The 144,179-nt window shown below is 40.9% G+C and overlaps 2 protein-coding genes and 1 long non-coding RNA gene across 5 annotated transcripts in view; 2 read left to right on the top strand and 1 right to left on the bottom strand.

Moving 5' to 3' along the window:
- Positions 1 to 8,763, top strand: part of TDRD5 (tudor domain containing 5) — a 20,764-nt gene extending 12,001 nt beyond the window's left edge. Inside the window, exons 9-15 of the mRNA XM_063428323.1 lie at positions 681 to 893; positions 1,116 to 1,182; positions 1,268 to 1,468; positions 3,468 to 3,617; positions 4,075 to 4,236; positions 8,033 to 8,213; positions 8,387 to 8,763. Coding sequence (XP_063284393.1) covers positions 681 to 893; positions 1,116 to 1,182; positions 1,268 to 1,468; positions 3,468 to 3,617; positions 4,075 to 4,236; positions 8,033 to 8,213; positions 8,387 to 8,601 — 1,189 coding nt within the window. The 3' untranslated portion in view covers positions 8,602 to 8,763. The remainder of the gene's footprint in view (positions 1 to 680; positions 894 to 1,115; positions 1,183 to 1,267; positions 1,469 to 3,467; positions 3,618 to 4,074; positions 4,237 to 8,032; positions 8,214 to 8,386) is intronic.
- A 29,437-nt stretch (positions 8,764 to 38,200) lies between these two features.
- LOC134568651 (uncharacterized) lies at positions 38,201 to 58,515 on the top strand. Of its 2 annotated transcripts, XR_010084049.1 has the most exons (5): positions 38,201 to 38,285; positions 46,194 to 46,269; positions 54,162 to 54,275; positions 56,427 to 57,336; positions 58,083 to 58,515. It is a non-coding gene; the product is annotated as an uncharacterized LOC134568651 (long non-coding RNA). The 2 variants fall into 2 exon arrangements; XR_010084050.1 differs by lacking the exon at positions 46,194 to 46,269.
- A 20,781-nt stretch (positions 58,516 to 79,296) lies between these two features.
- Positions 79,297 to 141,549, bottom strand: LOC134568650 (ADAMTS-like protein 2). Of its 2 annotated transcripts, XM_063427297.1 has the most exons (16): positions 141,392 to 141,549; positions 135,083 to 135,207; positions 124,871 to 124,946; positions 110,378 to 110,480; positions 108,926 to 109,071; positions 107,324 to 107,441; positions 101,026 to 101,106; positions 98,971 to 99,146; positions 97,653 to 97,932; positions 94,978 to 95,215; positions 92,159 to 92,250; positions 90,802 to 90,928; positions 90,484 to 90,697; positions 90,118 to 90,273; positions 81,166 to 81,310; positions 79,297 to 79,848 (listed from the first exon to the last, which is right to left on the bottom strand). In XM_063427297.1, exons 1-16 carry the CDS (start codon positions 141,479 to 141,481, stop codon positions 79,730 to 79,732), a joined length of 2,286 nt encoding a protein of 761 aa, XP_063283367.1. In that variant the 5' UTR covers positions 141,482 to 141,549; the 3' UTR covers positions 79,297 to 79,729. The 2 variants fall into 2 exon arrangements, with proteins under 2 accessions (XP_063283367.1, XP_063283368.1); XM_063427298.1 differs by lacking the exon at positions 79,297 to 79,848 and having other exon boundaries at positions 81,230 to 81,305.
- Between the last annotated feature and the right edge of the window lie 2,630 nt (positions 141,550 to 144,179).

Genomic DNA, 144,179 nt, shown 5'->3' with positions numbered 1-144,179 from the left:
TTGATTGATGTTTTCAGCTCAGAGTCACCAAAAGTCCTGGCTGAAGGTGCAACATATGTCCTGCTCATATTCCAGCAGACTTGTTTATGAAGAATCTGAGATTTCAACCAACACTGACTTTTTCCCCCTGACCTTTATAGGACCTTTGGCTTGTAGACGAGCATGGGAAGAGTCTTAGCATTCCCAAATAGCAGAGGCCTGGGACATTGCAATTATGTGTTCCTCTTTTGAGAGCTTCTTTGGCCTCAGGCTCCCCAGTCTAAATTTGAGTCCACTTACTTCTGAAGTTACCGTTTTTGTACTATCTGCATTGAGCTTTATCCACATGTTGTTTTTCTTCATTTTATAGTTCTATCAGGTGGTCCATAATGTATTTATTTGTGATGTTTTCACTCACATAGTCAGTAATCTGAACTAGTTAAGCCTATCGTTAAGATTAGTTGTTGGTTTCTATAGCTATTTGATTGTGGTACATTTTATTATATAGTGTGGGTTATCTAATGTTATGCATTGAGATATATATGTACATGAGAGAGAGCTATGTGTATATGTATGTATGTGTGTGTATTTATAATATATTCAAGCTACATAACAATATTGGAGGAAAAAAGAACAGCATCTCTGGAGCCCTTTCAGTGAGATTGAGAAAGGACTCATAAGTCCCTTGTCTTGTTTTATAGGCGTTGCTATTCTAATGAATGTGTTTCGGAACGCTATGCTGTGCCTGATAACCGCATCTCTGTCGGGGAAATCTATGCTGTAAAGGTGACTGGAGATGTGTGGTGGTATAGAGTTATTGTGCATGCTATTGTCAACGACGAAGAGGTGACTGTATATTATCCTGACTTTGGCACCGTGTCCACTGTTAAGAGATGCTTGTTGCGTTTTCTCAAGTAAGTTGAGGGTTGTTCTATGTAATACAGTTATAAAAATCTTATTAATCTGCATCTTCCTTCATTCATTGTGATTGCTCATCCCTTCTGACTATCTTGTTGGGTGAACAACGATCATAAAATATTGTTTCACATTTTGCTTTGTCTGGTCTCTTTTGTAGCTATTGTTTGTACTTTGAAATTATGCCTGCCTGCTCTTATCTCTCTTGCTACTTTCTCTAGAAATTGCTACATGAGGCTTCCTGCCCAGGCTGTGCCTTCTTGCCTAGCCTTTGTGCGTCCACTAGAGGTAAATGAATAACATACAAGTAGACCAGTGGGAAAGTTGTTGTATTTATCTGCTTTCTTACAACCAATATTGTGTTTCCATGTAGGACTTCTGGTCAACAAAAGCCATAAAGCGTTTCCAACAGCTGTGTGGTTGTGGCCCTCTGGTGGGCCTGGTGCTTCAGTATGTCATGGATGTTTTATACTTGTTCCTTTGCGATACGTCATCCGATGAAGATGTTTATCTTCACCAAGTATTGACATCTAATGGCTTGGGACACGTTGGTCAAGAGCCAGGATTTTACAAGGTGAGAGAAGTCAAAAGAAAGTTACTGTGCAACAAGCATCGATTCAGCAGTAAACATGTGTGATAAATAATATGTAAGCTGCATAGAAAAGCTTGCAATAAGAAATAATTGCATGTGTTGTAGCCCTTCCAAAAGAAATAAAGGCAACTGTAAATTAACCTGCCACACAAACTAAGGAACTGCTATTGGTGTATGATGTAAAAAGCACTTTATTATGCAAAATTATGTACTGTATTTCTTTCATTAATAGGCACAAAACACTGCCAGCAAATAAAAGCAAAGACAAAGACAGTAAATTGCATTGGAAGTCATATACTCTGATAAGGAATTATATTTCTGGAACAAGGATGAGGGGATGTGGCTAAGAAGGGCATGCTTATGGTGTAGCATTATGCAAAACATTTTGTTTTGTTCAAGAGCTAAAAAAAAATGATTTTTTAAATTAAACTCGAGGCGGCAATTGAACAGAGCATCTGCCTTGCAAAGACTCATTGCGCTGCAGTGGGCTGTCAGTGATTGGACAGCCACAGAAAGCCTGGGGTAGGTTAGAAGGGCTTGCACATGCTTCAGACAAGAGGAGTGTAGCTTTTGCAAACTGTTTTACATATACCCCCAGTGAAAAAATGGATAATTAAATGCATGCATGTTTATGTTGGGGGTGTATCTACTAAACAGTGATTAAAAAAAAAACAAAAAAAAACATTTAGCTATAAATTAAACAGTCCCTGCTATTACCTGGTTTAGTTAGCTCAGTGGAGCTAAACTCAAGAGGCAGCAAGTGCCCAGAGCACCTGCCTTGCAAAGACTTCTCATTGAGCTACATTGGGAAGTCTGGGAGGGGTTAGAACAGGTTGGGCTCGTAAAGGCTGCAGACAGCAGATTTGCTGCTTTTGCAAGCTACTTTTAGATATACCAAAATAAAAAAGTATGCATTTATTCATTAAGTATATTTACTGAACAGTGTTTTTTTTTTTTTTTTTTTTAATTGTGGAGTGTCATTTTGAACTCACCATATTTAATGGGGAAATCAGGTCACATTGAAGCACCCTCTGTTGATGTTAATTACAACCAATTTCTTTGATTTCATATCTTGGAAGCATTTGTGCATTATTATTATTTTTATTAAAGGGACACTTCAGGTACCTATACCTCTTTAGTATATTTGATAGATTTTGGCCTCAATATGCTGTATGCTCAAATCTTTATAGTTTTTACACACAAAAAATAAATGTTTTGCAGTATGCAGCCTCTTTAGCTACGCCCCCTCACTACCTTATCAAAATGGCATGCTCACAGCTTGGCCACTGACAGTACTGAAGGATCTGCACTACAAAGCAAACCTGCATTAAAAGGACTGGACACCATATAGTAAGGATATCACTAACTGGTTTTAGCTTTTCTGACTGTCCACAGCGAGGTTGTGCATTAAAAACAGCTTACTCAGGCTGAGACTGTACACAAATTCTGGCATGAGGGTGTGTGGCAGGCTTATGGTGCAGCATTCTGCAAAACATTTAGTTTTTTTTTTCAAATAAAAATACAGCATATGAAAGGGGCACTCCATGCATGCAAACCGTTCCATCTAAATTAAGGTGCCAGGAGGCCTCTGGAGGTGCTATTACCTGAAGGGATTAAATTGTTCTAGAATGTTTAAACCCAAAGTTGCCTCCAGCTGCGATTGTTCACTTTCCCCCATTGGCATGCGGCTTCAGAGTTTTCAGATTCAGGATGTGCGGAGTGCGGTCAGCCAATCAATGACTCCCCATTCACAAAACTGGCTTGGAAAATGCACTAAAGTTGTATTGGTGCCCAAAGTGGTGTGTGTGTGTGTGTATATATATATATATATATATATATATATATATATATTTTTTTTTTTTTTTTGCATACTATAACAATAATAATTTTCACTGTATAGCATCAGTAGTTTCTGAATGTTCACATCAAGAAAATGTAATACTTTGTTGAGTGTTTCTCTTCCCTTTTCAAAATATCGTAGACTGTGCAGAAATGCAATCCGTATATGCGCCATCTTAAACATTCCCCAATCAAGGCTCCAGAAGTGTGTCTGGAGGAATGTTCAAAGAGTTCGATGGAAAACAAGTGTGTTCCTTCTGAAAACATAAGTGACTATGAACCAATCCAGGAGGTAAAGTTATTGAAGAGCCTTTGACATCGACTCAAAATTTATAGTCAACCTTTCTCAGTTGCCTAAAATATTTAGTTTTTTTTATCCTAACTATTCTAACTGATTTAATTTGAAACTGTGATAATTGCATTAGAGCTCATTCATCTGCAGTCTTCAACAAAAGTCAAATGTCCATTTAGAGCATCTGCCGTTTTTAGATTGTAAACATTACATTTTATTTAGGTAACTTAAGGGTCAATATTCAAAATATTGTTACGATGTGAAGAATTGTTAGGTTTGCATTATACCAATTGTACCAACTAACATTTTGTTTTTTGTAGAGTAGATTACATTGATCTTATTTGAAACTTGGCTTGTCATGCTTGCGTTTGCTATTTTTTCTTGTTTCATTTACATTCCATGGGGAGTAAAGCATTGTTTAATCAGTGTTGTCTTTTCCTTTCCTATGATATTGTAGGATGTGAAATTTGAGATGCCATATCTTGAAGCACTTCCCACAGGTGGTGAAATATGGGATGAGAATTGGTCTTTATCAGGCAGTGTAGTTTCTCTTGAGGAAGCATCCAAGCCCTCAGACCTGAACTTAAAAATATGTCAAGAGCAGGAGACCGAAGATGAGGTTTGTCTTTAGTTTAGCAATACATGTTTGCTTTCCTTGCTGTCTAGAAATAATTGTTAAATGGTTTCTCCAACCACCATGACCACTTCTGCATTTAGAATTCGTTATAAAGTAAGCCATGTCTATGTGCAGTGTTTCTGTGTTTTTATGCCGGAGTGTAAATGATCTAGTCAGTCGTATTGCGGACTAACTAACGTGAGTCCTCTCCATAAAAAGCGCGCATCTTCAGCATGCACTATGTGCTGCATATGGTCATAATGAACCTATTTTCTTGCAAGTAGCAATGTGAGTGTACCTGCACGGAGACATCTATAGGACTGTGTGTGTGTGTGTCAGCTTCTAAATAACTGTCTCATTGTAAAAGTGTCCCCTCCCTCCTAGCCCTCCCTACATTATATTTTGTAACGGCTTATTTCATCATCTCCTCTTGGAATGGCACTGGATTTAACAGTATTTCTTCCTTTTCTCTTGACCCAACTCTGGATTCAAGGTCAATTTTTTTTTCTTCTTCATAGTTTTACATTTAAAGGGACACTATAGTCACCTGAACAACTTCAGCTTAATGAGGTTGTTCAGGTGAGTGCTACAGCTACCCGGAGCCTTTTTCTTGTAAGCACTGTATTTTCTGAGAAAATGCAGTGTTTACATTGGAAGCTTGGAACACCTCTTGTTGCAGTCAATCAGACGGCCACCAGTGGGACTTCCGAGTTCAGAGGCCCTAAAAAGGCCTCTCGTCCGATGCATTCTGGGTGAATGCATCAGACGGGCTATCAGCACACAAAGCACTGTGAACGCGCTTTGTGTGCTGATAGCCTGTCAGCACTGCTGTGGGCGTGGCTTCAGCTGACAGCTGAAGCCCGAACCCACAGGGACGCTTACTGTCCACAATAGTGGTTGAAGGGGGGGGCGGGGGGAGACCTACTCTCCTTCCCCCCCCGGCCCCCACCGCTGTGCGGCGGGTGGGGGCCCTCAAATTATCAATAAGGGGGGGACCTACTGTCCCCCCCCCCCCGGCCCCCACCCCTGTGCGGCGGGTGGGGCCCCTAAAATTATCAATAAGGGGGGGACCTATTGTCCCCCCCCGGCCCCCACCCCCGAGCGGTGGGTGGGGGCCCTAAAATTATCGATAAGGGGGGGGACCTACTGTCCCCCCCGGCCCCCACCCCTGTGCGGCGGGTGGGGGCCCTAAAATTATCAATAAGGGGGGGACCTATTGTCCGGCCCCCACCCCTGTGCGTCGGGTGGGGGCCCTAAAATTATCAATAAGGGGGGGACCTATTGTCCCCCCCCCGGCCCCCACCCCTGTGCGGCGGGTGGGGGCCCTAAAATTATCAATAAGGGGGGGACCTATTGTCCCCCCCCCGGCCCCCACCCCTGAGCGGTGGGTGGGGGCCCTAAAATGATCAATAAGGGGGGACCTACTGTCCCCCCCGGCCCCCACCCCTGAGCGGTGGGTGGGGGCCCTAAATACAAAGGGGGGGGGGACCCTAGTTAACCCCCCCCAAAAAAATTATCTCCCTACCTACCCCCCTCACCCTAAAAATAATGAGGGGGGGAACATTAACTAAAAACCTGTAATAAAAATAAAAAGAGATTAAAAAAAACTTACCATTCGATGTTTTCTTTCTTCTAAAATCTTCTTTCTTCAGCCCAAAAAAGGCCAAATAAAAATCCATAATAACCGACGCAATTAAAAAAAAAAAAAAACGAGCGCAAAAAAAATAATCCATCTTCACCCATGGAGGGCTCCGCGCAGACTGAGCTCCGCAGGGTGGGGAAGGCTTATAAAGCCTTGCCCCGCCCTGCAATTAGGCTAAGAACACTCTGATTGGTGGGTTTAAACCAATCAGAGTGCTCTTTGTCATTTTACAAGCGTGGGAAAGTTCTTTGGAATTTTCCCACGCTTGTAAAATGACACAGAGCACTGTGATTGGATGGATTTCAAGCCATCCAATCACAGTGCTCTGTGTCATTTTACAAGCGTGGGAAAGTTCTTTGGAATTTTCCCACGCTTGTAAAATGACACAGAGCACTGTGATTGGATGGCTTGAAACCCATCCAATCACAGTGCTCTGTGTCATTTTACAAGCGTGGGAAAATTCCAAAGAACTTTCCCACGCTTGTAAAATGACACAGAGCACTGTGATTGGATGGCTTGAAATCCATCCAATCACAGTGCTCTGTGTCATTTTACAAGCGTGGGAAAATTCCAAAGAACTTTCCCACGCTTGTAAAATGACAAAGAGCACTCTGATTGGCTCAAACCCACCAATCAGAGTGTTCTTAGCCTAATTGCAGGGCGGGGCAAGGCTTTATAAGCCTTCCCCACCCTGCGGAGCTCAGTCTGCGCGGAGCCTTCCATGGGTGAAGATGGATTATTTTTTTTGCGCTCGTTTTTTTTTTTTTTTTTTTTTTTTTTTAATTGCGTCGGTTATTATGGATTTTTATTTGGCCTTTTTTGGGGCTGAAGAAAGAAGATTTTAGAAGAAAGAAAACATCGAATGGTAAGTTGATTTTATCTCATTTTTTCTTTTTTACAGGTTTTTAGTTAATGGTCCCCCCTCATTATTTTTAGGGTGAGGGGGGTAGGTAAGGAGATATTTTTTTTTTGGGGGGGGGGGGAGGGTTAACTAGGGTCCCCCCCCCTTTGTATTTAGGGCCCCCACCCACCGCTCAGGGGTGGGGGCCGGGGGGGACAATAGGTCCCCCCCCTTATTGATAATTTTAGGGCCCCCACCCGCCGCACAGGGGTGGGGGCCGGGGGGGGATAATAGGTCCCCCCCCTTATTGATCATTTTAGGGCCCCCACCCGCCGCTCAGGGGTGGGGGCCGGGGGGGGGCAGTAGGTCCCCCCCCCATTGATAATTTTAGGGCCGCCGCACAGGGGTGGGGGCCGGGGGGGGGGACAGTAGGTCCCCCCCCTCATTGATAATTTTAGGGCCCCCACCCGCCGCACGGGGGTGGGGGCCGGGGGGGGGACAGTAGGTCCCCCCCCTTATTGATAATTGTAGGGCCCCCACCCGCCGCTCAGGGGTGGGGGCCGGGGGGGGACAGTAGGTCCCCCCCCTCATTGATAATTTTAGGGCCCCCACCCGCCGCACAGGGGTGGGGGCCGGGGGGGGGGGACAGTAGGTCCCCCCCCTTATTGATAATTTTAGGGCCCCCACCCGCCGCTCAGGGGTGGGGGCCGGGGGGGGGGCAGTAGGTCCCCCCCCTCATTGATAATTTTAGGGCCCCCACCCGCCGCACAGGGGTGGGGGCCGGGGGGGGACAGTAGGTCCCCCCCCTTATTGATAATTTTAGAAAGCGAGCTGAGCACATGCGCGGTAAAGCGCTCAGGTTCTTCATAGGGCGGCATTCAATGCCGCTCTATGAAGAACGCGATTGGTCCAGCGCGAAGCCGTCCCATTGGGCCCCGCGATTTCGTCATTTTGATGAAAAAGGGGGCGCGGCCTTGCGGTGAGCTCGGCGCTGGAACGGAGGTAAGTTTTTAATATAAAAACACCGAATTTTTTTTTTTTTAATTAATGAAAGTTCATATAAAAGCAAGAAGGAAGGCTGGGGGACCTGTCTTTCTTGCTTTTATATGGTGACTATAGAATCCCTTTAAAAATAAAATAAACATTTTAAACAAAAAGTGCAGGGGGTAATAAGTGAAAGGTATTGAATGCATTTACAGCCAAAATAAAGAAGGTTTTAATGAGGGTTGAAGTGACCCTTTAACCAATGATGCAAAGAATAGATTATAACAGCTATTATCACAAGTTATTAAAACATTGATTTTGTTCTCCTGCAGCCTTCAAAGCTTTCTGCAGAGTCTGATGATGGTACCCAAATGCATGATCCCTTGGAGGAATTTTACATTTCTCTAATCCAGTCCAGGAAATCACAAGATAATAATGTTGAACAACCGTCTCCAGCTAGAGACCTTCCAGAACTTGAGATTGTCAGCCTATCCAGCATAGAACATGATCCAGGTAATTCTTCACACCATGTTCCACTTTTGAAGTGCATACCATTCTGAAGAATAAGATTGAATGGCTGGAAAGCTACAGGATGAATGACCGATGGAGTTTGTACAAAGACAAAATACTGCATTCAACATAGTTTTAGAAAGTACTAATTCTTACCTTTTGGTCTTTTTTTGTAGGCAGACCGTTGTCCAATACATCAGTTGATGAAAAATTATGTGAGAAAAATGACGTTCGCTTATGTGAGGAACCAAGATATTACCAGCAAGCTAGCATCAACCCATTTGTGGGATTACAAAAGCTTCACATTTCTAGAAATACAATGGTGGCCCTTGGACCAGCAGCTCGATTGGCCACTTCTGGCAGATTTATGAATTGGGCTACTGACCAATGAAAGTGTAGTTTGTTATACAGAATTCACCTTGACAGGACCATTTTTATCTCAAATATCCTTGCCATTTTTGCAGCTGTAGGTATTTTTATAGGTGCAGTTACCCCATATTGTGACATTCTTATAATTTGAGAGCATATGATTATCCTAGTATTTTATTTTGCTAAAGTCCTGCTTTATGATTTGTTTTATAGACTACAACATAGCTTTTACTTTTCAGTGAATGTGTAACAGAATTCTGCCCAAGCTTGTCCCACCTCAAGGCTGATGAACGTAATTAACGTTTCAATTGTTTACTTGTATTCTCTAGTCTTGTTTCTTTTGTCTGTGAAGCAGGAGCACTAAAATCTTTATTATTCACATTATCTGATGATACGAGGACAATTAGATCATATTCACACATTTAAAATCATATGAACCATAAGTAAGTAGTAGTAATATTTTATACTTACTGATATGTAATATGTGATAAATCCTTAATCACTCTGAAAAATTTCCCACCCACCAGCATAAGTTTATAGGAAAACAACCATAGAAGAGATTTTTGAAGTACAATGCCACAGAATGTTTTATGTAGGAAATGTTAACTAAATGTATGTCAACTTTTATTTGTTTTAAGTTGTGACTTTTTATGTCTTAGGATCTGAGATTCTTATAAGTAAAAACCATAAGGATTTCATTTCCACTGCAGTGTGTTGCACTTTCTGCTACCCAAGAAATAGTAACGTCAGTAGGCACTCTAACCTTTTCCTGGGTTATTTTCACCTAGCTCAGAAGCTGAAACTTAGAGCTTGCTGGTAGTTCCGATACAGTGCATATTTTTTATGAACCAGTAGAGATTCGTGTATGTTTTAGCCAAAGAAAGGCTGTAAACCGCTCACAGTCTCAGTATTCTACTTAGCATGTAATATCGAGGTTTGATGCATCACATTGTATAAAGGATATCATTTATCACATTGTATAAAGGATATCATTTCTCACATTGTATAAATGATATCATTCTGCAGTTTTCATTTTTGATGTGCAGGTCTGGACTCATTTCTAACATCTTTGTTATTTATTCTGTTTGTCACAAGATGTAAAATATTTTGTGGCCCTGTAAGTACGTTAAATTCTTAGGCAATTTTTTTTTTTTTCCCGGTACTAACAAAAATGGCATTGCAACGACATTAATGTTACCAACTTATGGTTTAAAGAAAATTGAAAATAAAAATAAAAAAGTTGAAGCAAAAAAAAAAGTTATGTAAATTGGTATTCTAAAAGGGCCACAGAAAGTCAGACAATAGAAATGGTCAGTGTGTAGCAATCAAGGTGAATCTCTAGTCCATAATTTAGTTTTGTTAAAAGTTTCTCACTTATTGTAGACTTGGGGGGAGGAGAGGGAATAGATACACATTACAATTTTCCGTTTGAGTGTACAAAATCAATTAATAGCCCCACTAAACTTCAGACTTGGGTGAATAAAAACTCAGTGGGAACTGTGTACAACTCGAGGACTGCATGTCTGCTCTTGCTCCAGTGAAAGAGTATGCAAATTCACTGCTGTAACAGATTGGGAAACTTAACTTTAGACACATATACCACAATCACTTCTATGGAAATTACGCCATTGAAAATCCACTATAAACTTATGTTGACACTTTTCTTGTAATGCTCGGTTTTCTTAATGGGGGACACTCAAGACCCCTAAAGCACTTTAATTTGCTGAAATGCTTTATGTGTGAACAGTGTGTCTTTTATTTTTTTTTTTTTTTTTTTTTTTTTTTTTACAAATACTGTGGATTTCAGTAGAAACTGGCACTTTTATAAATTACCCTTGTTATTCCCCCTGGCTTTGAAGCAGACATCCAGTTATTTTACTTCTTGGTTGTTTTTCTCAGTTAAGCTAAACTCAGGAGATAGCAATTGCCCACATTACCTGATTTGCAAAGACCTCTCATTGAGCTGTGCTGGGAAGACACAAAGTCTGGACAGGGTAAGAAGGGGAGAGGTTACAGAGGCTGCAAGAGAAGTGCAGTTTTTAAAGCTGATATTCGATATACCCTTAAATGTGTGCGTGTTTTATTTGGGGTATACCCACTAAACTGATTTTCCTTTTCTACTAAACCTTTATTCCTAAAGCTTTAGTGTCATGGCCCCTTATTAGATAGGTTCCCTCAATGTGTAGCATAAAAAATATTAGGCTTTTTACTTGCATATCTCCTGTACGAAGGGTCCCTCGGCCCTACTTACCTCTTCACATCAACGAGGAGGCATGGCCTCTTTCAGCGTGGTCCAATCCAATACGTCTCATAAAGGAGATCTGTTGCACATGTTCGGTGAGTGCCATGAGCGCATCCAAGATTACACATAGGAAAGCACTGAATCAATGCTTTCCAACCAGGCGACAAGTTTTACTCGCTCTCGTCAGTGTGACAGCCGCTGGAAGTGTATTCAACCCTTCAAAGTAAACATTGCCATTTTGCGGAAACGGCAATGTTTTACCCTGAAGGATTAAATTGACTGGAACACTGCACCCTTTATTAATGAGAGAACGTGGCTTGGGTGACTTAAGTTGTCATTAAATTTTATTTTTCACAACTCACAAATATACAGATTGGTTAACGGGGGAAATAAGCATACTATTAACAATCCTAAAAAGTGATGGTTTCCCTTTAAGTTGTGATATTCACACGGTGCCAGTGATAAAGTAAAGGAACATTTGACCCAGCTGCTTAGTAACGCGGCTGCTGTATCCGAAATTACCAGAGACGTTCATCACAACATTCTGGGCCAGGTGATGCAAAGCTCCTGGTGATATTCCTTTCTTACGTTGTCTCTTTAGCTCACACTGCTTTTTGCTGTTTGTACTCTAGCAGATTTGATGTCATTTGTTTCTATGTGGGTAGTTGTACAGCACAAAGAAAATCTCCTCCTGTCTCTGGCCTTTGCCTGACCCACAGTACTAAGCTCTGATGAATTCTATTAGAGTGAAGGAAAACAGGCTTGGTCTTTCCGTAGGACAGCTGCTTTGTGTGGGGGGGGACAACTTCCTGTTTGACCTGTTGTCAGTGATCGTCTCACTTGATTTATTCTACAGGAGAGCAGTGCACAGTATCTCTAGCCAATCATCATTGAAAACTTTATTTACTCAGGGGAAAGACACCACTTAAAAAAAAAAAAAAGAAAGAAACTGAAGAAAACTTGATTAAAACAAGCATACTTGTGCATCAGTAAATTTTCTGGATGAATAAAGTCCTTTCAAATCACGGCAGTATCAAGTCCTTCACATATAGGGGTACCTCATAGAAAGGATCTTAATGAGGTCTTATCACATTTTTGCCCCCACTGACGTGTTTGCAATCTTCAATCCAATGTTTCTTATAGAGAAGTAATTGATTGATATACTTACACACGGGAAAATGCTGTGCTGCTCCATTAGCTATTAGCAACATTTGATTCCACAACTGAGTTTTATTCGCTTCTGGAGGAGGAAGTGCCTCTATTGGCTTTAAGGAAGACAACCACTAGAAGTGTGTTTAACCCTGCATTGTTAACATTGTTTTACATTGCTGGATTTCAGCCAAGGGTGCGGAGCATGGGTGGAGCCAGCTGCGAAGGACCAGCGCGACGCTGAAAAAAGGTGAGTAAAACCACCTTTTACGCCAGAGATAAAGGGGACTAGAGGCCTAAACTTTTATTTTAGAACTACCGTGTCAGGAATGCACGGTTTTATTCCTGACACTAGTAGTCCTTTAAATTAGTTTTAATTTTTTATTCAGTGAAGCTCACTGGCTGATTGCTAATAGAAGTTCCTCCGCCATTGATAATAGAGATTGGGAGCAATGCCTGGCAGACCATAGCTAAGAAGTCAAATATGGTTTGGGTAAGGCAACAGGACAAGGTGAGCTGTAGTGGTTATGGTGCTTGGAGTGTTCTATTAATACAAAATTTTAGTGAATTTAAGCTAAATTGTAAACTTCAGGCAATCGGGTTAGTTTGGGTTTACAAATCAATGTATAGTGAAGTCTTGAATTTCACTGTCAAAAAAAATTGTAATTTCACCATGATTAACAGTATTATAAATGATGTATTACAGTATCCGTGCAGATCCATTTCCAATGGGTCATTAGAGTGCGGAGGAAGAGTCCGTCCTCATGGAGAATATCTGGTCTGTAAATTCCCTACATCTCAGCAAGTGAATGTAGTGATGAGTTCGGAAAACCAGCCTGGGCCCCTAAAAATACTAACTGACTAATAAAAGTGTTGTGTTGTATCTATTTATTCATTGTTATGCTGGCATTCACTATGTCTCATCATTTTTTTTTTTATGCTCAACTAATCTAATCTAACATTCAATAATTCCCTTTTAAATTCTCCACAATTCCTTATTTATTTTCTAAATATTCTTGAAGTTATTCCCTAAACTGAGAATAGTAGAGAAATGTAAATTCCGGGGCAAAAGAGGAAAACTGCAAAAACAGCTTAATTTTTCAGATTCCACGATTTTGGCCTAAAATGGTGTAATTCCTTTGTCACTTGTTCTCCACAATTCCAAGAATATGTCTAGCCCCATAGGAGTCTGTAAAGAGGCGTAGACTTCCATAGATGATGGAGGATCCCTTGATGAAAATCTGTCGTAAGTTTCTTACTTCACTAATGAACTTGTGTTATGTATGCCATGCAAAGAGTGTGTTTGATCTCAATGAATTCTCACACATCTCTGTAATTATGCATTTATACACATAACTCTCAGAACATTTATTCACGTGCTATGGCAACGCACATTATTTATTTATAGAGCACCAATATAATCCACGTCTCTGTACAGAGCAGAAGAAAACTGTATTCTGCCATAATATACATTTGATTAAAGATTACTCAGACATTTACCTTACTGGTCTTGGAACTAGACCAGAATATTTTGCATTATTGATTCACTTTAAATGCACAAACACAACAAGCAAATGCATTCATTACAGTCTAATACTAGGATGCATTTAGTTATAACTTAAACGGCAACCTTTTACTTATTTCCTTTCTCTAACAAACTATTTAATTCCCCTACTTTAACCCTTTGTGTCACTATACCCCACTCCCTCTAGCATGTAAGCTCATCGAGCAGGGCCCTCAACCCCCTCTGTTCCTGTACGTCCAGTTGTCTGATCTCAATTATGTCTGTTAGTCCACCCATTGTACAGCACTACGGAATTTGTTGGCGCTATATAAATAATAAAATAATAATAATAATTTAGTTATCTATATGTGCAATACTTTTTTCATGTATTGTAATTCTATAAATCCTCAAAAACAATCCCTTTTTTTGTGTTTTACCATAGACGTAATTATTGAATTTCAAGGTCTTGCAACTGTGATATGGTGTAGAATATGTGTGTTGTAGAAATGATACTGTAATTATAAAGCCTCGGGTACTGGGTTCTTGTGACTCATTCAAGGTCGTGAGAAATTGGCACAGATTCAAACTAAATTCGCCCATTTCAAAGTATGACATTAGCAATGCTTAAATCCATCTCTGCAGCTAATTACTTGCTCAAAACAGAATTAATCTTTGTGTTTAGAATCAATTTTGAATAATTTTAACACTGCCGCTTATGACCTAAGCCTGTGTAAATTACAGGGAGTGCAGAATTATTAGGCAAATGAGTATTTTGACCACATCATCCTCTTTATGCATGTTGTCTTACTCCAAGCTGTATAGGCTCGAAAGCCTACTACCAATTAAGCATATTAGGTGATGTGCATCTCTGTAATGAGAAGGGGTGTGGTCTAATTACATCAACACCCTATATCAGGTGTGCATAATTATTAGGCAACTTCCTTTCCTTTGGCAAAATGGGTCAAAAGAAGGACTTGACAGGCTCAGAAAGGTCACAAATAGTGAGATATCTTGCAGAGGGATGCAGCACTCTTAAAATTGCAAAGCTTCTGAAGCGTGATCATCGAACAATCAAGCGTTTCATTCAAAATAGTCAACAGGGTCGCAAGAAGCGTGTGGAGAAACCAAGGCGCAAAATAACTGCCCATGAACTGAGAAAAGTCAAGCGTGCAGCTGCCAAGATGCCACTTGCCACCAGTTTGGCCATATTTCAGAGCTGCAACATCACTGGAGTGCCCAAAAGCACAAGGTGTGCAATACTCAGAGACATGGCCAAGGTAAGAAAGGCTGAAAGACGACCACCACTGAACAAGACACACAAGCTGAAACGTCAAGACTGGGCCAAGAAATATCTCAAGACTGATTTTTCTAAGGTTTTATGGACTGATGAAATGAGAGTGAGTCTTGATGGGCCAGATGGATGGATTGGTAAAAGGCAGAGAGCTCCAGTCCGACTCAGACGCCAGCAAGGTGGAGGTGGAGTACTGGTTTGGGCTGGTATCATCAAAGATGAGCTTGTGGGGCCTTTTCGGGTTGAGGATGGAGTCAAGCTCAACTCCCAGTCCTACTGCCAGTTTCTGGAAGACACCTTCTTCAAGCAGTGGTACAGGAAGAAGTCTGCATCCTTCAAGAAAAACATGATTTTCATGCAGGACAATGCTCCATCACACGCGTCCAAGTACTCCACAGCGTGGCTGGCAAGAAAGGGTATAAAAGAAGAAAATCTAATGACATGGCCTCCTTGCTCACCTGATCTGAACCCCATTGAGAACCTGTGGTCCATCATCAAATGTGAGATTTACAAGGAGGGAAAACAGTACACCTCTCTGAACAGTGTCTGGGAGGCTGTGGTTGCTGCTGCACGCAATGTTGATGGTGAACAGATCAAAACACTGACAGAATCCATGGATGGCAGGCTTTTGAGTGTCCTTGCAAAGAAAGGTGGCTATATTGGTCACTGATTTGTTTTTGTTATGTTTTTGAATGTCAGAAATGTATATTTGTGAATGTTGAGATGTTATATTGGTTTCACTGGTAAAAATAAATAATTGAAATGGGTATATATTTGTTTTTTGTTAAGTTGCCTAATAATTATGCACAGTAATAGTCATCTGCGCACACAGATATCCCCCTAAAATAGCTATAAATAAAAACAAACTAAAAACTACTTCCAAAAATATTCAGCTTTGATATTAATGAGTTTTTTGGGTTCATTGAGAACATGGTTGTTGTTCAATAATAAAATTAATCCTCAAAAATACAACTTGCCTAATAATTCTGCACCCCCTGTACATACATTATACCTCATATTGAAGAATTTCTAAAAGTGATTAATGTAAATATAATTCAAGTAAAATGTTCCATTAACACAGGTAGCCTCTAGCTGTTGTTAACTGAAATTCCCTGCGCACTCAGCCGTTTGGACGGTATATTCCTTTATTCTTTTTTTTATTTATTTCTATAAAATCAAATGTCTACCAGTTAAAGGAACACTATAGTCAACCAGACCACTTCATCTATAAGTGATATGGGCGCAGTGTCCCTTTTTTTTGAGAAACTGCAATGTTTAAATAGCAGGGTTAAGTCCACCTATAGTGGCTGTCAGTATGACAGCTACTACAGGCACTTCCACTGCACTGACTTAATAAAATGTGGCCATGCCCAATAGGAATGTATTGATTCAGTGCTTTTCTGTGGGAAGTTTGAATGCATTGACGGCACTCGCTGCGCATGCACATTCTATCCCCATTGCTCATCTATAAACAATTATCAAGACTTCAAAGTGAATATCGAATTATAGGGAAAAATATTCAATCTGAATACATTTTACATTTGAAATGAAGAAACATTTTAAGTTACGCTGCTTGGCTGAAAATGTAAAATTTCTAACAATTCACTCTTTAGTGCATAATCCTGAGAAACATGGGACATGTTTTGTGCTGTCACGGTATCAAAGGCATGAAATCCATGTTACCCTCTCAATCTGTCACATTATTACCATCCAGAATTATTCGAGCCAAACGAAAATATAAGTGGTACTAAATGTGTCTAAACAAAAGGACTATTGCTGTTAAGGATTTGAGTATTTGGAAGTAATTAGTTCCCTATTCTATGTTTAGTTATACAAAATTGTATATCCAACAGTCTGCTGGTAAGTGCCCTTATTAAAATGCACCTGTCAAATTCAGAACTTTTAATTTCTCTTAGAATCTAAATCGATTTACATGTTTTTTTCCCCCCATTTCTTAAATTATTAAAAAGGAGACACCATAGGCACCCAGATCAATTGACCTCAATGATGAAAAGTTGTGACTGTACCTGGAGTCTGTCTGAAATGTCCTTTTAAACCTGTTTCTGGAAGAGGAAGTGTCCTAGTTTTCGTTGATAATTAAGAATGAGGTATGATACCTCCTAACAGGTGGATGAATAATCACATAGAACAGAGGTTCCCCCTACCAGTCCAGGATTTAGGGATTACCCTGTTGTGTCTAAAGTGTTTTTTCTTCTTTCTAAAAACACCTTAGACACAACTGGGTAATCCCTAAATCCTGGACTGTGAGGTGGTGCTTGAACCACTGGCATAAAAGTTTCCACAAAGGCACAAAGCAAATCTGTTATAGAGTAAATAGTCGCTAACTATTAACTGGGGATTGGGAACCAATCTGGAGATTGTGGACACTATAAAATTGAATTTAGAACTTTAGTCCAAAAAGCAGACATGTAAAAACGTGTATTTGGGATTCTTTTTTTTCCCAATTCAGCTGTATTGACTTAAAACAGGGTAATCCTTCCTCGGCACCCGAGATGTGGGCTACATCTCTCTTGATGCTCTGCCCGCTTTATAGTTGTGAGATGTGGAGATGTACTCCACAACGTCTGGAGTGCCGAAGGTTGCCTACTTATTATCTTAAATATTAAATTCCCTTGTCAATTCTCCTCCGTTTCTCGGTTTATTGCTTAAACCATATTATTTCTGAAATTATTACACTATCAGAGAGATATTAAAACACTATTTATAGACCCATTCCATTAAACTTCACGTAAAGGAAAGCAATGTGCCAAACATGCATACACAGCCACTGTATGTTATAATGACTCCACTTTCTCCCCCACCCAATGTAGCCGCCTTACAATCGCTCCAGTTTGAGCTACCTTGCATAACCTCTGCCGTACAGATTCACTCTGCAGAACAGTACAGCATCACTAAACTGCAATGACATGCGGTATGTTTGTTCTTAGTCTCATTGCCCCACCAATATGTAATCCTGACCGGAAGATGCAAACCAGGTGATGTGCAAGCTATTCCGCAGAGTGCTCTGTGTGAGCTCAGAGAGGCATAGTTTGCGGCGGCAGAAAATAGACAATTGGACATTTTAATATCTATTTTTTGGTTATATTCGTTCTCAAGGAAAGTATTTACCAGGAAGAAAATGTTGAGGCTCTTTGTTTTTTAACTATGAGTTTGGGAGCATGAAATCTAGGCTGCTTATTTTCCAGTGCAGAATTTGCAAGCAACCTAGACATGGTGAACATGAATGTATGTATGTATATATATATATATGTATATATGTGTATGTATATATATATATATATATATATATGAAAATAAAATCGCTGAGAGGTGTTCTGAAAGCTTAATACACCATGAACCTGAAGGTCCAGCATTTTTTCTGAATCTCCAGAATCCTGCAATAATCTTATTTTCCTTGACAGTGAGTTTCAGGGTTATGTATCTTGTTTAGAGTTCTGGTTGTAGGGCAGGAATCTGCTGTGAATTCGGTTTGTTGCAAGCCCATTGTGTGAAATCATTTTTAACCCATACATGGGAAATAAATGGATAAAAAGAACATTTTAAGGATTAACTTGGCTACTTGGTCGCCCTGTTACTGATACCCTAGCACAGGGGTACGCAACCTTCTGCACTCCAGATGCTATGGACTACATCCACCATAATGCTCTTACACCCATAGTGCTGGCAAAGCATCATGGGAGGTGTAGTCCAAAACATCTGGAGTGCCCAAGGTTGCCTATGCCTGCCCTAGCATGTCCATTTTCAGAGAGACGTTTAATATCAGCAGCTGCAAATGGCAGCTAAATCTCAGGCAGCTTTAACTTCACTATATGGACAAAGGTATTGGGACACCTGGCCATTACACCAACAGGTACTCTTGTGACATTGCATGCAAAATCCATAGACATTAATATGTAGTTAGTCCCCCTTTGCAGCTATAAAAGGTTTCCAATCTTCTGTGAAGGATTTCCACAATATTTTGGACTGTTTCTGTGAGAATTTTTGCCCATTCATCTAGAAGAGCATTTGTGAGGTCAGGCACTGATGTTGGATGACCGTTCCAAGGGCAGAGTACAGAATATTTGATAGAGTCCTAACCTCAACATCTGAGGAAAGGGATTTAGGGGTGATTATTTCTGATGACTTAACCCCTTAAGGACCAAGCTTCTGGAATAAAAGGGAATCATGACATGTCACACAAGTCATGTGTCCTTAAGGGGTTAAAGGTAGGCAGACAATCTAATAGAGCAGCAGGAAATGCTATCAGAATGCTTGGTTGTATAGGGAGAGGTATTAGCAGTAGAAAGAGGGAAGTGCTCATGCCATTGTACAGAACACTGGTGAGACCTCACTTGGAGTATTGTACGCAGTACTGGAGACCGTATCTTCAGAAGGATATTGATACCTTAGAGAGAGTTCAGAGAAGGGCTACTAAACTGGTTCATGGATTGCAGGATAAAACTTACCAGGAAAGGTTAAAGGATCTTAACATGTATAGCTTGGAGGAAAGACGAGACAGGGGGATATGATAGAAACATTTAAATACATAAAGGGAATCAACACAGTAAAGGAGGAGACTATATTTAAAAGAAGAAAAACTACCACAACAAGAGGACATAGTCTTAAATTAGAGGGACAAAGGTTTAAAAATAATATCAGGAAGTATCTTTACTGAGAGGGTAGTGGATGCATGGGATAGCCTTTCAGCTGAAGTGGTAGAGGTTAACACAGTAAAGGAGTTTAAGCATGCGTGGGATAGGCATAAGGCTATCCTAACTATAAGATAAGGCCAGGGACTAATGAAAGTATTTAGAAAACTGGGCAGACTAGATGGGCCGTATGGTTCTTATCTGCCGTCACATTCTATGTTTCTATGTTGAGGTCAGGGCTCTGTGCCTGCCAGTCAAGTTCTTCCACACCAAACACATCCATCTATGTCTTTATGGACCTTGCTTTGTGCAGTGTGCCCCATTTATGCTGTAATAGAAAAGGGCCTTCCCCAAACTGTTCCCACAAAGTTGGAAGCATAGCATTGTCCAAAATGTCCTAGTATGCTGAAGCTTTAAGATTTATGTTTACTGGAAGTAAGGGACCTAGCCCAACACCTGAAAAACTGCCCTATACCATGATCCCTCCTCCATCAAACTTTACAGTTGGCACAATGCATTAAGGTAGGTAATGTTTTCTTGGCATCCGCCAATCCCGGACAACTGCCAAACAGAGACCGAGTAGAAGCTTTCAGCAATGGAATCAGCAGAACATTGGCAACTTTTCCACACAGTGCACCTCAGCACTCAGTGACCCACTCTTTGTAACTTTACGTGGTCTTCCGCCTTGTGGCTGAGTTGCTGCTGTTCCAAAATGCTTCCACTTTTCAATTTTACCACTTACAGTTGACCGTGGTTGATCTAGCAGGGATGAAATTTCACGAACTGACCTATTGCAAAGGTGGCACTCTATCACAGTACCAGGCTTAGATTAACTGAGCTCTAGTTTCACAAATGTTTGTAAATGCAGATTGCATGGCTAGGTGCTTGATTTTATGCACTGCGGCAATGGGTGTGATTGAAACATATTAATTTAATAATTAAGAGTGTGTCACAATACTTTGTCCATATGGTGTATCTCTGTTACTTCCTCTAGTAAGATATGTGGATATGTATGTTTATATAGAATAGCAGGAGTCCCCAGGACCGCTATTCACCAGGGAGAACTTACACAATTCAGTGTATTCTAGGTTAACATACACATAGTAGAAGCAATGGGGTTTCCATAGAACAAATTATAATATTTTGATATAGGGAGCTGGGAGTTCTGTATTCTGTTGCATCCACTCAATTTAAAGGAACACTATAGTCACCTAAATTACTTTAGCTAAATAAAGCAGTTTTAGTGTATAGATCATTTCCCTGCAATTCCACTGCTCAATTCACTGTCATTTAGGAGTTAAATCACTTTGTTTCTGTTTATGCAGCTCTAGCCACACCTCCCCTGGCTATGATTGACAGAGCCTGCATGAAAAAAAAAAACTGGTTTCACTTTCAAACAGATGTAATTTACCATAACCCCTTAAGACCGGAGGGCGTACAATTACGCCCTATTTTAAGCGGCTCTAAACGCCGCCGGGCATAATTGTATGCCCTCCGTTTTTTTCTTACTTACCCGGTCGCCGGCGATCGCGGTTGGGGGGACTCCCATGGAGCCCCCCGCGGCACGTCCGCCGTCCAGCAGCCCCCACGGCCATGTGAGAGTGAGGTCCTTGCGAGGACCTCACAATCACATGGCCGGGTTTGCTGCCTGGTGCATTGCCAGCAGGGGGACTGCCTGTAATGACAGGTAGTCCCCCTGCTGGCTGGAAATAAATTAAAATTAAATTAATCAGTGTAAAAAAATAATAATAATAATATACTTATATCATATATATATATATATATATATATATATAATAAACAATACACAAGATCCAGCGCACTCTCCTATCTACTAAACAGCAACTTCAATGTTGACAGATTTTATTAGTTTTTAAAAGGTTTTGTTTAAAAACACCTGATCTAGGCAAAAAATAATGGGGATTTAGTTACATTATATGATCATACATTGCATAAGCCTGCCACAACGTCAATGTACCCCATCTTTGGCAGGTCCTACTCCACCCCCCCATGTTCCATATATATATATATATATATATATATATACACACATACACATACACACACATACACTGTCTAGGTGTATTTTACTATTAATATATATATATAATTATATATATATATATTAATATCAAATTACACGTAGACTGATACTGATTAAATATATATATAATTCTTGTTATATATATATATTTATATATAATATAAAAAAATATGTAAATACGTAAAAAAAATAAAATTAAAAAATAATTAAAAATAAATAAATATATAGATGTGTGTTATTTCGTTCTAACTGTATTGTGATATTAATATATATATATTTATATCAAAATACACATAGAACGAAATAATATATATCTATATACATAAATATATACATATATATCACTATATATATATATACCTATATATAAATAAAAATATTTTAAAAAAATTATATATATATATATATATATTAATTCTACACATATATTTATGTAATATTTTTACATAATTAGGTATCCTAATTAATTACAATTAGCGGGACCTGCCTGACAACCCATGCCGAAAGTATAAGGAATTTAATTTGCTAGCACTATATTTAACCCTATAACTTTCCAAGACACCATAAAACCTGTACATAGGGGGGTACTGTTTTACTCGGGAGACAAATATTAGTGTTTCAAAACAGTAACATGTATTACAACGATGATATCACCAGTAAAAGTGAAGTTTTTTGCATTTTTCCTGCACAAACAGCACTTACACGGACGATATTATTGCTGTGATACTTTTTACTGTTTTGAAACACAAATATTTGTGTTCAGCAAAGTCTCCCGAGTACAACAGTACCCCTCATGTACAGGTTTTATGGTGTTTTCAAAAGTTACAGCGTCAAATATAAGGCTTGTGTTTAATTTTTTTCACATTAAAATTCGCCAGATTGCTTACGTTGCCTTTGTGACCCTATGGTAGCCCAAGAATGAAAATTACCCCTATGATGGCATACCATTTGCAATAGTAGACAACCCAAGGTATTGCAAATGGGGTATTTCCAGTCTTTTTTAGTAGCCACTTAGTCACAAACACTGGCCAAAATTGGCGTTTTTTGAATTTTTCACACACAAACAAATATTAACGCTAACTTTGGCCAGTGTTTGTGACCAAATGGCTACTAAAAAATACTGGACATATCCCATTTGCAATACCTTGGGCTGTCTACTATTGCAAATGGTATGCCATTATGGGTGTAAATTTTATTCCCGGGCTACTATACAGTCTCAAAGGCAACGTAACCAATCTGGCGAATTTCAATTTCAAATGTAACACGCTATATTTGACCCTGTAACTTCCCAACACCATAAAACACCATACACCATAAAACCTGTACATAGGGGGTACTGTTTTACACGTGAGACTTTGCTGAATACAAATATGTGTATTTTATTGCAGTAAAAGCAAACAGTATTATGACATTGACAGTTAAAATGTCATGTAAAACTAAAAAAATAACAACATTTCTTATTTTCTCCCATTTTTTTCATATTAAATTATGTTTCATAGCTAAATATTTGATATTAAATGAAAGCCCTGTTTCCCCTGAATAAAATTATATATAATAAGGGGGGGTGCATTTAATATGAAAGAGGTGAATTACGGTTGGACAGATATATAGTGCAAATGCCAGGTTTTGTTTACGTTTTGTTCTGTTCACAACGTGTACATTTGGCTCAGTCCTTAAGGGGTTAAATAATTGTATCTCAATCTCTAAATTGAACTTTAATCACATACAGGAGGCTCTTGCAGGGTCTAGCAAGCTATTAACATAGCAGGGGATAAGAAAATCTTAATTAAACAGAACTTGCAATAAAGAAAGCCTAAATAGGGCTCTCTTTACAGGAAGTGTTTATGGAAGGCTGTGCAAGTCACATGCAGGGAGGTGTGACTAGGGTTCATAAACAAAGGGATTTAACTCCTAAATGGCAGAGGATTGAGCAGTGAGGCTGAGGGGCATGTTCTATACACCAAAACTGCTTCATTAAGCTAAAGTTGTTAAGGTGACTATAGTGTCCCTTTAACCCCTTAAGGACACATGACATGTGTGACATGTCATGATTCCCTTTTATTCCAGAAGTTTGGTCCTTAAGGGGTTAAAGGAGCTATCCAAGCACCATAACCAGTATGTTGTAGAACAGTGAACACCACTGAGCAGGTCTGGAGAGCTGGAAGCACTTTGAGCAATACCAAGTGATGCGGGGCTTAGCTCATTGGCTGACCGCAAGGGAAGTGGGGGCCAGGAGAGCTAATGGAAGCTCCTGTTTAGGAATCTGACAACTTACAAAATTGTGGGTTTCAGGGCACTCCTGCACCATAACCACTACAGTGCAATGTAGTGGTTGTGGTGCATGGAGTGTTCTTTAACCCCTTAAGGACACATGACATGTGTGACATGTCATGATTCCCTTTTATTCCAGAAGTTTGGTCCTTAAGGGGTTAATAGAGGCATCCTGTGCTGGGCACTAGGGGTCAGGATGAGTGTAAGATTTGTAACTGTGATTTTACCCTGCTGTTGCATGGTTCCCATGTGCATGTACTCTTTTTACTTCCTTATCTCCCATACATAGAGAGGGAATATGATGCAGTCGGTTTCCTCTTAGTAATTAGCAGACCTCTAATGCATTTTAATTAGCGACTTATTAATGTTTATGCTGCCAGCACCTGAAATGCCCTTCACACCAAAATAGCAGTTGAACACAAATCTCAAAATGTGTTTCTGAATACAAATTTACATTGTGTATAAATACACACGCATCTACAAAAACATGGAGCACAGAACAGACTTCTAAATGCAGTGTTTGGTAGAAATCATGCAACAATTCTGCAATATTCTAGCTAGATACAGTATGACTTGAGAACTCATCATTCTAAGCTGGCACAGAAAGGTCTGAGCTGGACGGGGAATCAACAATAATCCATCACTCAGACTACCTGTTCTGCTATTGAACAATCTAGTTCATAGTTATTGTCTGAGCTTAATGGGGATGGATAAAAACTCCCATCACGCACAGGCACCCATCGGTGGGGGGTTTAGTCTGATATTTACCTAATAAATACACTCTTTCAAATCGTGGAATAAAAAAACAGCTATTCTACTCCCCCCTGTCCTTCTATCTCATGGTTGGAATAAAGTGAAATATAGACTTTCTGTTGAAGGGGTTAAGCCTAGGTCTGTCTGGGCGGGGAGAAGCTGTGAGACAGACATGAGAGGAGAATATTAGATTTCACTGGCTTTGAAGCTGTTTGTTATCTCTCAGTTTAAGCCCATTTGTACTGCTGTGGGCCTGCAGGAGGAGCCAGCTAGGATGCTAGTGCACAGTGTGTGTTTCTATAGAACCAATTATGTTTCCTCTTCTCTTTTTTTTTTCTTTCTTTTTTTTTAAAGGGAAGAAGAAAACGGCTATAGTGCATGATGGGGATGTCATTACTAGGAGGCTCACATGGTTTAATGTGATTCCCAGAGGCACATGCAGTTTAATAACACGTTATACCCAAACACATCGTCTTTACACTATGATAGTGTTGAATTATTCATTGCCCTGAACAGACGAGTTTCCAATGCAGTACATTATCATTGCACGTAAACTGCGAGCAGAATATCCCGGTACTTTATTACATGCTCCGTTACATCAGGCTGGCTCAGAGTTGTAGGAAATGTAGTTAACAAACATCTCCAGAATGGAAGTCAGCCATCACTGTCCCATTAACTCTTTCACTGAAAAGTTATTTACGATAAAAAAAAAAAAAATGTAAACTTAAAATGTATTTGAATTGTGTGGTAGCTCAAACTAATTCTGTGTATTAAATTATTTGCAGAAAATGTGGTCTGTGTAACAGTTCATACAGTATCCCATAATTGTACAAGAGAAAATATAAATTTTATACACACAGAGAAACACACGACCATATGTAGATGCGTCATCTTGGCGTTGTGGGACGCCTATCCTGCTTTGGCCCACCCTCCATTTCCTATTCTTATTCTTCGCAATCAATTTACTTCAACGATTTGAAGTGGTCATGGTGCCTGAAGTCTCAAAGTGCAGCGCGTTGCTTTGAAGCAATGCACATATCGCGTTTAAAACCTTTGCTGCCGGCAACGTTGTTGCGATGTCATCAGCCAGGGTCGATTCTGTGCAAATTTTGATGCACAGAGTCTAATTCATTGGCTGAGAGTGGTCAGCTGTCAGCCTGCGAATGAGTGTCAGGATTAGAACATCGCTTCTGCAGCTCCTCAGAAACCAGATGTCATAAAGAGGAGCCTTGGCACCAGCACCAATTAAGAGGGCAAACTTAAAACGGTTTGCCTTATAACCACGGAATGGAACCAGGGTACTCCTATCATAACAACCACTACAGCGGGCTGTAATACGCCACAACCAACTTTATGCTTCCCTAATTAATTTGGCTTTATCCATGACCACAAATATATCAATATACCGGGGGTAAAACCCAAGTGTCGGACACTGTGTAATAACAACTATACTTTGGTTAATACATTCCTAATTCTGTATCACTAAACACATGGAAATACAATGTGCTTCATTTTAGGCTCACCTAAGTCATAGATACAAATTAACCTAGTTTTAAAAACAAACGTAACACTGACGTAGGTCTAAATTGTCAGGATATCCAATGTAATGACTATCCAAAGTGATCAGATCAGTTGTTCAACATGAAGTGTTGCTGAGCTCATTATTTAGTTTGTAAATCAGTTTAATCGGGATGAAGGCTTATTACAGGCAGAGAACATACCAGCAGTTTTAATATCAGAATGTTTGGTATGAAGGATGCATTATACTACACACGGGTAATTCTGGATGATAAAGCTATCCTTCTTAAAAGAATATTAAGAGAAGTTGATTGACTGGTTGCTGGACTAGCTGAGCTCATTATTTAGTAAATCATGCAATCGATATTGATTGCATGACCCCTTTTTTGGCCAGTACTAACTCCATGTTCCTGCACGGCAGTGTCCAATCTAATGCTTATTTGTAGACAAAGTGAACACATTTAAATGCTATAAAATTATACATGAAAAGCGATATTGGTAAATGTATAGATCGTTATTCAGCCTAATACTGGATTTATTTGCAAATTATGTGAATAAACTAAAGTAGTCACGTGGGCTGGACTGAGTCCGAAAAAGGTCTTCTCTAAAAGTGCCGACATCTGTAGAATTGAAAGAAATCTTGTTTCTTCCTGTGAAATCTTGATTGATTTCTTTCTATAATTCATCTAATCTCACACCGGAGGCTTTGGATGAGCAGGCAACTAACACAGCAGAAGATAAGAAGTCCAAGGCAGGTTCCAAATGAACACATCTTTTCAGGAAGTGCAGGGAGGCTGTGTGAGTCACAGCTAAGGGAGGTATAGCTTGGGCTGAAGAGTTAAAGTGGCTTAACACCTAAATGGCAGAGAATTAATCAGTGAGACTACAGGGACATAATCTAATTTAATAAGTAAAAAAAACAATCGGATTTAGACTGACCCTTTATTTGAACCATTATTCAGGGCTAATGATGTTGGTTGTAAAAGGTTTTAGTGCTTAAGGAGTTAAAATCAATCTGCTCATGTCAAGTTCGCACTTAAAACATGGGTCTGATTATCAGCTGGCATTAAAGGGGATCTTTCACGTTTCTGTATTTCATAAAGATATATTCTTTGTGGAATACTGATCATTGAAATTCAAAGGCAATCCAAAGATACCATATGACAAAGTATGGACTATTTAATTTTATGGACCAGCTTGAGGTTGATTAGAGTTGACATAATGCAAAGCTCCGCTGTGAACTTTTGTTCAATCCCAGCAACCATTTCAGTTGCGGCTGTGTGATTCAGGCATCAATCTTTGGAGGCTCTCCCGGTCCATAGTACTCGAGAGTACAGCATTGCCATGGCTCCTGTCAACTGAAACACAGGTAACTGATGAAAACCTACAAGATGAAGATAGCGATAATTAAAAATGATCTTCCCCTGCAACCAACACATCCATACCAGATCTGTCACTTTCTGGGTCTGTTTGGGTGAAATAGGCAAAGACTCTTGAAAGTGACAGATCCGATTTAAGTGTTGAGGCCATGAAAGTCTTCTATGCAACAATATATTGAGGTGTATCTGTGTGCAACTGGGCTTTAGAATTAAAGGACCACTATAGGCACCCAGACCACTTCAGCTTAATGAAGTGGTCTGGGTGCCTGGTCCCTCTAGGATTAACCCTTTTTTCTATAAACATAGCAGTTTCAGAGAAACTTCTATGTTTATATTAGGGTTAATCCAGCCTATAGTGGCTGTCTCACTGACAGCCGCTAGAGGCACTTGCATGCTTCTCACTGTGAAAAATCACAGTGATAAGACGCCAGCGTCCATAGGAAAGCATTGTGCTTTCCTATGAGACTGGCTGAATGCGCGTGCGGCTCTTGCCGTGCATGCGCATTCAGCTGGAGAGGAGACGGAGAGCTCCCCGCCCGGCGCTGGAGAAAGAGGTAAGTTTAACCCCTCCCTCTCCATCCAGCCCGGCGGGAGTGGGACCCTGAGGGTGGGGGCACCCTCAGGGCACTATAGTGACAGGAAAACTAGTATGTTTTCCTGGCACTATAGTGGTCCTTTAACACTTTATTTACCATCCGACCGGTCCCAGAAAAGGATGTGAGAAATGAAAAGTATTTCTAAAATCCAATAAAATTATTATAAGATATATATCATGATCACTTAGAGGCAAGTTAAAACAGGTGTACGAAACAAGCCATGAACATTCAAAGGTGATTTACTAAGCCGTGAGTTATCATCAATTGACCAGAGAATTTAAGTTCAACCGACAATTCCCCAAAATTCACAATTTATTGAATAACACTGTGGCAAATAAATCACATAATAAATATCTGGTAGTTTTAAGAAGAAAAAATACTTAAAACCTCTCTTTTTGAGAGTCTATAAGGAAGGGATACTACACTGTATCTGGTTTCTTACCGATGGAGTACAGGAGATAAGTGAATCTGTGGCCAAATTTGCTGAAATAGCTAAAATATACAACTCCAAATTGGCTATTTAGTAGGAGCTTATCATCTGTTACCAGTACTTAGCCCATCCCTTCACTAACCCAATAATAACTTTTAAAGAATGGGATCTGTCTCTGTTTATGTTACAGAAATTAAGCTCACAGTCTAGGCAATTTGCAAATTTTTGCTTCCAATTGAATTAAAGCACAGAAACTCTGCAGAGTATACGTGGTTAAACAGCTGTGAGAAATTGGGAGCAGATAGAAATTCTAGTGACCCATGCGGACTCTGTGAATTATATATTGCAACATCTAATGCCATAATTGATTAGCAAAGAGGAGAGGATCTGGATGGAAGACCACACATGTACACAAGTCTGTTGAACAATGCATATAATAATGTCTGCATTGCCAATCTAATTTCTCTTACCTTAGTAGAGAATAAAAGCTAATTACAGGAGGTTGCTCACAGCTGGTGCTAGCTTGGCCCCATGGATTCTGTAATTGTTGCACACGGCTTTAATTTGATTGTGTGAGGCACAACACATACCCGGCCTGTCCCTTCTATATTAACTGTTACATTATAACGATTTACGTGAATAATTGGTTTTAATTCCCCAGATGTATGAAATTGTAAAGTTATTATTTTCAATGCACAAATTATAGTCAAAGAAGCCCCACATTTCAGCCAAGGTGTGAGTCTGTATATAATATATATAACATTCAGATATCAGTCCACTAACTCAACTATAAACTAGCTTCAATGCCTACAAAATTACATTTCAATAAAAAACAAAACAAAATTTTAAAAAACTCCAGTCCTAAGCAAAAATAATAGAAATTTTGTTACAGTATATGATCCTAAATTTCATAAACCTGCCACAATGTCAATGTACCCCAATTTTTGACCGGCCACAATGTCAATGTACCCCAATTTTTGGCCTGCCACAATGTCAATGTACCCCAATGTTTGGACTGTACTGTTCTAGTAACCCAATGCCTGTTCTTATGAGATTAACCTACTTACCTGAGATAGCCACCATTCTGGAGCTCCCCTTACTTTTGCCAAGTCAAATGTTTTTATATCTAATATGTGGTGGGTGATAAATCAGGTCATTTTCAAAAGTAGATATGCGCTCAGTGACAACTTTGATACAGCCGTCTCACATGTAAAATACAGAAATAGAAAAACACCAATAGTGTAATCCGATAAAAGATCCTATACTTGGGTATAGTATTAAATGAAATACTTTTAAAAGGGAGCTGATTTTTCATCCACCACATATCCCTGACACGGGTTGTATTGTCATAAGCTGAGAGACGAGAGCTATTAGATAGCTTCCCACTTGTGAGTGTATTTTCAAAAATCTCACCCTTGGTTATACAATATTACACTATTGCTTTTTTGTGTGCTAATTGTCATTTCATACCCCCGAAACCGTACGTCAAAGAAGAACTCGGACTATTTGTGTATACCATTTACAAAGACGCGTTTCGGTTTATGCTATATAATATGATTGAATTGCATTCGTATTATTACTTGATGCAACCTGTTTTTTCCTTTATTGTATTTTTTTTCTAATTACTTTGGATTGTTAGGGTATCAAAGTTTCAATGTCTGCTGCCTTTGGAGTCAGCGCTAGATCACTTTTTCTTTTTCTACAAAGTTGATGTTTAACCCTCTTCTCTTTTCTGCTTACATACTGAAAACACAGACCATCAAACGTTCCTTTTCACTTCTAACAGTATCTCACTAAATATTTATTTATTTGCTTTTTACTCAGTTGGTTTTGGACCAGCTAGCCTGTGATGCCCTTTAATGCTATTTTTAAGAACACCATACCTGTCGTACCAAGCCATGTTATATCAACCCTTTACCTCATTTCATTAAAACCCTGCACCTACAGCAATAGCCCCGTGCGTGTTGTATAATAAACTCCAAATATGGTGCATTAAAGTGTCCCTGTCACAATTTATGCAATTGTAGACAATATTTATTTTTCGGTGCTAAAGGGGACTCAGGGCTTACAATAAAATTAGTCCATAAGCAGATTTCCCCTACAGCACCTCTGGGATCTACTGTTATTATTATTATTATCGCCATTTATATAGCGCCAACAGATTCCATAGCGCTTACTGTTAATATAATAGCTTATCAGCCTTGCTTTAGTTTTACGTTTCCATGCACCCTGTCTGTTTTTTCATTTATTGGTAAATCATTTAGAAAACACGACAATGTATGTTTTTTTATTAGTCTGAATTAATTCTAAACGTTGTTGTGATTTTTGGAAATCTGCCTGGTATAGTGCTGGTTTCAGGAGGAGCTTAATCAAATATATGTAGGTAGGTCATTACATTTACCCTTGGGGTGAAACCTCTTTTTGCCACTTAGCAACACCCCTGAGTAAAGCTAACAATAACCCAACAATATCAAAAGAAAAACAAAATAATATAGAAGAGATGAGAAAAAGAATGTACACAGAGAGCGGTGGAGGTTGACTGGCAGTAATTGTTTGGAGCAGTAACCCCTGACTTGGAGTATATCTATAGGATTCTGTTACTATGGTAATCCATCTAACAAAACTAGACTATTTGGAACTGTTTGAGAGAGTCCGGAACATCGTTGTCAACTTATCCTAGGTATCTAGATTTAACCAGGCAACTGTACTTACTGTATGCAAATGTAGATTAGAACATTCTCTTGCCTGTGTGGAAATGTCCATTGCCAAAATAACTGCAGATTCCTTATAAATACCAATAAGCACGTTATTTGGCCTATTGTATTTGTTTTACAATACCACCTACTGCAACATACTACATGTATGTTCGGTAAAGTTGTGCTAAGTTACCTTATTTTGTAATCCATTGGAAGGGTTGTGACAGAAAGGGATAACATAACATAACATTTTACTTTATATCAAGCCAATATTTCTACAAAATTAGGAATTAGTAAATGAATTTAAAAAAAACAAAACCGGGTTAGGTCAGGGGCTGAGCTAGCTGGAGAACAGTAAAGACGCATGGAGAAGAGCTCCGTGCTCCAAAATCGATAAAACGCACAAAATTGGCGGAATTTGGGTGCTTACCATACCCTCACCTTACCTATCGACTGCTGAAGACACGATGGGCAAGAAGAATAAAAAATTAAAGCCGGACAAGCCGCCATTCAGCCGCGACATCGGCGAACTCCTGCGGAACTCTCAGAAGGCCGCATGGGAGAAAATGGCGCTGGGGGAAGACACATACTCTGACTCTTCAGGCGACTTCTACCCAGACCTGGGTGAGGGCGCACAGAGAACCCGACCCCCAGAACCTGTGTCCCAGTCACCCCCGGCAGAGGAACCGGCCACAGCAGCCTTGCTCACCAAGATGTTCACCGAACTCAGGCAGGACCTGGCAGCGGACCGGGCAAGCTTTAAAGAGGCCATAGAGGGGGCCACCACAAGGCTCACCCACCTGGAGGCCCAGACAAGCACCCAGGACCAGCGCCTGCATAACCTGGAACGGAAAATGGAAGACCTCCATAAACAGCAGCAGAGCACCATAGAGAAGATGGAAGCCTCAGAGGATCATAGGAGAAGAAACAACTTGAAGATAAGGGGGATACCCGACAACGTAGGGCTCACTGACCTCCCACATTATGTGAGACGCTTAACTGCCACACTTTTGCAACCTAAACAAGCTAAACTTGTAAAGTTTGACGGAGTGTTCAGACTGCCCAAGCCAAAAACAGAGAGTACAAATGCCACGGCCGATGTTATAGTCAAATTCCAGACACACCAAGACAAGTCAGCCCTATTGGCAGCAACACGGGGAAAAACCCCCTTAACATTTGAAGACTCTCTACTACAACTATTCCCTGACCTCACAAGATCCACCTTAAGCTGGCGGAAAACGCTCCAACCTAATCTACAAATCTTGAGATCGCACAACATCCTGTACCGCTGGGGCACACCTCGGATACTTACATTCACCGCCAACGGATCTGACTACCGGGTGAAAAACCCACAAGATCTGGACACCTACCTGGGCCACCTAGGCCTGAAGACCCCGCAAGCGGAAGTCGCGACCACCTCCATAAGGCTGAACCCCACCACGGCCAAGGAGTTCGTACCCAGGTCAGCCAGACATGCCACAGCAGCAGACAACGCGTCCTGACAACACCAGACTCGTTGCTGTAATTTCCACCTCATTAGAGGCCACAAAACCCGCCATTGAAATATGTGACTGAGATCACTACGAGTTTTACTGTTTTTTTTATCTTTTTATTGTTTTTTATGCGTTAAACTGTTTTTCTCCTTTTTTTTTGCTTGCTGGACTTTATTGTACCACACTGATGCGGAGCAAGTAACTCCGCCTGGACTCACTGTAAGGAAATGCTAACGCGGCTCCATTTGAGGGCCTTTACATTGTTCTCATATGTTAAGCCTTGTTTCCCCTCCCCCTCTTTCACAGTCCCACAGCTAAATCCTCAGACAACCTGAGGGGAGTAACTAGCTGAGGGCCGCGCTCTTAGAACAGAGCAGCCCACCTAGTTGTCGACCGGCCCTCTCCCATAAGGTCCGCCAGGCCCACACAGGCCCCAACCCCCCCCCCCTGTATTGAAGCACCCAACAGGTAAACTTTAGAACCCGAGGGGGGCTATCATCCTCCCCCTGGAGCACTCAAGCCCACATACCAGATTTACCCCAATCCTGCGGGTGCCCGGGCGCTAGGGAGACCACCTTAATCACCTTGCAACAATCACCTGCTGCTACCTTAACACTCATGACCATCTCGGCATACGACCACACAGAAGATAGCCTATATACCCCCATCCTTATGCAAACACCGTATGGGCTAAGGCTTTCCCTGTGGCCTCTGCACTGATAGCATCGCCATACCAATCTGCTGAGAGGGTATAATCATTAGGTATAATCATTAGGTATGCTCATTAGTTACAATTTTTTAATATAACTCTCTTTACCTGACGGTGCTGCCAGGACTAGGATCATCCCCGAGTTTCTCGGTCTGCCAAAACCGACTATATATACTCAGATGTTCTTACAGACAACACCCAGAACATTCATCTAAATGCTCATAATATCAGTTCATGTTTTATAGCTCTGTTACCTCCTATATGCATTATGCATGCCTGTAAAAAAACAAAAAAACAAATGAGCAGTATTTCATGTACAAATGTTTAGACCTCACTAATTCTTTTACTTCTCTGTAATATTCTGTATATTGTGCAATTTTCGAACCTATACGTGCACAGCAAAAATAAAGAATTAAAAAAAAAAAAACCAAAAAAACAAAACCATAAAAATTTTTTTGTAGATATCTCTTTTAGTATTGTGTACACAATGGTGCTGTTTTGTCCTATTACCCTATGTTCGCTATATCTATCCCTTGCTTAGTGTGAATGTTACTCATGACTTCTTTTATTGAAAAACTCAGTAGTGAAGGAGTTAAGATTTAGTCTCTGACACAAACAGTTTTTTTTCCATTTCTCATAAGTTCCACATCTCAATAAAATACATTTCAGGCTTTTCAAATATTTCATTAACAACACTCTAATTGTTTTCCTCTTTTTATGATTCAAAAAGTCAAATATCTCATAAAAATATGCTGTAATATTTAACATTTGAAGTAGAAGATTTTGGATGACACAACCCGCAAGTGTGCGGCCCACAATGAATATATTTGCGGCCCGCCTGCCCTGAGGCCCATTTGTGCTGTGGCTGCGACCAGCCGCAAGACAGGAAAGATATTTCCTGTCTGATTCTTGTCTTCCCACCCACTGCCGATCGCATGCTCCCGCGGTCGCAAGAGCGCAGAGTGTCTGGCTGTCTGCGGAGCCTTCACTCCTGCTCGCAGTGCCAGAGGACGGTGACTCATCTTAAGCAATGGGAAGAGGGGTTTGGGGGCCTCCTGTGTAGTGTGTTAAATTGGGGAAGGGGGCAGTGTATTAAATTAGGGAAGGGTATGGGCAGTGTATTCATTTGAGGGAGGGAGCAGGCCAGTGTATTAAATTGGGGAGGGGGTCAGTGTATTAATTTGAGGGAGAAAGGGGGCAGTGTCTTAAATTGGGGGCAGTGTATTTGAGTGGTGATGGTGAGGCAGTGTATTAATTTGGGGAGGGAGGGGGGCAGTGTATTAGAGTGATGAGGGGCAGTGTATTTGGAGTGGGAGGGTGGCAGTGTATTAAATTGGCAAAGGAGGCGGCAATGTATTAGGTTGGTGATGGTGGGGCAGTGCAGTGGTGTATTTTAGATAAGTGCTGCCCTAGGCATAACAAAACTAGCACCCCCTCCAATCTAAATTTGCCCCACCCCTACCCGTTTACAACGAACATGCAGTTTGTCTGACAGATACACACTGACACACCTACTCACTGACAGGCACACAGTCTCAGATACAAATACAGTGACATACATTCACTGTCAGACACACATCTTCACTCGCAGACACAAAATGACAGAAACACACTCACTTACAGACACACTGACAGACACACACACTTTCACTGACAGACACACATTCACTCACAGACACTGACAAGCACACACACATTCACTGACAAACAGACACACACATTCACTCACTCACAGACACACACACACACACATTCACTGACAGGCACACTCTGACAGACACGCTGCCAGATACACTCATTCACTCAGACACACACACACACATATTCACTCACAGACACACACTGACAGACACACACATTCATTAATTCATTCACAGACACACTGGCAGACACACACTGATAGATACACTTACACTCACTCACTCACAGACACACACACATTTACTCACAGACACCCTGATACAGATACTCTCACACACTTACAAAGTATATATATATATAAATTTTCATTTTAATCCACCCAGCCTCCCTACCTTTGGAAGAGCTGAAGTGGATTCTTCCCTGGTGTCCAGTGGGACTTGCTGGGATGGCTGCTGCTGGACTGCTCCAATGCTTGCTGCTGCTGGGCATGTGGGCAGGCCGGCGCACAGTAAAGGTAGCAAGGGAGCTGTATTCCTTCTGCTCAGCTCCCTCGCTGGCAGCTTAGTGATGCAGAGAGCCGGAGTGACATCATATTCCGACTCCCAGCATCAATGGGAGGGAGCTGAGTAGAAGATCTCAGAGGGCCATGGTCCCTCGTGATCTGCCCGCAAGATGAGCACTTGAAAGCCTCGGTGGGGCCTTGAGGTGGCCAGCTGGCCAGATCTTCGGCCCCCCATGAAAGAGGCTAACAAGGCATCTACCAGGGCGCTTGGGGGCTGCATTTTTTGCCGCCCCCGACTAAAGGAGCTGCCCAAGGCAAATGCCTTGTTAGCCTTGTGGGAAATACACCACTGGGGCAGTGTATTAGAGTGGTGGAAGGAGAGGTAGTTTATTAAATTGGGGGGATGAAGAGCAATGTATTCAGTTAGAATGGAGGGAGGAGGGGCATTGTATTAGATTGGGTGAAGAGGGCAGTGTATTACAGTGGAGGGTGTATTGGATTTGGGGGCAGTGTATTAGATTGGGTCTGCATGGAGGTGCTGAACGCTCCCCATGGAGATGCTGATTGGTCGTGCAGCTTTTTGCCACACATGCACAATAGTCTCCCAAGGCTTTCCTATGGGAAAGCATTAGATTGGCTGATATCATCAAGTTTGATGATCTCAGCCAAAGTGAAGAAGAACACACTCATAGGACTTCAAAATCAACAAGATAACGTCATTTGTTTTTTACAGCTGTGCAACAGCATACATTCACCATTTCAGTCCCATTACTAAGCTTTTCTTAATATGTCAAGGTAGTTGGACTAAAACATTGGTTATATGCAAATGCACGTCTGCTTAAAATAAATTTGCGAGGGAGCTGAGCAGAAGAACTCAGAGGACCGTGCCCCCTCGTGCTCTGCCCACAAGATGAGCACCTGGAAGCCATTTTGAAGCCCTATGAGTGCTTTCTTTCACGTTTGAGTGATAGTTTTCAGTTTTAAGTTTGTTTTTCCTGCTTTCATATCTGCACACTATGCTGGCGCGATGCATTATGGGGCTGGTACAGAATTATTTTCCAGGGCTGCTTTTCATTCCCAGTCCGCCCCTGATCATTACGCATGTTTATTGCCCTAAGTATAAAAAAAGTTAACAAACGTTTAACATCAACAATCCTTCTTTTTTTTTTTCAACCCAACCTTCAGGCTAGCAATGCATCATGGTAGTTGTAGTTCTGCAACAGCTGGATGTCTGCTATTTACCCTCTTCTGATTTAAAGTAATACAATAAAATGTGTATGTGTATATATATATATATATATGCATTTTCTTTTACGATTCTAAACACTGATTTGTATTCTGCCAATCCGCCTGGATTGTGACACATTGTGTAGCTGCACTCTCTCACATATAAAATTTGTAAAAACGTTGTAAAGTTACATAGTATGGCATAAAGGGAAATGGGGTAATTGGTAATTACGGTAAGTGCATTTCGCTCCAAACCATATTCATAATGGGAGAGAAATACACATGGGATTGGGGAACAAGTTTGGGGCCATTTATATTCCTAATATGGAATGGACATTGGCTTGTGACACTCTGCAGTGAATTGTTTATTGAACTGTGTAATATTGTGAATGAATAGACCGTGAGCTGAGACATGATCCTCATTACTGTATCCTGGGACAAAACAGGGTCAGATTAACCCACTGAGAGCAAAGAAAGGGTTAAAACGGATTATTGATCAAACCACACATACTGCAAACAAGACTTTACTACCTGGGGGTGTGAGTATTATTACTGTGAAGCAATAGACTCACAGTATCCCAAGCTCATGTATTTAGTATCATAGGGGCTCACATACAGACTAAAGTAAATTCCTTAACAATCAGCTATCACCTTCAATGGACCTGCAGTATATTAAACATCAGTCTGTAGAATTCTATATCTCCACAGTTTGGGATAGATTGCATTAACCCCTTCATGACAAGAGTATAGGCTAATCCAACTATATATCCACAGTCATTGTATGATTGTTATGTTTGTAGCCAGATACCCAGATTTCTGGATTTCTCATCATTTGGATGTTAATGGATGACTTGCACAGTAACCTGGGATATAGAGGGATGTCTGATGGGCTGCAGATAAATCAGATTTGTAGAGGTCTGACTAACCTCTGGCCCTTCAGCTCTCCCATGATGTGCATTTACAGTATGCAAGCCAGATGGAGTGAAAAAGGTAAGGCTTGTATTATATTTAATGCAGTTTAAATGTTTGTTGATGGAAACAGATTGAGGATGTTGGGGATTGGGGACCACAAGATATCAGCCAGTCTTTAATCAGTGGGTGTTTCAGGACCATGGCCAGAGCCAGTCAGCCTCCCAGCCTGGGGGTGAATGATGCTGTACGGGGATAGTATGTATCAAGGAGTGCATTCTAGAACACACAGTCATTATTACACCCTGAAGTCAGCATTGTGTGCTCTGCTGGGATGGTGTCTGCTTTATGTACACGTGGAGGCTGAATGCTGTCATCTGTCCCTGGATGAATGTATTGATGATCAGCCTGTTTGTGTCTATGATAGGGTGATGGAGGGATTGCTTATTGCAAAGGGGCTGATCTCTTAGCTATTATTTCAGTTCATTGGACAAACCCTAGTGTTGGGGGAGGGGAGCAGGCAGCAGTACCACTAACCCATATCCCCCCTCTCTGTTGTGGATGCTTGCTGCTGGAGGAAGGAAGGAGCGCCATTGAATTGCATTTTAATAATATTTAATATTTATATTATTATTGTATGGCTGCTGCAAAACTATCTGGAAGAAGGTGCTAAAGCCAGTCTTTAATCAAGGACACAAGGGCTGTGAGTAGAGTTTATTTATTACAAATAATTCCTTCAGTTAAAGATCACTGCATTTATTTCAATGTTTTATCACCCAATATTCTCCATTTTCAGCTGCTTCTTGTCCTCAATGCTGAGAGCATTTTCTACATTAGTCTCTCTCTTTCATTTCTCCTGATTATTCCTGCACTTTCCCCCATATTCCTTTGTTATTCTGTAATTTCAGGGCTGTTTTTTTAATGTAATATATATATATATATATATAACTAACTATATCCCTGGAGAATTACATTCCCACACCTGGTTCTCCTGAGTTGAGCTATTCAGCTGTTTAATTGGATTGGTATATTGTATATACCATATGCTATACATTTTATTACATCATGTATGGTTGGTTGGCTTCCCTTCTGTGCTTGCCCTTGTATAGTGCATATACCTTTTTAAGACATGGCAACTGAGTCTGTAACCCTTTGTGTTCCAAGGGGTTGTACAATGCCCTGGGTGTCACAGGCTTACACATGGGATGGGATATCAACTAGGAAATGGTTAATCTTCTACAGGAAACTGCAGATTTCCTATCTGTTTCATGGGGGTGAATCTGTTAATGTTTCTGTATATTATGAGTTAAAAAAACAAACAAAAAACAGCCAGCTGTTACATAGGGGTGGTGTTCATCATAGCTGTCCAACTGTGGCCCTACAGTTAAAGGGCCAGAGTTACATAGCTCTGGTGCATGATCTGCCTATGTAAGAAAAATGTGGGGTAAAGAGTCTTTGCTTCTCTTATCCTTTTTTTTTCTCAGTCCTGTCCAGTTTGAAGTCTGTTAAATCTAACACTGATACAATAGGTATCTCATTCTCTCTCTGTCCATATTAAGTATAAAATGAATTGTGTCCATTATTTGGCTAATGACAATGAATTGCAATGCATATAGTCTGCTATTATTTATGCGCACTTTCTTTACTCACGTGTATTTAATTTTCCCTATCCTATTAAATTAGCTTTCATGATACATTCACTTAAATTGTTAAATAGATACAAAATAAAAATGTAAATGGAACATAAAATAAATAACATAACTGAATAAGTGAGCGCAAGGAGACAGCTAGGCCACAGATATGTAAAAAAAAAAGTTATAAAAACTACTCATGAACTGTACATTATATCAATATAAGAGGAAATGTAAAATGTGTGTACAAATATCTAAGAAATGGTGAATGAAGCATGGCAATGTTCTCATAGTACTCAGAATAGTAATATACGCTTATAATCTATTAGTTCTGGGCAGGTATGTGAGTAGGGGGTTAGGGTTATCATCTTTAACAGGAAATATAGTAAAGAAAATAGCTATTGTTTAATTTAATCCTTCCAGACTGTGTAGGGAACTGCACTTACTCCCATCAATCTGAGCCAGGGTGCTTAGCTGTACCAGAACCAAACACCAGATTCCCATAGAAGTAGTATAGTAAAGGAAAAAGGTCCAGGCACTCATTGGTTCAAGAATAGGCAATTTATTAGAACCACAGCAACGTTTCGAAATGTTTGAAAAAGACAGAGAAGGTTGAAACGTTGCTGTGGTTCTAATAAATTGCCTATTCTTGAACCAAGGAGTGCCTGGACCTTTTTCCTTTACTATGTTGTTTAATTTAAAGGACCACTCTAGGCACCCAGACCACTTCAGCTTAATTAAGTGGTCTGGGTGCCAGGTCCAGCTAGGTTTAACCCTTTTTTATATAAACATAGCAGTTTCAGAGAAACTGCTATGTTTATATAAGGGTTAAGCCAGCCTCTAAATCCTCTAGTGGCTGTCTCACTGACAGCCGCTAGAGGCGCTTGCGTGATTCTCACTGTGAAAATCACAGTGAGAGCACGCAAGTGTCCATAGGAAAGCATTGTAAATGCTTTCCTATGAGACCGGCTGAATGCGCGCGCAGCTCTTGCCGCGCGTGCGCATTCAGCCGAATGGGAGGAGAGGAGGAGGATCGGAGGAGGAGAGCTCCCCGCCCGGCGCTGGAATAAAGGTAAGTTTTAACCCTTTCCTCTCCCCAGAGCCGGGGCACCCTCAGGGCACTATAGTGCCAGGAAAACAAGTATGGCCATGTCAAAAATGGTTTCTTCATTACAAATGAGATCCTAGTAAATTGATAATGGAATTGTAAAAGTTGGGTAAAAGTGCTAATATGAAAATAATCTCCAACTAAAATATAGTCACAGCTAAAATGTTGCAGTTTGGTTTTCCATTATCTACAGTGCAGTGCTCAGTGAATAACCCCTGTGTGGTGTTAGTCTGGCAAATTTACTATATTCCCTTTCTGAGGTAGAACACATTTGTTGCAGTTTCCTTTCAAAATGAAAACGGATTATATTGTGTAAAAACAGGAAGTAAAGTTGTTTAACCCCTTAAGGACACATGACGTGTGTGACACGTCATGATTCCCTTTTATTCCAGAAGTTTGGTCCTTAAGGGGTTAAGGCAATATTGGTAGACTTTTTAATACCCACCGCCATTGTTTATCAATTAAGAGATATTACATGCCTGCCAGTCAGTTCAGGATATTGTGGAACGCGTTGGTGGAGGTTTAATGCAACCTGGAAGTAACAAAATTAATTTCACAAACATTTCATTCATTTGAAGTTGCCATGGAAATGGGCATCTGAATGTTGAAATAGTTTAACTCAGTCAGCAGTGACTACATAAAATTGGTAACACGCACTTGCCGAAACAATATAGTAGTATTAAAGTGCATTGCCACATTAGGCTTAAATATTCTAGAATCCGTCTATATGTCCAAAATCACATTTTCCTAATTGCCCTAAAACTAAGCAACACCTTTGATAAACTCTAGTTATGGTTAAGGTGAGGTGTGATTTTAGAGTTTGCAATATGTAATGAACAGTGCAAGACAAACTATAGCAGGAGTAGACAACTTTTGACACTCTCGACGTTGTGGTCTTCATGCTTTGCCAACACTATGGGGGATGTCGTCCATATTACATGGAGTGTCAAAGGTTGCCTTCCCTTGAACTATAAGTAAAATGTACAAACAAGTAATTATGTCTCAGGGAAAGGTTTGCTGGAGCTGAATGCAGTGTTAATTTTGATGGCAAATTTAGGTCATGGTCTTTTGACTGAAAAGCCATTTTAGTTTTAGTCTTATTTTAATCGTATTTATTATCTGAATTGTGTTAGTTCTAGTTTACTAAAACCTGACTAAAATTGTTAGTCGACAAAATTAACACTGGCTGGATGATGAAAATATTAATGATTATGAGCATTGAAGAATTAGGAAAAGGCTTAAGGATTCAAAACAACATGACACAACTAACAGTTTGGAAGACAGGCCAAAATATATGTTGAAGGTGCATCAGTCAGAGAAAAATGCTAAATTATTTGACTTGCCGTGTGGAACAGTCTTAAATAAAGTGATATCATAATCCATGTATTGATAAAATGTATTGCCAAAGAGGGACTGTGATTGTAGCACACCCACATGGACAGACATGTGTCTTATTGGACAATAGGTAACTCCGCAGCAGCTGTGACTCCATCTCAACAGCTTCACAAAGAGGGAACTTAATGACAAGTATGTTGTTAAAAGGCCACTTATATCACATGATATTCAAACATTGCCCCTCAAGATGTTCCCATATTCTAGAATGATAATGTTCTCAAACAGATTGCTAAATAAATTCTATAGTGGTTTCACGAACTGCAGGATGAAGTCACACATTCCCAATGGCTTCCTCAATCACACAGATCTAAACTTTAATGCACCATTATGGGACGTCCACAATGTGAAGTTTCAACTCTGTTACATCTCAAATATTGATAGGCTATTGTGGGTGAGAGTGTTTTGTTCACCTCGGCACCTAACCGTACCTATCTCTCAGTTCTCTGAATGTAGTTGGGGTGTTAATCCCTGCTCTCTGGAAATATACCTTTGCCCCAAGCTTAGAACAAGTGATAGCTAAGATTGAAGAAATTAGGCACATGGAGGGTATGACTGTAAACCTCTATAGTAGGGAAAAGACGTTTCACGGGCTATAGCTCCTTTGACCGATTTTTGTGGCTCACTTGGGGGATGGTGGTGATAGGTGGGCTCCTCCTGGTCTTGAGTTAGAGTTAGAATGGTGTGGTTCTCAATCCTTTCAATGGCACACTGTGGTGGGGTCGAGGTCATCTCTTTCCTTTCCATGATATTTTCTAAGTTTCCTTCCTGTCTTCTCTCTGCTCATTCCATTTTATCATTCTAGCCTCTTCAGCAGAGTTCAGTTGGCACTCAGGATCAATGCCTAATTAGATTGGTTTAGCAGGGGGGTATCCCGCTAGGCTCACTGCTTTTATTGCACCTTTATCTTGTGGGATTCACTTCAGTTCTATTTTTTTGGTTTTGTATACGGATTAAATCTCCAATACATGTAGACACATTCTTTGCTGCCACACTGATTATATTATCCAACTGATCATTGTTTCTTTGAAAAAATAAATAAAAATTGTCAAAAAAATATACAACATCCCATCACAAGCAGTTCAGTATGTGTATGGTAGCACTCAAAAAGGATTGAGGATTCTCTTAAGGAAAAGAGTGGTCCTTTTTTATTAGCAATTTCAGATTAATATATTTAACCCACCCACTGACTATACATACGATTTATTTTATAGTAAAAAAAAATGTTAACGTTGGCTTTTTAAAAAATAATCTCAGGTAAAACAATTTAGTGTTTTAGTGGCACATTCTTTCATATATCACCGTACTTTTACTTTATGTTTCACACTGAAAAAAACATATAAAATGTAATAAAATACCTGCAATAAAAATGTGTTTTGAAACCAAGGTCAATGTTGGTATAACAAACTGACTTTTGCATTAAAAACCATATTGCTAGTAGTCCTAGCTTTCAGATTTTGTTCTAGAGAGTACCGTTGCTGTCTTCTTTATGGTATAGCAACGTGATGAAAAGCTATGAAACAGTGTATTGTCAACTTGCAAGGCTATTAACTAAAGTGCGTATTCAAAGTGAATTTCAAGCCTTAGTCCAAAGTAGCTAAACTGGAATAATTCTCTAAGTCAGGTATGCTTCCAATTCTGAAATTGTAACTGTGAATATGAAATTCATTTGGAATTCTCAGTTTATTGAATAACCCTCTGTGTGTTGTAATACTATCTAGTTATGGAAGGAGTTATTGCAGCAGAATCACAATTTAGATCACAAGTAGGGCCAATAGGACTAGAGAGTCAGATCCAGTGGGTTTGGGTGTCTATTCGTCTATTGCTGTCCATTGATGCCTGTTTTCTAGAAGAAAAAGATTAGTTCTCTGTACACTTTTGGCTTGTACCTCCACACTTTGCTCCCTCAAGGTACATGCTGTGTTACGGACATAGAGGTGACCAAATGGAACACCCAGGTCCTACTTGTGTCCTTGGTTGCTGACTGGATACTTTGGACCTTTGTATCTGTGATTATCACCGGCTTTCTGTTAAATTGCAGATACATGTTCCTAGATATAAAATATGTTCTCGTTCTTAAAACATGGCTAGTCGTTTGTTGCTTTCACTTCGTATTATGTGCTTCGGTGCTCTCCTGCATCTTACTCTACATTATATCCACTGTGAAACCCACTAGGGACTGCGAAAACACTTAACAAATACTTGTCCATCTTTCAAACAGACCTAACAACCGTCAAACAGTACTTAGGAACATGGAAGTGATGCATCTATATGATGGACTACAGTTCATAGGCCAGCTCTTCCCTGACACAGCTTGGAGTTAAAGGAAGCTGGAATAATCAGAACAGCTATGGAAATATATCTATGATCTGCTTTTACATTTTTTTTTAAATATAATCATTGTTTCTTTATTCAAGTTCTTTTATATATACGGTATATATATATAAAATCAATATCAGGTTGGGAGGAAAAACTCAAATCAAATTATTTGGTGCTTTTACATATATTATAAGCTCTATTTAAGGTCGACATAGGTCGGGTGCATGTTTTTGAGGAGTACACTTCATTTGGATTCAATGGTGTGTTTCACCTTAAGTACACAAAGCGAGAATGATTAGAGCCAATCCCCAATTGGCTCTGAACCACATGAGCGCTTCTAATTATTTGGTATAAAATCACATGTGTATATGAGTACACTATATTTTTCTCCATTGGGCTGTGGGAGATTGGGCTGTGGTGGAGGGATGAGGCTGTGATTGGGGTTATAGGAGCTATAGTGGGATTATAGTGGCTGTAGAGGGGTATAGTGGCTATTGTAGGAGGACAGGGGCCTGTAGTGTGATGATGGGGATTGTAGTATGGGGGAGAGGGACTGTTTAATAAAAAAAGTTTGTTTTTAAAAAAAGGTGTATACCCCCATCCCTGATGCTTACCTGGTCCAGGGAGGAAGTAACCTGTTCCCTGGTGGTCCAGTGGTAGATGTTTCCTGCCAGCGTGGGGGGAGGGGAGGGGGGAGGGAGGGCTGCAGCTGTAGCCAATGCTTGCGGCAATGCTCTGATACAATAAACTCTCCTTTATACTTGTGTGCGGGCCCTGTAGGAGCTCTCCCATGTCGGCTTTGCCCCACAGCTGGAGAATCAGCTGGCCAGTGAGGGAGATTTTTAAAACAACATGTATATCTGGTCATATTCATTAATCATGAATGGCAAAACTGAGGCAAATAGCTCATCTGGAGAAATTCTCTTAATCAGCAATAATCACAGATTGACTATTTTTACCTGTTTTACAATTTGTAATTAATGTATAAAATCTAGTTTTCAATCAATAATCCTGCATGCTTGTAATGCAGTGTACCCATAATAAAATGTGGTAAGGACTTCCTCTTCATTATTCAAAGAACCCCTGAGGAAGTCACATGGAGTGACGAAACTCATTGGGTGGGGAGGCTTAGTGACCTCTTCGCTAGTGATATTGATTGCATGCTCATCTTAAATGGTTTTAATTTATGTATATAATAAATGCACTGTTAATCTTATTTATGTGGTGTCCTGCACTATTTCAAGCTCATTCATTTTATTGAGGTTCTCATACTTATTTTGCTGAAGATTGATGGTCCATGGAGTTTTGAAGAAAAGTGGATTTATATTGAAGACATCTAAATACTTGTGTTTTATTTTGTTGTGTATCCCTTTGTTTGTGCAACCCTTTCTATCATGGCCAGTATTAAGTTTTCAGCTATTTGAACTACAGTAGTTCTTCTGTGTGATCGGACCAGATGAGCTAGCCTTCGCTTCCCACATCCATTAATGAACCTTGGGAACCTATGACCCTGAAGTCGGTCCATAGTTTGTCCTCCCTTGCAGCACTTTTGGTAGGTGCTAACCATTGCATACTTGGAACACCCCACATGATTCACAATTTTGGAGATACTCTGACCCATTTGTCTAACCATCACTATTTGGCCCTTGTCAAAATCAATTAACTATTATTATTTGTGGCATATATATAGTGCCATCTTATTCTGCAGTGCTTTACAATATTATAACAATAAATGAGACAATTACAAAACATTGCAGGAACAATAGGTTGAAGAGGACCCTGCCCAAATGAGCTGATATTTTCACTTGCCCATTTTTCCTGTTTCCAACACATGAAATTCAAGAACTGAATGTTCACTTGCTGCATAATATATCCCACCCCTTGGCAGGTACCATTGTAACGATATAATCAATGTTATTCACTTCACCGGTCAGTGGTTTTAATGTTGTGGTTGATGATCAGTGCATGTGGTGCGTGGACTGGAACCCCCATTGAAGAACTAGGGTCCAGAATATGTGATCTCAGAAATCCAATCATTCCATTGTCTGTCCAAATGAACAGAGGTTTCTGCAAAGTTGTGATGAAAAAGAAATTATTAATATTAAAATGTCTTCAGAGTTCTAGAATTACAAGTCTCGTTAACTCCTGCTTTGTTTTGCAGAACTATTTGGATGTCTTGTTGGGTTCAGATATAGTTCCAGTGACTCAAGTCCTTCAGACAGCACAGCTCACACAGTGTAAGACTTTATTGTACTGAATGTATGAAATACTACTCGTTTCACCCCATCATTAAAAACTAGATATTGTGCAGCATTGCATTTAATAAACTAATATTTCCAGTCTAATTGTAATACTGTTAGAGACATTTGTAAATCACATTGCAAATGGATGAGGTCAATTTAAGTTGGACTAATATTTTGGAATATATATAAATATAGGGAAAAAATTGTGTTCCTTACGTAGACTACTGTAATTAACTCGCTATATTGAGTTAGGTAGCTACCGTCAGGGTTTGTTTTGCATAGTATATGTGAGTCTTTTCTGTTTAATAAAGTATTTCCTATATTTATATATATATATATATATTTAGGGACAGATCTTTTTAAATATCTACTTTAAATTACAGCTGGAATGGATATTTCATCTGGGTACCCAGCAAACATTTCTGTTTTTAAGTAAATATTGCAAACTTGTTTCGTGTTTTTAATAAAACAGCTCTTATGGGTCCATTTACTTCTTATTATGAATGACAAAGAGTAATTATATTGTGGAACCATACATAATAAATTGAAACAAGAATTGCTAAATTTATTGTAAAATTGTCAAGACTAGTGATACCTGGTTCCTGGTATGACATACCCTTCGGATGAAGATCGTTTGGCCTTATTATTACGTCTTGCCCTTAATATTAAGTCACTTCCTGCGGAGTATATAGCATTTGCCCGTAGATTAGATGGAGAATTTGGAGTGTGAAGTGACGTGATATGTTTTACCGCGTCACTTCCATCACGGACTTACCGAAAGAAATAGTATCAGCTGTTGAAGAGACACACCTCCATGTCTCTAAATCCAATTGACTGCAATGAGCACAAGAACACCAATGGAAGAAAAGACCGGCATGTATAAAAGAAAGGAAGTGGTAAGCAGATTACACCGATTGAAAAGCCCTATGGCAGGGCAAAATGTGTCTCGGGAGGAACTAGGCTTAAGGACTGGTCTATTTGGACTTGACTTTTAATTTTAATTCAAAGTTTTATTGTTTCTTTTAATATATGTAATAAATGTATTTTATCATCCACTGAGTGGTTCAATATCATCTGCTTAAAGAAGGGTTGTGTCCTCTTAATTGACACTAAGCGAGTTTCACCTAGAGCCAGGTCTTGTGGGCTCTAGCCAAGGTGAACAGTTACATATTGGCTATATTAACTGTTGTGCATGTCCAGATATACTTCACGATGAGTCTGCACCTCTTGTTCTCTCTGCTTCTCTTTTAAAAAATAACATCCAAAGTACCAGAACTTTAAGGATACTATGTGATTCAATACACCTCTGCGCTTATGATTTGAGCCTGTCTTTATGTGGCTCATATCCATGTGAGCTGGACTAATTATAGTTTGCTAGCTATATGGTGATACATGTTTTTACACTATATAGTTTTCCCTTTTCAAGTCTCCACTGTGTTCCCAATTAGGGTAGGTGGTCACTATAAAACCACTAACGCTCCACTTTTTGAGGTTGGTGGCTGTTTGGATCTCTTCCACTTTTTTATGCTTGTTTAAGGTGGAGAGAGATTCCCACTTGAGTGTAGTAGCGTAACGTACGATTGTATATATCTTTAAGCGCCTTCTATGATGTAGATAATTGTATTGGGCAGGTTGGCCCAAGTTTATCCTAGAAGTTAATATTTTCAATCTACAATCCCCGATTTATTAGCTTAGAAAGTCAACATCATTCACTTGGTCTCAACTCATCCTGGTTAACTGGTATCATGGAGCATGGTTCAGTACTTATTATAAGCTGCCCCAATCAGCAAAACTCATAAGGAACTTGCTGTCAGCTTCATCGCAGTAAGTTTCTTCTTAGTTTAGCTCCAGAACGAATCCTTTGTTGAGAACCAAACTTCATCAAATTAGATGTAGCTCTAATCCTCATACTTTATTCAATGAACTACAATAAATTTGTCCCTAACATGTCTGCTGGAAAGTTCATCTAGTTATCTATCAACCGAAAATTTAAATTATTAAAAAACAAAAATGGGGGGGGGGCAGGGCCTGACAGCCGAGCAGACTGGCCGCACTAAACCAGAGCTCCGAGTAGGAACCCGCAAAAAAGGGCCTAATAACTGATAAAACTAGATGAACCTGCTAATTGGAAGCATAAAAGAATCGATGTTACCCCCGAAACTCCTCTGGGCGGACTGCAGTGCTCGGAATATGAGCCGGAGTGGAAACAGAGCAGCGGCCTACCTGCGGCTGCAAACGTGGGAGAGGTGGCCGACCTCCCGCGAGCTGACAAGCGGGATGCCACTGAAGAGCTTGGGACCCCATTCCCCCCCCTTGCCGGTGAGGGATATCCTGGCACAATCGACAGACCAACAGGCTTTACCACACAACGACAAGCGACATTAGGGAACTCACCCGACCCAGTCTCTGCCAAGATGGCGACCGCCAGGCCGACTACTTACGGCCTGATGGAAACCAATGAACTGCGGCTGGACAACGACCTCTCGATACAGAGGCTTGAACTGCACAGAGCAGAGCCGGACCTCCTGGGATCACTGGACAACACAATCAGCAGACTGGACCAAGCATTCCAGCGATTCTGGAGACGGCTAGAAGCCTGCATGTCGGCACCGCAGGCCGAGCATCTAGGGAGAGAGCGTAGTGATGGAGGCCGCAGAAGGCCTGAGCCTTCTCAGAGCAAGGCGACCCCTCAAGCAGCGGTGAGACCAGATCATACACTGCCACAGCGGAAGCACAGAAAGACGAAAATGGTGAGTCCACGAAAACGAATAAACAACAGCCATCTGAAGTTACAGCAGGGTGCACGACCCCTAAAGCCCTACATGCCTACAAAGCTGCTCAGGAATCCCGGCGGCAGACACGCAGCTCGGCGACCAGGGCTGACTCACATCAAGCGACAAGGCCCACACCGCCGCTAGCGGGAAAAACTAGAGCATGGTTATGCCAGGCAGAATAGCAACCATAGATCAGCCGGGGAACGCCAAGGCCGGACGGCAATCCACACAGGTGGGCTGAACACCCCCCATCATCAGATGCACCAACAAGGCACCTTCACACAGGAACTTGCCTCTTTGGGACAGCCTCCTTGCTCCTCAAGAAGGGACTTAGACTCGAACTGCCACACACACCTGGACTGTATCCAGCACCCAATAGGTATTGGCTGAACGAATATGGGCACCCTGCAGGCATAACAGCCAACACGCTCCTATGAGGTTAAATGCCTGTCTCCTGGACTGATTCCGCACCACACAGCATGATGCAACCTAACACTTATCACCTGAAGCCCACCTGCACTCGATTAACCGTAATAGTATAACAACAATACCGATACCTTCAGCCTAGCACACACCTAATGTGTAACAGGGAGACCTGACTCCACAACACAGGGTTAATTAATGAAGCAATTGAAAGTCTCCCTTGCCTTAGCATATTGTTTAGCACATGGCAGCGCAGCCAGTAAGCACACATACACTCACCCTCTTAATGCTACAGTTCGATGCAGAGCTTAACCTAACCATATGTGACTCACCCATGTATAATAGCTAGACCTAGCCTGTATCAATTAGTTCATATGTTTATTTTATGGTACTCACAGCTAGTTAACTCGTAACACTAGCGAGGATATATTCAGTTATAACTGCTATGATAAGCTATTTTTTTTTTTTATTCTTTATTTTAGTTGTGCATATAATTATAACAGTCGCTTGTGAGGTACCCCAAAGGCAGTCCTCTAGCGCGTGGTAAACAGTGTAAACATAGGGGTAGACAGTGGATCTAGCACATTTTTTTGGTAAATAAGGTTATGAACAGTATATATTCACGTGGCTTAGGCATTTTAGTACATAACACGAAATAACATTGCTTGTAACTTTCCGGATAGTGGGTTTTTACGTTGTGTCATAAGCTAGTCAAACATAAAATAATTATACGAACCATACATGCTTCGGATATAGTAACACTTTGCTTCTTTGGAGTTTGCACAATATATAATCATTGCAGTAAATCATACTAGGCTAAGTGTGCGCTCACCACAACTAGTCGTGCATATGATTCTAGGTGTATTGCACCTTTTTATAGTGCAGCACAATTTTATAGGGCAACATGAGGCTTACATGCGCGCATGAAACAGTGTTAGTAAATCGGTTGTCTGTTGTGATACAGGCTGGTGGGTTAATTACGCTACACTGGGTAAAAGTACAATAAGATTAAATTGGGTAGCCAGGGAATATAGGCTAGTTCTTCATGTCTAAGCTATAGAACTTATGTAGGTAACTCAGAGAGGCTGGCTAGACATAAAGGGTAAAACACGATAATAAAATGTATTTGACTACTCCCCATTCCCCTCTCTAGTGCCAGGGTATTGTCAGTAGCTAATGTGGGTTACGATTGAGACTATACTGGGGAGCAAAACATTTCAACATTTCAACATTTAAACATTTTAGACATGAAGTGAGGGGAGAGACTTAAAGAGGGTTATGTGTCCTCACACCAGTCTCGTTCTGCCCATGCCTGTTCGTGGCAAGCAGTCATCAAGGGTGTGCGGGCAATGTGTCAGCAATAAGTCCAGTTGTGGGGGTCTCAGTGGTAGGACCTCTTGTCCATTGGGGCATGCTTTCTTTCCCCTGGGCCGTGAGAGGGACCTCCATCCGCTTCTCCCGCGTGAGGTAGCGCCTTGTTTGAGAAGAGTGTTTGGAGCCGCTGAGGGATAAGCAGGTCGTGCCTGTTGGTAAGTCCCATTCTGAGGCAGGGGGATGTGAGTATTGGACAGGTTGGTGGAGCGTGCGGTTCATCACAGGCTGTGTCTTTCCCTTTAGTCGTGTGGGGGTTAACTCTACCGGCGGGGATCGGGAAGTAGTGTCCGACCATGCAGGCTCGAGTCTGAGTCGCAGGGTTGAGGTGCGCGTGTCCGCCATTTTGGAGGCCCCTGCCCCCGTACTGCTTGTGGAGGCCGCAGGCTTGTTCGTAGAGTGCCGGGTGCTGGGTTCTCCGACTGGCGGGGACCGGGATGTCCCCCACCGGTCCATAGGGGGGGGGAAGGTAGTGTTCCCAGCTTACTTTTGGATGTGTGCGTGTGGCAGGCCGCCTTTCTCCGCCTCCTCCCTTGGTAGGCCTCAATCTGCTGATGCGGTACCCGGTTGTCCCAGACATAGGATTTGGCATCTTAGGGTTCGGGTCGGCCACCCCGGTCCAGTGAGCCCACTTACAGGAGGGTGAGCGCACTTTATCCCGAGTTATTTGATTTTTTCGTGCTGGTTTTCCAGGAGCTGTTGCAGAGCACGTCTTCTCTGCTCGCTGGTCAAGCTCCACCCCCCCGATAAGCTACCTTTTCATTTTTATTTTAATGACTTCACTGTTTAGCCAAGCTGATGTTTGTTATAATTATACAAAAAATGTGCAATTCCTCTTGCCACTGTTAAACTTAAGTACATTCTCAGACACGCTGTTGTGGCGTATGACATTGCTATGTATAACATGCACAACAATAATAAAGAATTTAGGGGGGGCGGAGTCTGATCGCCGAGCCGTGCAGACGCGCCTGACACGAGCTCCTGCCGAGCGGGCACAATCTGGGGCTACAACAGCGGCTTCTTAGCCCAAAGACACTCGGGGGTGCGCCACCCACGTCGGGGGTGCCCTCCGGAATCCAGCGATACCACCCCGGGACCCGTTGAGGCCGGGAATACGGAAACACACGTGCGGCCTACTAAGACTGAAGCCGGGGAGAGGCGGCCACTCTCCTTGGTGTGAGAGCCTTTATACGACCTCTCTCCAGTCTACCCCCCCCCCCCCCTTTGGACCGGTGGGGGATATCCCAGTCCCCACTGGTCACAACGGCCAGGACGGAAAGCAAACGACCCAGCCACAAGCCATACTGGGGCAATGGGCCCACAGGGCGACTCTAAGATGGCCGCTCAGCATAAACACAGAGTGCAGTGCACCCACACCCAACTACCCATGTCCCCTCTGGAGACATTTAACCGTCTCTGTACTAGCTTCAGGGACACCCTGCAGAGCAGAGGAGCGACCTACCGCCAAGCGGAGATAATGGTGACCCCGTGGATATGGCCTACAGCACGACGCAGCCAATACAGGCACACATCGCGAGCATCCAAAATGGCCGTCCGGCTACTCAGATACCACCGGACTCACAGAAAGAAAATGGTGGCAAAGCAAACAATGCCAACAAATAACTCACCTGTCCAACACCACGGCATCCAGCGCAGCAAGATCCGACTCTTATCAAAGAACGAGGCAACACAAGCGATTGGAACCGGCTCACGAAGCAGCGCCAGCAAGCCAAGGGGCTACAGTAGAGAGGCGGAGAGGGACAAAACCAGAGACTTACCAGCATTAGGGCACCCATGCACCCAGACGGGCCCAACGGCCACCATGCCACCCAAGAGACTATGCCATGTAGGGGGAACTCAAGACACCGCAACGCTCCGCAGCCGCACCACAGCGCCCAGCCCGTGGGGGTCTATTGAGAGCGGGGCCTGGCAAGGAGACACCGCCGGAGACCCGCACACGGGCCATCATTCCAGCAACGCCCTCCATGAAGCAGGCGTAGGGTGAACCACCCGGACTTAACAGTAATCGTGAGTTCCATGTTGCGCAGTACATAGGAACACGAGATGCAATGCTTTTACACATTTAAACAGACGTTAACCCTCATTGTTTAAACCCGTGGTACAATTAATCTCCAGTGTGAACCGTATACTACCCTACAAGGCCATAAGCCAGCAGAACCCCAGCTTGACATGTCTACCCTACCTTTAAAGTTATACTCACCTTATAATGTGTCTAGCATGTACTATAAGTTATGTTTATCTTTGATTCATGATTCAATCAAGCTACTCACGAAACAAAATCTACTACACTAGTTTGATGGTATAGTTGCCATTATGCTGGACACAGCAGGGAACTATGGCCATATCAAGCAATGATATCTTGCCTATGTTTCATGCTGGCTACAAGTGACAGCTTTAACATGTTTAATGCTAGCAACAGGTTTTTCTCTCACGTGTTCGTTCAGCCAGTGATATCTTACCAATGTATAATAATGACAACCAGTGACACCTCTATGTGTAATAGTGTCAACCAGAGTAGTTTTATAAATGTCATATGCTGGTCAGATACTTCACAACTGTGGCAAGTTATATTAGGTAATACTGTCTTTATTTTCATCTTATGCAGCACCACCCTCAATCACAACCTGTATGTTTAACTGTTTCACTGTCGCTGCATGTTTAAGTCTGCTATTATATCGAATTTATCCAAGACATGCGTATTATGCTAACATATGCGAATCCAACCGTGTACCTAAACTACTGTTCCAGAAGTCATATTATTATTATAAAAATGTGCCTGTATATTGAATGCCATGACATGTAATACCGCTGTTTAACTACTCTACCGGATGTCACTGTTGTGGCACGCACCGGCAATTTTGTTAATCACATACACACCCAAAATAAAAAATAAAATAAAAAAAAAAGAATAAAAAAAAAAACTTGACACACATAAAAACAGGTCTTTCCTGGAACCTAACTCCTAGTTACTCTGCTGTGGCTTGGGTAATACTTTAGTGAATATCTGCAAGACTCTAGATGACAACGACAGGATGAGAGCAAAGAGCCCCCGCTTGTTCAGACTATCAATGCCATCCAAAGGTGGACATCTAACAACTAATACTGGTTATTGTGTTTACTGGTCACCCTTACAGTTGCATTTGAATCCTTGTACATCAAAAAACAAAAATGGAAAATTCTTTAATTTTCCATCATGCCCTTTGTTGCCCTACTCAATGACATAATCCTTAGTACATTACTAACTCAAACCTGAATGGATATTCTATGAGTTGTGTAACTTGTCGTTCTTTGTTCTAGGTTTGATGGGGGATTGGTCGGATGACAGCTGGAACTGTAGTCATCACAGGAGGAATCCTAGCAACCTTTATACTTCTGTGTATAATTGGAGTTCTGTGTTACTGCAGACTTCAGGTCAGTGCCCAATACCCAACACTGTGCAATACCAAGATATCACGGCAGAGGTACTTTGCATCAATGTATATAGATACACAAACAATGCATGCAGTACTGCACGGTTAGAAAAAGAGGCATTAAATGTGGTAAATATAGGATTTTCAACCTTAGCCTTCCAAATGCTGGTTGACTCCCTTTCCCATAATTACCTGCTAACACTTGGAATAATCGTGACTGTAACCAAGCTGCAGTTGGAGAACCATGATAAATTCATTCCTCAGTGGATAATCAATTATCCATCACAGGGGAGTCTGGTTAATGCTAATAATCGTTCATTCGGGTGATCTTTCTTTAGAGACTGATTATCTTACAAAAAGATAAATTATGCATTAATGCTGTTCAGTTTGCCGACCAGAAGATAATTCAGAAAAATGAATTACAGAATGCTGGAAAACAAATGATACACTATTATATCTCATTAGCTGTGCTTACTAAAAATACTTTTTGGAAACTATATGAACACAGTATACAAGTCAGGGCAGGGTATTTGCCCCATGGCACTAGCATTCAAGGTTTGTGGGACAGAACCCCAAACCACCCCTCAGTTGCTGATTAAAAGTAACTGGAGGTGTGCTGCATGCGATAACCTAAATAGGTCTATATCTCATTATATGAAGAGTCTTATTGTACCTATAGAAATCTTTAACATATGAATGCTAAGTGGCACATATTTGTCCCCTTAGATATTCTTTGGTTCCTATGTTGATGGTGTGATGGGCTCTTGGCATATTAGTGCAGAGGATGGCAAGAATTGTGAAGGGATTTGCTCGCCCAGCCCTGTGTTTGTTTGTGATCTCCAGGTCTAGACTGGCATGCTATGATATTTCCAGGGAGACCTTACCTGTAGAATGTTAGGCTGAGTGGGCTCTTAGAATGTTATGCTCATATTCCATAGAACTCCAGGACTATGTCAGCCTCCATTTGTCAAAACCTGTATCAGAGGTGCATTATGGGTAGATCTACTTTCAAAGGCATCCATCAATTCTTTATATGCCATACATATGTTCGTATCCTCAGGCCAAATTTTGCCACCCCTTTGTTGCCCTAGTTGTCCTTCATGAGGAATAAAAGACCAGCCTTTGGACACAAATCCATCTATCCATTTTTTCTCCTCTAATTTCTCTATTTTCTAAAAACTTAAATTTTTTCCTGTTTTATTGAAATGTGTCAATAAATTACAATAAATGGACTTGATCTTGTTCTTAACCTCATCTCCAGTTATTGAAAGTGTCACGTGCAGGGACATGTTTTTGCCACGTTCCCCCCAGGTGACACGTCTGCTTATAAGGAGATGCTGGATGTAGTTAGAAGGAAAAGGTTGATGCTTTTACCTGAAGCTCTCTCTCCTCAAAGCTGCCATTCTTTGTTCAAACCTTCATCGTCATCTCATGGCAGCTAATTTTGCGAGAAGCTAAAAAATTGTTGTACTCTTGGTCTTGTGGTATCTGTCATAGACTTTAACATGTGCAAGAGATTTTCCATAATACTTGTGAATGTGCAATAGGCATTTATTGTGTATTGTGTGAGAAGATTCCTTTCCCCCCAGCAGTCATCACGCAATGTAGGTGAGCAGAATCTTGTTCTGCCTTTTGCCACATTTTACCAAAATTTTACAAGTACATAGGACAAAGTAATCCCTACTCTGTTTTTTTGCATGCATATTTTCAGGGTTCTTATATTTTCCCATTATGTTATAGTTTCAGTGAAATAAGTCTATAGGAGTTTTTCAAAAATATTCCATCTTTGTGGAAAAACTCAAAAATGACTTTAAATCAATGGTCATTGAGACACCTCAATACTCTGGAATATTTAAGCCAACGGCTACACCCCTTAATCACATCCACATAAAGGAAAGTGCTCCTCTTTTGACATTTGATATGTCGCACTTATACACTTACCCGGGGTGAATTTCTTCTCTCTAAATTTTTACTCGCTAGTGGCAACTGGCTAGAGGAAATTTTGAGCCCTGATATAATTTGAAAAAAATATTGCAGGTTAATGTGACTTCTAACTGCTGCTTGAGTACTCTGATGACCCACGTGTATGCCTAGTTAATATAGAAAGGTTCAGTAGAGGGTATTAAATATTCTTTCATTTTCTTGGCTCTAGTATTATTGCTGCAAGAAAGACGAACTCCATGAAGAGGGAGAGGAGGATACAGATCATAGACCTCACTCGCACTTCCCCTGTCATGACTGCTCCTCAGGACACCGTGATGGGTTACCTCCACCCTCTACGGCACCCGCCTACTCCCCATACGGCTCTCCTTACTATATACGGACTGCAGACTCCATGTGCAATGGAAGGGATAGAAGTTCATACACTCCTACCCACTACACAGACCCAACCATTGTGATGGGTGGAACACCAAATTTTTCTAGGAGCATCCACGCTCTCAGTACCCAGGTCTGAAGGAAATGGATTTCACCACAATGCTGATAGCAGGAGGATTCGAAAAGCTTTATCACTGCCAAAAAGATCACACTGGAGGGGTCATATCTCTCTATTAACTATGGGAACGTAATTCGTTTTAGAGACAGTTTTCAGTAACAATGACCAAGAGAGGCAGAATGACTCCTAGGCTTCCATAGAGGACCATCACATTGAGTTTTGGCACTTCACTTCTTCCAGGGACTGTGTGTCTCGCACTGTTTCATCCACGCTGGATTTGAGTTAACGATGTCTCATGGACACAGAGAGATTGCCAAATGTTTTATTAAAAAATCCACATTCCAGAACCAATTTGAGTACCTGGAGTAGATGATGGGTAAAAGGACTCTTACGTCCATATTGGTCCTCATTTTACATATTTAATAAGCATGTATATTACATTCAACAGGGCCTGTCTGAGGTTCTGGAAAGAAGAAAATGAGTTGCTAGAATGGACTCCATGGCACGTTCATCATTTCCACCTGGGGATATTTAATTATTATTAAATTGACAGTGTCCCCTATACATTTGGAAATACTCATCACTATATAGAAGTTATGAAATGCTGCACTGCTCTTTTATAACATTGGTAGGTTTACATTGAGATATATATATATATATATATATTTGTTTAGCTGTAGAACGTGTGCCTCCCATTTTATATCTATCTCTAAATCACTAGGGGGCAGTAATGAGTCACTGACATTCATCTTCAATGGCTTTTATTTTTAATGTTGAAAAAGGTTCTAAAGTCTTACTTTGTAAACCAATAAAAAAAAAATGATCAGAAACATGACATTGGATGGCAATGAGGTGGGGAGGGATGATCTGAAATAGATAGCTGGAATGTTGCCAATCTGAATGGATGTAACAACTTGTACTATATTTTAAAATATATCAGAAATGAATTGCCCAAGGGTATTACGTTTCTTATTTCTTTTATTACCACAATTGCCTGAAATATATTATCATATGAACTTCGTATTTTGTTGTTTTATGGTCTAGGACAGGGTTCTCCAAACTCTGGCCTTTCAGATGTTGCTAAACTAAAACTCCCATGATCCTTTGAATGAAATTGATAGCCAGATAATCATGGGAACTGTAGTTCAGCATCTGGAGGGCCAGAGGTTGGAGAACCCTGGCCTAGAAGAATAAGTGTGCGATTTTTCTCAAAGGTTGTAAATGAACAGATCTATAGAGTAAAGCGACTAAAAATATATAAATTATATGGGGAGTCCAATAAGTGCTTGGACAAAGTATGATAAAAAAGAGTTTACAATGTTTCCAATATTTTCCTATTTATTTATGTATTTTTCATGTTTTTGGCCCTTACAGCACAGAACTACCCCTTGTGAACACCCGGTGGCCGCCCATTCTGGAATCCCAATGTGACTTTCATTTTAGAACTATAAAATTCTTTGTGAAGTTTTTTTTTTTTTCCTTTTCTTCTATCTAAAATTATAATGAGATTTGAAAATATCTTTATTGAGACAGGCATAAAAAAAAAACACCATCTTAAACTTAAAAGCAATTTTTCTCTGAATTTGATTATTATTATCAATCACAGCTTTGTGGGTAGCAGGATAATACGTTCTAAAGCTTTGGGTAAATGCTCCAAAATATAAAATGAACTTTATTATTATTCACATTTATATAGAGCCAATATTTCTTGCAGTGATTTACAATCAACGGGGCTATAAAACAGCAAATAAATGACAAATAAATAAATGTGAACATAAAGGAAGGTGAGAAGGGACCCTGGTAAAAAAAACACACAAAAACTTGTAATGAAGGAAAATGAATTGTGAAATATAAGAATATTATATCTTTATTATATTAAAGAAAATAATATTAATTGTGTTTTTTTGCTTTTCATTTTTGGTATTATATATTTGCATTTGATAGAACTAATGAGTGCTCTGTTCTGATGTGGTTTGAGACGTAAATTCTTTATTTCCACTCAACCTCTCTCCTGCCTGTAGATCAGTAAGATAAGTTTGTGAGTTCAAACCATATCGAATGGGTGTTACAGCTCTTGAAATAAAATATAAGAGCATTTTACTGTGCCAGCTCTCAGGGGGTATGCAAGAAAAATCTATCATGGAAAAAAACACATCAGATTTAAATAAAACACAGACTTAAACTATGTAGTATAATATCTGTTTCATATTGGTGCCACTTGAATATAATTATGTTTCTTGGGGGGAGATATAAAAAAAATAAACTCACTATTTCTAATACTAAAATTGAGCCTTTTTCGTATCTTTTTTTTTTTTTACTTATATTTTTATCAGTTTTTCCTTTCTCCACAAAATACAAAGTTCCATGAACATATTACAAAAGACAAACAATATGGTGGAAACGCAGGATCATCTATCAGAAAAAAACACTTGCCAAAAATCACATCTGTAGTTCGTACCTTAGGCTTTGAAACTTCTCTTTCCTCATAATAGCTAAATGCGAAGCATGGCTTTTATACTACAGTGATGAAAATCCTCTCCGCAAGATTGCTTCCACGCCACCAGCGAGGCACTGTATGGTGTCAATGTATGACAAAAGTGAAATTAAAGGATTGAATAAAATGAAACAAAAACAGAAAAAAAACAAGAACAATAATTTTGGTAGCACCTAGCAGGATCTTCCAAACAAATACACAACTGTTCCAGTGGGTACTATCTCCCCCTTCTTCTAGTGAGTTGATTTTGCTTTCTTATTTTTTTTTATGTTGGTTGAGCACCAAAATAGTGTTGGTTTTGAGTCTCGTGGAGACATAAGTTTCCCAAAGTTCCCACGACACTCTGAGTAGAGCAGATGTGGAGGCCAACGAGCCTCGTTCAGTAAATTCAAATCCTTGTTACTGTTCACCTCATCAATGACTGACATCAATGCAGGAGGAATATGGGATTTCCACCCCCTTGCTACCCACAATTGTGCACTTGTAAGGCAATACAGAAACAGGTTATTGACTTCCCATTGTATCCCAGAAGGATGCTGTGCTGGGAATTGTGGGAACCGCAAAAGAGCATGAGTGAGAGAGACACATGCTCCTCCCGTCCTCAGCGTCAGTGACAGCCAGGACAGGAATGCCGCCGGACCGCCTGGCGGCTCCAGCGTATAACGCGGTCGGCCCCGTCAGAGTGTGTGCCACCGGACCGGCCACCCGGTGGCACCCTGATGCCGCGGCCCCGGTGGGCCAATCCGGTCCTGCCGCCGGGCCCCCTGATGGCGACCTTGGCGGCGGGCCCCCCTCCCGGCCGGGCCCTCGGACCATGTCCGAAGTGCCCGACCGGTCAGTCCGCCCCTGCCCTCTAGCATGTAAGCTCATTGAGCAGGTCCCTCAACGCTTCTGTTCTTGTGTGTCCAACTTGTCTGGTTACAACTACATGTTTGTTCGTCCACCCACTGTAAAGCGCTGCAGAATTTGTTGGCGCTATATAAATAATAACATAATAATAATAATGTGTGTCAGGGTATGTTTCTGTACGTCATGGTGTGTATCTGTATGTGTGTCACGGTGTGTATCTGTATGTGTGTAAAGGTATGTATCTGTGTGTCAGTATCTATAAGTCTGCATCTGCTTGTTACATAGTTACATAGCTGAAAAAAGACTCGCGTCCATCAAGTTTAGCCTTCCTCACATTTGTTTTTTGCTGTTGATCCAAAAAAAACCAGTTTGAAGCACTTCCAATTTTGCAACAAGCTAGGAAAAAAATTCCTTCTTGATCCCAGAATAGCAGACAGATATATCCTTGGATCAAGCAGTTATTACCCTACATTGAAAGATTATATCCTTGAATTTGCTATTTTTGCAAGTATGCATCTAGTAGCTGTTTGAACATCTGTATGGACTCTGATAAAACCACTTCTTCAGGCTGAGAATTCCACATTTTTATTGTTCTTACAGTAAAAAAACCTTTCCTTTGCCTTAGACGAAATCTTCTTTCTTCCAGTCTAAACGCATGGCCTCGTGTCCTATGTAAAGTCCGGTTTGTGAATAGATTTACACACAATGGTTTGTATTGGCCCCGAATATATTTGTATAATGTTATCATATCCCCTCTCAGGCGACGTTTTTCTAAACTAAATAGGTTTACATTTTTTAACCTTTTTTCATAGCTGATATGTTCCATTCCTTTTATTAATTTTGTAGCCCGCCTCTGCACTTTTTTTCTAGTGTCAGTGTATCTGTGTGTCAGTGTCTGGATCTGTATGTCTGGATCTGCATGTGTGTCATTGTATCTGTGTGTCAGTGTCTGTATCTGTATGTCTGTATTTGCACGTGTGTCAGTATATGTATTTGTGTGTCTGTGTATCTGCATGTGTGTCAGTGCATGTTTCTTTGTGTCATGGTATTTCTCTGTGTACCTATATGTGTGTCAGTGTGTGTATCTGTGTGCCTGTATCTGCATGTGTGTCAGTGTTTTATTCTGTCTGTACCTGTATGTGTGTCAATTTGTGTATCTGTGTGTCTGTATCTGCATGCGTGTCAGTGTGTCAGTGTACACCGCCGGGTACGATAGGAGAAAGGCCGGCACATCAGGCCGCAACAGCCGCCGAGATGGGACACAGGACCTAAAAATCGCCCCCACACACACCATTAGGGGCGCAGAACATCGAAAATATGCTCCAGAGGCAGCCTCTACCAAAAATGGCGCCACCTGGGAACAACAGGGCCGCGGAAGCACAGGAGAACCCTCCACCGAACGAGACCAACACACAGCCTGCCCAGTCACACACAGGGCTTACCACACAGGCTACAGAAGATGGATCAGCCCCAGTCACCCAGAGGGATTTCCAAAATTTGGTGGGAGAAATTAAAACCCTACTTGCGGCTAATGTGGCAGTCATAAAGGCAGATCTGCAGAGGGTCAATGACAGAGTGAGAACAGCAGAGGGAGACATTGCAGACCTTAAACAAGGTATGAACACAGTACAGGAAGCCATCCAACACCTACAAACCACGCAACAATCACAATACACCAAGCCACACTGGATGACAGGTTAAGGAGAAACCATCTTAAGATAAGGGGCATCCCGGACACGGTAACCCCAGAGGAACTCCCACACTATGTGAGGCGATTGGTGGCCACCATCCTGCCAGCTGCACAAGCCAAAAAAGTCACCCTGGACGGGGCCTGCGAAAGTCCAGCAAGGCCCCAGCGACGGCCGTACAGGATGCCATAGTGAGATGCTCACACTCCCACGACAAAATCTCCATCTGGTCGGCGCTGCGGGGTAAGACGCTGCTCATCTTTGAAGATGCTAGTCTCACCTTCGTATCAGGACCTCACAAGGTCCACCCTGCAGTGGCGGAAATCTCTACAACCACTCACAAGCCAGCTAAGATCAGCCGGCATCAAATATCGCTGGATGTCCCCCAGACTACTAGTGGTGAACCATGAAGGAACGATACACAAACTTTCGTTGCTGGCAGAAGCCTCGCCCCTCCTCACGGCACTGGGCCTACCATCCCAGGCGATGACCGAAGACAGATGGACAAACACTCACGGCTGGAATCCCTCCCAAGTTGCCCCGTTTGTTCCAGCCACCAACCCGGCCACCTACCCAGGAACTTGAACCCCTAAGAGACTACACATGCTTGCAAAGTGTTATGCCAGAGCCTGTTATAAGTAGTTCATAGATAGTTATTAATTATGTGTTAAAGCACTACACACACAACAGTCCCCCCAAAGAGAACCTACCACCTCTTGACCCACAACACCTGGAAACAGGGCGTTACATGGCAGGTGGCCGGCTCCACACCGGCCATCTCTCTCCCCCCCGCTACCCCCTTGGTAAGGGGTACCACCTATGGAGAGCCAGTTCACCCACCTTCATTAAACACACAACATGCCATGATACGATAGCTCCAAACTGAACAGCCCGACCCGACACATCCCTACCACCAATCCAGACAATCACCACATAATCTCACACTACACACTCGCAACCACTTCTATAACCCATCCCAGTTACACCACAACATTCACGTTCAAACAATTAAAAAGTGCAAAACAATTATCGGTATGACTGTTTTAACCATACAAATGCTTTATGTTGGTCAAACCCCGCTGTAGCTGTTGGGGCACAGCGGAGAACCATGTTGGATGTTACCTTTAATGTGCACAACAAAAATAAAGAATTAAAAAAAAAAATGTAGATTAGATTATGTCTTTTTATTTTCATATTGAGTACATGTATTCAGAGGCATTATTATAACTTTGAATGCAGTGGCTTGATCATTTGTTAATTATCTCCGTAGAAGATGACAGTGATTTTACAAGCCATTAGGAATTCAAACTGATTCATTCTATCTCTCGGTTTACATCTCCGATCTGAGCTTGATTTGAAGAAGTTTAGATATTGTATTCTTTGAAGATGTGAGCGGGGGAATAGATCAGGGAGTTGCAGTGGATTTGATTCACTTGTATTTCATGAGAGCATTTGATATTGTTCCCCACAAAGGCTACTGTATTAACCCCTTAAGGACACATGACATGTCTGACATGTCATGATTCCCTTTTATTCCAGAAGTTTGGTCCTTAAGGGGTTAAAGGCAATTGGTTTATATTAAAATGCTGGTTCTTTGAGGGGGGCGGGGCCGGCCGCCGAGCTGGACGGTCGCAAGACAGACCAGCTCCAGCAAAACTAAGCTATTTCACCCACAAAACTACGACTTTTTTACAGAAATACCGGCCAGCAGCGGCGGCCCTCGACGGGCAGAACACACTGAACCCAGGGTGAGGCTTGCTCGATGAGTATTAGTCCTCTGGGGGAGAAATCTTCAACGCTGAAGCTGAGGCCTACTCTGGCGGTGAGTGGGGCGGACGGCCGCCGCCCCACTATCCTGCTAAGCAGTGTACAACCTGGGGCTCCGTTCCCCCCCCCTCTGGACCGGCGGGGGTGATCCCGGTCCCCCCCCTGGGGCCCCGACCGCTACAGCCGAGACCAAGGCCTAGCAGCACTGCCAGATGCAGGACCTAAGATGGCGGAGACCGGGCACCTACACCAAGAGCTGACCCACTAACGCCGCAACCAAGTGGTTCGGCAGCACCAAAGAAGCGGACACCCACAAAGCCCAGCCGCACACACGCATCCTGGCACCCTAATGGGACACTCACTAATGTGCCAATCTGGGCCTCAAAGAGCCACCCTGCCATGACATGCCCACCGAGCAGCAACCCACAAGATGGCCGCTGCGCACAAGCCACGTGCGCGACCGGCCAGCACAATGGAGCTGATCGAGGAAGAGACCATCTGACCGCCAGCACAGCCTCCCCAGGGTTGACCACACTGAGACAAGCAACAGCGAAACCGAAGAGAACGGGAACAAAGCGGAGGAGCAAGCAACCTCACCCACCTGCACAAGCCAGTCCAGATGAAGAGAAAGGCAGTTAGACCCAAACGCAGCCGTGCTGCAGGTCCTGTAACCGGCTTCCAGCATCACCAGAGATTGCAAAGGGAACAGGGAGGCTCGCAGAAAGAACCCTCCTACTGGACACTCTCCCTGGTTATGGGATCATCAACTGCCGGGTATAAGCTGAACAGACAGCACGCTGCAACCTGCCAACCACATGGACTAAGGCTATGCAAGCTCTTCAGCTCTTCTTAACAAGCGGTATCTTTCTAATACTCTCTTACTTCAGTTAACCATCGAGAGCTAGCTTACATGAGAGCCTTAAGAATCACCCATAATGTTGTCAATATGAGATGTTTAGACGTGTTAAATAATGCTATCATACATTTTCACATGTCTAGCTGATCAGGCAAGCTTTAAACTTGAACGTATACCTTGTTAGTTAAACCTTTTTAGACAGCTTCTGTTCCGATAGACAGGTATTACGACTTATGTAACTATCTATTAAGCTTATGTAATTATCTATTTAGCTTATGTAACTATCTAGTTAACCAAGCATGACTAAAAAAAAAAAAAAATGTGCCTGTTATCCCCATGCCCCGCATGTTCAGCGAGGAAATGCCTGAGGACTGCTTTCGGGGCACCTCAGACCTGCATGTACCACTCTTATGCACTGAAAAATAAAGAATTAAAAAAAAAAAAAAAAAAAAAATGCTGGTTCTTTGATTTAACATCATATTAAAGATCAAATACAGACAGTAGTTAGGGAATTTTTCAACATTTTCAATATTTATCGGTTGGACATAAGTGGTAAGTGGAGTACTGCACGTTCTATCCTGGGTATACACAGCTAGAAATTAGTTTGTGTGTTTTATTTTGCCATGCGTTCTGAGATCACAAACAATGTATTGTGAGTGTATACAAATATAGGCATCCATCACTGGCAAAATATACATTTCTGTTGTGGAAAATGGCAGTCCTACTTGTTTTAGAGTGTGTTTTCTGGGCAAATTGCAAAATAACATAAATAGCACTACTGACAGCTAATTTTAATGTATTTATTTTTTAAACTCATGTTTTAATGCTTTTAGTTTACATGATTGGACACTGGAATGGCGTCTGCATGATGCGTGGGTGCACATGGCACTCTTGACATCACAAAACAATTGCATGTTGTCCATGGGGCGGGAAGTTGCTCGTGCAGTGGAGCTCAGTTTGTTTTTGTTTTTTTGCTCACTTCTATGACAGTAATATTATTATTAATATTAATATGCCTCCATCCACTCCGATCTGCTGTGCACGAGCATCCTGTGTTTCAGTGTCTCCTCCCACTGCATGCAGACACTGAACTTTCCTCATAGAGATTCATTGATTCAATTCATCTCTATGAGGAGATGCTGATTGGTCAGGGCTGTGTTTGAATCATGCTGGCTCTGCCCCTGATCTGCCTCCTTGTCAATCTCAGCCAATCCTACGGGAAAGCACTGTGATTGGATCAGGCTATCACATGTCAGCAGACTGCTTGTTTTTTCTGAGTCGAACAGCGTGCAGATTTACAGCTTCTGGCTTGAATACAGTAAGATTTTTACTATATTTATGGAGGCATGAGGGGCCCAGGGGGGCTTGATGGTCGTGTTAACACTATAGGGTCAGGAATGCATGTAGTTGCACTGGTGACTATAGTGTCCCTTTAAGTTTAAGGAAATGAGCAGCCATCCAGTTGGAAATAGCAGAGAGGCAATCAGTGACACGAATCAAGAGGAGTGGTGAGAAATCAGGGGAGGACAGATAAAAATTCACAGTAGTATTTGCTGGCATGAGCGACCAAAGAACTCTTACATGCTTACAATGAGATTTAGCTTTGAATGAACAATATAGCATTAGGAATACAAACATATATAGTGCACTATAATGTCTACTCACTGTTTAGTTTCAGCCCCTCACACACACTAAATTAAGTTATAAATGAAAAAAAGTTTTAACTTACTTTTTTACAGCACCCAGACTCACTCGGTGCAGACGCCCACTCCTCCTCCTGCGACATTATCTGGCAGGCTTATTCATCTTCTCGTCCAATTAAGTGCTCTTCGTAGAGGAGCATTGGGGATGAGAAGTCCATGCGTGCTCCTTCAGTCGAATGCTCTCTTGGAGAAGCATTGAGACCAGGTGACGTGGGAAAACATAGTCTGACCAGTTCTCACAGCTGACGAACCCTCTAATGGCTGTCAGGAAGACAGACACTAGAGTTGTGTTTAGCCCTGCAATCGAAACTCTGCCATACCAACTAAACAGCAATGTTTTAGAATTCAGGGTTAAAACTAAAAAACTAAAAGGCCCCCTGCACCCAGAACACTTAATCGAAATGAATTGATGGGTGTCTTTAGTGGTCCTTTAACACATTTATTGATCTTTACATTGTGATAACTTATGAATCATTAATTATATTTATCCACACTTCTCACCGTTTCTCAGTCGTTATGGTACTGGTTGGTCACCATACTGATAAATGTTTGGTTATCACAATGTACAGATGAAATACAGTAGCTACTTAAAATCAGACAATACTACTTATTGAGTGTTTTTAATTCTGTCTGAAAACAGCACACACATATAAGCTGAACATTTCAGCAAGTTTACTCCATACCTGTGTGAGGGAAACAGTACAATGTATAGATGGGATTAGTTACAGTGTAAATTGCATCCATCACATTCTTTAATTGAAGGCACATTTTAAATGTTGGCAGCATTACAAAAAATGCACATAGGGTGTCAGAATACATTACCGGTGCTTTCTAACAGGAAAAGCAAATACTAATTAAGCTAAATGAAAATAACTAAATTCTAATTAGTTTTTCCCATTGGAAGGAAAAAGTCTTAAATACGTAACATTCTTTTGTTTTTTATAACATATTCTTTAAATCAAAATCCTTACATTACTCAAATATGAATAGAAAGCAAACCATATCATTTCATGAAAATTGTCTTAGTAAGCTGTAAAGATACTTAGTTCAAGGTCAAATGAAATCAATATCAAAGTCAAGGTCATACGTGGTCAAAACGTTTCTTTCCAGAGAACTAATTTATGCATTCCTATGGAAGAAATCGACCTTAAGAAGATTCGTCCATAGGATGCACAGATCTACAATACTGAAAGATGGTATATCTAAATCTTTTAAATTATTTTTGGGGGGCTGAAACCCCATGCTTAGACCATATGCCCATTCCTATAATTCACATCCACCATTTAAAACAAAAAATTATCTTTATTTTGTAGATTTTACATTTTTATAAGAACATGTCACATTTTTGAAGTGCTTCAGATTTAAATTACATGTAATTACAGAAGCAAAAACAAGATGAACATGAATTGTGTCATTAGACATGTATACATCAAATCACGTTTTGTTGGCGGTGTTTGTGTTAACTGTTGTGTTGGTAGCGTGGTTGTCGCACACATCATAGACACAGATCGTAGAACAATTAATGAAACATGGGTAGTATACACAGGAGAGTAGGGAGAGGGGAGTTTGTCGGTACGCAGGTAGGCAGGTGGCTGTTCAGCAAGGTATGGTTTTATCGCGTGGGCTTGGTTAGTAAGTATCAAAGCCTGCGTTTTGTGGCATGTCTCCGTGGAGGTCAGTGTTATATTGCTCTCATGGACCATTTTAAATAAATAAAAGCACCCGAACTTAAAGTTAGGTTTATCCCTGCCCAAAGTCCATGAGAAAAACAGAAAAACATATACACCAATCAGCCACAACATAAAAAAACACTGACAGGCTAAGCGATAAATGTACCACAGGTGATAACAGCATAACCATACTTCTATATAGAAAAATGTGTGAACATGCAAACCACTGTCATACTCCTTATCTATGTTGATATATGTTAATTTACGCTGTTGTGGTGTTTGTGTAAACATTGCTGTTTTATTTTATTTTATTCGAGTTAAACATATTTCGACGACATAACTGTTTAGTCATACATGATATACAAAAAAAAAAATAAAATGTGCAAATTTCTATGCCACTACGTAACTACTGTTTATCTTGAAATACGCTGTTGTGGCATCTGTTAATAACCTGTAACCACACGCACAACCAAAATAAAGAATAAAAAAAAAAAAAAAAAAACACTGACATGTGAAGTGAATGACGTTGATTGTATAATTACACATTACAATAGCACCTGCCAATGGGTGGAATATATTAGTCAGCAAGTGGCCAGTCAGTTCTTGAATTTCATGTGTTAGAAGAAGGAATAATGGGCGGAATAAAAAAGTGAAAAGTTCTGAGTGACAACGGCCAAATAGTGATGGCTAGATAGAGCATTTCCAAAACTACAAGCCTTGTGGTGTGTTCCCATTATGCAGTAGGTAGTACCTACCAAAAGTGGTGCAAAGAAGGATAACTGGTGAACCAGCATCAGGGTCATGGGCACCCAAGCTTATTGATACATATGGGGAGCGAAAGCTAACCCATCTGGAACAATGACACAGAAGACCTACTGTAGCTCAAATTGTTGAAAATATTAATGCTGGCCATGACAAAAATGTGTCAGAACACATAGTGCAGTTTGCTGGGTAGGGACTGCGTAGCTGCAGACTGGTCAGAGTGCCCATGATGAAATCGCCTTCAATGGGGACATGAACACCATTACTGGACCATGGAGCAATGGAAGAAGGTTGCCGGGTGTGATAAATAATGTTATATTTTAGATCAGATGGATAGTCAGGTGCTTGTGTGTTGTTTACCTGAGGATGAGATGGCAGCAGGAATAAGGTAGGTGGAAGAAGGTAGGTGGACGGAGGTTGTGTTATGCTCTGGGCAATGTTCTCCTGGGAAACCTTGGGTCCTGGCATTCGTCTAGATGTTACTTTGAGACATACCACCAACTTAGAGATTGCTGCAGACCAAGTACACCCCTTCATGGTAATAAAATGGTAATAGCTAAGTGGTGATGTTAAACGCCAGTGTTAATTATGGATACATAGTTTCATAGTTTTATAGGCGGAAAAAAGACTTTCTCACATCTGAAATCTGCCGCAAATGTTTTACTTACAAACATCTAGCAGCTGTTGGTATTTATGTCTGCTTTTTACAGATAGACATGAAAACGAGTCCTTAAATGAAAAGTTGGACAACAAAAATAGGAACCTAAAATAATCCGAAGCAGCAGAGCCACCTCGAAAAATAAACCTGTCATAGCAAATCCCTGCGTCTTGGCAATTAAAGTGTGCACGCCAGTGACAATAACACCAAAATATAAAAGTAATTACCCATCAAATATTCAACTCATGAATAAAATATGAACCCAATCCTTGACCAAACATTTTCTCGTGTGTTGCTGTTTCCTGTAGGTTCCTCATTGTATGAAATATTCTTTAACTTTAGAAAGCTGACTGTTCTATGTGCTTTACTTTTTGATTGTGTTGATAACCTTGGCTATGGCTGTAAACAGTACCGGTTGATGACATCATCACTAATATTCTTAAGAGCTGAATGAGTCACCAGGGAAACCATTTGAATGATTCATCATGATTCAACACCTGGTTGTTCTGTGTTTATGAGGAAGCTCATAGCTATATGAACTACGTTCTTCCGAGATCTTTTTAAGAGACAGAAACAAAATAGCATTACTTTTATTCAAGACATGGGATACATAACTAGCACATAATATTAAGGCAAAACAGGCAAGTTGCAAAACAAAATGATGTCCACGCTGCACTAGACAATATAGATGTTGTTCTGTGGTCAATAAATGTAATCGAATTGTATTACTCACCCATTAGAGCAGTGTTTCCCAACCCAGTCCTCAAGGCACACCTACCAGTCCAGGATTTAAGGATTACCCAGTTTTGTCTAAGGTGTTTTTTCTTTTTTTTTCTAAAAACACCTTAGACAAAACTGGGTAATCCTTAAATCCTGGACTGGTAGGTGTGCCTTGAGGACTGGGTTGGGAAACACTGCATTAGAGCAATAAAATTAATATACATGGAAAACACCAAACAAAGAGTGACCAGAACAATTATCTGGTCAACGCGTTTCATATTACAAGACAATACTTTTTACGAGGTAATGCTCTGGTCTATGTTCATATGGGCATTACTCCTCCACTAATGTGCAATAAACTGCTTCTAAATTTTCTGTTTAAAAATGTAAATTGTGCAAATATACAGCATTTTACTTTTGTGTTTTTTTAATTCTTTATTTTTCTTGTGCATAGATTGACAACAAGCGTGCAGAGCCACAACAGCATCCACAAGCATTTCCATAACATTTCACAGTGTGGCAGTTTAGACGGCACATTTTTTATATTATATGAAGATATCAAGCTCGTAAACATCGTTTTTGTGGTATAACATGCTAAGCTAGACATGCATAAAACAGAGCTATAAAAACAAAGAGGAAGAGTCTGCGCTTAGTAACAGAGATGTAAGCAGCAACCCTAAAAGGGAATCCCTCAAGACCCTTGATAAGATAAGAGGGGAAAAAAAAGAAAGGAGGAGCTAAGGGCTGCGCTATTGGACAGAGAACAGTATCATATAAATAAGACTAAATGGTCAAAATAAATAAACAGCAAACAATAAACCCGGGTATTATAGTCTCTATTGCAACACCATCAAAGAAGTAAGTAAAACAAAGTCCATCCAAGTGTTCAGTAAAAATCAAATAATACAAATGTTCAATAAAAATCAATAAAACCGTCTCACTGATATATGGATAGGGTATGTGTACAATTCTTAGGAGTTGATCCGTCCGGGTTGTGGGTAATCCGTATATGTGAAGATAAGAAAACACGAAAAAACTGCCAATGGTGAAATATTGTAGCTCCAAAGGTAGAAAAAATAAAAAGGAGGATAGTACACTCACATTTGATGGAGCTAGGGGCAGCTCTGGGATGAAGGGCGCTTAGTGGTATGATCCCCACTAAAGGATGTACTCGAAAAGTGAGTCCATCCGTCCGACTTTGGTTCCGTCGTACTCCACAAAATATAAGAAACAGCAATAGTGCTCTCAGTAGGAACAATAAATAAAATAGATGAAATAAAATATACTCACAATGGTAGAGCAGAAAATACTGCTCTATTGCCACAGCGACGGTGGAATTATCCCCACCTATGGATTTCTTGAAACAGGATACAATAAAATGCCAGGAAGAATAATAATAAAAGTGTATATAAAATACAATAAAATAAGTAAAAGATTGGTCCTATAAAAAAGGTAACCAAAAATAACTTTTATTGCTTTAAAATACACAATTTAAAACCATTAACGCGTTTCACCTTTAACCCCTTAAGGACACATGACATGTGTGACATGTCATGATTCCCTTTTATTCCAGAAACTTGGTCCTTAAGGGGTTAAGGCTTTATAAAAAAAATTACAAAATGTTTGGATACAGAATGGTTTAAGTATATTGTTCTATTACCATTTTTGATAAAGCCTTAAAAAGCCTTTTTATTTTTTCTACCTTTGGAGCTACAATATTTCACCATTGGCAGTTTTTCGTGTTTTCTTATCTTCACATATACGGATTACCCAAAACCCGGACGGATCAACTCCTGAGGATTGTACACATACCCTATCCATATATCAGTAAGACGGTTTTATTGATTTTTATTGAACATTTTTATTATTTGATTTTTACTGAACACTTAGATGGACTTTGTTTTACTTACTTCTTTGATGGTGTTGCAATAGAGACTATAATACCCGGGTTTATTGTTTGCTGTTTATTTATTTTGACCATTTGGTCTTATTTACATAAAACAGAGCTAGTTGCGCTTAAGATTATAGGTGTGTAGCTTGGGTGTAGTGTGACATATAGGCATTAAGGGTCCAATGATTAGATTAACTAGATGTGAAGCTAGCAAAGGTATCAGTATATCATATGAAGCAGGCTAGTTGGTTAAATATATGCCTTTGTAGTGCATTACAAATCATAGAAAATAAAAATAAAAGTAAATGCTAGACGATATGCTTGTTATATACCTGACATGTCTTGTGGAAAACAGCACGAGTAGTCTCAAGGAGCTTTACATTATGTCACATATTCTGCACTCTTTTTTTTTAATTCTTTATTTTATGCGAGTGATCACGTAGTGGTAACATGGCACATGAAACACGTCAAGAAAAAAGAAAATTACAATCAAACATAGTACAATTGAGAGTTAACAGGTCTCATTACTGTGGTCCACTCATTTTTAGGTTTTAATAACTAGGTTTCTCTATCATGGATAGGATGCGTTATGGCAATTTATGGTTATAGAGGGGTCAGGCCTTCGGTCTTGTAATGCCTCTTATATCTGGTCATGGTATGGTTGTGAGAAATCAGCTTTACTGAGGCCTTCAGGGAGGTAAACATTTAGCCTGCTAGCCTTCATTTGCAATGGCTTTGCGCTTGGCGTACATTTGCTAGAGTGGAAGGCCTGAGGTGTGGCCCATGCGAGCCTGGTGTGCTTAGTGAAGGCGTTAGGGACAACGGGCCTTTGCTCATTGTGGAGGGGGGGAGTGTGTCGTGTTGTAGGGCTAGTCCGTCAGCTTACGGAGCCAGTTTAGATATTTGGGGGGGGGGGGGGGGGATAGGGAAAAGAGGAAAAAATTAGAAAAAAAACACCAAACAATAAAAAAAAAACATATCTGCATTATAGGCCGTAGGCAGTCTTACGGTCCACCAACAGTGTGAACAGTCAAATATGGGTGTCTTAAAGTCCCGCACTCAGGTGGGGGAGGTATCCATCCCATGTCTCCCCTTTCCAGGAACAAAGGGAGTGATTCCAGCTACTGCCCATGATGGTCGCTCTGCTTGTGGTGCTTTCTCCGCTGGGATGCCTAGGCGTTGGAGGAAAGTGGGTGCTTCTGAAAGGCAAGACATTGCGTGTATCTTGCCGGCTTTATCCGCCATAATTCGGCGTGGGCCCCATCTGTAGGTGATGGAGTGTTCCTGTAGTGCCTGGGTGACCTGTTTGAGGGACCTCCTCCAGGTAAGTGTGTGCCTTGAAAAGTCTCGGAAGAAAATCAGTTGTGCCCCTTCAAACGATACTGTGGGAGAGCCTCTTACTGCCCCCATGATCGCTCCACGGTCGGAGTCTCGGGTCAGCTTCAGCAGGATGTCTCTGGGCGCTTCTGGAGCGGCGCTGGAAGCCTTATTGAGGCGGAAGCAAGAGTCCACCACCACCTGCTTCTCCTGTTTGGGCATGAGTAGTGAGGCGAACAGTCTCCGACAATAGTGGGGGAGTTCTGCCCCTGCAATCGACTCTGGAGCTCCCCGGATTCTTATGTTGCGGGCTCTGGCTCTGTCCTCCATGGTGGCTATTTGCGCTTGTTGGTCTGCGCATTGTTTCTGGAGCGTGGCTATCGCTGCATCAGTGGCTGATTGAGCCAGTTTAGTGCCCTCCATTCCCTCCTCCAGCGCTTGTACCTTGTCAGTCAGTTTTGTGGCCGCTTCTCTGATCGGGGCCATATCAGCATTAAACATTGTTTTGATCTCTGCCATTAGTGCCCTGATGTCTGCTTTGGTCGAGGGGGCAGACTCTGCTAGCTCGGTGGCTGTTCGTGGTCCTGACCGTGGTCGGGATGGAGGTAGAAAGTCGGCAGCAGCGCTGTCATCGTCCGACGATGTTGGCGTATAGGCCTCAGCCGGCGCCATCTTGGCTGTGTCAGCCTTAGGAGTTGTGCGGAGGAAATCACCGATATCGCGGGTGCCCGAGCCCGGGTCCGCTCGATGCTTCTTGGGTTTTTTCCCCATGGCTTTAGCAACTGATTCTGTGCTTTAGGGGTGGTATTGCAGCGTCTGGGGCTGTAATTTTCCTATTTCTCGGCTGCGATGCACGGAGCAGTCCCAATGTGCGTCCGGCTCGTACAGGCGCTGGCTCCGCCCCCCTATTCTGCACTCTTTATGTTGGCATGCATACATGCCTAATGGGTCTGCCCAAACGTATGACCAGTTATATGATTCAAAAGGCAGAGGATAAGAAATCCTCAGGCAGGTTCATAGATTATCATTAAGCTTTAAAGTAGTATGATAAACGACTAGTAGTTACAGGAGATTATTTTGCCCCAAGCTGAGCAAGCTGAGTAACTCTGCCCCTCAGGTTAATTAAGGGTTAATAATGGAAGGTAAGTGTTAATAACAGAAAGCAGACATCCGTAAGAGAGGGCCCAGATTAAAGGTTAAACCTCAGAATGGTATTAAATGATACAACGTGGTGGTAGAAGATATCCCAGTTATCTCAGGAACCTGCAGCAAGTGTCCCCTTTCAATTGTAAGCTTTGTTGCCTGTGGATTCTGATTGCAGTATGGAGAGTTCATGTGAGCTGTTGCCCCCTTGTGGTCAGGCTGTCGTCGGGTGCTGTGGCCCTGTTGTGAAGGCGTAGCAGGCTGGGATCTTCCTTTGAAGTTCCGCCCCGTGCCGAGCCGGCCCGAAGGTAAGTTCTCTAAGGGGGAACGTTGTGGGCTGCTTCTGAGCCTCATTCGTTGGTTTACCGATGTCTCCATCTTGTGCGGTCCAGATTCTTGGCGAATACCGAGTGGGCACAGCACAGAGCCCCAGCTGCTTTAGCCTCCTCGATCTCGTTGTCGACTTCCACCAGGGTTCTGTGGGGAGTTTGACCAGCCAGGAGGGAGAGTTTATATGCCAGTTTGCCGCCATTTTACATGTGGCTCCGGGTCTCATCCACAGTCATTGCTGCTGCAGGGGTCTCAGGGCATGGACCGGAATGACCCCCACCGGCCCAAGGGGGGGAGACGGGGCCAGATCCACAAGCTTGTGGGAGTCTTGTGTGACACAGCCGGGCAGGATAGAGGAGCAGCGGCCGTCCACCTCACTCACCGCCTGAGTAGGCCTAATCCTATGCGGACAACATGGGTCTTTCTGAGGGACTAAAACAAGGATTGCAAGCCTCTCCTCAGATCCAGTGCCCCCTCATGTATCGGACCGCAGTCTCTGGTCTTCAAGAAGGTACCAGGTCAGCTTTTACTTGCTTAAAGTTCGCCTGATTACGGGAGCTGTTGTTTCATGCGACTGTTCTGCATGGGGGTCAGGCCCCGCCCCCAGTATTTTACTTTTTTAAGGTAAACCACATGCAAGTTTCTCTCTTGTTTGGATTACTTTACCCTCTCTACCCCCACCCCACCTTCCTATAAGGTATTGCTGGCCTGACATTATGTGAAGCCTTTTTACCTCTCCTGTCTCTCCATTTGGCCCCATAATTTTGTAGCTCAATGTATGAAGCGGTTTGGTACATCGATAATGAGACTTTTGCTAGGTGGCAAAGTAATTGCCTAAACTTGTTGGGAAACCTTGGCAACTTAAGATGAAACACTCACTTTTCACCACCATAGCACATTACTATGACTTCCATTATGGCCCCATCATTTGTTCACACCTCCACATGTATTTCATAACCTCTAGCACGTTCTTTGAACAGGCTCCACACTTCCAAAGCAATCTTGCAGGTATCGTTTACCAATCTCAACAGCTTCCACTAAAGGAAGAGAAATATTGGTCACAAGTCATCTTCCTCTGGTTGGGATTTGATGATCCTATACGATGGATGCTGATCCAACTTGGTATTTGTTTAATACGGAAAAATCACCATTTGTCAGGACAATATGGAGTTTTTTTTTCTGCTGTATGGGACCCTAGAGATATGCCTCAAGCAGACATACGCATTATACTGATGTAGCAGATTCCCCTCGAGATTATGAATTATTTTACCTCCACCCTCCATCTCTAGTATTCTTTTCCTGTTCATTTTAATTCTTTCTTTTTTTTTTCTCAAACATTCCTACATTCTTTTCTTCCATGTATGTCCCTTTTTTAGAGTTTATCTCAGGACATGTTGCCTTTATTTAAGGATTGAAAGTGGTTTATGTGTGGTCCGAATCTGAACAGACTGACAGACTGGTATCCAGTTACAACAAACATTTTTTTCTTTTTCCATCTAGAACTTTGCTGTTTTTTTTTCTTTCATTAAAAAAAAAAATAATAATAATAAATGGTCTTGCTGTACATACACCATGGGAGTCTGTATATACACAGTGGGATCAAGGTAAAAGCCGTAGTGGAGGATTTGTGATCAATGCAAATAACGTTATGCATTGAAATGCTGAAGATTCTGAGCATTTCAATGGAAATATAATATATTTTATCATTGAACACGGCGGTTACCTTCTTCATTATGTATTACACTATTGCTTGCTATATTTTCTCTTTCCTGCGTCATTTGTATTGTTTCCGGCTGCTTACAGAGAATATTTATTTTAAGTAAATATATTTTTCTTAACTTTCCCCATATTGTCAGTGTTGTGGGGGTGTTCCCGTTAATTTGTAGGGGAGCATTTAGGTGACATTTCTTTTTTTTTTTCTGTATAGTTATGACTGATTTTTGTTTACTATAGTTTTTTTGAAAATCTCTGCAGATATAACCAACTGCACGCATAGATATGACCACATTGCTTTAGTAAAATAAATCAAATACATTAGCATATTGCCAGCTCTATTCAACAAAGACTGACGTGCAAGAAATACATGTTGTGCGTCATGTCATTTGTCATGAGTTTTGTGAATATACTGATGAATAATAATATGGAAAAAGAATGCATTCAGATAAACACTCGCTGTTTAGTTTTTCATTTATTTAGAATAATAAAAATACATTTTGTGCAGCCATCGTCAATGTAGCTGGAGCCAAATATGGCGGCCGTTGTCTCACACTCTATTAGAGGTCTGTGGTACACCAGGATTCAGTCTAAAACATCCACAATCACAACTCAGTGCTGATATACAGCAAACAAGAGCAGAAGTGGGGGCTGCTTGCGAGTACTGTCTTAACATTGCAAATTCAAGTAAAAAGACATCTTTTGATAAATAAGAAAGCATATTATGATGTTTTATTTGTTTTTTTTTCTACCTATGATGTTCTTTATATGGTTTCACTTGTGGAAGGGAGACAAAAACAAGGGAAAAGTAGCACTGTCTATATATTAGTATAAATTAAAGTATACAAAATGTCAATAGATTTAATCATTTGGTTTAGAGCAAGTTTCACACAACCTGCGGTCACCCTTCCCAGTTTGACCAGAATAGAACAGTCCATACACGTCTCAGGCATAACTCTCTATATCCCAGGTAACAGGTGGGATACAGTGTTTTGTTGATTAATAATTTTAGTCGACTAAAATTTATTAAATTTAGTCGACTAAACTAGACTAAAACATAAACAATTCAGATGGCTAAAATATGACTAAAACTAAAATGGCTTTTTGTCAAAAGACTATAACTAAAACTAAACTGAAATTTGCCGCCAAAAAAAAAAAAAAAGAACAGAGGGGCTGTGGAAGGGGCAAAAGAGACAGACCAGGGCGTGAGGGAGAGACAACTAGAGAGGCTGGGAGGACACAAAGAGACACAGAGGGGCTGGTGAAGGGGCAAAAGAGACAGACAGAGGCTTTAACGAAACCCATTAGATTTTGTCGACTAAAACTAAAACCATTCAGATGACTAAAATACAACAAAAACTAACAAAAGACTATGACTAAAACTAAATTGAAATTTGCTGCCAAAATTACACTGGTGGGATAAATATGCAGAAAACCCACAGCACATACAAGAATGATGAGTGCACTATAGAGCTTCCAACATTTAATGAAGGGCATACAAACAAATATTTTGATTAAAAGTACCCATTATCAATTTAATGAAGCACATACATGCAAATATTTTGATCAATTTAATGAAGGACATCCAAACGTTTTGGATATATGTACTTCTTTTCAAATTAATGAAGGACATACAAGCAAACGTTTCAGATAATAGTGCCCATTATCAATGTACAACACGTCCTACATTTATAAAGGGTACTTTTACCCAAAATGCTTACTTGCATGACCTTCTTTAAATTTTGGTAGCATGGTGGTTGACTCATAATTCTTGTTTGTTCAAGTTCTATTCTGCATACTTTGATGTCCACGTGTGTGTGTTGTGTGTGTTGTGTGTGTCTGGTAGCATATAGCTGTAGGTGTGTGGGTGTACGCACCTGTACACATGCATCTAGGAGTACACACCTGCATCCACGTGGAAAAAGACAAAATGGCCAGTGACCAGTGGTAAGTTGGTTTGAGACATTGCTTTAAGGAGATATACCTTAGGTTGCCTGCTCAGGCCTTGTGGAACAAACACACGTGGCTATGTATTCAAAAGAAAACCCTATTTAATTATCAAAATAAAATGAGAAATTATATAATATTCTGATAAATGGAAATAGCTAAGATTGTCTTGCAATCCCACCAGCAGTGATTTGAACATGGTTTCAATCTGTATCCTAAGGGTTTTCAAACAATGTGCGTAAACTATACTATGAATTATTTAATTTTGTTCAGACACTCACGGACATTTGATAGCAACAGTACGTATATAAATCACTTATGAATTCTTACATTTTATAACAAAGATGTCTTTCAACTTTTAGAGGTAATCCATCTCTTCGTATTCAGTAACACCACCCACACTGCTTTGTTTGTTACATGCTGATAAGCATTCTACTTAACACGCACATTGGGTGTAATCAGTAAACTGCAATTGCAATGATCTGAAAACAAATTGCAAAATTCAGGCAAATATAGCCGGGCTGTATCTATAACCAGGATAGAAAAAAAATTATATTCATCAATTCAGTTTTTAACTGACCCTACAGAATAAATCACACAACTAAAGAATTCTGGACAAATGAGAAGGAAAATATATTCCATAATAGTTGAATTGGACCAAATATCAGAATCCTTCCAGCTCAACTATTTTAGGGGGGGGGGGGAGGGGAAACACATTTCCCCTTATCAGTTATCCAGAATTCAATGTGTAGTGGCTAAATCCAACCGTGTGTTATTACCGACTTTAAATTCCAGCATTTTAATTTCACTAAGTGCCATTTTTTTATACAAAAGTTTAATACAATTCAGTGCTGGCGTCTTTTTCCCAAACAAATACAATTTTGGGGATTTCTGCAATGCCTAAATGCTCTCATGGGTTTCCTTACCTCTACTTATGCAAAGATACATGCCACCGAGGTGACTAACTCTTTGGATGGCATTTGAATAAAAAAATAATAATATTAAAAGCAGTTGATATCCTTATTTTTTTTATTTTTTATTTATTAAAAAAAAAAAAAATTACTTTAATAAAAGGAGCAATTTAGTAACAAAGAAGAATCCGACTACATCTGTCACAGCAGCTAATGCCCAACTCATCTGTAAAACATAGAACTCTATAAAGGTTGCTCCGTTGATGCCACCGAGAGATACAATGATACGTTGTGAGGGCAATGAATTGTAAAGCTCTTAGCACCATACAGGAGGTAACAATTTGAGGCACTGTTGTTTATAGATTCACATAATTAAAACAGCAGGTTTATCACTAGACACCATACGCTTAAATAAAAAAAAAATAAAAAAAAAATGTTTTAAATCAAGAGGTAAATTAACCACTGACAATCCTCTCCCTTTCTTCTATCAACTACATTCCCCCAATAACGGGACTGCAGGGTTATTAATAGTAGCACCTGGTGTATCCCAAAACATACACAATTCACAAAAATAAGGTAGGAAGTTCGATGAGTGATGACAGTCAAGGGGCTTTAGCCCCACAAGCACGGCAGCAAGCCTTGCGGTAATACCAGTGTGAGCAGAGCTTCAATTTTAGCACCAAGGAACAGTTGGCTGTAGCCTTATCTTCACAGTTTTCATCTGCAGAAATAGAAGAACAAGCATGTGAGGAATTAACTAACGTTTCATGAATCCATGCCAGAATGAGATACTTCAATGCTGGACAGCTATTTATTGGAGAGGACTGTACACAAATCAGAAGAATAGGTCAGGAACGTGGACTTGAATTAAACCGATGATTCAAAGAAGAACCTCTTCTAGTCTGTGGTCCTCACAACAGTAGGAACCCTGACAAAAAGGGACCAATTTGTTGTTGATACCGACAGTAGTATCGAGGCATAAAGCCAAACCCTCAATTCAGAAAAAGTAACCTTGTTGCACATTAACCTGTAACAAAGGAACGTGGTTTCAAAGTATCTTCTGTTACTGGATCTCAGCCAGCATGTTGGATCTATTGGTCTTCCATTGAATTCACCTGATTAGTTATGTACTTCGAGATAATCTCTGTTTTCTTTGTCATGTTTTAAAAACTTCAATAAAAAATGAATTATAGAAACGATAGGTAGCAGCTGCAGAACAGAGTAAGCTTGACTTTACTGAATCTCTATTCTGCTCCTCGACTATCTTGAATTTCTTAGATATTGTCCACTGTATTAAGAATACATCCTGCAGTTGGACTACTGGCTATTCAATGTTTTATCTGTTTTTTTTTTCAAACTGAGCCCAGTTTTAAAGTTATCGTTATGTAACTGTGGACACTATTTAACAATTTCAAAATTATTTTTCTGTATGTAAAATCAGACTGTATGTGTTCTCCTCCTGGAGTTTGACCAGGTTGACGGTTGTTGTTAAACATAATGAGTTGTGTGGAAATAGAAGATTTAAACATAGACAGAAGTAATGAGTGCACAGTTGTATTAAATGTGGCAAGCGGGTGTGAAATATGGCCAACTAGATTCTGACCTTTGAAAAGTGGAATACCAAATAGGGAATAAATTATATCATGAAGAATAACATAGCAAGTGGACTAATTATGGCACAGTGGGCATAATCATGGAATATGGCAAGAGGGTATGGACTATGACATGTAGGTCACAGATAATGAAAAGGATGACAAATTATGGAAATCAAGGTAAATTAGGAAATAGGGTTTAAAATATAATTTGATATAAATAGCTGTACAGAACCAAGTTGTACATATATATATATATATATATTTGCTAACTCAGCTGATATTGAGCCCAACTTCAAATTACAATATTTGTGGTTACTTGTTATTTTTTAGATGATGTGTTTTCAAGTACTATTCCACAGCTTTTAGTTATTGTGTTTGTTAAGTTAAAGTGTCGATAACTCTTGATAAGCATGATTACGATTACAAACAGGTGATTGTCCTACCTGGGGCCTCTGTTGGGCATGGCTGAAGTTGGCATGCCTGTTTGGTCTCTGGTTTTGTAGCTGGGTCACATCCTTGGCCCACCTCCTGTCCTTGAAAACACTTAACTTCTCGCACTTGCTGTCCTGATCCACAAGTCTTACTGCACTGTGATTAAGTGAGAAAGATACAATCGGGTAAAAGAGCTTGACCAACTTCATTGAAATCCAGACAAATGCACAATGTCTGCACCTTCCTTACCAGGTTGGTGGACTGTACCTGAGCCCACACTGCCCCTCTGAGGGCAAATACGGTGTTGCACACTGTATTTTCCTTTGTGCCTTTATATTTGTCATGCACATGTATTTTTTTCTCCATTCCATGTTATACACATCTCCTTTATATACAGATGTAATCGAAATTATTCAACCCCACATTGAAAATCAGGTTTATTGTCAAAATTTACAGAAACTCAGCAGTTTGCAATTAACAAGTCAAACAAAAGCAATTGAATTAGCTCAATACAACAAATACTTCAAGTGGTTTCTCAAATTCAACTGAAAATGCAACTTTTCCAGTTTTAAAATTATTCAACCCCCTGAATGTCAGTGTTTGCAAATGACACAAAGCTCGGTAAGGTAATACAATGTTAGCAGGATAGAACTTCACCGCAGAGGGCTTTAGATAGAGTAGGGGACTGGGTACTCAAATGGTAGATGACATTTAATGTAGATAAATGCAAAGTTATGCACGTTGAGGTGACGAATACACCCTAAATGGCAGTAAGTAAACACCACATTAGATGGATTAGAGAATTGTTATAGACAACAAACTAGGCAACAATGTCCAAGCCGCTAACGTCAGCAAGGTATTGTCATTTATAAAATGGGCATTAATACTTGAGATGAAAATATAATTTTGCCTCTTTATAAATTACTGATTAAGACCACACCTTGAGTATGCTATGTGTTTTTGGGCACCTGTTCTTAAGAATAATGCTATGGCATTATAAAAAGTGCAGAGGCAGGCTACAAAATTAATAAGGGCAATACAAATATTGAAAATTTAGTTTAGAAAAACAATGGCTCAGAGGAGATATGATAACATTATATTAATACTTTTCTAGCAACCTATTTCATTTCCCCCTACTTATATCCTTTGTGTCACTATACCCCACTCCATCTAGCATGTAAGCTCACTGAGCAGGGCCCTTAACCCCTCTGTTCCTGTGTGTCCAACTTGTCTGGTTACAATTACATGTCTGTTAGTCCACCCATTGTGCAGCGCTACGTAATTTGCTGACACTATATAAATAATAAAATAATAATAATTACACAAAGAAATTCAGTGCCAGTACAAACCATTATCTGGAAATCTATTCATAAGCAGCACTGAACATAGTACTCAACATCACACATTTAAACTGGAAGAAATGAGATTTAGTCTAAGGCGAAGTGGAGGAATCTTTACAGTAAGAACAAAGAGGATGTGGAATTCTCTGCCTGAAGAGGTGATTTTATCAGAGTCTGTACAGATTTGTAAACAGCAGCTGGATGAATTCTTGCAAAAACATAATATTCAGGGATTTGATATTTAATATGATTCAATTAGATATCTGACTGCCACTCTGGAGTAAATAATGATTTTTTTCCTAGTTTTTTGCAAAACTGGAAATCGCTTCAAAATGGATTTATGCCTTCTTTTGTATTAATAGCAGAAACAGATGTAAGAAAAGCTGAACTTGATGGATACAAGTCTTTTTTCTGCCTACGAAGCACATCCTTAGTTAGTCTATCATTCATTCTTTTTAATGTACTAATAGTCTGCCATTCATCGTCCACAGCTACTGTTGACTTGTTTCTGCCCACTAGGTGTCAGACTGAGTATTAGCACCAAGGAATTGGCAACATTTTACTTTGTACTTACATTACACATTTTTATTTTCTATCTTGCAATCTTGGTGTGCAATCTACATTTAAATATCTTTTCATACATTATATATTTTTATGCACGTCTACTTGTTTTTTTTTTTTTTGTAACTATTAGAAAGAGTAAACAAAAAAGACAAATTTCAGCCAGCTATGCAATCTACCATGTGCTATTATTATTATTATTATTACTGGCATTTATATAACGCCAACAAATTCCGTAGCGCTTTACAATATTATAAGAGGGGGAGATTTAACAATAAATGAGACAATTACAAAAACTTACAGGAAAAATAGGATGAAGAGGACCCTACTCAAACAAGCTTACAGTCAGGAGCAAAGAAATTTAAACAAGAAAACTCTTGGGGTCCTCTTCTCTCCCTTCTTATTTATTGAATCTCTCCTCTCACACTTTGAGTTTGAGGTGCCTGCCAGATCGTCATTGGCCTACCCTTAGATTATCTGTTTTGTACAAAGTACTCTTTAGCGTTACATAGGGCTGAGTGTCAGTGATTCCATTCTTTATCTTCATATCCACAACATGGCTTCTAACCTTAGGTATGATTGCTCACAATCATTTAGCCCCCGGTCATAGGCTGATAGTGACATTTCTGTATCAGATGGCTGGCTTGCTTTCGGTTTTAATGCTTAATTTTACAGCACTGCATTGATATAAGAAAAATAATAATAGTGCTACACCGAGTCTAGGGACAACGTCCCTTGGATTCTACGTGTTTTCCCCCCAAACCAGGTACTCTCTGTGTCATAGCCTCGTCACCTCAGCAGTGACATTGATTTTGCAGAAATTGACCTTCTGCATTATTGTGTGCAAATGGGGCAAACTTGAATGGCAACGCAGCAGATTACATTTTAAAAAAGAATATTAAAATTAAACCTTCACTTTCAAGGAAAAGTGATTTCAAAGGGAATTCTAAAATGAAGGTCAAAGTAGCCAAATTAGAAAAAGTAAGGTTTTAGATTTTAAATTCACTTTGAATTCACAGCAAATCTCACTTTAGTGAATAACTCTATTAAATAGATAAAGTCAATCAAATTTTTTATATACATTTTCATGTTTTATATAACTTAACTCTAAGTATTACTGTGTCATTAAATACCATTTCCATTCTGTTTTTATTGGTAGTTATTAATATACAGTACTCAGAATTATATTTAACCTATAAGTGTTCTTGCCTATTTCCACTTATTCAGTATTACGGGCAGGGCCGGTGCAAGGATTTTTAGCTACATAGGCGAAGATGCATTTTGACGCCCCCCCCCCCCCCCAAAAAAAGTGCATCTTCACCTGTGTGTCTTGTAACCCCCCCCCCCCCCCCGTTTTGGGTTTCTTACTTTCTTACCCTCTTTAGTGTTTCATATCCCCTCTTTTGAATGTATTACCCCTTTTGTGCTTTAATGTATTTTATTCCCTCTTTAGTGTGCCTTTGTATGTCTCTTACTTACACCCAGCCCCTTTTTGTGTCTCTTACCCCCAGCCCCTTTCTTTGTTTTTTTCTCCACCCTCTATGTTGCCATTTCTCCCCTGAGTCCGTTTTGTGTGTCCCTCCCCTCCAGATCCCTTTGTGTGTATTTTCTTCCAAGCTATGTAGACATGGATATGGAGGCAGAGACATATAGACACACAGGCAGAAACATACACAAACAGTCACACAGAGACATACAGACACAGTCACGTAAAGACGTAAAGGCATGAAGACACATACATACATACATACAGAGACATACATACATACAGATGCATACAGGCGGCCAAACCCTCATCCTCGGTGACACTGCGCCCTCAAGGGGAAACTCCAAGGTCCCGTTACCCGGCGGTGGTCATCCCGGTCTCCACCAAGCAAGCACTTACCTCATGATTGCTACTTGGCGATTACTCTTAAGGGACCTGCAACGTGGTCTCTCCAAAATGGCGGACGCCACAGAAACCATCCGAAGCTGGGAAGCTACTTTCCACGCAGCGTATGAAGCAATATGTCAGCATTTCTGGAGGCCAGACAGACACACTCCCAAGACACAGCATATACACAAAGCACTGGTTTGGCGCCCTCCTCCAAGGCGGGGAGCCAAGAAGGGCCATATACCCGCCCGCAGTCCACACACCATCACCTGGGATCCCGATATACGGGTGAGGAGGGCCCATGGACTTGGAGAAATGGTTCCCGCTACCACCGGCGGCTGCAATGATGCCGCATGACATGGCACCATGGATGGCACAAATCCTCTCAAGTACAGAGTGGAACCCAGCCTGTCCGCTACAGGCATAGGGTGATCAGACAACACTCACGGAGTCAGTTGCTCAGTGAGCTTACACAAGCTGTTGCCTTGGCCAAAAGTCACTGACCCTGCTTACACTCCACCACAACCTGCCACATGTCTACCCCCTCCATGGAACATAACAAACAGGGTGCATACACTGTGCCCAGAATATATACTGCTTGGTGGCCCTTTACTCCTGAGTATTATCTTGTCATGTCAGCATGCCTACATGTTTATCTTTACTCGTTTTGCTTGTTTCTGCCTGACTCACAAGTATATCTATTTTCTATTATTAGCACTATTTTCTCCTTAGCATGTATCCGCTGGGCCTGTCTGCCTGCCTTTCCTCCCTGTCTCCCTCCCCTTACCTCAGTGTTGTCACTGACTGACTCACTCCTCTCACTTGTGTTCCGGGCGGGCTCCACTGTATAGGCGCCGCCATATTAAAGCCAGCCAGCAGGGGGAGCCCGTCCCTGCCAGCATCGGACCGCAGGGGACTCTGGGGGAGGTGAAAGTCGCAACCCTCCTGACATCATCAGGAGGGGGCGGGCCCGGGCGGCACAGCACAGACTTCACCTCCTCTGGGACCAGACCGTCTGTGGAGGGAGCCAGCAGCCAGGAGAGCAGGGCAAGGTAGGCTGCGGGCGGCTGTATAAAAATCCAAATCCCTAGCCGGTGGCTGGGGATTCGGATTTTTGCGCCCCCCCTGCTTGGGCGCCCTAAGGCGGCCGCCTGGGCCGCCTTATGGACGCGCCGGCCCTGATTACGGGCCAGAGCAGACATAGACGCAGACGCACACACACACGCAGGCGCGCGCACACACGCGCGCACACACACTTATTTATGGATGATGTGCACTTGATACTGTTTTAACCCCTTAAGCCCGCAGCCAAATGTACAAGTTGTGATCAAAACAAAACGTAAACAAAACCTGGCATTTGCGCTACATGTCTGTCAAACCGTAATTCACCTCTTTCATATTAAATTATTATATATGATTTTATTCAGGGGAAACAGGACTTTCATTTAACATCAAATATTTAGATATGGAACATAATTTAATATGAATAAAATATAAAAAATTGGGAGAAAATAAGGTTTTTTTAAATTTTCTTAGTTATACATGACATTTTTACTGTGAATGGCAAAATACTGTTTGCTTTTACTGCAATAAAATACACATATTTGTATTCAGCGATATCTCACGTGTAAAACAGTACCCCCTATGTACAGGTTTTATGGTGTTTTAGGAAGTTACAGGGTCAAATATAGCGTGTTACATTTTTCATTTTTTTCACATTGAAATTCGCCAGATTGGTTACGTTGCCTTTGAGACCATATGGTAGCCCAGGAATAAGAATTACCCCCATGATGGCATACCATTTGCAAAAGTAGACAACCCAAGGAATTGCAAATGGGGTATGTCCAGTCTTTTTTAGTAGCCACTTGGTCACAAACACTGGCCAAAGTTAGTGTTAATATTTGAAAATGCAATAAACTAATTTGAAAACCAATTTTGCCCAGTGTTTGTGACTAGGTGGCTACTATAAAAGACTGAACATACCCCATTTGCAATACCCTGGGTTGTCTACTATTGCAAATGGTATGCCATCATGGGGGTAATTTTCATTCCTGGGCTACCATACGGTCTCAAAGGCAACACTTTTTAAAATGAATTTTAATGTGAAAAAACTGAAACGCAAACCTTATATTTGAAAACACCATAAAACCTGTACATGAGGGGTACTGTTATACTCAGGAGACTTCGCTGAACACAAATATTAGTGATTCAAAACAGTAAAACGTATCACAACAATTATATCGTCAGTGTAAGTGCCATTTGTGTGGGGAAAATGCAAAAAATTTCACTGACGATATCGTCGTTGTAATACATTTTACTGTTTTGAAACACTAATATTTGTGTTCAGCGAAGTCTCCTGAGTAAAACTACTCCAAGTAAAACAGTACCCCCCATGTACAGGTTTTATGGTGTCTTGGAAAGTTACAGGGTTAAATATAGTGCTAGCAAATTAAATTCCCTGAACTTTCGGCCTGGGTTGTCAGGCAGGTCCTGCAAATTGTAATTAATAAAATGACCTAATTATGTAAAATTATTACATAAATATATACGTAGAATTATTATATATATATATATGTGTGTATATATATATATATATATATATATATATATATATAAATATATATATATATATATATATATATATATATGTATATATGTATATAATTTTTTTCAATTATTTTTATTTAAATAGGTATATATAGTGATATGTATATATGATAAATATGTATATAGATAAATATTATTTTGTTCTACATGTATTTTGATATCAATATATATATATATTAATTTTAAAATACAGTTAGAACGAAATTACACATGTATATATCTTTTTTATTTATTTATTTTTTATTATTTTTTACATTTTATTTTTTAACGTATTTACATATTTATTTACTTTTTTGCAGCGTTTAGAGCCATCTAAATAAGGGCGGAATAGAACGCCCTGCGGTCTTAAGGAGTTAAAGAGGAACTGTGACTTCCCAGGATTCTAAATATTTTGTGTACTTATCCAGGTATTTATCAAATAGGTGTTTGAGAGATGTGAAAAATAAAATAAAATTAAGATATCTGCACCTCTTTATCCTGCGGGATGCCTCCATCTTAGCTCCCTGTCAATCATTGTTATATACACTGGATTTTGCACGTGGTAGTCAGCATAAAGAAAACATACAAAAAGATAAGATATGGAACATTATTCATGATTTAATATTTTTGGATAAGCTGTTCAAATTATTTAATGTTTTGGGTAAATGTTTAAAATTATTTTTTTCAAAATATTAAAATACCAAAAAGTGTATCCAAAAATATTAAATTAGGGTCAATGTTTCTACTTATCTTCTTAATTTATTATGTTTGTACTGGCTTTACCTTACCTGAACTGGCAATCTTGAATATACATTATGCAAGATTGAATATTTAATATACATTAAGAGAAAGCAGAGAATCGCATTAAAAAGGTTAGCACAAGTTATCTGTGATTTAAAAAAATGTTTTATTCAATCAATTATTCAAATTTGAAGTTTTCAAAAAGTGGTATGTTTTTCCTTAAAGGGACACTATAGTCACCAAAACAACTTTGGCTTAATTAAGCAGCTTTTCCCCTGCAGTCTCAATTCTCTGCCATTTAGGAGTTAGATCACTTTGTTTATACAGCCCTAGTCACACCTTCCTGCTTGTGACATGCACAGCCTTGCTAAACACTTCCTGTAAAGAGTCATATAATGTTTACACTTCCTTTGTTGCGAATTCTGTTTGATTTAGTATTTCTTATCTCCTGATCTATTAATAAATTGCCAGACCCTGCAGGAGCTTCCTGTATGCAATTAAAGTTCAGTTTAAAGAGAAGGAGATACAAACTTTTAAAGTAAGCTACATCTGATTGAAAATTGAACCATTTTGTTTTCATGCAGGTTCTGTCAGTCACAGCCAGGGGAGGTGTGGCTAGGGCTGCATAAACAGAAACAAACTTCATTAAGCTAGAGTTGTTTAGGTGACTATAGTTTCCTTTAAGGTTAATGAATGCTGAATCAACCAAAATTTCCATTTTAAAAATGTATGACACTGTAGTAAAAATGTCCTGTATTTCAGAACCTTTAGTGTCATACTATCAAGTGCACCTTCATCTATAATCCATGTAGAAAATGACATAACGTTCTCATCATTTTTCATTTAAATCTGTGGCAGAAAACCCTCTGCCCCGTGTTCTTGGAGGGGCCTGCTTGCCAGCCTCCTGCCAAAAGACTGTGGGCCCTTTAAAAACGTATGTGATTTATGTACTTTTGTACTCCATAAAGAGAGACCGACCGTTGGCCCTAATTCCCTGGAACTGTTTTGGGCATAGGACCACGTGCACGGTTGGTCAAAATTATGACTTCCATGGAAATCCCGAACCCCTGAACCGATCTGGGTGATTTTTGGATATGTTGGTCCCCCAGATCGGGGCTATCAGGGGATATGACTTTTGTGGGGTTTCCATGTGTTTTAGGAGTACTTTTGGGCTGTTGTTGTATTGCATGTTTCTTATACCAGGAGATAATTTAATTATATGTTTGTGTACTCAAGTAATTATCTCCCAGGCATAGGGGAGGGATTGTCTCATTTTGTATGGGAGTGTCCTGGACCTGAGAGCCAATGTAATCGCATGTATGTTTTTACTGTAGTCTACTCTCAGGTCCAGGGGGGAGAGCCCCTTGCATGGGGACTGACATAAAAAGCCAGTTGTGGCTACCAATAAACCAGTTCCTGCTAACCCTTAACACAGAGCCTTGTCTCGTGATTGTAGGGAACAGCTATACCAGCTTTAATCCCTGCTCTTGGGATTGTTCTTTGGATTGCTATAATCCCTAGCTCTTTTAAGAGCTACACTGCTATACTCTCTTGGAGGAGAGGTCTTCCCACTGGGAGCTGGATCCAGGTGCAGGTCCAGGGAAGGGACAGCGAGACCACAGCCAAGGTATGGCAGCTAAGGGGCTACAGTACTGGTGGTGTCCGGTGGCGTGCTGGAAGTAATCGGAGGTACAAGGAAGCAGCGATTGGGGTGCCAGGCGGTCCGCCACAAAATCTATTTGGCTAGACTATACAGACCAAGCTATAAGACTGTCACTCTCCAAATACAATTTATATAAACTAACGTGATAATAATGTTCATTCATTTCTTACTTTATATATCACACAGCAGAAACACTCACCGGTCCCCACTCTGATGTTGTCCAGTAATGGTCACAGGGAGGGCCTAAACATGACTTCTCAGCCTCAGGTTTGAAGGACTCATCACACTGTTCGAAATCTGAAGTACATTTCACCTCCCGTCGCATCAGGCCTTCAGATCCGCAAGCAGCCGTGCACTAAATACATGCCAGGTGACATGAGTTCAGAGACCATAGAGAAAGAGCTCATAAGGTCAACTATAGATTTACATGGTAAAAAAAAATGTCACGTACAACTGGACAGAAAAGAAAGATTGACAGAAGATAGAAGATACAATAGCCACTGAGAAGATAAAGTACAATGTAACACAAGAGAAAGAAGCAAACAGAGATAAATTCAGAACGTACCTCTGACCAGTCTGATGAATCCCACTGAGGTCCACAAGGTTTGCTCTTACATATTTTCCTCTGAGGTGGCCGCTGTAGCTGAGCACCTTCACACTGCTCGTCATACACAGAACTATCCAATCCTGGTGCCAGCATCTTCCAGCATCGGACTGAGCGCAGCTGTACCCCTTGTCCACAGCTCTGTGAGCATTCACTCCAACCACTAGACTCCCACCTTCAAAAGAAGGGAAACATGACAGCAATTCTTTGTTCACCCTGGAAAGTGCAGGGCGTCTTTCAACCCACTCGGGGATTAAGTGATGCCCTTGCATGTCTCACCTGGGCATGCACTCCCTTCCAGCACAATATTCCTGTGTGGGTTCCGGCCTCGTCATGGGATCACAGTGTGAGTCATCCACCTCCCTCCCATCGTATCGGATGCATAAAGCATACGCAGAGATGATTCCTATGGTAGCATTAACACAGTGGTTTCAGGGCAATGTATCATGAAAATAATTGTTTTTTTTTTTTTTGTGTATCTTTAAAATATCTGTCAGTGGCCTGCTTTCCAGTGTTATAGAAAATCTAGGAGTGGTTCTGTTTTTGTTTTTTTTAATGGATTGTACTGATAAGGGAATCTTTTAAGCAAACAAAGAAGTTTGAATGACTATCTGTTCCTGTCCAAATTAGAGATGTTTAAATTGCGTATACGCAGAAGTAAATTCACACCGACACAGAGTTCAGATTAGATGAAAGAACTTCAGGAAATGTATTGGCTTCTTTTAAAAAGCGGGCTTGCAAGCCCTTTTAAAGGCAGAATTACATCATTATAAAAATCAAGATATGAGCATGAAAACATTGTCAATTGGCTAAAGGTGTAAAGTGGTTAGTCAAATGCCCTCCCTGTTGGGTGTTACGTCTTATGTCATAACTGACGTCATGACGGTCTCCTCCAGGTTTCAGCGCCATCTTGCTGGGCACGAGGGAGCTTACAGCTTACTCGATGGGAGGGGGGCATGGCAGCTATCCATAATGAGTAGTTGGTACCTTAGTCGTTTCAAGGTTAGCATCTCAAGGCCTCTTTAGCAATTATACACTCTATCAAGACTATCTGCTACAGTGTTTTATTTAACCAGAAGATTCTAGCATTTTCTGCTGACATGCTGTTTCTACGAACAAAGGAATCTTGTAAAGCTTAAACTATGAGGCCTGAGAGCTGAATATGAGAATATAGTATTAAAGGGGCCCAGTAAGGATTATATAGTTTATAAGGGGCCTAATAATGGTTATAGGTTATAAGGGGTCTAATAATTCTACAACAGTACTATTTTTGAGATTTAGAATCTGTATTGTTATGTGACTTTTATGGTCTTGGAGACCTCAACACAGGAAGGAGAGGAAATGTCAAATGCGAGGGTGAAACAGCTTCATCAAAGTGGTATTTCAGTTATTATTATCCACGAATGACTGCTACCTAGCAAGCAGACTCTAAGTGCCACTGAGTGATGCACTGAGTGGGCATTAAACCTCATTTTTTGTGTTTCAACAATGACACAACACTAGTAAATAAATACGAGGCCAATTAATATCGTGAGATTAATTGAGGCAACTTAACATAATGATGATTACAATAGACTTTATATTATTGGTTAAATTGTATTAATTAGGTCCATCTCTGTATTTTGTCACCAATTACCTGAACTGCACGTAGCGCTACAGGGTGAGTACGCGGATAACTTCCAGCGATACATATCCGCGCGGCTGATGTCCTGACCACCTGCTGTGTCGCTGAGGAAGAAACAAAATGCACACGACAGTCAAAGGTAGAAATTGTGAACAAATCAATTTATTACTGTTACTTCATAGGAGAATATGTCCAAATTAATGGCCGAAAACGAAGAACTGCAGCCAATGTTAATAATGGACAGATAATAGCAGTGTTGATAATATAAATTTGACTAAAGCTTTAAAGACTTCTTTTCTTTAACTTAACACACACACATGCGCAGGAATGCAAACTAAGGAACAGCACTGCCAGAAAATAGCTAAATGTTTTGCTGAGCCTGTACCAGGCAAACTGTATGTATTGGAGTCCCCTGTCCATGATTTTGGATATATGTGTTTGTGGTTTTTTTTTACATGCTCTGAGAACAAATCAGGGCATATTTGTCATTGTAGCATTAGCTGATATGTAGTTGTTGTATTTTAGCTGGGCACACATATTAACCGTATAGAGGCACACGCAGAAAGCAGTGGTTATGATAATCATCCCTGCCTCTACACTTTAACCCCAATAGTGCTGGGTTAAAGGAGCACTATAGGGTGAGGAACACAAACATCATCATAAGTGGTAGCCTGATCCAATAGGATTGGCTGAGACTGACAAAGAGGCAGATCAGGGGCAGAGCCAGCATGATTCAAACACAGCCCTGGCCAATCAGCATCTACTCATAGAGATGAATTACATCAATGAATCTCTATGAGGAAAGTTCAGTGTCTGCATGCAGAGGGAGGAGACACTGAATGTTTGGATGCATTTTAGGCAGCCATGACCCAGGAAGGATCTCTGACAGCTATCTGAGGAGTGGCCAGTGAAGTTATCACTAGGCTATAATGTAAACACTGCATTTTCTCTGAAAAGATAGTGTTTACAGCAAAAAGCCTGAAAGTAATGATTTTACTCACCAGAACAAATTCAATAAGCTGTAGTTGTTCTGGTGACTATAGTGTCCCTTTAAACAATCCCAACACTTCAGAATCCATTAACCAGAGTTAGATTATCTTGATTGGCCAAGCTACTCCCTGGAGTGGGCAAAGCTTAAAGGGGAATAACCACTTCTCAGAATTTATAATATTATGTTTACTAATCCCTATATATATATAAAGCACTAACATATTCTGCAGAACTGAATATGTTGAATATACAAAAATGTATTTATGTGGTGTAAAAAAATGTTATATTTGTTTTTTAAAGCCACACCTCTATATCCTGTGAACGGGTGCCTCCATATTAGCTCCCTGTCAATTTTTAAATAAGTGTTTGTTCTTTGCACCTGGCAGTCAATGTAGCGAAAGCACACAGAGATATGAAACAATGTTTCTATTTCTCCTCCTCATTTGCAAAGTTTGCCCTAGCTGTGCCTTTTCAGGATTATGATGTCGTTTGCAAAATCTTTAATATTAAATTAAAAGAAATTGGTGCATCTCATGAAAAAAAAGGGATCTGGGTAATTTTCAACATATTATTCAATTATGTAAATTGCAGAGAAGTGACAGTTCCACGTTAAAGGCTACCTGTCAATCCAGGTACAGCTTGCATACTTTTTAAAGAGCAATAGTTTCGATCTATACATTGTGCTAGCAGATTTGCTAGCAAACGCATTGATTGGGAGAAAAACCTATTTAAACTCTATGCTGAGCTATGAATTGACTAACAAGGTAGAGCAGAAAAAAAATCCCACAGCCAGTTCTTCTGTACTCCACACATAGCAACCACAGTGCATGTGCAGTGGTTGCTATGGTAAGTTGCTATCCACTGCTGCAAGAGCTGGATAGGGAGTATAGTAACAAGCAGGGCAAATAAATGAAGACTGGGGAAGGTGAGAGGGTGGACTGGAGGTGTGTGTAACTTCTGTGAGTACATTGTGGTGCTGGATGGGAGGGTCTGGTGAGTCATAACAGGCTTCTTTTAAGGCTCATGATGTAATGTATAGGGATTTGCCCAAAATTGTAAGTGATCTTTTTCATTGTTTGCTTGTTAGTTTTTATTTTGGACTGTTTAGTATTGGGGAAAATATTTAGCTTTTTTAAATACATTTTTTCCAGCCTGGAGCTCCCTTTTTGTGACAGGGAGCATTTATTTTCCTCCCTACAATATATTATATATTTGTTCATCAATATGAACCTGTCAGAAGTACGTTTGCATGATATTAGTTTTTGCGGTTTTGTCATAACTAGCTATGCATCAAATTCTTCATAAATGTTCCTCTATAAAAAATTTTTTTTAAAAAACTGTAGTGACAGGCTTAATCTAATTAAAACAAATCTCGTATCAGTGAATTTGTGGCCTGTAACACAAAATTATTTCTGCAATACAGAAAAACCTTTTCTCTGAAACGCAAATAAATAGCTATTTACCTCTAATAGAACATCATGGTTTAAGGTTGTTTTTCAGCTACGTAATTTCCCCATTACCACTTAAAATGAGCTAATAGGTTGTAATATCAGATATAACAGTCATTCTCAAATATTCGTCTTTAGATCAGAGGGCTTAGAACCTGAGCCCCATGCCAACGGCTGGCTTGTGGTTCACGAACAGTTGGGGAACTTAGGAAGGACATCTCTATCTTAAATACACTGCCTTATTCTTTTCAGAAAACAAAACTGATATGGGAAAAACAAAATAATGCATAATATTAGATGCATGCAATTTAAAACACTATCGTATTAGAATAGGAAAATATAAAGCAGTCAGCTGTTTTCTGCCAAGTATACTCTCCACGCCTTCTCATGTACCTGTTAGAGCCTGGGGCATGAAGTTCTTGAGTCCCAGGCACTGGTCCAAGATGTTGAAATACAGCTGGCAGCATCAGACTCTCCCTGAGTTGGTCTGTTTCCTGGGCAGACTCTGCGTGTGCCCCAGGGCTGCCACCAAACAGTGTTTGGCACAGGGCAGAGTTACTCTGGTGATCACAGAGTCTCCACAATTCACTCTGGAGCAATCCCCTTGGGGCATCTGTGCTGGGCAAGAGGCCTGAATTAGGAAAGGAATGTTAAGAAACTGGCCACTAAGATTAAAAATCTATGTATTTTACTTTTTTTTAGTCATCATATAAACGTATCTAACATAGAAGGATCCAGTTATTATTTCTCTTCATATATTAAATTTCTTCTTGTCACTACACTGTCGAAACTCCAGTTAAACCCATTTTACACATGTATAAATGTATAGATATTTACAGTAACTTTTTACTTAAACAAACTCACGGTTACAAGAAAAGCCAACCAAGCCTTTGCAGTTTGGAAATAGTATTGTGTGTAACATCCTTCGTGATAATGCAAAAGAGAAGAGAACAAGGAAATAGAGTAAAGTGCTAGTTCAGCATCCACCAGAACCATCTGACATTGAAATACATGCTTTGACCTTGAGCAAATGGACAAGATTCCATTAGGTGAGAGATCATAAAAGCATGTAGTGGAAACCACTGGCAGGTGGTGTATAGACCGGTGGTTCCATATTGAAAATTTAAAGCAGATTTTACATCCCTGTCTAGCAACCTGGTCAAATTCCACTTCCTGGCTCTTGGTACATCAGAAGGACTTGAAGACGATGCTCGCTGGAAGAGATCGCTTTTGTGTCCAAAGAGTTTCCCTGGGTGGGTGCTGCACATGGCTGTGTGTGCTCAGCACCAGTAATCACAAAGTCATGTCACTCTTTGGGCTTAAAAGCACTCAGGGCAGTTGCAACCGTTAGGCAAACTAGGCATTTGCCTAGGGCGACGACCTTCTCGCAGCACTGGGCGAGCGGCTCTAGAGCGCCCCCCCTTAGTGCCCGGCTGAACCTCCAGGCGTCCGAAAATGGTGGTGCAGAGAGGAGCCCTGTAACAGGGCCCAGGAGGTTGCCATTTGGTAACCTCAGGGCACCCCAGAAGCTGTCCTTCAGTATGGCAGAGCAGTCACCTGCTTACCCTGATGGAAGGTGCCTGCTCTGCCAATAAATGCCGGAGGAGAGGAGGCAGGCGACGGCAGTGTGGGCAGCGAGGGAGGCTCTTCTTGCTGCGCCTGACTCCTCCCTTGCGCGCCGTCTGTGATGCCGGGAGCCGGAGCTCGCCAACATTGAGGGAGGTAGGGAGGCTGCCTGTCTGAGTCTATGTGTCAGTAAGTGTTTGACTGTGTTTGACTGTCAGTGAATGTGTCTGTCAGTGAGTGAGTGTACATATGTCAGTGAGTGTCTGCCTGTGTTTGTGTCTGTCAGTGAGTTTGTGAGTGTTTGACTGTCAGTGTGTGTGTCTGTCAGTGAGTGTTTGACTGTCAGTGTGTGTGTCTGTCAGTGAGTGTCTGCCTGTGTGTGTCTGTCTGTCTGTCTGTCAGTGAGTGAGTGTATGTATGTCAGTGAGTGTCTGCCTGTGTGTTTGTGTCTGTCAGTGAGTGTGTGAGTGTTTGACTGTCAGTGTATGTGTCTATCAGTGAGTGTCTGCCTGTGTGTGTGTGTGTGTGTGTGTGTGTGTGTCTGTCTGTCAGTGAATGAGTATATGTATGTCAGTGAATGTCTGTGTGTGTGTGTGTGTCTGTCTGTCAGTGAGTGTCTGTCTGTCAGTGAGTGTCTGTCTGTCAGTGTGTGTCTGTGTCTGTCAGTGAGTGGGTGTATGTCAGTGAGTGTGTGAGATTGTCTGTCAGTGATATCCTTGCATCGGCCCTGCAAGCACTCGCTCCTGGAGAAGCAGAAGAGCAGAGCAGTGTAATTATGAGCTTTATAATTGACCAATCTTAGTGACAAAAAGGGGGAAGACCTATAGACCCCACCTGGCCCCCACCCATTAGCAGCGGGTAAGTGCCCTAGGTTACTAAAAGGGGGACCTATTTTTTTTTTACATTTTCAGATATTTAGTTTATTGCTCCCCCCTCACTATTATTAGGGTGAGGGAGGTAGGTAGGCTTTTATTTTATTGGTGGGTGGCTGACTAGAGGACCCCATATCCTTTCAAGGTGGGTTCCTTTAACAATTAGCCCCCACCCGTCACCAATGGGAGGGAGATTGGGGGGATACAATAGGTACTACTTTTCTTTTAGAGCACCCACATGCTTCTAATGGGCATAGCAAATGCCCAAGTGTTCAACTGCACATACTAGGATGGCAGCGCCTAGGACAAAGATCTGGGTATGAAATGTAAAGGTAAAAAGGGTGTAATGGGGGACCTACGTGGATTTGGGGGTGATTAGGGGGGACAATCAAATTACTGGAGCCGGGAGGGAGGGGTGGTTAAAAAAAGAAATAGATGCGGCCATGACAGTGCCACTTTCATTTTGTTCCCGCAAATACATAACTTTAACTACATTGGCTCTTATTTACCATAAATCTGTTAAATCCCCCAATTTATTAAAATTTCATTGCAGAAAAGTTCTATCATGTTCACTTTACATCCTCTGCATATAAATGTTCGCTTCAGTGTTACATGAACAGTTGGACTTACTTTCTGTTTCTTCGTCATCTCCAGGAACTTGTTCCTTGCTGGTTCTTTCTGGGTGTATGAAGGAACCCTCTCCCCCCTGGTGATTCTCCCAATTCCAGGTATTATCTGGTAGATTCCGAAAATTGCCTTCTGAGCCCTTTTGGGCCTCACCTTGCACACTGCTAGGTGCAAGATGTGGGGGGTCTCTGGCTCCAGAATGAAGGATGCGCGGTGGTTCCGAGACGAGAGGCACAGTGTATTCATAGGTTATAAGAGGGATCTTCCCGTTGAAATTATAATACTAAATGAACAAAATACATCTTGAGTTACAAACAATCCAAACATCTGTGATGAGATAAAATTCTATAATATAACATTTGTTTCACAATAACAAATATGAATCTGGAATTAAAACGCGTTGGGTTTGCAAAGCACCTCAAACGGAAGTAAAGATTGGTTTTAGTTTGTACATTGAGAAGTTCTTCTGTAGACACACACGCTGTATTTAACACAAAGATAGATTTAGTCGACATAAAAAGTTGTTGTTCATGTAAAACTATTATTTATAAAAAAAAGCAACATTCTGTATTTACATTGTACAGACACAAGACAAGGGCCCCATGCACACTATAACTAAGACAAGTTAGTCAATAGGCTAGCTAAGGAAAGTTCCACCTGTGGCACTTAAATGTTTCTGTAAAGACAAGTTCGCGATTGCTGCAATCAGGGCCGGATCTAGAGGAATGCAGACTATGTATCGTCGTGTATTCTGCTAATTTACACCCTGGCGGGAGGCAAAAAAGGACATGCCTCGGTTTACATCATTTTACCTTGGGTAGCCCCCACCCAGTTACAATACAACTCACCCACCTGAAACTTTACCCTTGAATGCAATGCCTAATTTCTTCCGATGCTCTGCCGACAGTCACATTTAAATTTTTATTTTTGTAATAGGTGGGTACCATGAATCTGGCCCTGACTGCAGTGTTTAATACAGACAATAAGATTAACACAGATAGCTGCTGATCCCAGTCACTATTATATGACCAAAACTATTAACTGTAGCCAGCATTAAGCGTTAGCTTGTGTATATGGTGCAGGGTAGCCAACAGGTATCTTTCTTGTATTACTATGTACACAGCTCCCATTATCCTCAGCCAGCACCCGTCTGAGCTACTTTCTGGTAGTATTAAGCACACAGCTCCCATTATCTTTATAAGCACAGACTGGTGGCCAAGAGTCATGAAGGTATAGTTCAGCAATGAATGGAAAGCTACCTGTTGGCTTTCCCAGAAGAATGTTACAAGACACACATTAGGCCGGAGTCTCACACACACACCATGACACTGAGGGACTGGTTGGTGGGTCCTGGTGCAGTTAGATATTCCAGTCCCTCACTTTGCAAATTCGATGGCCGCCGATACTTCACTAGCGTCCCGGCAACACGGAAATTCTGGGGGTTATCCATCACCGTGTTTCCATTTATGTAAAAATTCCCAGCAGAGTCTGCCAGAGCTAGATCAAAGAAAGAAAGACAAAATTTAGAGAATGAAAAGATAGATTAAGTGAATCAGTGCAGTAAAAGTTGGATAGATTTGTAGTGTAAGGCACTATTACTGATTTACATCATTTTCATATTTAAAGCAACTTTAAATTTTTTAACATTTCCTTAATTGATTTAAGGAAATGCTGCGATATTGTTTAGGCAGTGCATTCACATCTTAAAGGGACACTATAGCCACCAGAACAACTACAGCTTATTGTATTTGTTCTGGTGAGTAGAATCATTACCTTCAGGCTTTTTGCTGTAAACACTGTCTTTTCAGAGAAAATGCAGTGTTTACATTACAGCCTAGTGATAACTTCACTGGCCACTCCTTAGATGGCTGTCAGAGATCCTTTGTGGGACATGGCTGCCTAAAATGCATCCAAACATTCAGTGTCTCTTCCCTCTGCATGCAGACACTGAACTTTCCTCATAGAGATTCATTAATTCAATTCATATCTATGAGGAGATGCTGATTGGCCAGGGCTGTGTTTGAATCATGCTGGCTCTGCCCCTGAACTGCCTCTTTGTCAGTCTCAGCCAATCCTGTGGGGAAGCATTGTGATTGGATCAGGCTACTACTTCTGCTGGCAAAGGCAGCAGCTGCATACTTGAATACAAGTAAGATTTACTATATTTAGGGAGGCATGAGGGGACCAGGGGCTAGATGGTGGTTTTAACCTAATAGGGTCAGGAATACATGTTTGTGTTCCTGACCCTATAGTGCTCCTTTAAATATATATATATATATTAAAAGATAAACATTTTCTGTTGGTTTACACATAGTTTTCCTACTAATCGTAAATAGTGACTACTCCTATCTGTTTAGTTCTATCTATGACGAGATCTACAGACATTACAATAAATGCAATATCCCTGTCAAACAGGTCAATCCAAAATCTCTTGTTTTAATATGTCTGAATGCATGTAAATAGAGCTGCCAAATCCACTGTTTCCCTGTTTTTACATGCTGCTGGGAATGATATGAAAAGTGTTCCACTGCAGGTTATAGAATTCTAATACAGAAGGAATTAAGTGAATCAATAAGTAAAGTGCCTGAGAGGAATGTCCTTCATTAATTAGTGGATGTCCCTAAAGCTGAATATGATTTCTGCACAATGTAAGGCATCACTTTTCATATCCTGCACATCAGCATGTACAAGGGATAGGTGTTTCAAAGTATCAAATTTAAATTCACTAAAACGTGCTGGTTAGCCACTAACCCGTAGTGTGAATTTAAAATGAAGTTCTTTTGCCAAATTAACCAGACTTTAAAAACAGACAAATTTGAAAAAGTATTGTATGATGATTATTGACTAAACTCAGAATTATAGCAAATTAAAATCTGAATGGCAAAATAGCCAAAATGTGGCGATAGCGGAGTTCTAAATGAACTAATTTAGCCAACATATTGATATTTGGATTTTTAAAGTCACTTCAGTGAATAAGACTGGCTGTTTTCCGTTGGTCCTAAAAAATGTACTTCAACTTGAATCCCCAACTATTCACAGTGTTAATTTTCCAAATATTGCAGGACACACGTTTTATATATTGACCATCACATATTCCGTAGTATATCCAGAAAGATGGTGTCGGCACCCTTAACCCTACCTGAAGTATTCTCCATATCATGTGTTTGCCCTTCTTGCCTTGTCCACTCCAGTGAGACTAATACAACAGCCAAATCAGATTTACATTACCCCATCTAAGCTGACACCGCACATGTAACAGCGCACAACTAAAATAGAGCTGTATTGGTAATGTCAAAAGAAGTCTCTAAGCAGCTCAATCATTTACTAATAAATAAAAAGACGTGTTAATCTGCCGATCCCAGCAGTGCTTCCTCACCAAGAATATTTTCAGTATTCCTTTTCTCTGTGATTAGGATATCAAAGGCTCCCAGTGGTATTGTTGCGATTAAAGCGTAACCTGCGGAGATAAGGTAATATTATTAGTGATCAGAGATGGTGTTGGTACTTTGTAACAGAATTAATTGATCAGAATACTGCTGGACTGGAGAATTGGCACATACAATTCAAGTGTCCCAGAAATAAAGGAACAGTCCTGATTTGGGATCACATTTTTCTCTAACGTCTTTCTTTGTCGAAAAAGTGTTTCTACATATGGACAGCTTTTGTTGAGCCCAGGTCACATGTCAAATTTATTTTTAGCCCCCAGAAGTCACCAATGACGTGCAATATATCACTGTCATACCCCATTTTAGCCCCCATTTGTAGGAGACATGCCAGTAACTAAGCTGGCTGAGTATCATCATGTTTTTTTTAAAGGTCCTTTTAACCCCTTAAGGACACCTGACATGTGTGACATGTCATGATTCCCTTTTATTCCAGAAGTTTGGTCATTAAGGGGTTAAAGATTCTTTTATGATGAAAAGTTAAATAGTGCTATATCACAAAAAGGACATCACTTTAACTCACAAAAGTGTATTCCTAACGCCACCACCAAGTAATGCGTTAAAAAAAAAAAAAAAACCTTTAAACACTTACCTGATTCCAGTACCGATGTCCCTCGGCGCTGGGTCGGGCTGCTCCTCCGATGGAGGATTTCAACACGCTGGACGTCCTCATGCAAAGTATGAGGACGTCCTGTGTTGTTTCATGAGATAAATCTCTGGGAAACTCCACTAGAGGCAATGAACCCTTCATTGTAAACATTGTAGTTTCTCTGGAACTGCAATGTTTAGATTGCAGGGTTAAGGCACACAGGAACATTGCACTCAGAGCACTTCAGTGAGACGAAGTGGTCTGGATGCCTGTAGTGTCCCTTAAATGTTCCTGATCTTTATGCAGCAGTAAACTAACATATTAAAAACTAGATCTCACACTGGGTAATTAGTTAAAGGGACCAAAACAACTTTAGCTTAATAAAGCAGTTTTGGTGTATAGAACATGCCCCTGCAGTCTCACTGCTCAATCCTCTGCCATTTAGGAGTTAAATTACTCTGTTTATACAGCTCTAGTCACACCTACACAGCTTTCCTAAACACTTCCTGTATAAAGAGATCTAATGTTTACGCTTCTTTTATAGCAAACTTTGTTTAATTTAGAATTTCTTATCTCATGCTCTGTTAATAGCTTGCTAAACCTTGAAATTGTTTTGGTGACTATACTCTAAAGGGACACTGTGCGACACTGTAGGCACCCAGACCACTTTGAAGTGGTCTGGGTGCAATGTCCCATGTCCTTTAACCCTACATTGGTAATTATTGCAGTTTCTGAGAAACTGCAATAATTACATCTGAGGGTTAACTCCACATGTAGTGGCTCTCTACCAGACAACCACTAGAGGGACTTCCTGAATTGAAACGGACATTTGGTCCGGTATCTGAGGGTTAACTCCACATGTAGTGGCTGTCTACCAGACAACCACTAGAGGGACTTCCTGAATTGAAACGGACATTTGGTCCGGTATCTGACACTGGACGACCCAACACTCTGCATGAGGACTTCCAGCGTCAGATTTTTCCCTATAGGAAAGCACTGAATAATGCATGCACATTAGGTCTCCCATGACAGCTGAAGGAGTGTGGGTGGTGCCTGACCCACCGCCGAGGGTCACTGAAGGGGTTTTAACCCAGTTGCCAGTATTCCAGATACAGTATCTCAGAATTAAAGGTTAGATTCCTGGAAAAATCAAACATTTATCCTTCCGAAGTTGATAAAATGATTGACATTAAACTGGGCAATGAAAGCATACACTCATAGGACATACTTGGAAACTAGTGACAAGCTACCTTCACCTTGTTAAAAACTTTAATATTATAATGTCTTTCATTCAAATGAATCCATGTAAATGTTTGTATTTGGATGTAATTGGCTGTGCCCGATGTCTGAAATTCCACACTTCAAATAAAGGTGTTATTACTCAAGGGCTCTGCTGGTTATCAGGAGTAATGAGACTGCAGTCAACGCATTTTGCATTACATTTGGGCTTTCTCAAGATAAGTTTAAAAAAAGCCCCCAAATGAGGGCAATCCCTTAAGTTAAAACAAATAGCACCAGAACAGGCATTCCGGTACATTCCACATCAGAAGTCACTGAATTCACCCGGGCAAAGACTCCTTATAGAATATTCGTGTGAATACTTATACTTATATATTCGTGTGATACTTACAGATAAGTATTCACATTGTAAACCTGTAAACTGATTTCATTTGTGTGCAGTTTACAGCTTATAAAAACACTGAGGTTCATTATGTGTCTGTGTAATCTTTATCTATTTGAGGCTGTCACAGTTCAATTGATCTGCGGTTTGAAGAGGATACATTTTACTGGCCACATCAAAGATCTGTTAACGGATACATTACATTTACTGCCGTGAGGACGGTGGTTATAGTATATTGACTAATACTAGCTTTTTCAACAATGAGGCATTCTTACTTAAGGATATTTATGGAGAGTGCACTTAAGTATAAGAGACTATTTTATAATTTTGAATGTTATTATTTTACTAGAATTTCATATTTTGTTTTATATATATCTATATGAATGGTTTCTTTGATCCTGATGAAAGTTCTCTAAGTAGGACTGAAACGTTGATCGTCTTTTAACCATGTATTATTAAATTTTGGACTTTTATCTGTGAGTGCTGCAGCCTATTTTTGGATATATCTATATGAATAGATATATATTATTTTATTTTATTTATTTTTTGCAAGTCTTTATTTAAAAAAAAAAAAGATATTTTATATATTACATGTCAGACAAGGCCATATCTAGGGAATGTCTCCTAAAAGCCCCCTATCCTTCTCTGCTTCCTTCCTGGACTCCTGAAGCAAATTTGCTGCAAAGTACGCATTTAGTAAACATACGCCTCCCGTAAGTCGAGCACCATAATGCAAAGCTTGTGTAATTGGAACAGGTGTGAGGAAAGGTGAGGGATTAACTTTTCTCTATTTCAATAGTATTCCTCCTGGGCAAAATATTAAAAAATTGGAATAGATAAAATTGTTTTTGGGTCCTATCTGAGTGTTTAAAATATTTTTATTGCACACATTGAAATGTATTCAATAAACTTCAAATTGCGAAAAATTAACAAGTATCAGCTATTCTGGTCTAACATTTGCAATTCTCTTGTCAATTTCCTCAGACTTATTCACTAAAGTTATTTTCAGAGTTTAGATTGAAATAGGCGATTTAGTAAAATTCTTCAAGTCAATTCTGTGTTCAGTGTGGCAGTAAAAGCATCTGACGTCAACATATCTAATATTATTTTATGCAAATGCTCTATGTAGGATATACTGCCTCTAGCATCAAATGATATGTAGAGAATCTGCCCTTCAGCTACAAATAAGACTTCTATTTACATTAATCTTAAGAATGCACAATATACATAGCTCTCAGTGATACAACCACCAACTGTTTCTAATATTAGAGCACACCCCAGACAGACGCATCCATACAGAATACATATTAACGAAGAGTTTCCGAGGCCAGGGGTCATGAACGGCTATTTATTGAACGTGAGGAGCGTGGAAGGGAATTCTACTCAAAATATTAAGACTCTCTTACGTTGACAAGGTCAACATAAATAGGTGACCTGGAAAGATTTTAGATGCTTCGATATGTACACGCTCACTATGTTTAGGATTTAGAATCTGATGTATCTGTTATTTAAGTCATGGGAGGGAAACATCTTTCTAGGAAAGACATCGCCTTGTATCGTTAACTGGAGATTGTCTTAACCATCGTAGTCAGACCAGTCCTTGTGTACCCCTAGCATGAAAGGGACTCTATAGTCACCCACACCCCTTCATTCCATTGAGTGCAGTGTCCCAGACCCCCTATGTCCTGCAGTGTAAATGACTGCAGTTTTAGAGAAACTGCAATGCTTACATTGCCGGACTAAGACTGCTTCTGTCCTCATGCTTCCATACGAAAAAAATTAAAGTAATGTTTTTTTTCATGTGCTCGTGGCCAACCCAGCGCCGAGGGACATCAGCGATGGAATTGTGCAAGTGACAAAATGTGTTTTTTTAACCATTTAGCTGCTGGGGGTGGAGGGTATTTAGTATTTAAGAATTGATAAAATCTGATTTCTAGATTTGCATAGAGCCAGGATACTCCAAAAGGTTTATTAACTAAAGTGAGAATTTCAAATGTAAGGCCAGAGTAGCCGAATGGAAAGCATGGCCGACTGAGAGAATTTTTGCAGATCGGCTATTTTGACCTTGGATTCATCTTAAATTCTCACCTTACTGAAGAACTCTGCTAATTTTAATAAATACTTTAGGGGAACATACTTACCACCCATATGTATTTTCTTTTCTTTTTTTTTTTACATACCAGTGCACATAAGCAAAGAGTGTATCTGTAGTCAATATAACAAATCAATAAACATGAGATTTTTAAAAGTAAGCAGAGGACAAGGTGGATGTTATCAAAAAAGAACACGTCTACTTTCCTTTATTGGTGTGTCCCTTCAAATACCATTGGGAGGGAGAATGTACCACCTGCTAGTAATATTTATATGATGAAAGTGCCCGTGTAAAGACTATTCAGAAGATGAGAATGTAGAGAATCTGACACTATTTGTGTAGATGTAGAGGCAGGACTTGTTAATGAACGCCCAGTAACTCTGGCTTAGGGCAAGGGGTGAAAAGTGCAGCTAAAATAAAGGTTCTGAAAAACCACCTAAACTTCCTAACTACACCGGTCTTAAATGTGGTGAAAAAAATAGACATTGATCTAGAACTTTGTAAGCTACGTTAAAGAAAAGGAGCAACTTGAGCCCATAAAGGGACACTGTAGGCACCAAGACCACTTCAGCTAATTGAAGTGGTCTGGGTGCTGTGTCCCTATTGCACTTATTGCTGCAATGTAAAACACTGCAGATCCAGAGACCTGCAAGATTTGCATTGCAGCTTTAAGTCTACCACACAGCCACTAGGGGGGCTTCCGAAACCTTTGGTCCGTTATCTGATGCTGGACGTTCTCACGGACCTCCAGTGTCAGATTTTCCCCATAGGAAGGCATTGAATAATGCTTTGCTATGAGGAGCTCTAATGCACGTGTGGCCATTGCCACGCATGCGCATTAGGTCTCCCCCGCCGGCTGATTCCCCCGCTGGATTCAGGTAAGTGGCTGAAGGGGCTTTAACCCCTTCAGCCCCACAGGAGGGGGGGGGAAGCAAAGAAGGGGGGACCTATTAAACCTATAGTGCCAGGAAAACGGCATGATGCCTTTAAAACCCCTACTGTAAATATCATCAGAAAAAGCAACAAATCTGAAAATAATTATACTAAAACAGTGTGTGAGAAAAATTTTAAAAATTAACATACTGTCAAATTTTTCTTATTTGTTTTTTGACTTACCCATCCAATGAACAGCATCCATATTTGAACAAAATTGGTGTTGGTATATTGTTAAAACAGAGATGTAAAATATGCAAAAGCAATATATAAGCACATGGTCAGGCCACCAAAACCGGGGGACCTTGCGTTTGTGTCAAACTGTTGAAAATGTCTTGACACAGAATTGTTTGGACTGTGCCAAGGGCGTGCTAGAATCTTAACCACTACAGTAGTGGTTATGGTACTTAGCGTGCCCTTTTAAACCCTCTTATTTTGATGACGTATTTTAGAATTGTACAATGCAAGCTATTGCTTCTCAGGCAAGTTTACTAATACCATTTTTTTTTTAAAAAGACAGAAGAAATGAGAATGGCACTTAAATGTTTTTTAAAAGTAAATGTTTTTGAAAAAAAGTTAAGAGGATTTTTTTTTTAGAAAAATAATTGTCTCAATAGGTTTTTATTCACTAAATAGTGAATTGTAATGAATTGAAAACCGAATTGCAAAAGTCAAGACAAAACAGCTGAAACAAAAATTCTATTTGATATGCAACTCTTTGGCCATTTTAGAGTTACTTTTGTAATTTGCAGGGTTATTTACTAAAGTGAGAATTTAAAGTGAAAAAAGGTGAATTTCAAATTTAAGGCCGGAGTAGCTGAACTGTACGCATACCATCTTGTGGCTGCTCTTGTACTGATGAAGGCAGCAGTGGAAGTCAAACCGTTGACCTACAATTACAGAGTGCTCATTGACGAATAAAGCACGGGAACAATTTATAAACCCCTGAATGCCAACCTGCTTTGTAAAGTGCTGTTGAGTTTGGCCTATGCTTACCCAGGACACACAGTCTGAAGCTTCCAGAAACCCTGTAGCAGCCGCTTCCATTGCCACCACAAACACCGCACCGATCTAAATACCTGCCCGAATGGAGCTTCCCATCACACCCCACGGGCTGCAAAGACAAGAGAACTACGTGAACAAGAATCTATCATAAAATAATATGATTTGCGCTTTATACCTTTACTCAGTGGCAATGGTATACAAAGTGGGCTGCTTCCCAGGGCTGTGGGTAACATGTAGCCAATAAAAGTATTAAGAGCCGCAACAAATTTGAGGCTCAAATGTCCTGACAGATTTTAATGGTCAACACATTTAATGCCGATACGTTACTCTATACATAACTCACGTTCGCCACCACAGAAACCATCTACTGCTTAAAGGGACACTTTAGTCACCAAAACAACTTTAGATAAATGAAGCAGTTTTGGTGTATAAATCATGCCCCTGCAGTCTCACTACTCAATTCTCTGCAAAATAATAGTTAAACCACTTTGTTTAAGTAACCCTAGTCACACCTCCCTGCATGTAACATACACAGTCTTCCTGAACACTTCCTGTAAAGAGTCATCTAATGTTTATACTTAATTTACTGCAAATTCTGTTAAATTAAAGTTCAATTTACAGAGCAGGAGATAAAAACATTTGAAGTAAATTAACATCTAAATCCCCCTCACCCCCATTGTCTATGACATCGGCTCACTTTTAAGATTCAGTCAAATGCAGTGAGAATGGACCAGTGTGCACTCTGAGCTGGTAAGGGTTTAAAAGGGAATCTGGGAGAGGACAATGGATTGGGAAAATGTAAAAAAATGAAAACAAGCATTAAAAATTTCCACGAGGCGGAAAGGGTGGGGAGGGCAAAAATAAGGAAGGGAATGAAGACACAATCAGGCTAAAAGCTTATAACATCTGGCACCAGCGTTCCGTGCGCGCTGATGACAGACATATGTTTTGCACAGAACTGATATTAGGCCGTCTGGACAGCGTTCCGGGCTGCGTACGTCACGTGTGCTGGGGGTTCAACTAGCGTCTGTCACAAAAGTGTAGATTTCTCTACATACAGACTTCTATCACTATGACCTCTTCTAAAGCTAACACAGCCATTGCAGCTAGAGTAAAACTTAAAGCCTTACAAATTATACCTTGCAATGTTAATTAGAAACATAGAATGTGACGGCAGATAAGAACCATTTGGCCCATCTAGTCTGCCCAATTTTCTAAATAATTTAATTAGTCCTTGGCCTTATTGTATAGCTAGGATAGAGGATAGCCTTATGCCTATCCCACACATGCTTAACCTCCTTCACTTTGTTAACATCTACCCCTTCAGCTGGAAGGCTATTCCATGCACCCTCTATATAAAGCAATACTTCCTGAAATTATTTTTAAACCTCTGCCACTCTAATTAGAATGCATTTATGTTTCCTAAGTAGCATTAAATAGTCAATGATACCAAAATATTATTTATTGTAGTAACAGGTCATAAGGGTGTTAAATCAGAAATGGTCAAGATTCTCGCTGCCAGCTGAGGATCATAGGAGCAGCCTGCTAACAAGTGGTATGGTCCATATATTGAGTGTGCATCCCAAGAGGTACCTCACACTTGCCGCCGATACAAACTCCGTGGTAGGTCCTGTCTCGACAGCTTGTTCCGTCATGGGCTGGCACCAGGAGCTGCCTTTCTCGAGTGGTACTGGTGCACTGCAGATCGCAGGGCTTACTGGAGATGCTGGTGTAATCATCTGCAAAACACAACATTACATAGTCTTAAAGGATTCTGCGGAGATCAAACAATTATTCGGTTGATTGAACTCCTATAGTAACATTGGCAGCAGGTCTCGCTAACACACGTAGGAAACACTTTGAAGACGTTAATGGTTTCCGCTGCGTATGTCAACTGAGTGAAACCTTACCATCATAATCCGTATTCAGGACATTCAAGTTAAAGGCCACTGCTGAATTCCTAACTCTTGTGACGTTATTTAAAACGACGCAGCTTGACTTAAAGGAGCCTGGGGGGCTAATCTCATCCACTTATAGCCGAATATCAATGTGGGACACCTAATTAAAATCAACTTTCAAATACTTCTAAAATATAGACTCATGTTCCTCTTTCATCACAATAATAATCTGATGTAAATAGATTAAAAGAAAAATTTGTATTCCACATCAAATCTTAAAGAGGTAGAGTCAGTTCTTAAGAATTTACACCATCTGTAAATTCAGGGTGGCTGTTTCACACTAGATGATTGAGTCCTAATTCTGACGGTTTCAACATGAAATGGTATGTTATGATTTTTTTTATGAACACTAAACATTAACCTACCCACCAACTTCCCTTACATACTGTACATTCCTGAACTAATTTAACAAATACAAATCTTCTAATTCCAAATCAACACTCTAAAACTAATTCCATTCTAACACTAGGCTTTAATTCGTACCCTAAATCCTAATTCTAACATTAATATTAACCCTAACTCTACAACCACAGCCCTACCCCGAGCTAACCCAACCAATGCTAACTCTGGTCAAATCTCACTAACATTATTAACTGTAACCAAAACTAACCCGAGTTTTGGTAATTGCTGTATTAGCCAATCACAATGATCACATAATTGTCAGCTATAGCTTGCAATCTCTGCGATTGGCTCTCAAGGAAATCACAGAGTTTGGCATCCATTTGAGGTGTGTTTGTGAAATGTCTTATTTATGAGGCTTCCAACAGCAGCGAGCTGCCCGAGGATCATGGCATGTACCAGGTACAGAATCTGCCTCTAGGTCTGCTTCATAGGTTAAGGCATCTGACCAATGTGACATACAAAGATTTGCGTGAATACCTCGTGAATGAGAGAATTTCTCTTAAAACAGGTAAAAATGCTTTCTTTTTGGGAGAATACAAAGTGGGGAAAGATAACAAATGCTTAATTTGTTCCAAGTCACAAATAACAAAAATATGAATTTCAATTTGCAAACTTTGATACACTCAACAATAAAGTATTTTCCCCACCTCTTGGTCTAAACAACTCACTGTAAAACATCACTTACCTGGGTATAATGGCACCCAATGATGATACAGCTTTCCAAAAGGCTTTGCATTAAAAGCAGAACACTGATATTGTTTGAAGCTCACAGAGCCGGGTGGGCACAGCTGCAGAAAAAAAAAGTATAAAGAAATAAAAAGCATGTTCATTTAATACTACTTTAATAACTACTGTGTGTGTTCTCTACACGGCATACTCATTTTTGTGTCATGCTATAATCACTGCACTGTACAACGCGTTTCACATCTGACAGTGCAAAGTCTACTGAAGGAAGAAACATCATCTCTTCTCAATGATAGGTAACATGTATAATTGGGCACAGACAGGGCCGGACTGGGGATACAAAGCAGCCCTAGAAAAAAATCTGTGCCAGCCCCATAAGTCATTGCGCCATATATTGTCGCATGTAATATGTAAGGCTATGTCTTGCCACCCCAGATGATTGAGTAACATATATATATATATATATATATATATATATATAAATAAAAAAATAGTTGTTTGCACTCTCAGAATTCCATTAAAATATAACTTTTATTCCAGCTTCTAAAACAGATCAACGTTTCAGTCCATCTTGTGGACTTTCATCAGGATCCTGATTAAAGTCCACAAGATGGACTGAAACGTTGATCTGTTTTAGAAGCTGGAATAAAAGTTATATTTTAATGGAATTCCGAGAGTTCAACCTACTATATTTCTATTTGGATACTTAAGCCCTGGTACTGCACCCGGTGTGGAAAAAATTTGAGAATGAGTGCACGGTACAGTCTACCTTTATATATATATATATATTGCTTTTTCTAATATAAAATATTGGTCCTTTCAGAGTAAAACGTTTAATTATACAGTAAGCATACTCACATGCAGACACAGACAATCTCACTGACATACGCAAGCTCATTGATACACAGCCTCATAGACAAACAATCTCACTGATATACATAAGCAGCTCATTGACATAAAAACACAAGCTCACTCACTAGCAGGCACACACACAGACACACACATGCAAGCAAGCTCACTCACTAGCAGGTGCACACACACACACACACACACAGCTTAATGTAGTGGTTCTGGTGTCTATAGCCTGTACGTGCAGGCTTTTCAATGTAAACACTAACTTTTCAGAGAAAAGCCAGTGTTTACATTGCTTCCTAGTGACACCTCTAGAGTGTCAGCACAGGGACTCATAAATATAATGCAGGTATAAAACTGGCTATATCACAAAATGAAAAATGAAAGGTTTGCACTGTTACACGTTAGAAAACATCAATTTCTGCCCCTACCATGGCATTCACAAAACAGAAAATTAGGGATACTTTTTTTTTTTTTTTTAATTCTTTATTTTTGTAGTGCACATAAAGGGTTACAGGCAGGCATGAGGTGCCCCGAGAGCAGTCCCCAAGCATTCACTCCGCTTAACATGCGGGACATTAGAATAACAGGCACATTTTCATATATAAGATTGGTTGCACATATATTCAGATGGTAAAAGTAGATACTGTCACCATAGCTAGGGTAAGTAGTTTTGACATAGCTTGACAATAGTTAGACGTGAGTGTAGACTGCAAAGTTTTAAATAGAATTCCATTGCTTATCTAGGGGTTGTTCTAAGTTGTTGCATATGGAAGGTAGGTTACAAGATTAAACGGTTAAAGGTTAAACATGGCAGGGTGGTATATGTCTATTGCCGTGGAGTAAGGCGTAAGAGTATAGAGCCACCGAGTATTAAAGCATAGAAACATAAAGCTCTGAGTAGCTTAGTAGAAAAATAGAAAAGAGAAAAGTGCTAGTGCGCTGAAAAATATGTATAGAGACACCTCTAAAATATTCCAGTGACTCTCCAAATGTAAAATAGTGGTTTTAACAGAGACCCAAAGACAAGTATGTGCACCCAACACACTGACACAAATATACTTATAGCCTTATAGCCTGTCAATGTTGGTAGCTGGGTACTGTAATCAGGGAGACAAAAACAGGGAGGGGGGACAATAGGAGGTACTCCTAGTGCAATAAAGTTAAAAATATACACATAAAACACATATATATTAAAATCCCTATAGGTAAAAAACTCACAATTGTGGAGTGGTATAAGCCCCACTCACGGCTATCATGCCCATTTTCTTAAAGATTTTTATACCCGAGAGAGGAAGTTTTATTTGTATTTATATGGATATTTATATATATTTTTTTTACTTTTTTCTGTATGTTCTATTTTGGGGTTTACATAATATAGATAAATTTAAATGTGAAGGTTATTTTTTGGGGATATCCCGTTTTTCATACCTCTATAGGATGTGCAGATTTACTTTTTCTCATTTAGGAGATCAACCCCTTTGTTCAAATGTGGTATTGCTGTTATAATTGTGTTCCTAAGAGACAGAGAAGTTTTCATGTGCAATGGTTGTATTTATATGGTGTAGGATTATGCCCTATATTGGCTAATAGTAAGTGTTTTAATATGTGTTTTAGAAATAATCTTTTAGAATTTTAGGAGTATATCGGATGTCCCATAATGGAAGGGAATTGGACTCTAATTTGAACATTGAAAGACTTAGTGGCCGATTGGATCACGGCCTGAGGACATCCGATATAAATTTCGTATTTTTGTGGGAGGAGAATATTGCTAGTTTGAGAAAGCCCCGAGAGGCGGGGCGAAACGCGTCACGTGACCACGGCATCGACGCACACGGAAGTGACTGGGAAACATCCACCGGCGAGAGGCACCTCGAAACAGGAGTAAACAGGAGTAAAGACTTACGTTCTATCATCTGTCCCTGTTACAGATCGATTTGGTGTGGTGAGCTTGCGGTTGGACTGACCCATTTTTATGTTTTACTGCTTGGAATTCGTTTTAAACCAATAAATTTTTGCGTCTAATACAGTGGTTACTAAGAGCTGTTCTGTGGATCCCACGTACCCAAGGGGCTGATCCTCCCTGGGCATGATAGCCGTGAGTGGGGCTTATACCACTCCACAATTGTGAGTTTTTTACCTATAGGGATTTTAATATATATGTGTTTTATGTGTATATTTTTAACTTTATTGCACTAGGAGTACCTCCTATTGTCCCCCCTCCCTGTTTTTGTCTCCCTGATTACAGTACCCAGCTACCAACATTGACAGGCTATAAGGCTATAAGTATATTTGTGTCAGTGTGTTGGGTGCACATACTTGTCTTTGGGTCTCTGTTAAAACCACTATTTTACATTTGGAGAGTCACTGGAATATTTTAGAGGTGTCTCTATAAATATTTTTCAGCGCACTAGCACTTTTCTCTTTTCTGTATAACGTAGTACCATTTTACCAGGGTACATTGCTGGTGCTGCTTATTTTATTTTATTATTATATAATATTTTTTTTTGTCTATCAGTTTGAATCTTGCGCCAATTTATCTTATTTGTATACTTAGTAGAAAAATAGTAACATGACTCAGGAGAAATGAGTGTTCTAAGAGCAGTAAGCATGTGTGCATTTCTAGATAGGAGCACATTCATTACAGTAGGATGCTAATATGTTGTATAGTGGTGGTGATGGGAGCTAGTGTATAGTGTGGCAATACATTACATAAAGTCCCAATAGGTAGAAGCAAGCTCATGCATCTGTTTAGTAGTTTAGTCCCACTGAGTAAAGCTCCTTCACCAAACTGCAACTGCATCCCCATCCAGGCTTGTCATCCGATTCCTGAGCGTCGCTGAATGTGGGATCATTCAGGGGAGTACCGAGGTGCTGCCGCTCCGGCGGGGGTGGGGGTGTCCCTCCTGCCCCAGGCTGGTGTGAAGGCCTGCGTCTTCTGGCCCGAGACTCGGTGGCATATTTTGCCCGAGTGTCTCCCCCTCATGAAGGTGGCGGGAGGTCCGCATGTTGGCTGCCGCTTGTGTTTCCGCCCATGTGGCCGACGCTTGTGGGTTGTAGCCCTCTTGGCCTTCCGCCCGGGTGGGCTGGGGTAGGTGAGTGTCAACTTTTGGTCCGGTGCTGCGCCCGAGGGAGTTCCCCTCTCGCCCGGCTGCCCATAGTTCTCCTTGCGTTTTGCCTCGGCGCGCTGTGCGCGTTGCTGGAGCTTCTCCCAGAAGTTATGGAATAGGGCATCCAGACGCTGCCCAAGGTCTGTGCCATAGTCGGGGCCCTGCTCAGGAGCTGCAGGCTGAGTTTGCAGTTGCCGCAAATATTCCGCCGCCATGTTTGATGGGCCACGTGTCGCCGGACCCGATGCCCTCACGCTGTGTAGAGGCTCGGTCTGGGTTCGCGGCGAGGACCGGGATGACCCCCACCGGTCCCGGGGGGGGGGTAGGATGATTGAGCGTCGAGGTGGTCGTGGAGCAGGTAGGAGGAAAGGAGAGCGGCCGTCTCCCCCTTGCCAGCCATTCTGTAGGCCTCGGTCACCGCAACTTGGGGTCTCGGGGGGGTAGGTCGTCGATTAGGGTGTCCAGAGGTGCACCCCGAGAATCCCCGTTCAATTATGCTTCTTTAGAGTGGGTCTGTGCCAGGTTTACGGGGTATTTTCCCCACAATCAGGCAGAAATTGCAGGAGCTGAGTTTTGGCACGTCCACTCTGCTTAGCAGCTAGGCTCCGCCCCCCAGGGATACTTTTGGACAAATGGACAAATTGACGGCTCAGGTCAGGGGGACTACTAGGAAGTTCGAAAAGATCTGGGATCCGTGGGTTAATAGCATAGCCAGCGCTTGAGACGCGACCTGACACATCCATTCCAGACCTAACCTAACCTCACTAAAGACATTGAGGGGACTGGTCCTCCGCCACCCCACTAGTCCCTCCTTCCACAGGGGGTTTGAGAACAGGGGCGCATGGAGTGGATGGATGATGGAGGGGGGCTTCTCCCCTCCCCCTGGTAGCACTACCGGCATAGAGGCACTCATCCGACCGTCCTCCCTCCCGATATAAACCCTACTCCCATCAACCTCCCTTTCCTTCTCCCTCCATCTTCTCTCTCTCTCTACTTCCCTATTCTTTCTCGAACCTTCGAGGAATCTCTCCCTTTTTCTTGTTCCTGAATTCTTACATATCGTGAACTATCTCTCATAGACGATTATAAGAGATCACTCGCAATTACCAGGGATATGGGGGGTCTGCTGTACCGTTGTAGAAGCGAATGTGATTGTTCATGGCACCCCTAGTAGCTCGGAATTACGGATTGACACATGATGGTTCTTTGTTATATTTGATCATTTAAAAACACTTTGTGGGATGTAATGCGATACTCAAAACTGTGTCAGCACGACTGGAAATTACTGGCAACATCACACTATACGAGCACGGATTATGGATCGCGACATACTCGAAAAGCACGTTTGCACGGATGTCGACGTCACGAAGTACCAATTCTTGGGTGCATAGTTGTGTGCCGTATTTCTGGTTCTGTTTATTTGCATCTTATGTATCAGCTGTCTTGCAAAGCGAAAAATAAAGAATTTAAAAAAAAAGAAAACATCAATTTCAAAACGGATGAAGATTAATGTTTAATTTCTAACTTATTGACCGTGTGAATGCTTCCTTGGAAGATGTGTAGAATATTTGATAGGATCCTGAAAATAACATATAGTTCATACATTGATCGGAGGTCATAATATGCTGTATGAAGATTTCTTTGGATGGAATGTTTGATCTCTCTGGTTCCATCACGATTTCTAAAACATGAAATATTATTTAATGGGACTAAGTATCTGTTAGTGAATATTTTGAAATGTATTTTTGTTCACTGCTGTCATTACATCAACCTGTACACAAGGTTACATGACAATTGCCCATATCCCATTACATCATGTCGGGGGCAAATGCAAATCATTGATTGATGTACAGCAACAGGCAGCTTCCCATCTGCTATGAAACTCCTGTGATCATCAGCTAATCTATGAAAAGCCGTCAGGAGAGTTGTAATTTAGGTACCTATAGGCTATCCTGCTTTTAGCTGTGATATGATCCCCGGTGCAGCCTTTTGAAGTGTATTTGCAAGAGGAATTGCGAAAGGAATTGCATGACTCAGAGAACGACAGATGTTAGTTATGTGGTATATCTTTTATGATCTCAGTCCTTACTAATGGTCTCTATATGATATGGTACATTCTGTAATTGCTGTAAAAAAATTCTCATAAAGTCCTCTATCAGAAAAATAAATGTATTAATTCATCATGTGCACAGGGGGGAAATGCCAAAGACTAAAGCATTTCAGACCTAGAAGTCCCTGTTTCATAGGCATTCTTATATGCTGTCCCAAGCCACCTTGGATATGCCTGCATACCTTTCTTCCATAGGTTATACTGGCAGGCAATTCCATGTAACTACTACCAAAGAGACAGAAGAAAAAACGATTATAAAAAGGGTGGCGCAAATGAGAGAAGGATCTTAGTACATGCAGCAACCAACAAAAACAAATCCTGGTAAAATGATTTGAACATAAAATAACTTACAGTAGTGATGGTGCGCAACAACAAAAATCGTATTCACTATGGACCTCTTATAGAGAGTGGAAGTAACCCTGTGTACATGAAATGAGGTGTTTACAGAGTGGAAATATTATAAATAATTGAAACACAAACAGTGGTTGTGGTGAAACAAAACACAATCTGTAGGTATACTTGCAAACATGGAAATCACTCTGACACCTATTAAGGAGACAAAAACAGAAAGAGAGCTCCTAGCGCAGCATAGTAATTCACTTATAGATTTATAAAATAAAGCAAACGGAGGTGCCCTTAAGGTATTACACTCACAATATTGGAGTGGTAAAAGCACCACTCGTTGCTATAGCACTCAGGGAGGATCAGCCCCTAGAGTGCGTGGGATCGGTGGAAAAGAAGCTTGCAATCCGGATCTCAGGTAAGTATACTTTATTAATAGCAATTTAAAAACAGCAAAACTTGTCGTGGAGGTAGTTAGTCTGCTCACCAGCCTCAGGAAACCGCAAAGAAAGTTCCATATACTCATGCAATGTAAAAAATCCTCCGGCTGCTGTCCTGGCTGCTGTTGCCGACTGTCTCCAAATCACTTCCTGGTTCCGGGTCCGTGATGCATTTCGCCCCGCCCACAGGGCTTTGTCAAACGGCTTTTACATTACATGAGTATATCGAACTTTCTTTGCGGTTTCCTGAGGCTGGTGAGCAGACTAACTACCTCCACGACAGGTTTTGCTGTTTTTAAATTGCTATTAATAAAGTATACTTACCTGAGATCCAGATTGCAAGCTTCCTTTCCACGGATCCCACGCACTCTAGGGGCTGATCCTCCCTGAGTGCTATAGCAACGAGTGGTGCTTTTACCACTCCAATCTTGTGAGTGTAATACCTTAAGGGCACCTCCGTTTGCTTTATTTTATAAATCTATAAGTGAATTACTATGCTGCACTAGGAGCTCTCTTTCTGTTTTTGTCTCCTTAATAGGTGTCATAGTGATTTCCATGTTTGCAAGTATACCTACAGATTGTGCTTTGTTTCACCACAACCACTGTTTGTTTTTCAATTATTTATAATATTTCCACTCTGTAAACACCTAATTTCATGTACACAGGGTTACTTACACTCTCTATAAGAGGTCCATAGTGAATACGATTTTTGTTGTTGTGCACCATCACTACTGTAAGTTACTACCAAAGAGAGAAAAAAACATATTTTTAATTGTGGTGAGATGCATTCTTCAGCTAAATGTAATGGTTCTAGGGAAAAGAGTCTGTCCCTGCAGTCTCAACAGTATAAACACTCCCTTTTATGAAAAAACACAGTGTTTAAATTGCTGTCTAATGACACCACTAGTGGTTTTCACTCGGACAGCCACTAGAGGGACTTCCTGGTTGCGTTCCTGCAATCTATGCATGACTGACGTTTGGTGTCTCTATGCTCTGCATGGAGACACTGAACGCTCCCCTTCAGTTAACCTTATTTTTCATTAGTCCTGGGAGTTCCTTTGCAATTAAAAATCCATAATTTACTCTAAAACTAAGAATGCATGTTTGTACTCCTGATGTTAGAGTGTTCCTTTAAGTATTCCCCTACTTCAAAGTCAGTTCTTTGCTTTACGCCACTCCCTCGGGCTATTCACGACTGTGTATGAGTTAGTTATGGTTATGGCTGGCCTGTAACATAATGTATGAGTTAGACAGGATTATATGGGGATAATTGCATGTTTATGAGAGAGTAAAAACAGGGCTAAGTGTGAGTAATTATGGGGTTATATATCACGTTTACCGACTTATGGATGAGTAACAGTTGTATCGGCGAGGTTCATGTATGGCAAATTTCTTCGTCCTACTGGACAGTACTGACAACTTTACAATAACTTTAGGCTTTATTTACTAAACGGGGATCTGTGCCAGACTCTCTTTAGCCTCCAAATAATTTTAGAATTTAGAAAATAAGAATTTAGTAATTCTCAAACCGACCTATTTTTGTGTGTCAGGCATTTCGAGCCCACTTTGCTGACAAGCTAACATATGCCACAATTAAGTAAATATACCTCTTGGAGTTTGTTTTTGGCAGTAAGTAAGTAAATTGGGGGAAGAATTATACAGCAGCTATACAGCAGGAATGTATATCTTTTATGATCTCAGTCCTTACTGATGGTCTCTATATTATATGGTACATTCTGTAATTGCTGTAAAGAATTCTCATAAAGTGCTCCATCAGAAAAATATATTTATAAAATTATCACGTGCACCCAGTTAGTTTTCCAGTTGGGTTCTACCATTTAAACAGCCTTATTACAGCACATTAAAAAAAAATAAAACATTAAAGCACATGTTAGTACATGGTCCAGACCTGTACCTGCAATATAATCTCAGCTGCTGACATTTTCCTTTTCCCTGTTTAACGATCTCTAATTCTAGTGACTTTGCCACTCCATTCATCATTTTATCTGACCCTAAATTTTCGTGTTCTCATTACTGATCCATAATCCAATGTGCAATCATCAGCCTTAGTCCTATCCCAAGATCAGTATCAAAAGTGTAAAATAAATTAACCACCTGCAATCTCTCTTGTATTTTTGGGAGGAGGGATAAAAATAATATGAATTGTAGTAAAAAAAATAAATTACAAAAATGACACTACATTTAGGGGGAGATTTATCAAAAAGGTGCTGTTCTAGAGCTAGATGGTGGGGAGCATTCTATTGGACTCTATAGTGATTGCTCCTTATTTAGCACTTTGTCCTAGAATAGCACAATTTTTCACCCTTAGTCCTATTCCATAAGCCTCGATAAATGTGGCCCATTGAATCCAGTTATGCCAATGTAATAAAACACATTTTTCCTTGTCTCTTTCACTGCGTTGCAGATTATTTTGGTACATTATAAATAAACGAGTGTAGGTTAAGCAGGAATGCAGACAGCGCTATGTATAGTTTATGTGTGGGTTGTAGAGGCCATAAAACAAGTACACAAATATGGTATGTGTGTATACATGATTATTATAAAAAATGTGAATAGAATGAATCTTCGGTAGGGACGTATTACACAACGGGTTAAAGTTAATGAGGTTGAGATTGCAACAACCAGCTAAAGTGTTACAACTAGACTGTACCTTGGATTATGACAGAAAGCAAGGATGAATTCAGGGTTACAGATAGTTAAAGGAACGCTTAAAGCATCAAGACCTCAGCAGCCTGCTATAGTGGTTATGGTACCAGGAGTGCCCTGGTTTGTAATGGCCCTGAATATATTTGTATAATGTTATCATATCCCCTCTCAGGCGACATTTTTCTAAACTAAATAGGTTTAAATTTAATAGTTTGTTGTTTATAACAATTCCCAAGTCCTTTTCGTGTGTTGTTATCCCTAATTCGCTTCCATTAAGGGTATACGTTGCTTGTGTATTCTTTACGCCGAAGTGCATAACTTTGCATTTTTCAACATTAAATTTCATCTGCCATTTGAGTGCCCAGTCCCCCAGTCTATCTAAATCCCTCTGCAGCAAAGTAATATCTTGCTCACATTGTATTATTTTACAGAGTTTTGTGTCATCTGCAAACACTGAAACATGACTTTCAATGCTGTCTTCAAGATCATTTATAAACATGTTAAATAGAAGGGGTCCCAGAACAGGCTCCTGAGGGACACCACTTGCCACCTCTGTCCAGCTTGAAAATGTACCATTAATGACAACTCTTTGTACTCTGTTTTTAAGCCAATGTTCTACCCAAGAACAAGCATTTTCATCTAGACCGATTTCCTTGAGTTTGAACACTAATCTATTGCGTGGAACTGTATCAAATGCCTTGGCAAAATCCAAATAGATCACATCCAATACTAACACTCTAGACCAATTGGTTAGAGCAGGGCTTCCCAAACTTTTATGGGCCGAGACCCACTTTTCAAAACGGTATTTTTTCGAGACCCACCTTCTTTTGATGCATATTTTAAAAAAGTGAACACCATGGCAATTAGCTTTAGAGGCATACAATTGGCACACCATAGCAATCCGCTTTAGATGCACACAATTGGCATAACATGACAATTACTTTTAGAGGCATAAAACTGGCACACCATGGCAAACTGCTTTAGAGGCATACAATTGGCACACTATAGCAATCAGTTTTAGAGGCATAATATTGGCACACCATGGAAATCCGCTTTAGAGACATACAATTGGCACACCATGGCAATCAGCTTTAGAGGTATACAATTGGCACACCATGGCAATCAGCTTTACAGGCATACAATTGGCACACCAATAGCAATCTGCTTTAGATGCATACTATTGGCATACCATGGCAATCAGCTTTAGATACATAAAATTGGTACATCATGGCAATCAGTTTTAGATGTATAAACTTGGCGCATCATGGCAACTTTAGGTGCATACAATTGGCACACCATGGCAACCAGCTTTAGAGGCTTACAATTGGCACACCTTGGCAACCAGCTTTAGAAGTATAAAATTGGAACATCAGGGCAGCTTTAAATACATAAACTTGGCACACCATGGCAATAAGCTTTAGATGCATAAACTTGGCACATCATGGCAATCAGCTTCAGAGGCATACAATTGGCACACCGTGGCAAACAGTCAGATGCATAAAATTGGCACACCATGGCAATCAGTTTTAAAAGCATGAAATTGGCACACCATGGCAATCAGTTTTAGATGCATAAAATTGGCATAACATGGCAGTTTTGGAGGCATAATTATGGGATATCATGGCAGTTTTAGAGGCAGAAACTTTGCACATCATGGCAATCAGTTTTAGAGACATACAACTGCTTACTCACAGACTCAGAATCAGAAGTGCTGTGTCCTGCTCTTTCATCCAGGCACCTCACATTGATTATCCCAGTGGTGGAACTAATGTAGAGTTAGCCCTGGTGCAAGAATGTTTTCTGGGCCCCCTTCTAGTGCAAGTGTGGCCAAAAGGTAGCTCTCCATCTGTCAGAGAACTTCAACAATGCTATACCAGATGGGGATCTACCATTTTCTTATCATTGCAGCGTTATATTTGTGAGCAGTGTTTGAGCATTTGAATGTAAGCATGTTTTTGTATTACCAGTAAGTATATGTGTGCATGTATGGGTGTATTTGTATGTACTGTTGCCATTGGAATGTAGTGGTGTACTTGTTTGTAATGTTTGCGTCTGAATGCATGGGTGTTTGTATGTAGTGTCGGACTTGAAATGCAGGTGTGCTTTATGTGTGTAGTGTTGGTGTTAGAATGGAGGGGTGTTTGTAGATAATTTTAGTGTTTTAATGCCGGGGTGTGTTTGTATGTAATGTTTGCGTTTGCCGTACATGTGTAGTGGATGCAGTGTGTGTGTGTGTGTAGTGGATGCAGTGTGTGTATTGTGTTTATAACATATACATATGCACAATATGTGTTTGAATGTAAGCATGTTTGTTTTTTGTATGGAGTATGTGTGAAGTGTATACACATATACACACACATACAGAGAGACACACAGACACACAAATACACACACTGACACAGCAATACACACAGACACACAATGACACCTAGTTTCCCACACATAGATACACAGATACTCATGTACACAGATACACACTGACACACAATACACACAGACACACAAATACACACAGATACACATACACGCAGAGACAGGAGGTGAGGGTGACAATGTGTTGGAGAGGTGAGGGTGACAGTGTGGGAGGGAGTATGTTTTCTGGTAACAGTGTGGGGGGCAGTGTGTGGGCAAAGTGAGAAAGGGTTACAGTGGGTGGGCAGGGGGAGAAAGGGTTACAGTGGGCAGGCAAGGGGAGAAAAGGCTACAGTGGGGGGCAGGGGGAGAAAAGGTTACAGTGTGGGGAGGGGGGCCGGGAGTGAAGGGGTTGCATTGGGGGGAGGGCAGGGAGTGAAGGGGTTACATTGGGGGAGGGCAGGGAGTGAAGGGGTTACATTGGGGGAGGGCAGGGAGTGAAGGGGTTACATTGAGGGAGGGCAGGGAGTGAAGGGGTTACATTGGGGGAGGGCAGGGAGTGAAGGGGTTACATTGGGGGAGGGCAGGGAGTGAAGGGGTTACATTGGGGGAGGGCAGGGAGTGAAGGGGTTACATTGGGGGGAGGGCAGGGAGTGAAGAGGTTACATTGGGGGAGGGCAGGGAGTGAAGGGGTTACATTGGGGGGAGAGCAGGGAGTGAAGGGGTTACATGGGGAGGGCAGGGAGTGAAGGGGTTACATGGGGAGGGCAGGGAGTGAAGGGGTTACAGTGGGGGGGCAGGGAGTGAAGGGGTTACATTGGAGGGACGGGGATGTCTGGGGGCTGTGTCCTACCTTCACTGAATTCCCTGGTGGTCCAGTGGGGTAACTCTCCAGTCTGAGCTCTGCCGGGTGCAGAGCTGTAGACAGTGTAATAAAAGTCTTGCGAGCTCCCAGAATGTTGCCATGGTAACGCTCTGGGTGCTCGCGAGATTTCCATCAAACAGTCTGCAGCTCAGCACCTGGCGGAGCTGCAGACCGGAGGTGCTGGGCAGACTGATTGGAGGGAGCCCGGCGGCATACAGGGCCCTGCATGTGTGGGTCAGCGCGACCCACCAGTGGGTCGCGACCCACACTTTGGGAACCACTGGGTTAGAGCATTACAACATTACAACAAGAAGAGCTGACAATTTTTTCAGCAAAAACTATTAAATAACAAATTCAATCGACTTTGAGTCTACTAGGAGTACATCACAGATGCCATCTGATTATAGCAGTCATTTATTCACCTTACTACCCTAGAAAGGTGTTTCTCTAGTAGTAGTCCGCACCTCATCTGACCACCTTAATCTTCAGATAACAAGAGGCTTTAGACCCGTCGCTAACCCTGGACTAAATGCCTGACTATATATGCCCTCAAACACTTCTCTGCAGAAAAGCTTCCCATAATGCCATGTATAGATAACTGATCCATGGCATTCTATTTTTTTTCCTCTGGAACTGCAATGTTTTACATTGCAGCACTAAGTGCAAAAGGGTCACAGTACCCAGACTACTTCCATTAGCTGAAGTGGTCTGGGTGCCTACAGTGTCCCTTTAATGACAAATTTAAAAATACACAGATGTGGCCACAGTAGCCAGAATACAAAACATCCTAGCCTCTATAGGGTCAGTAACATATATTTCTGACCCTATATAAATAAAACCACCATCTAGCCCCCTGGCCCTCTCTAAATATAGTAAAATCTTACTTTAATTCAAGCCTGAAGCTGCTGGCTCTGCCCCGTCTGCCTCAGAATAGCAAGTCATCAGCTAAAAACATCAGAAGTGTTGTTCTGAGCCACTCACAATGCTTCCCCATAGGATGGGCTGAGACTGTGAAGGAGGTAGATCAGGGGCAGAGCCAGCACAAGTCAAACACAGCCCTGGCCAATGAGCATCTCCTCAAAGAGATGAATTGAATCAATGAATCTCTATGTGGAAAGTTCAGTGTCTGCATGCAGAGGGAGGAGACACTGAATGTTGTGATTCAAACCAGGCAAGACTGAGAGACTGAGATAGGAAGCACCTCTAGCAGCCATCTGAGGAGTGGCCAGTGGAGTTATCACTAGGCTGTAATGTAAACACTGCATTTTCTCTGAAAAGATAGTGTTTACAGCAAAAAGCGTGAAGGGAATGATTCTACTCACCAGAATAAATACAATAAGCTGTAGTTGTTCTGGTGACTATAGCGTCCCTTTAAAGTAAACTTTTATTGGTCAAAGTAAAATAATAATATTTTCTAATTCTCTGGTCCGCTCCAGATAATTCCCCGTTTAGTGAAGCATACTCACAGGATTTTAAATTAAATTGGGGTATATTTACTAAACTCTGAATTGTAACAAATTGATATCTAAATGGCAAGATTTCAGCTAAAAAAATGTTTTGCAAAATTTCTACAACACGATTATTGTCATAGCTTGCTTATTTATCCTCAGTTTTGCTCTTCAGATTTAGGTCTTGATTTAATATTTTGAATTAACTTTTTAAATATTATATAATATTTTGAAAAATGTTTTACAAATGTTAAATCCTAAAAGGCAGGGGAATCCGAAATAACATGATCCAGGTGTCTCACACTTACCTGTGTCTGGCACAGCTGATACTTCCTGGACTGGCCTTTACAGACATTGCTGTCTGTTCCCTGAACTGTCTGTAGCCTGAGGAAGGTAAGATAGGAAATCAGAGTTACAATAACGCCTTTCGGTGACAGAGAGACAGACAGTATATATTGCAAGGACAGACAAAGTTTGCGATTAACTCTTTCAGGTTTTTTCACTAATGTGAGAATTCACATTGAATATCAAATTAAAGGGACCAAAACAAATTTAGCTTAATGAAGCAGTTTTGGTGTATAGATCATGCCCCTACAGTCTCACTGCTCAATTATTTGCCATTTATACTTTAAATCACTGCTTATACAGCGCTAGTCACACCTCCCTGAATGTAACTTGCACAGCCTTCCTAAACACTTCCTGAAAAGTGAGATCTAATGTTCACACTTCCTGTATTGCAGTCTTTTTAATCTAACATTTCCCCTTTTTACGTCCCGCTCTTTTAAAAACATTGTGTGCGATTGAAGTGCAATTTACAGAGCAGGAGTTATAAACTTCTAAAACAAGTTAACATCTGGTTGAAAATGAAACCACTTCTTTTTCATGCAGGCTGTGAGTCACAGCCTGGGGAGATGTTACTAGGGCTAAATAAACAGAAACAAAAGTGATCTAACTCATACATGGCAGAGAATTTAGCAGTGAGGCTGCAGGGGCATACACACTCCAATACTGCTTCATTAAGCTAAAGTTGTTTTGTTGCCTATAGTATCCCTTTAATGCCAAAATAACCAAAGAGGAAGCATAGCTGACTTGGAGAATTTTACCAGTTCTGTTCTTCAGTCTTTAAAAGGAACACTCCAGAAGCCATAACAACGTAACTGCTATGACGTTGTTATGGTGAGAGAAGATACGAGGCACCAGCTTACATTTAGAGGTTAAACCATTAATGAAGGATTTAACCCCAAAGTCTTTATTCTAACCCGGATCTTCAGCTTATTGTCCAGGGCTTCAGTCAGGAAGCCTCGGGCCAGGCACCATCACTAATCAGTAGCTCCCCATTGATAAAAGATAGTGATATAAAAACCTTAACAGCATCTGGTTGAGAGGAAGCTCCAGGGTCGGTGTGATTAGGCACTGGCTTGAAGACTTTCGGGTGGTTTAACCTCTTCAGGTTAACGGGCACCTGGGACCTCCTCGCACCGTAACGACTTCATTGAAATAAAATGGTTATGGTTCCTAGATTGTCTTTTTAAATTTGAAACTCACTATTGAGTCTCACTTTAGTGAGAATAAACTCAATCCTAACAATCTGTCGAGACTCCATCAATATCATCTAATTCATGACTAACAGCACAGAATGGATTAGGACATTGGGCTAAAAGTCGTATTTGCCAAGTTTTAATAAGACTTTGAGATTCAATTAAAAAATAGTAAATAGGGAGGGGGGCGGAGCCAACTACTGAACCGAGCGGTCGCAACTCAAACGAGCTCCGTGGAAAACGAGCATTTATACGGGCAAAATCAACATCCATTACCCCTCAAACTCAACAGAAACAGGCTAACTGCCCCAGCAATCACGGCAGCAATGGGCAAAAAGAACAAAAAACTCAAATCGGATATGCCACGACCTGGCGCAAGTATAGGGGATCTATGGCGGAGGGCACATGGCGCCCTAGAGCCTCACATGGCGGAATATGCCGACTATGCGGACGACCTCACTAATTCTGACGGTCTCCCTTCAGACCAAGAAGAGGTAGCCATACCCGCTGCGCGACCGCAAGCTCTACCCAAGATGCACTCAGATGCTGCTCCGGTCACGAAGGCCGAAATGAAGGAGCTGTTTGCGGAGCTCCGACGGGTTATCCAGGCTGACATGGCGGATATGAGGAAGGACATCCAGGGCCTGTCGGATCGTATGGGTGCCGTGGAGAGGGACTCCATGAGCCACACACAACAACTTACCACGCTGCAGCATGAAGTGGTCTCCCTGCAACAACAACACCTGCAGGTGGAACAAAAAATGGCGGCAATAGAAGACGCACGGCGCGCCCAAAACCTTAAGATAAGGGGAATCACGGACTCCATTCCAGACACAGAGGTGCCCCACCTCGTACGACGCTTGGTAAGCACGATCCTCCCCATGAAACAGGCCAAAGGAATACACATAGACTGCACATTTCGTTTACCCAAACCCACAACAGCCCCAGTGTCGGCATCCAGGGATGTAATAGTTAAGTTCCAAAAACGCCAAGACAAAATGGCGCTTATGGCAGCCACTAGGGGAAACACACCGTATGCATTCGAGGACATGTCCCTTACGTTCTATTCGGACCTGTCCCGGGGAACAATGGCGCGCAGCATTCAGACCACTCACCACCCTGCTCCGCGCTCACAACATAAAATATCAGTGGCGCCCACCCCACAAACTACAGGTGCTTCATTGTGAAAGAACCTACCTCATAGCCGACCTACCGGAGGCAAGAAAGCACCTGGCGGCATGGGGCCTCTCACAGGACGCACTGCAGCAGCCCAACAAACCCGCCAACATCCATGCTTGGAACCCGGCCACCTCCGCAACATTTGTCCCAAGAAGATCTGCCCAAGCGGTGCCGTCACCGAGCCACACGTGAAACCACATGAAGATCTGCGTCTCTCTCTCTCTCCCACTTGTCGCTGTTCCATGGACAATATGGACTGTTGAACGCACTACACATGGAATGAACTACCCTCCGTAATACATTGGGGGCACCGAGTGACGGACGACAGCTGAACGCATCCCGGATACCAGCCAGATTAAAGAGCAGGTTACCTGAAACTCGTCTGCAAACTGGCTGATCACCCAGAGACACTTGGGCCCTTATGTATATGTGGTTTGTTATCTGTTATTGTTATCTGTTATTACTTTAAGCATTGCCTAACCCATTCCCTTAGTGGCACCGATAGATGGGCATTCTGATAGCACCAAGCACTGGCCCCGACAACCCGAGCATATCATGCTGTTATCCAGCGAGGCATAGACGAGTCTGATAGTGGAATTGGTACCGTGATATAGCTTAGCATCGGTTAGCCAAAAAGTAAATCTGTTTTAACACTTGTGCCTACCTTGAATCCGGGGTACACAATGTAGCCATACTCCCTCCTGCAAACTCATTACCGTTGCATGCTATGACTACCTCGATACGAATCGCTACCCACGCTTACCCAAACGCCGGAACAGCAGATAGTATTATGCTCGACTGTTTTAATGCCATCATACTACTCTAGGTGTAAGGGGGCATCGTAAAAACCATCACCGGGCAAGCCCACAGCTAATTACCCAGCACAGGGCTCACACGACACTACACCCTCCCTTGGCTTTCGTCCTTAGCCTCAAATAGCTCGTTGGTTCATAATATCCTTCTTAAGGGTTTACAGGCCAGGGTTGCCTTCCTCCAGATAGCGCGGTCCGTCTCCATAGAACGGGCGCACACTAAGGCTGGGAGTTTTGCACGTCTATCTCACATCGTGCCCCAGATAAGACATACACTATGGTAGGGATACGACACAATTAATGCTTTATCGCTCGACACGGCACATCATGCTTGAGACTGAGAGGGACCCAACTTCACTGCTAAACGTAATATAATGATGAAACCTCTAACTCGACGACCTTTCAATACCCTCACTATGTCTCTCAGACACCCATACCGCACCACCTAAAACCACAATGACTTCGCTTTAAGCGTCCCTAGACTTGCTAAACCTGTACTTGATGCCATATGTTAGCTAAGTGTCAATTGCTACCTAAACGTTGTTGTAGCCTGTACATTTACATCTTCATTTTAAAGGCATTAATAGTATGAGCCTGCTCAACACTCAGTACGTTCTCGACTCGTATAAGCCTGTTTTATTATTAGCATTATTATTATTAGCATTATTATTGTAATATTCGTTTTGGAGCTAACCTGATATCACATAGATTACTATCATTTAAACAAAACTGCTTAGCTTAACGTGTTTTACAAAAAAAACTTGTGCAAGTATATCGTGCCACTGTTTAACCTATATGTATATTTATACTACTGAACGCCGTTGTGGCGCATGACAATGCTCTGTAACCACCCGCACATCAAAAATAAAGAATTAAAAAAAAAAAATAGTAAATAGTAGTGAACTGAAAATTAGACTTTTGCACAAATGTGTTTCAGCTGGTACAAACCAATCAAATTAATTTCAACCCACAGTAACCAATCCATCCATATTCAATGAATAAGACTCCACAAGCAAATCCCAGATAGTTTGATTCGTTCGGTCGTAGATTAAAAGGACTTTGATTCATTCGTACCTACTGAAACACATTTGTGCACTAGCCTACTGAAAAAGTGTCCAATTAAGAATTTTCTAAATGGTGACTTTTTAAGCCAAAAGACCAAACTGTAAAAGTTAGCAGTCAACTATGTTTACAGCATGACTGGTTTTGCCTTAAATGTGCAACTTCCCACGTGAATCCACAACATTTCAGTTCAATGAGTAACCCTGACGGGCCATCAAATGAACCGGTTTGAGTCGGCTAATTATTCTCAGTTGATAATTTTGAATTACATTCTGCAACTCAATTGCCAATGCACCAATGGCTTCAGTGAGCTTTTTATCTAAAAGAAGTCTGGCAGTCAGCTTGTTAGCCGTAGGTTGCCATTGGGTACGAATAAATTGGGCAGAATTAAAATTAAACAGACGGTTTGTTTTAGTGTCTGATCTCCCATGTTTTCTCGGGCACATCTCAGCTTTACACGCTGATAGGTAGCACATCAAAATACAGCATTGCATGATGTATAATTCATCTATGCAGGAAGAAAACATTCATTATTCTAGAAGCAATCATGAAGGAATTGTCTTGATTCATTAATTCTGCACCTTTTAAAAGTAGCATTCTACAGAACAGACGCTGCTTGGACCTCAAGGGTTAATCTCAACACAGTTATCCACACACAGCAAACTACTGATGCAAGATTCCTGGAGTTTGCCGCATCCTCCCCACTATATAACACAATCAGTGGGAGGCTTGTTCCAGGTGGCGTACAACCTTTAAATCACATCTAATCTATGCTGTTGTTTCATATGATGTTTCAGAGAGTTAAAAGCGACTTGCACAGCTTATGTATTTACATTAGGAGGACCAGATGTCTCCTTTAACCGCAAATGCATACAGCAGGGCTATCTTAAAATCAATACTGACCGGCATGACACAATTTTTATAAGCATCCTTGCTCAAAGGAGAAGGCCTTCATTATGGAACTACATTACAGGGAAACAAAAAACAAACATAATAAATAAATAGGTTTAAAGGAGACTGTATCTGGCATTTAACGATTGCTTTTTATTGCTGAGGATTCAAAAAAAAAAAAATAGGTATGCACTTATTTGAAAATCAATACAACTATTTACCCCCCAGATCTCTTTTTATGGCTGTCCTTGACGTGATGAGCCTCCTCTAAAGTCCAATTCAATAAGGAAGCAACACATAAGTGAATCACTGTACATGCAAACGTGCAACCTCCCTTCTGTGTACATGTGTAGTAGGATACTGACTGCGCATTGTTAGCCAGTTAAAGTAGACATTGGAAATTAACGTGTGTTGTTGCAATTCTGCATACAGATCAAGTTAGAACCACTACAAAAAAAAGCACTCTTAAATTATTTTTATAGCACGCAAGTCTAGATCGGACTCAGTGTGTGACATACTGGAAGTACTGTACAGGAACCTGTTAGACTGTACAATTAAATAATGTCTGTATCTGAATTTCTAAATTCCTGAGCATTATAGGGATGTGTATAAAGCAGTGGCCAACGTAGTCTTTTTATCTTTGTACTTAAAGAAACACTATAGGGTCAGGAGCACAAACATATATTTCTGACCCTATAGTGTTAAAACCATCATCTAGCCCCCCCTGGCCCTCTCTTGCCTCCCTAAATATAGTAAAATCTTACTTGAATTCAAGTGTCTCTCCTTACACCCACTTCATTCATCCCCCAACCACTTTTACATATGCCCCTCTCTGCTACACTCCCCCTTTCTCTCATCTCATGCCTTGCACTAATTTTTCTACTCTCTCACTCCTGCCCACAACCGATCTCATACTAGATCCAATGCGTACAAAACCCTCCTGTCACTTTCTCTCCTCCTGCTTCTAGCAGCTGGTGATGTATCTCCCAATCCAGGGCCCTTCACCTTCTCTGCACACACTAAGAAAACCAGAAACCCCACAAACCTCATCACAATACCCTGCCCTTTACCCTCACTTACCAACATTCAGTGTGCACTCTGGAACGCCCACTCCATCTGCATTAATTTAAAATCAACAGCCATACACTTACAGAGACCTGACTGTCTTCCTTCTGATAGCGCTACTCCTGCCTCTTTATGTTTTGGTGGGCTACAATTCTCTCACACTCCCAGACTCAACTGTAAAGGATAGTGGCGTACACACAATCCATGGGGCCCCTTTGCAATACTGATCCATGAGCACTTTTCTTCCTGTCTTCCCCACTTCCTCTCATCTAGCACTCCTTCCTTTATACTTGGGGATTTCAATATCCCAACCAACAACCCATCTGCACTGATGCCTCTCGTCTGCTCTCTGTAACCTCTTCCTTTGGCACGCAATAGTCCAATTTAGCAACCCATACAGTGGGAGACACTCTTGATCTCGCATTCACCAATCTCTGTACCGCCTTTAATCTCTCCAATATTCCTTTTCCTCTATCTGACCACCATCTGCTGACTTTTGACATCAGCATACCCAAGACCCAATTGACACCACCGTCTGAACATCAATATCACAGAAACCTCCAATGTCTTGACCTAGAGCATTTCTCCACTAATCTCCAAACTCTCCTTTCACCTATCTGAAACCTCACCTTTCCTAGCTCTGCAACCTCCTTCTACAATTCCACCCTCTCCTCTCAACTAGACAACATGGCACCTCCTACATTTAAACGCAGCAAGCGCCCCCAACAACAAGCTGACTCGATACCTCCAAAAATGCTCCAGAACTGCTGAACGCTGTTGGAGAAAGTCTCATTGTGCGTCTGACTTTCTCCACTATAAATGTATGCTACACTCATACATCTTAGCTCTTTCCTCTGCAAAAGTAAATTACTCCAATACCCTCGTAACCACACTCTCCCGCGAACCCAAACGACTATTTCACACATTTAAGTCTCTTCTTCGCCCTATTGTTCCTCCTCCACCTACTAACCTGACATCCTCAGACTTTGCAACTCACTTCACTGCCAAGATCTCTGCAATCAGGGAAGAGATCTCTCATTTTTTCTCACTTCACTTCACTTTCTTCTTCCCCTTACACTACTTCCCCTAACCTCACTCCCTCTGCTGTTCTATGTTCATTCGTACCCGCTACAACGGAAGAGGTTTCTGTTCCAGTACTCCCGCCCCACCACCTGCTCCCTAGATCCGATTCCCTCACATCTCATCCACACTCTGTCTTCTTCTCTTTCTCTACCTCTCACTAAAATTCGCAATCTCTCTCTCTCCTCTGGCATATTTCTATCACCCTTCAAACATGCAATTGTAACCCCAAATCTAAAGAAGCCCAACCTTGACCCTAACTCCCCATCCAACTACCGTCCTATCTCGCTATAGCCTTTTGCGTCCAAGATCCTTGAAAGAGTTTTGTATGTGAGATTGACAGACTTCCTCGAGTCCAACTCTCTGCTAGAATTGCTTTAGTCTGGTTTCCGCGCTAAGCACTCTTTGGAAACAGCACTGACAAAAGTATCCAATGATCTACTCGATGCAAAAGCTCATGGTTACTACTCTATCCTAATTCTCCTTGACCTTTCTGCAGCTTTTGACACTGTTGATCATCAACAGCTTCTTCTCATCCTCCACAATATCGGTCTACAAGATATTGCTCTCTCCTGGTGCTCCTCCTACCTCTCCCAGCTGTCTTTCAGTGTTTCTTTCTCTGGCTCTGCTTCTTCTCCCCAACTCCTCTCTGTTGGTGTCCCTCAAGGTTCAGTCATTTGTGTCAGATTCCAATACTGACAAGCAAGACTTTTTCATTTATTACTGGCCCGTTAATTATAATTCCTGATCTTTGCCTCTAGTGGCTTCCCTAGGCATTAGTCATCTCAGGCTCTCACCTGGATAAACTTACAATCAAGTCTGCTATAAAAGGCCACACCCTATAGTCCAAGTCGCCTTGACATTAAAGTTAGTGTTCCAACTTCAGATCCTGGCCAACTTCAGATCCTGGCTCCTGTGAGAAACCCTGCATCATACCGAAAGGTACTTACCTGCCTTATTGCTTCAAACCTACATCATCCTGTACTTGCCTGCATTGTAGCATACCACAAGGTACTTATCTACTTGAATTACTTCAACCCTACCTGGATATCAAAGACTTTATTTATTTAACTTACAAATATCCTGTTTTGTGGCATATTGCCTTAATTCTGTTTTCTTGCAAGTTATATACTATGTCTAAAAGCACCAATAAAGTTTCAACCAACAACCCTGGCAATCGTTTCCTATCTGACCTGCTCAGGGACATGACAATTGGTCCCCTAATGTTCTCTATCTATGCTGCCTCCCTTGGTAAACTCAGCTCCTTTGGTTTCCAATATCATTTCTATTCAGATGACACGCAAATCTATCTGTCCTCTCCTGATCTCTCCCCGTTCCTCTTGACTAGTGTCTCTGACTGCCTCTCTGCTATTTCTAACTGGATGGCTGCCCCTTTCCCTAAACTAAAATTCTGGTCTTTCCTCCTCAAGTGTTGCTACTCCTGTGTCTCCCTCCCTCCAAGTCAACGGTGCTACCATCAGCTCCACCACACAGGTTCGCTGCCTTGGTGTTCTCTTTGATTTCAAGCTCTCCTTCACGCCTCATGTTCAGTCTATCGCCAAATCCTGCCGCTTCCATCTCAAAAACATTGCGCGCATCCGACCCTACTTAACACCAGATGCGACTAAGGTGCTGGTCCATTCCACTGTCCTTTCTGGCCTTGACTACTGAAATCCGCTTCTCAGTGGACTTACGTGCTCCCAACTTGTGCCGTTACAGTCCATAAGGAATGCGGCGGTGAGGCTCATCTCCCTTTCCGCCCGCACCTCCCACGCCTCACCCTTCTGTCAGTCCCTACATTAACTTCCTGTAAGATATAGGGCTCAATTTAAAATTCTGGTTCTTGCTTTCAAATCTCTACATAATGCTGCTCCCACTTATCTATCCTCCCTAATACACAAGTATGTCCCGTCTAGGCCCTTACGCTCTGCTGAAGACTTATGTCTATCTTCTGTCCGTACTCCCACCTCGCCTTCAAGACTTCTCAAGGGCTGCATCGTTCCTGTGGAAGTCACTTCCCTCCTCCGTTAGATGCTCACCCAGTCTCCACTCCTTCAAAAAAATCATTAAAAACCCACTTCTTCATAAAAGCGTATCAATTAAACTGTTAATAGCACAAGTCAAGCACAGTCCTGGCCAATCAGCATCTCATCATATAAATTCATTGAATCAATGCATCTCTATGAGGAAAGTTCAGTGTCTGCATGGAGAGGGTGGAGACACTGAATGGCAGTGCTGCACGGTGTGCAGCACTGCCCAATAAGCACCTCTAGCAGCCATCTAAGGAGTGGTCAGTGGAGTTACCACTAGGCTGTAATGTAAACACTGCATTTTCTCTTAGAAGACAGTGTTTACAGCAAAAAGCCAGAAGGGAATGATTCTACTCACCAAAACAAATTCAATTTGCTGTAGTTGTTCTGGTGACTATTGTGTCCCTTTAATCATTTGCAACAAAATTCTATGAAAAGATTACAGTACTATATTTGGTGGTTGCTATTTTACATCTATGTGCAAGCAGTAATTGTGTCAAATTGCTCTATTTTTCATAAAAACACTGTTATAAATCCCCAATTACAGCAATTAGTGCCCAGGTAGAGTTGATACTCAGTTTCTTATTGGCTATAATCAGATAGGTCTACACCAAACACTGCTAGGAAACATTCTACGATGGTTCATAAACAGGATCAAATGGTTCATAAAAGGGATCAAGGTAAAAAAAGACACAGTAGCTAACACTGGCCATAACAAGCATTCACCCAAATGCACTTTTTCTGAAATGTTGCCCTATTCAGACCTTTAAGAGAGTTATTTCTACATCTGTAGAAAACATTGCTTAGGAAATAAACACTCCTTTAGCTACATTCAGGTATGGATCTGGTCCATGATAACCTACCTCTGACGTAGACAATGCCTTTCCCTTGACATGACTCCTCCTCCGCAGGTCCGAGTGCATGTTGACCATGAGCTCCATTCTCCCCACCATTCAGTCACATCTTCATCCCACACCTCACTGCTGTCCTGACAAGACCAAAGAGCATCAGCAAAGAACACAACAGGAACAAATATATATACACACATGAGTTTATTTTGCATACAAAAATAAACAAAGGCACTGCACGAACAGGTCTATTTAACAATTTCCTGGACTTGCAAAAACAGTCCCTGGACATGTCCCACTGCCAATTTCCTACTCTATTATCTAGTGATTTGACCCAGGATTCAAACCAAGGTACATGATGGCCATATACAGAAAGTCTATCAAAGATGTTTATTAAGAGCTTGTCAATAAAGAGTTAGTTTTAACATGCTAATATGAACATGTATTTAATTGTTTGCAAAGAAACCAAAACAAAGCGTGGGAGATTACTGAGAATGGACGAACAGCTCATTCTTTGGTGGGTCCATGCTTTACGTTCTCAACCTGGTTTCTGTTCACAAACAGCTTGTGCTATTACAGAGAGAACCTAAACCATTTGTGCAGCAGATGGACCCCACCTAAAAATGTTCAGAACCAAAATACCACCTGGCATCCCCTGCACAAAAGCTATACAACAACTCCAGATGATTGTTGTTTGTTTTTGCTTGTTTGTTTGTTTGTCAATGTCTATTGTTTGTCAATGTGCTGGTTTTATTTCTGTATTTAGTATATAATACTGACATAAGCTTCGTGGAAAACCTCTATTTATCTTCTCTAACTTGCAAATTTGTTTCTTTATGAAACAAATGACTCTTGCAATGGACAAGGATGTTCATTTGAAATCGTGATTAGGAGTTCCACCCATGGTACCAAAAAACAAGATTATTAATTGGAAAAAAGATGATTGATTGCTAGGTGACAGCCACGAAATTTGGATTTTATTCAAATATCAAGTGAGAAGTGACTAATAAAGGGGAAAAAAGCAGAAGCAGTAAGACAATCTATATTTATTTGGTATATATTTGCGAAATATATTTATTTTTTTACTGCTTCTATTTATTATCCTCTATTGGTTATTTTTTCTCATTTGATCTTTCAACCAAATGGTGGGAAAAGGTGCTTATTAGTGTACTGCTAAATATATACATAACATTTATTTTATGTATATTCTTTTCTGCACACTGATTGGCCCATTTTCACCCTCTTTTGTTTTGTTTGATATATGTCCGTGTCTGCACTGGACAGAGGTGCTGGAGGAGCAGGTGCGAGGAGCCTTGGCGCAACCAAGAAGCATTAAGGAAAAAATTCTCCCCCCTTTGCTCCTCCCTTTCACAACCACACATCGACCGTACCTTCCCTACCCTACAGGCCTTCTCCCCTTGTCCCACCACCTGTCTGCTTGATCCAGTACCTTCTCACCTTATCAGAGCTCTCACCCCTTGTCTTGTACCATCCTTAACACACATCCTAAACTGCTCTCTTTCATCTGGTTTTGTCCATGCTCCCCTTAAGCATGCTACTGTTGTATCAATCCTAAAAAAGCCATCCCAAGACCTGTCTTCCCCTTCCAACTATCGACGTATATCCCTGCTTCCTTTTTCCTTCAAAACTTCTAGAAAGACTTGTCTTTACTCGTGTGACTTGCTAAATTCCAACTTCCCCTCGATCCTCTTCAATCTGGCTTTCGCCCCTCCACTCTACTGAGACTGCTCTTATTAAAGTTACAAATGACCTAATCGCAGCTAAATCCAAAGGCCACTACTCCATACTAATTCTTCTAAACCTCTATGCTGCCTTTGACACTGTTGATCGTGGCCTCCTTCTACAAACTCTTCAGTCTCTTGGTCTCTGTGACACAGCCCTCTAATGATTATCCTCCTATCTCTCCCAACACTCCTTCAGTGTCTCTTTTTCCAATTACACCTTCTCTCCTCGTCCTGTCTCAGTCGGAGTCCATCAAGGTTCAGTTCTTGGTCCCCTTTTGTACTCTCTCTATACTACCTTGCTTGGCAAACTCATTCATTCATTTGGATTCCACTACCACCTGTACGCCGACGACACCCAGATATACCTCTCCTCCCCTGACCTTTCCCCTGCTGTCCTACAACGTGTCACCAATTGCCTCTCTTCTATCTCTGATTGGATGTCCTCCCGCTTTCTGAAACTCAATCTCTCTAAAACTGAGTTTCTTATTTTTCCTACTCATAACAATGATCCTCCTCCTTCACTCTCCCTGCTGGTTTATGGTACCTACCTCACCCGATCCTTTCAAGCTCGCTGTCTTGGTGTAATTTTTGATCCTGGCCTCGCCTTTGCGTCCAGTCTGTTGCTAAAACCTGTCGATTCCAGCTTAAAAACATTGCCCACATACGCCCCTTTCTTACGCAAGATCCTGCCAAGGAGCTTGTTCATGCTCTAGTAATCTCTTGCATGGATTACTGTAATTCCCTCCTAATTGGTCTCCCCAGAACCTGTACTGGCCCCCTACAATCTGTCATGAATGCTGCTGCCAGGCTGATCTTTTTCTCCTGTCGCTCCTCTCAGACCTCACCCCTCTGTCGATCCTTACACTGGCTTCCTGTACCCTACAGGTGTCAATTTAAAATACTAACCTTACCTATAAAGCCCTAACCAACTCTAGACACTTACATTTCTTCACTGATTCATAGGTATGCCCTCACTTGGTCTCTCCGCTCTACTGGTGGCCTTCTCCTGTCTGCTGCTCGCACCCTTACTGCAAATTCACTCTAGCAAGAATTCTTACGGGCGGCTCCTTTTCTTTGGAACAGCCTGCCTACCCTTGTCAGACTCTCCCTAGTCTTCAAACCTTTAAAAAGTCCTTCAAAACCCATCTTTTCAGGATTGCTTATGGCCTCCAGGAGTAACTTCTATCTCTCGATCCTTACTCTTGCTCTCTCCTATAGGGCCACACTGCACTCACCTCCAGTTCTGCTACTTTCCCACCACGTCTAATTTGGTAATTCCCCCCTCTTATTGTAAAGCGCTGCGGAATAAGCTGGCGCTATATAAATAATAACCAATAATAATAATAATAATAACCAAGATGGCGCCAGGTCCCAGCTCCTCCTTTACATCTACTGGGGGCTCCTCCTACAGAGAGGTGGGGCTGGTCACATGACTAGCTCTCGCTATAAATTCCCAAGCACTGCACTTGGTCAGTGCTTGGTTGTTCTGGTGGTTGCTCCAATCTCCTGGTCCTGGTTCCTGATCACTAAACCTGGTTTTTGACTCTTGTTCCCTGTTCTTGATCCTGGTTCCTGACTCTTTTTCCTGATTTCCTGCCTTCTCAGCATCTGACCTTTGACCCTAACCACGCTTCTTGTCTCCGTCCTTTGACCTCTGGCATCCTGCTACCAATTCATGGATTTCCTGGCATCTGACCTTCGGCTTGACTCTTGACCTTGCTCCTTTGCTGCCATCCCTGACCAGTGGACCACATGGCAACGCTTCTTGTCTGCTCCTTCTGGCTTTATCACTTCCTCTGTTAATAAAGGCACACATGCCCTCATAGATCTCCCCGGTCCCTGTATCACTCTCAGGCAGTCAGGCACTTAGGAAGGTCATGTTTACAAGGGGTTGTCGTTCCACTGCAACTCAGTTCCTTTCCAAGCAAATCAATCGGTAGGTTGTCACATTCAGATCTTCCAATTTCTTTTGATGTATTTGTATTATTAAACCAGCCTGATATATATTCTACAACAGGAGCCTTTCTCTCGATAATTAAAGGAACTGTAGTTCAACAACATTTGGAAGGCCAAGGATGGCCCACAAGTGCTCTAATCAAACACAAAGACATGCTTTCCAGGGACTGATTATATTGGACTAAAGTCAAATGTTAAATAACAGCACTTACTCTTAAGACCTTACCTTGTAATGGCACGAGCCATTGTGGCTAGCAGTGTATTACACTACATCACAGCCTGACTCACTGACACCTTGTCAGAAAACATGTCTGCATCACTGCCAAAGCCACTGTGTCTATTAGTGGGAAATGTATACCTATAATGTCTTTAATGATGATATAAAATGAGAAAAGATTGCTCGGTGGAGTTCTGTCTGTAGAAGTCATGCACTCCAAATACGGTCAATATACATTACTACTCCAGGATGTCTAACCTATAGCATTACACTTGTTGTGCATTAGGTTTCCCATCATGCACTTCACTAAGTAATATATTCATTACGTGTTTTACTAAAAACTTGGCTGATTTCTAAAAGACCAGAGATCGCAAGTCTCAATGTAAGTGTATTTTGTTTTATACACTAATATTTTCTTAATAAAGCTATGATTTAATTGTTAAACGCACCAGAGAAAGATGTAACGGTTTAATTTGACTCACAACAATTTAAAAACAAAACAACAAAAACAAAACTATTCTTCTCTGGGGATGGGGGAGGGTGTAGGAGTTAGAATGTAATTAAAGAGAGGACAAGGAAAATAAGCTGTTCCCAAAGAAAGAACTTAAATATTAAGGTTCATTTTAAAAAGGTAGACAGAGATCCTCCCCGCAGGCAGGTCAATTGTTCCAAATTTTCCCTTTCTCCTCTACCCCAAGGCCTGGTAGTATTGGAAGCTATAAATGTCTCCTTCAGCTCAAGCGTTTGATCTCAAACTTAAAAGGATCGCAAGCACAGTTAGATGTTCAAGCCCTTGACTGCTAGAGGGGTAACAACAGGAGGAACGGATTAGGAAGTTGGTGTGAAGTGATAGGTGGGGGGGAGAGAGAAAAATAGAGAAAGATAATAGTAAATGTCAACAGATGAAAATTTACAAAAAGCCTAGATGTATGGTTTAGGTTTTTTTTCTAACTGATTATTCTTTCACACAGATACGGATTTAACCCCTTCTACAATTTTTTCATTTTCATTATTTTTCTTAATTAATCAAAGACGCAAAACCCAAGAAGTAACGTTTCTTTTGGCGAAAAGTGCATGCAGAGGTCTTAAAACTGACAAACCACTGAATGTGCAAATTCTGCAAAAATACATCTGCAAACAGGAGATCTAAGTGAACACGCTGAGGCTCAATAGCGCAGAATATGAGTACCTTCCAGCCGCAGGCAACTGACTATTTCCATTTAATGAATGTAAACTGTATGGTTTCCAGAGACAGAGCACCACGCTCATTACTGTTGTCATCTAAGGTCGAAATAATATTAACTACTTTCTTGTCCTAGGGGACCGGCAGTAAACTAAAAACAATGCAAGGTACGGAACGCTGAAAATTAAATAATGGAACCAGTGCAATGAACGTACCAACTTAAAGGCTTGAGGTTACACAAGGAAAGACAGTACGCACAAATAAAAAAAAGTAAAACAAACGGGCTTATCATTTATATATTAAAAACTTTTTCTTTTTTTTTTATAAAAAACATTAAAGGGTCTAATCTGAAATGCTGGAAATGTAAATAGTGAGTGAAATTGCGAATAGTGATCATTAACTCGATCAGCCCTACCAATCATGCACACATGTCTGCACACAAGTAACTGATGATTCACGCAAGATGCCAAATTTAAAACTTAGATACACACCGATACAATACATGCTCTGGATTCAATGCAATGAGCAGAAACTCAAGTATATGTGTACATATAGCATTCTACAGGCAACACTTGCTCTCAGGATTGTACACGTGAAAAACTCTGTAGACAGATAATGTACATATAAACAGACACATAATTACAAACACACATACAAACACATGGGTATATAAACTATGCATGCAAAGCTTGTGTTTTTTGTTGTTGTTTTTTTACTTTATAAAAGCTGCAACAGTTTTTGCAGGCTGAATACTAGATAATTAAATGTGTGGGTTGTATATGTATACAATTTTACAATTTGCATTATCTATCTATCTGTCTATCTATCTATCTGTCTATCTGTCTGTCTGTCTATCTATCTGTCTATCTATCTGTCTATCTGTCTGCCTGTCTATCTATCTATCTATCTATCTATCTATCTATCTATCTGTCTGTCTGTCTGTCTGTCTGTCTTATATATGTATACAATTTCTATCTATCTATCTCTTCTGTCATGTTTTAAGCCGGATGAGACTACTTCTCTGGGGCTATGTAATATAAAAAGTATTTACATTAAAAAAGATGTATATACAATGTGCATTTATATCACACATAGTGTAGATGGTATGTGGACCTCTCTGGATTAGTTAGTTCTGTCCATTATTGATTCCATAGGGTAGACCCTGCTCTGTAAGGTTGTGAGGGGGGTGAGTGCTGGGGTACAGTGGGGGGGATCGGTGTTACCTTAATGCGGGAGGCAGAGCCGGGGTGCAGATAGAGCAGGGTGAGGAGCAGGGGGAGAAGACCCAGGGGGCGGCGGGGAGAGGCAGACATCCCTGTGCTGCAGCTGCGGCAAGAAAAGCCTTGGGACCGGCTGGGGCAGCCCGCTCCCTCCCCGCATGGCCAAGTAATTACAGGCTCTGAGCTGTGTGAGGCTGGGGGAGCTCCGAGTCCGGACAGGGGGAGGGGGAAGGGGGCACAGGAGGGACAAGGAGAGATCGGGCAGGGGAGGGAGGCAGAGAGACAAAGGTTGGGAGATAGGGTGATGGATGGGGGGGTGGGGGGGAAGGGGGGGTCAGAGTGTGGGGGATGCAGGGGATGGGTTAATAGACAGAAAGGTTGGTGGGTTAAATATGGGGGTGCTGATGGGGTGAATGAAAGAAGCAGAGATGGATGAAAGGGGTGTGAGATAGAAGAGATGGGGAGGGGAGAGAATTATGTTACAGACCATAAGATACTGGGAGCAGAATTAGAGGTGATCCAAGAGGTTATGGGTTAGAAAGGTCATGGAATTCTGAGATGATTTAATAACAGTATTATTTTCACTCAATTCTACTTTTAGAACGTTCGGCAGGTTATGTTCACACACAGAATGGCACTGAGATACAAAGTAAAATACAGGAACTGTCAGTGGTGGGTGAAGTGTAGAATTCACTAGGTGCTTCAGACCGGATTTGGGAAGGTTTTTGGATGGCCAGATTAAATATTGTCCAAGTCATGCTGCCTGGAGTGAGATGTACTATGTGGATATGAGGGTCTATATCAGATCATGCAGGAAATCCCTGACAATGTAGAAGCATAAAGTGCAAGGTTCATCCAGGGCCACATTTACTTCTCAGGTGCCTGTAGGCACAGTATTCTCATATGCACCTTCACCCGCCTCCAAAAAAGCTGCATGGTTTGGAAAACACTCAGGGGAGTCAGGTACTACATCTCTAATTCCACCTCACTACAAATATTACAAATGGAATTACAAGGTAGTAAAAAAAAAAATGCACCTACAGCGAGGAGAAAAAGACAGTACACCCTCTATGAATTCTATGGTTTTACATATCAGAACATAATAACAATCATCTGTTCCTTAGCAGATCTTACAGATAAACAACACATGACATATTACACCATGCCATGATTTATATAACAAAAATAAAGTCAAAGTGTCGAAGCCATGTGAGAAAACTAAGTACACCTTATGATTCGATAGATTGCCGAATCACCTTTAGCAGCAATGACTTGTCGTAATCTCTTTCTGTATGACTTTATCACTCTCTCACATCATTGAGGAGGAATTTTGTCACATTCTTCTTTACAATGTTGCTTCAGTTTATTGAGATTTCCTGACAATTGTTTATGCACAGCATTTCACTCGGATCGAGGTCTGGACCTTGACCGGGCCATTGCAAGACCGCCCTGATCACTGCCCTGTTGCATGACCCAATTTCCACCAAGCTTTAGCTGTTGGAACGTTGGCATCACACTTGACTCTAGAATACTTTGGTATAAAGAGGAGTCAATGACTTTAAGGTGCCCTGTTCCTGAGGCTGCCAAACAAGCCCATATCATCCCACCTCCACCACCCTGCTTGACAGTTGGTATGAGGTGTTTGTGTCGATATACTATGTTAGGTTTTTGCCAAACATGGCGTAGGGCATTATGACCAAACTTCTCAGCTTTAATCTCACCAGACCAAAGAACCTTTAGTTATTCAGTGGACAATTTTACTCATGTCTACTGTAGAACCCTGCAGCACATTCCAAATGACTTGGTCTTCATGACGCTCTTTAGCTATCCTCTCTAAAAAAAAAAAAAAAAAAAAAAATCAGGGCCTTTCAGAGACTGTTTATTTATATTAAAATCATTTGGCACTTTTATTACACATGTGCACGTGGACTGACAACATCATACTAAAGGCAATTGGTTGCACTAGAACTTATTGCTTATTTAGGGGTTTCATAGCAAAATGGGAGAATATATATATGTTTGTTTGTTTTTTTGTAACAGAAATGCTTTGCACCTTCAAAATTAGGTATGTTGTGTAAATTGAATGGTAATTGACCGTACTTTACACAATGTACACACATTCTCAGTACAAACGTTTTTATTACATAGAGCTACACTATTCTCAACACACACAGGTAATAAAAATGACTATTAATGCAAAGACAATGTATGACACAGTACTGCCCTATTATTGTTGGCATTGTATGAAATAAGGATTGACCTTGGCACTGCCCCACGATCCTTATTGCCACCTTCACCTCGTTTAGCCTAAAATGATCTCTTTTACCTAATTAAAGTTGTTCTTTCCTTTCTAACCCTACCAGTCGATATTCAGATACATGTTTAGTGTTAATAAGGTAAAATAGGCAAAGGTATAATATAAGAAATTAAGGAGGGAGTGATGGACACTTATAAAGCAGCATTATTAAACTATTATTCACAAAGTGTCTGAGGAAGAAGGGACAGACATGTAGAGCAGGAGCTCTAAAAATGTAACACTTCTACCCAACTAAAGTAAATGTCAGAGCAAGCGGAGCAGGTTTTACCAGCAATCTTGTTATGTTTTGCTCCATGTTGGCAAACTGAGACTACCTGGAAGATGAGCATGTCTCAATCAAGGCCCAGTTTGCTTCACTTTGGAGGCGTCTTCAATGCTGGCCTCCTGACATCAAGAGTGGAGATATTCCGGGCAGTGCATTGTGCCTGAGTAGAACACCAAATTAAATACTCTTGTACACATGTGCTAATTATG

Source organism: Pelobates fuscus, chromosome 7 (assembly GCF_036172605.1).
Source record: "Pelobates fuscus isolate aPelFus1 chromosome 7, aPelFus1.pri, whole genome shotgun sequence".
Classification (NCBI taxonomy): domain Eukaryota; kingdom Metazoa; phylum Chordata; class Amphibia; order Anura; family Pelobatidae; genus Pelobates; species Pelobates fuscus.
The sequence above is the reverse complement of the archived record's forward strand: the minus strand, read 5'-3'. Positions and strand labels throughout refer to the sequence as shown.

Coding starts and splice junctions, on each gene's coding strand:
- LOC134568650 (XM_063427297.1), bottom strand. CDS start 141,481: ATGTCTGCCTCTCCCCGCCGCCCCCTGGGTCTTCTCCCCCTGCTCCTC. Junction 92,251..94,977: donor CATGCCCCAGGCTCTAACAG/GTACATGAGAAG, acceptor TTTCTTCCTCAG/CGACACAGCAGGTGGTCAGG. Junction 90,698..90,801: donor GGAAGGGAGTGCATGCCCAG/GTGAGACATGCA, acceptor CTTCTTTTGAAG/GTGGGAGTCTAGTGGTTGGA.